The 144,179-nt window shown below is 43.8% G+C and overlaps 1 protein-coding gene across 4 annotated transcripts; it reads right to left on the minus strand.

Moving 5' to 3' along the window:
- Window positions 1-50,418: 50,418 nt before the first annotated feature.
- Window positions 50,419-116,886, minus strand: LOC146026174 (transcription factor 20-like). Of its 4 annotated transcripts, none has more exons than XM_083156606.1 (7): window positions 116,810-116,886; window positions 101,979-102,115; window positions 72,306-77,621; window positions 71,057-71,150; window positions 61,650-61,699; window positions 58,327-58,449; window positions 50,419-50,980 (listed from the first exon to the last, which is right to left on the minus strand). In XM_083156606.1, the coding sequence occupies exons 3-7, from the start codon at window positions 77,607-77,609 to the stop codon at window positions 50,978-50,980; spliced, it is 5,574 nt and encodes a 1,857-aa protein (XP_083012732.1). In that variant the 5' UTR covers window positions 77,610-77,621; window positions 101,979-102,115; window positions 116,810-116,886; the 3' UTR covers window positions 50,419-50,977. The 4 variants fall into 4 exon arrangements, with proteins under 4 accessions (XP_083012732.1, XP_083012729.1, XP_083012731.1 ...); XM_083156603.1 differs by having other exon boundaries at window positions 50,419-51,016; XM_083156605.1 differs by lacking the exon at window positions 116,810-116,886 and adding an exon at window positions 116,572-116,803 and having other exon boundaries at window positions 50,419-51,016.
- Between the last annotated feature and the right edge of the window lie 27,293 nt (window positions 116,887-144,179).

A 144,179-nucleotide genomic window follows, 5' to 3' on the forward strand; every position in this document is an offset into this window, starting at 1 on the left:
GTCAGTTTCGAATGAATTCCTTTGGGCAGATTTATGCAGAAAATGTGTTTAAGTCTTTCTCCCAATTGCAAGGTGAATTCGAGTTGCCCAAGACAATGTTTTATAGATTTTTGCAGTTGAGGAGGGCTCTATCTCAATATAGTAGGGTAGAAACCATATATATCGCAGAATCAACAGTTAAACAATTCATTATTAACCTTGGTACTTGTATACTATCACGGCTCCCATCGCATGCCATATGTAATGGCATGCGATGCGATTTTATCGGGTTTTTAATGCAATTGTGAAAAAATCGCATGTCATCGCATGCGATGCGATCGCATGCAATGTCATTTTTCACAGAAATCATGGACATGTGTTCAAATCATGTAAAATGCACCCCAAATGTCATTTTTCACACTGTATCACCCCCACTATCAACGCCAACCCGAAGCGTGGTGAGCGCAGCGAGCCCGCGTGGGGCGGCGGTATGCGTCCTACGACCTTTTCATACCCCCACTATCCACGTCGGCGTGGAGTTGAGAATAGAATGTGTGGTGAGTGCAGCGAGCCACTGAGCCCGAAGCATGGCGAGCGGACGCAGATACCTGTGAAGCCCGCGAGGGGACACGGATAGCTGTGAAGGTATCCGCTGCGCTCGCCACACTTCGGGCTCGGTGGCTCGCTGCACTCACCACACTTTCTATTCTCAACTCCACGCCGACGTGGATAGTGGGGGTATGAAAAGGTCGTAGGACGTGTACCGCTGCGCTCGCCATGCTTCGGGTTGGCATTGATAGTGGGGGTGATACAGTGTAAAAAATGACATTTGGGGTGCATTTTACATGATTTGAACACATGTCCATGATTTCTGTGAAAAATGACATCGCATGCGATGCGATCGCATGCGATTTTTCCCTGTGCGATGCCCATCGTGGGAGCCGTGATAGTATACAAGTACCTTAACCTGATTTGTAGTAACTCTATAAATACCTGTTAGATTTTATTCATTAGGAAGCGCTAGTGGGACTATGATTTATGTGGATTGCAGATATTCCAATAGTCGCTGTAGAAAATGGGAGGGTAGCACTGTCAATCCCAAGAGGAGCTTTGCATAATCAACTCCCTCCAGTGTTCAGCACAGATCTATCTCAGAAGTAGTAGCTTGTCCCTCTTAGGGCCTTATTCTGATCGGAGCGGCCAAACGTGCGTACGTTCACAATTACCGCACGCTAGCCGTACGCGGCCGTTAGGGTTAAGCCCACCCACAAATCAGCCGCTTGCGTACGGGCAGAAATAACGTAGAAGGGGAGTGGTGTACAAATGAGCGTACGGCAACGTACGCGGCCGGCCCAGCCCTTACACTCCGACAACTGGCGTACGACTGAGCGTACGGCGCCGTCTACGGCCGTCTTTCCTCCGTCTCCCCACCGCCTTCTTGCGGCGATCTGAGCGTACGCCAGCTTGCACGGACGGGTCCCTATTGTTTTCAATGGAAAACTCAGCTTATGTCACCGCTCGTGAGAGTGAGCGTACGTCCGTGCACGCTGACATACCCTTCACATATATGGACCTGCAAATCTTGCCTCTCAACTACTAATCTGACAATTGATTAATTAATCTATTTGTTATTCACTTATTGTTTTCTATTAACTCAATTGTCTACCTTAATAAAGACCTAATAAAACTACATTTTAAACCACATTACATGTATATTTGTTATGTTCTAATGTGGCATTTTAATCACTATCTATGTGTCCCCATATTGCTGTTACTTTTAAATCAAGTTATGTTGGTGTTTCTGTATATGTACTAAATTATGTCCATAATTAGTTTGTCCAAAATGTGTAACATGTATACCTACCCTGATGTTATGTGTGATGTTTTAATCGAAAAACATTAAACATTCATGCATTTTCACTATGTGTTATTTTACTCAAAAACACACACATTTACACATCAATCATTACCCCTCACCTCAAATTACTAATATAACTTACATTACACATCTGTATGTACCTACCCTTACAAGCCCTCTAACATATTTATTATTAAAAACACAGGCAATTTATAATACAATATAAACTTTTATTTATTACAAACATAATAAGGGGGGGGGGGATAAAAAAAAATTAAATGCGGGCCTCCAGTAGGCCAAAAAGAAGTTGAAAATAAAAAAGGGTCAGGAAGATCTCCCGAATAAGGGCTGCCACCTCCTCCTGCTGCTGTTCAGTGTCTGTAGTGAAGGGATAAAAAAAAAAATTAATATATAACATAAACAAATGTTTGTTGTATTTGTACATAATAAAAAGTTGTGAGTTATGTGTGAAGGGCAGATACATTTTTAAACTACATTGAAGATGGGTCTGCTGTAAACACAGAACTAAAAAAAAATATGTTAACACACACATACTGTACATAGTAAATAACATTAATTCAATTACTCCTTCATCAATGAATGTATGCTGTATCCCAATTGGTACTTTGTTTTTGGGGGACTGTCCTCTAACCTCACAATTAGCCTGTGCTATTTAAGGGTTATGACATTGTTGTGGCTTAAGCACTCCTTACTATTTTAAATTTAGGACATTGCTGTACAAATTAAAGGCCTACAGCTATGTTTGTAAAGCATGCATCCGTATGGCCTCACACACTATTACCAAAACAATCTCTACATTTAAGTTGCACCAGTGGCAGATTAAGCCTTTGGGGGGCCCGGGGTACTTTAGAGCGGGGGGCCCCCTTGCACTTGTCATTACTGCCCGCACACTGCATGGCCGAATATTATACTGTCAAAACATAGAGTAAAGGCAGAATAAACTTGGTCAATGGTTACCTGCAGGGGATATATATATATATATATATATATATATATATATATATATATATATATATATATATATATATATATATATATATATATATATATATATATATATATATATAGACAGGGGGTTGGCGGCACTCGGAATAATAATAGACACCATATATATATATATACACACACCACATGAAAAGCCTGTGTTTGTCCCTCTGCCCCTTACTCTGGAGGAGACCTCACAGTCCTAGTGCTGCCTCTGATTAAAAACCCTCCTATGACTAAGCTGCTGCTGCTGTTCTCCATGGACCTGAGAAGTATGTAATGAGCTCCACCAATCAGAGCTCAGCACAAACTTCTCAGCCTCTGTCCTCTGGTGCAAAGTGTCATGGGACTTAGTCAACTCCCAGAAATGCACTGCACACTTGTGCAATCAGTGTGCCTTGCCTCCCGATGCTCAGCACCATAAATCATTGTCACATTGGCAGATAGGTGAAGCTGCAGCACTACCCCACCCATGCACAAAACATTTAGCAAAAAAAAAAAAACATAACTTAAACATTGTCTTTTTAAAAAAAAAAAATGACAACCACAGGGGGCCCCTAGCTAGAGGGGGTCCCAGGGGCACTGACCCCTTGCGCCTCCATTATAATCTGGCCCTGTGTTGCACATCATGCTGGGAACTGGAGTTACCCAACACCTGGAGCCACATAACTACCACACCACTAATGTCGGATATCTCATTGGATGTACTGTTATGTCAATTATTCAAGGGGTGAGGCATGGCCACACTCCAAAAAACCACCAAGGGGACCCTTGTTCCTGGAGAAGGACAGGACACACCTCATGGTCGCCCTGCAGTGATATGTTGCAACTAATGTTGATGTTGGATACACATATGTGGTTGTTGTGATTGTTTATGTGTAGAAATGTGTAGGTCAACATTAGACACATTATTTACTTACGGCTACTTGAGCCATCCTGGGCGCCGCTGGTTGGCTGTGGAGTGGTTGGGGAAGGCAGGAGCAAGGAGGATGGTCCTGGTCTTTGGCCCGAGGTACTGGGTGTTACTGGGGAGTGGAGAGGTTTGGGGGTGGGTGGTGGAGAGGTGTAGGGGGGTTGGAAATGGGGTGGGGAGGGGGGGGGGGGGGTTGTGGAGGGGGGGGGGTTGTGGAGGGGGGGGGGGTTGTGGAGGGGGTGGGGGTTGTGGAGGGGGTGGGGGTTGTGGAGGGGGTGGGGGATGGGGAAATTGTGTGGGTGAAAACTGCACCCTGGGTCTCCTCTTCTTCCTCCTCCTCTTCTTCCTCCTCCTCTTCTTCCTCCTCCTCCTCTTCCTCCTCCTCCTCTTCCTCCTCCTCCTCCTCCTCTTCCTCCTTCTCCTCTTCCTCTTCCTCTTCTTCCTCCTCCTCTTCCTCCTCCTCCTCGGCTGCCTGGTCCCGGGCTGCCTGGTCCCGGGCTGCCTGCTCCCGGGCTTCAATGCGTGCCCTTGCCCGTGCTGAAATGTTCATGTTGATGGCATAGAAATCGAAGATTGGGTTTCATAAAAAAGGGGGAAAGAAAAATTCACATTAGTCATGCTCATAACCTTCAAAATTATCATTGCTGTGAAATTTCAGACATTTATCATGCAAACTATTTGATATCCTACACCCAAAAACTGATCAACTACTTAAACCCCCCCTATACACCCCCATATACACCCCCTATACACCCCATATACACCCATATACACCCCCTATACACCCATATACACCCCCATATACACCCATATACACCCCCATATACACCCCCTATACACCCCCTATACACCCCCATATACACCCATATACACCCCCTATACACCCCCTATACACCCCCTATACACCCCCTATACACCCATATACACCCCCTATACACCCCATATACACCCCCTATACACCCCATATACACCCCCTATACACCCCCATATACACCCCCTATACACCCCCTATACACCCCCTATACACCCCATATACACCCCCATACTCAGGAACATATTTATAAAAAGTACACCAAACATTGCTAAAAAACGCTGACATACTAGTAATCAAAACTTACATCGGGCAATATGGCGGCGAAGGCTGCTGAGTAGAACCGGCTGCCGCCGGCGCAGGTCGGACCAGCGCCGCTCAACCTGGCCCAGGCTTCTGCGGACGCCGGTTGTGGAAAATATCAGGCGGCGGGCAGCATTATACGCCCGCCGCTTGTCCGCATTAGATACATATGGGCCCCTGGGCCCCAGGTGACGATCCATCACTTCCACCAGGGCCAAAAGCTCAGATGTAGAAAAGGGCCTGGCTCTTGTAGAAGTCATATTGGCAATGGCGCAGTTATTAATTGCAGGTACATATATCACTTTTGGTGCTTGCTGATTGGTCGAAAAAATTGTTTGTTTGGTATTAACTTTATTAATCCCTCTTATATTAACAAACTGGATGCGAATAGAAACTTACGCGGACCGTTCCGATATACACACCACAACCAACAGCATGCATTCAATGAAGAGAGAAGTACTGTATTTACAGTGTGCGGAAAATAATACACGCACCCCGTCTACTCCTAACTACGCTGCTTAAAGGGGGCTCAATACACCAATTGCCATGAAGAGAAGTACTGTATATATAGTAAGCGGAAATTAATACACGCAACCGTCTACTTATAACTACGCTGCTTAAAGGGGGCACGATACAGCGATATGCATGGGGAGGAGTACTGTATATACAGTAGGCGGAAAATGATACACGCAACCCTCTACTTATAACTACGCTGCCTAAAGGGCCACAATGCAACATGTTGCTGTATGACAATTTCATACACATTACATATGTAAGGAAAGCATTATAACGTGATGTTTTGAAATGTGACTCACAAAGCATACACGAACTCCAACAGATACCAGCTGACAACACTCATCATTGGAATGACAGGTGCACACATTTCACGATGTAGCCCACAATGCTCCACAACCTGTGTAGATACATATACGGGTGATTGATCAGGTGCATTGAGACCTGCGTAATTTAAGCGGCAATTATCGGCGGGAAATATCGGCGTAAATTTGCATCTACCTTGCGGGGAAAAATATACGCCCCCTTGTTCGTGGCGGGAGATTAACATATAAATATTCAGTCAGATGCAGCCCACAATTGCTGCAAACATGTCTGACTCTGACGATTCAGCAGCAGAGGACGCTCTGCAGAGAGCACAAGCCGAATCCATGCTTCAAGCATTACAGAAGAGGGAAGAGGAGCGGAGAAGGAGGGCCCAAGAGAGGAGTCGCCTGCAAGATCAAGCGGGCCCCTCAGTAACAGGCCCTGGTGAACCTCCACCAGCTCCACAAGGGCCAAGCAGCCAGCCAGAACAAGAGGTTGCATCTCTCCAAACAGGTGTGACCCAGCAGGTGCATGGTGAGAGAGCTGGGGCCACCAGAAAACGTGCTGCAACATCTAGGGTGATGACTGAGCAGGATACCACCACCAGAAGGAGAAACCCTGCATTTGTAGAGGCCGAAATGCGAATTCTCGTGCCCAGGGCACGCGAATGGATTGAATTGGCAACCAGGAAGCCAGGTGCCAGTGCAAGGAGAAACCTTTGGGACAAGATCACAGAGGAAGTGAACCAGGTGTCACCAGTGGTCAGAACTTGGGACGCGGTGAAGAAAAGGTTAGTGTGTTTGTCAGGGCAATTTGTTCAGCAGTCTCCAGCAGGAACTGAGGCCCTTATTCTAGTTCACTCTTTCTGGCCAAATATTTCTTAGATGGACAAAACCATGTGCACTGCAGGTGAGGCAGGTGTTACTTGTGCAGAGATAATCAGATTTGGGTGGGGTTTTACACCTGCCTCACCTGCAGTGCACATGGTTTTGTCCATCAAAGAAATATTTGGCCACACATGGCACAAAAGATCACCCACACTAGGAAATGTCACGTAGCTAGGGGTACCACCTAGTCCCTTTAATTCCGGACACATATTAATTACACAGGTTCTGTGGCTGGCTGACTTCAAGACTCCACTTCACCTAATTTTAAACTGCCACAGAACCTGTGTAAGTAACATGTGTCCAGAATTAAAGGGACTAGGTGGTAACCCTACACGTAGCACAGTGGTGCACATATCTCATGGTGATATTTGTATTTTTAAACTTGTAGGTGGACTGACTTCAAAAGTGCCCTGAAGAGGAAGATGACTGACCGGTACAACCACAGCATGTCCACCGGGAGCGGTCCTATGCCTGACCATTTGGAGTTTACCCCCCTGGAGCTGGACTCCTGTGACGTCATCGATGTGGGGGAGATCAGGGGGATCTCCAATATGGACAGTGAGCTCCCGGTGGAGGTCTTTGCTGCTGCTTTTGATGGTAAGTCACAGTAATGCATTGTATTTAGAAAGATATTTTTTATTGCGTATGTGATGGTGACATTGTTTTCAATTCTTATCCTAGCAGAAGCAGAAAGTCAGGATGTACCGGCAGCATCGGCCTCTGCAGAGCCACAGGTGGAGCAGGTGGTCCAGCCTCCACCAAGACGTCGCCCCCAGCCTCAGGAGACATTGAGTGAGAGCCTGTTGGTGACGCTGGACAGGATCGAGCAGCAAGGGGTGGATGCTGCGATCCGTCAGCAGCAGGTGGCGGATTTTCTGGCGGAGTGGAAGGCCACAAACCAGCTGCAGGTTGAGGCGTTGAACCGCATTAATGAAACTCTGGCGGCTGGCATGCTAAGCATTGGCCAACACCTCAGCCGCCAGAATGAACTTATTGCGGAGCAGCTGTCCACCGCCAGGTCCCTAAGGGACAATCCCCCATCTGCTGCCCCACCCCAAGCTGCTCCCCAACCTTCCACCTCGGCTGACCCTCCTGTGGCGACTAGGGGAAGACGCCGAAAGCCAGCTGACCCAAAGGCCCCTGTCCCCAAGGCCCCATCTAAAAGGGGCAAAAAAGGGCCCAAATGAGACCTGGGTCACTTCCTCTGTGGTTGGAGGCCAAAGGTTTAAATTGCACTGGACATCCGCTTCCTGAGTTGCCCATCGATCCATTTGCGTGCCATGGGCATGAAAGTTCGTATTTTGACCTCTACAAATGCAGGTTTTTTTTTTAGTGGTGTGTATCTTGCTTAGTAGTCACCCTGGTTGTTGCAGTACGTATTCTGGTGTCCCCATTTCTTTCACCATTGCATTTGCAGGGTAACACATGTTTGGAGATATGCAACCTCTTGTTCTGGCTGTTTTATTATTTGTGTGTCTATTTTATTTGTTTTTTTTTTGATTTCTCACATTAAAGTGTCAAGCTGTGATGCTGAACAGCAAATAAATTTATTTTACAAATTAAATCTAAATTGTGGTATGTGTCATTTCTTGTGTGAAACAAATACTAGATTTATGTGTACTTACTGACCAGGGTATTTTTGAACATTTGTTGAAGTGTGGTGGAAGTTTCCCATGTGTAACCCTCTCCATGGCCATTCCCATGTTCCTATCCAACTTTTCCCTGCTAATTAGTTTGTGTCAGCACATGTGCAGAGCAACTTAATAGGTGAGAAAGCAGTTTGTGTGCAGGTGAGGTAGCTCCTACAGTAGTAGGTAAAAGCAGGTCCAGAACAATGCTTTCCTCATGGAGTGGGTGAGGCAGACAAACAAGGGTGAAAAGGTACATTTGTGTAGGAATTCATATGTGTCCTCCCTAAAAAAAGATGTGTGAATGGGCCAAACATGATAAATTAGCTTGTGAACAAACATGCATAACTTTTAAAATATATATGATTTGACAGTGTCATAAGCAGATGTAGGAATCCTTTGTTAGAGAGATGAGAGTGCAATAATGTGATTGGTGGCATCTTACATCCAGAGTGTAGTGAAATCCAAATCATAGCAGATGAGATAGTGGTACAGGTCATAATTTTGGGTACTATACAAAGATTGTGTTGAAAATAGTGGTCATGTGCTTCAAACATTGCAGAAACATCGTTTGTAGGTGTTAGATGTGGTTTATGTTATTGTATCCTAAATACAAAACCTATGTTAGTATTAGAGTGAACACGTTGACACATGTCGACTTGTGTAGATTGAGTGTGCTACTGCGTAAAGTCTATGAAAGCAGGTAGTGAATGTGTCTGTTTATCAAATACCTACCTTAGCGTATAAAAAGATTCTTACCTTAAATTAAACAAACCTTTAAATGTGGAGAAGTATAGAAACATAAGCTTCCAATGTGTTTGCGTGCTGCATGTGTGGCTTGCAGGCAGTGAAATCATGGTTTGGAGTTAATAGACTGCAGCATTGCTTATTACATTCAGGTGTATGTGTTTAAGTACTAATCAGCGTTAATTAGCCAACTCAGGCGCACGCTGGCAAGCGGTATCTGTAGGAGTGGTTTTAGCTGGCGGTTGGCGGCCGCCTGTTTGGTGTCCGAAACGAACGGTGCCTTAGTCGATCGTGCGGTAGTAGCACCGCTCATTTCTGGTGCACACCCCCGTGTACGCCCATATTTACGCCCATTTTCCCTCATTATTTCGGCCGCTCCCATCAACATGCCCCTATGCCGCCCCATTACCCGTACGCTCGCGTACAGGTTTTTTCGCACGTTGAGACAACGGCCGTAAGCGTTGTGGAGTGTTCGCGCCGGCGCATTAGCGTATTTGCACATGCGCAGATCGTGAAAAACCCCGGGACGTACGCGTACGGCCCGGACGCTCCAAGCAGAATAAGGCCCTTAGTCCTCTGTAGTAAGCTTAGCAATGCATTCTGGTCCAAAGAAGCTATAATCAGCCATTTTCCATATGGATTCAGGCAGACATGTTTCACATGGTCCAGCCTGGTACAGCATTTGATGGTGAGTTAATCCATTAAAACTGTGTCACCATAAACCAAATTAGTCAGTGCTGTATGCTAGCTTCATTAGTTACACTGTATCACGTCCTTTTTACCTATAATGCCATGTGTTTTAACTATGTGTCTGTATGTACAATTGAAAGGTTCTGATAGTGTAAGCTATCAGAGGCAGGTTGCATGGGGCATGGTGTCTCTGCTACTGTTGAGAAGGGCACTTCTAGAGAGGGAACCCTGTGTGGAGGGGGCCTGAGTTAGATGGCTGAGTCTGTATCTTACCTTGGAAGTAGTGAAGGAGGGTCTATGTGAGAGTGTTCCTGAGTTGCAGCTGCTGCAGGTGTAGTCACGCCTCTCCCATGTGTATGAGCCTGGCTGTGGGGAAAAGGTAGACCCCGGAGGAGGGACAAGGCTTGGGCCTACTCTATTGAGCCTGTTTTGGATTGTTTCCTATGATGATAAAGCAGCAGGGATCTCTCTGGCTGTAAAACCCAAGGTGAAAAAGAAAAGACCGGTGCTGGTCTGCGGCGGTGCTGCAGTGGTAAAAGAAGGTGCTAAAATTCCTGTGGAAAGGTCTCTGTCAACAGAAGCCTCCCCCATCATGTGCTATCAAAAAGTACCACTGCATGCCGGGGGGTCTCTGCATAAATAAAAAGGAGGGAGGGGGGGGGGGGAGTAGGAGGATCGAGGGGAGGCAGAAGAAATGGATTCAGTAGCCAATAAATGATCATCCTTGGAATGCAAAGGTACCGAAATGAAGAATGTCCCCACTGGGGTAATGCTGAGTATTAGAGCAAAACCTGCGTTGTACCCTCTACCACCCAGGGTATCCACATGGAGCAAATAGCAAATGAAATTAGGGTAAAGCCAACAAAAATATAAGAAAAAACACCTGCTCCCCTCACAGGAGCACTTACAAAACCAGGCTGGAACCAGGGGGATGTGCGGCTGGAGTCCACAGATACAGCGGAAGTCCGTCCGGAATCAGAAGTTGACAGCTATGAAGAAAAGATGAATAAGCCAGGGAAGCAAGACAAGAAACAACCTGCAGTGCAAAGGCCTGCAAAGACAAAACTATCACTAGGAAGGCTGTGCTGAATCCCTTAAAAGGGTTCAAGGAACCAATAGGCTGTTGAGAAACCAGCCAGCCCCCTGGGCAAAATAGAATCACCCGTGGGAGCGCGGGTTTACCCAGCATCTCCCGTTGTCCAGGCAACAACCCCGTGGAAGCGGTCACCCAGTCGGGTGCCACAGGGCGGAAGCGCTTAGGCATCTCTGGTTGCCGAGTGACCGGCACCAGAGATGTGACCCCTGTCGGAGCCGGAAGCTGCTCCTGCATCTCTGGTTGCCAAGCGACTGGCACCAGAGATGCAACGCAAGCTGACAGGAGCACTGGAACTCGCTGTCAGCCTGTGCAGGGGAAGCCACAGCTGACCGGCTAACAAAGATGATGGGGAAATCTCCAGAGTGAAATCCCAGGTGAAAGAGTTACAGAAGAGCTGACTCTTATTTGCTTCTGGAGAGGGATTATGAAAAGTATCACTCGACTGATTCTTACTAGAACTGCAGGAGGATGAGCATACATAAAGGTAAATATGGAGCTAGTATATGCGAATCAATTATCAATCTTGGTTCAACAGAATTTGTCTGTGGAGATACCATTCCAAAGATACGGAAAATCTGGTCCTGGGTGGATTGGGGTAAGGTGGCCCCATTTTCTATAATTTATATAGAGACTGCACCAAATCTCTTTAATTAATATAGAGACTGCACAAGTGTATATTAATTAAGTGCATCTGCTGTAGTAATTTACCATGGACTTCTGTAATGGTGGGAGAGGAGGAGGAGATCCAGTGTGAGAGGATTACTTTTGTGGCCAAGGTAACTAAAATCTTGAGGATGGGTAGAACACAGGGTTTGTTAACGCCTAAATCCCATGTACTGAAAAGCCACACCATGCCATGGGGTCTGGTGTGGTTCTGATATGAAATAGAGTATTTATGTTATCAAGCAGTTTATTCCAGAATTTCCTAACCTTACTGCAGTTCCAGAAGCAGTGATATAAGGAGGTTTTGGATATGTGGCATTTAGGGTATTCCCCAGTAACAGAGGGGACAAAGTGGGCTAATCAGGCAATGGAAACGTATGCACGTTGAAGGGTTTTGAAATGTACCTCTTGGAGGTATGAAGAACTCAGAATCTTCATGGTGGGTACATAAAGGGATTTTTGTAAGAACTTACCGTTCGAATCCCTTTCTCTGATATGGTCCTGGTGACACAGCTCAACACTGGGATGTAGGAGGGTCCGAAGGAGCCAGGCACCTATCCTAAAGCTTTTAGAGGGTAGGCTCCTCCCCTACTGCATTCTGGACTTCTTCAGTTCAATCTTTCAAAGCCACTGGAATACATTAACTCAGTACAAACGCCTGCACATATTATATGCACATTTTATAACCAAAACTGTTAACTTTAACCATTTTAACATGAACATCATGAAAATTCTGGCATACTTACTGAGCGTAAGGGAGGGATCGCTGTGTCACCAGGACCATATCAGAGAAAGGGATTCGAACGGTAAGTTCTTACAAAAATCCCTTTTTCTCTTTCAATGGTCCTGGTGACACAGCTCAACACTGGGACGTTCCAGAGCCGGTCCTTTGGGTGGGTACGCTCAGGTCTGCAGCTCTCAGCACTGCTCGCCCGAATGATGCGTCCTCCGACGCGAACTCATGGAATCTATAGAATTTGGCAAAGGTATGAACAGATGACCAAGTGGCAGCCCTGCAAACCTGCTCAGCTGTTGCCCCATGTCGAACCGCCCAAGAGGTGGCAACTGACCTGGTGGTATGCGCATTTATTCTGGCCGATACAGGCCTTCCCACTTTGGTGTATGCAAAAGCTATCACAGAACGCAACCACCTAGCAATAGTCTGCTTAGATGCAGGCCAACCAATTTTGTGTATGTCATACAACACCAACAAGGTGTCAGTCTTTCTAACACTCTTTACTCTGTCCACATAAATGCGTAAAGCACGCACAACATCCAAATTCTTCAACTTGTCCCTTTTCTTAGAACCCTCTTGGGGTTGAAACACAGGTAGAACTATCTCCTGATTTAAATGGAAGGCAGAGACTACCTTCGGTAAAAACTGAGGCACTGTCCGAAGGACCGCCCTATCGTCATGAAAAATTAAGAAAGGAGATTTGCATGACAAAGCTCCTAACTCTGACAGCCTCTTAGCTGATGCCACTGCCAACAAGAACACCAGCTTCCATGTGAGAAACTTAAGGTCCGCCGACCTCAAAGGTTCAAAGGGTGCCTTCTGAAGGCATTCCAAAACCAGTGACAAGTCCCAAGGCGCTACTGGTTGTTTGTATGGAGGTTTCAACCTAGATACCCCCTGTAAAAATGTCTGAATTTCCGGTAAAATGGCTATCCTCTTCTGGAAATAGATGGACAAGGCCGAAATCTGCACCTTCAATGACTGAAGGCTTAGGCCCGATGAGAAACTATCTTGTAAGAATTCCATCATTCTTGATAATTTAAAATGAGATGTGTGTGACTTCCGTCTCTCACACCATCGAATGTAAGTCTTCCATACTCTATAATAATTTGCCGAGGACACAGATTTCCTGGCTTTAATCATAGTATGAACCACTGCGTCAGAAAAACCTTTTCTTTTCAAAATGGCGGTTTCAATAACCAGGCCGTCAAAATTAATCGAGCTGAATCCAGGTGATTGAATGGACCTTGTCTTAGAAGGTCTGGCCTCAGAGGTAGACGCCATGAGTCCACAGACAACCTCTGAAGCCTCGAGTACCAGGACCTCCTTGGCCAATCTGGGGCCACTAAGATCACCGGAACCTTCTGCCCTTGTATTTTCTTTAAAAGTCTCGCCAGCATTGGTACTGGTGGAAAGGCATAAAGGAGATTCCCCTCCCAGGAGATAGTCATGGCATCCACTGCCTCCGCTAGTGAATCCCTCGTTCTGGCATAGAACCTGGGTACTTGATGGTTGAACCTGGATGCCATCAGGTCCACATCCGGAGTTCCCCACTTCAAGGTGATCTGCTGAAACACCTGAGGGTGTAAACTCCATTCCCCTTCCTTGAGCTCCTCCCTGCTCAGGAAGTCGGCTTCTATATTCTCCACTCCTGGTATGAATATAGCTGATACAGCTGGAACATTCGGTTCCGCCCATAGGAAGATTCTGGACACCTCCCACATGGCCAATTTGCTGCGTGTACCTCCCTGGTGATTCAGATACGCCACAGCTGTGGCATTGTCGGTCTGAATCCTTAAAGGGAGGTTCAGTAACCTGTCTCCCTCCAAGGAAATCACTTTCCAGACAGCTCTCAGCTCCAAGATGTTGATCGGTAGAGCTGACTCCTCTGCAGTCCACAAGCCCTGCAGCCTGAGGTCCAGGACTACTGCTCCCCAGCCCCTGAGGCTGGCGTCGGTAGTCACTACCAGCCAGTTCCAGGTCTGCAATGACCGACCCCACTGAAGGGAATCCACTTCTGTCCACCATTTCAAGGAATCTCGAGTGTCCGAAGACAGCACTATCAGCTCCGACTTCATGGTCTGTGTGTTTCCTGACCAAGCCGACAAAATGTTCCATTGGAACACCCGAGAGTGGAACCTGGCAAATTGAAGCGTCTCGAACGACGCCACCATTTTCCCCAGGAGCTTGAGGCACCTCCATACTGAAATGCTCTGAGCTCTGAGAATCTCCTGGACTAAGGTGACCAGATCCCTGGCCTTTACCTCCGGGAGAAATACCCGATGGAGATGGGTATCCAGGATGACTCCCAAGAATTGGAGCCTCTGTGATGGTACCAACTGAGATTTTTGCAAGTTTAAAATCCAGCCGTGAGCCTGTAAAAAACTGATGGCTTCTGCCAAGTGACTCTGAAGCATGGCTGCTGACTCTGCTTTGAACAGCAGGTCGTCTAAATAAGGTATCACTGTGATTCCCCTGAGCCTCAGCACAGCCGCCATCACTGACATTATCTTTGTGAATACCCTTGGCGCGGTGGCTAGCCCAAAGGGTAACGCCCGGAATTGCAAATGCAGGTCTCCTATAGCAAACCTCAACAAGGTCTGATGTTCCGGGTGTATAGGGACGTGCAGATATGCGTCCTGGACATCCATGGATGCCAAAAATTCTCCCTGGTCTAGGCTCAGGAGCACTGACCGTAGAGACTCCATTTTGAAATGGTCTACCCATAAATGAACATTTAGGGACTTCAAATTTAGTATCAGTCTGAAAGACCCGTCTGGTTTGGGCACCAGAAACAAAGTGGAGTAAAAGCCTTTCTTCCACTTTCCCCTTTGAACCGGAGTAACCACCCCTTTCTCTAATAGGGAGTGAGCTGCTCTCACAAGAGCTGTACGAAGTTGCGCTTCCTTTGGCAAAGCTGTGGGGATAAATCTTTTCGGAGGCAGACCTCTGAAAGGAATTTTGTAGCCCTGGGCTATAATGTCTAACACCCAGGCATCCTGGTCTAGAGAAGCCCATGCGTCCCTGAAATGTGAGAGACGCCCCCCCCACCTTTTTCACTGCCGGGCAAATCCCCTGACAGTCATGCGGAGGGTTTGTCCTCTCCTTTGGTGGCAAGCTTCTTGTGAAAGGAGCCAAACTTGGACTTTGGGGCCTTGCCCCTAGAGGACTGAAACTTTCCCCTGAATGACTGTCCTCGAAAGGACGCACCACCTCTAGGGGAGGACCGAAAGGATGGCCTGAAGGCAGAAAATCTGGATGTCTGCTTAGCCGTGGGAGCAGGCAGAAATGTACTTTTGCCGCCCGTGGCCTGTTTAATTATTTCCTCTAATTCTGATCCAAATAATAACTTTCCTTTGAAAGCTAAAGTTTCTAGGGCCTTTTTGGACTCATTGTCTGCTTCCCAGGCCTTAAGCCAGAGCACTCTCCTGGCATTAATAGACACTGTGGACACTCTGGTTGCCATTTTAAGTGCTTCCTCCTCTGCTTCCACCACATACTCTGCAGCTGCCTTAAGCTTCTCCGCCAGCAGCAATACACCAGGGTCAGCCTGCAGCATGGTGCATAATTCACTAGCCCACTCAATCATGGCCTTAGAGACCCAGGCTGAAGCAATAAGAGGATGTAAGGTGAATCCCACCTCTTCAAATATAGCCTTGAGGTTACCCTCCAGCTTTTTATCCACAGGATCTTTGAAAGCTGCACCGCCCTGTACTGGTAAAACAGTAGCCTTGGACAAACGTGCCACTGAAGCATCCACAACTGGCACCTTTTCCCAGAGCTCCGCATGAGACTCTGGCATAGGGTACAGACTAAGGAATCTCTTAGGCATTTGCAGCCTCTTATCAGGGGTTTTCCAAGCCCCTTCCAACAATTCCTGTAAACCTTCATCCGAAGGAAAGGTAACAGCCTCCTTACGCTGTCGCTTAAACACACCTTTAGCAGGAGTTTTATCCTCCACTGACAGTTTCAAAGCCTGTTTCACAGCTACAATAAGATCCTCTACTCCTGCAGAAGAGGTCTCTTCAAAATCATCACCCTGATCCCAGGGGATGTCAGTATACGCTCCCTCCTCCTCATCTACCAATGTAGGCATAGCCTAAGACCTTTTAGGGGTCCCTGCAACATCAACATCAATCTTGTCTAGTCTGTTGATCCCCTTAGCAGTATCCTGCATCACCTGAATAAAGGCAGGATCTGCCTGGGTAAGAGGCAAGGAGCCAGAGGACTGCTGAGATGATGGCATAGGTCTCTGGGATTCTACCAATACATCACTCTGTCTGTCCAGTAGCTGCACCAAAGCGTTCACTGACCTGCCTAGGGCACTGGCCCACGCGGGTTCAATCTGCTCTGCCCTCTGAGGTTCACTCCCCATGGGTCTCACAGCAGCGCAAGTGTTACATAAGCCCCCCTTGGCCATCTGCTCAGGGACAAATTTCTGTGTGCATACATTACACGCGCTCAGTGCAATAAGGGCTCCCTCCCCCAAAACCACAGCATGTTGCTCAGACATGATGAAAAGTGATATATATACAGTGCATACAATGTACCAGCGATTATACAGGTTTATTGTACTCAGTCACTTAGCTGTCTGTTGGTTTCAGATGCGGGGAAACGATGCCCAGGAAATCCAAACACTCTGCTAGGATCTGTAAGCCAGCTCAGCTCCGCTGCAAGCGTTCTGAAAGGCGCCAAACACAGAGTGAGGGAAGAGACCAAAGTCCCTGCTGCTGCGGGGTCCGTGACTTTTGGCGCCAACCACCCCCAGTCAGCCGCTCCCTTGGTAGGATTTCCTAGTTCCAGTATCTCCCCCTCGACTGGGGACCACTTGGAACATGCCTGTAACAACGCTGCTGTCCTCTCATATAGGAGCTCAGCGTGTAAGCTCCGCATAAAATGGCCGCCGCCATCACGGAGCGCCTGTCCCCCATGATCCCCACCTAAACGTGAAGCCGGTTTCAGGACACTCCGGAGCCCAGGCAGCTTCTTACAAGAAGCTGTAAGCGCTGCACAGGGAGGCCAGACAGCGTCTCCCTTGTGCACAGTGAGCTGACAGGACACGCTTCTGTCAGCTCCTGCTGCGCTAGCAGTGTGAGGATTCACTATGAGAATCCTCACACTGTGCCTACCTAGCTAGAGTACAATTAATAAAATAATAAAATTCCCCTAACTACTCTAATTCTTCAGCTGCTCCTGCAGCTCTTTAGAATAGCACCTACTCCAGTGGGCACCTAACACGAACTGAAGAAGTCCGGGATGCAGTAGGGGAGGAGCCTACCCTCTAAAAGCTTTAGGATAGGTGCCTGGCTCCTTCGGACCCTCCTACATCCCAGTGTTGAGCTGTGTCACCAGGACCTTTGAAAGAGAAAATGTTTACTCAATGATTCATGAAAAGGGATACCTGGAAAATCTACACTCCACTGGAATTGAAGTGGGTTCCATCTCGCTTTCAAGGATGCAGATAATAATAAGGATAACGGTTTGAGGCAAAAAGTGCATAAGGCACCTCGATTAATAATACACTGTAGCGGGTCAGTTAGTGAGATGGAAGAGACCAAGGGACGAGTTGGCTGGAGGGTTCATAGGTAATGTCTAGCCTAAAGGTACATGAAGAAGTTGGCATGTGGCAGCTGGTATTCCTCGCGGGTTCAAAACCCTCCTGGGTCAAAGACTTTGGAGGAGTCTGACAGGCCTTTGTCCCTCCAGCCCCGAAATAGGCTGATGGAACAAGGTGAGAAACTGGATTACCCCACAAGGGGATGCGTTGTGTGATGAGGGGACTTCTATGTATTTTCTTATTTATAATCAACCATGTGTGGTAGACGTCATGGAAGAGGATGTTCTGTTTAATTTGAGGTGGGATATCTGAGGGTTTGGAGTGTAACAGGGCACTAGGAGAATTCGGATGTAGGATAGCCATGTCAATCGCTATATTTGTGAAGTAATTGCTACCATTTAGTCAGTCAGAGATGTAACGAAATAGGACTGTAAAGTTGTATGTTCCAAAATACGTCACGCCAATGCCACCAGGACACTTAGGGTCCATCAGTTTAGAAAGGGAAATTCTAGATCTTTTTCTTCCCCATGAGAATTTAGTCATAATTTTGTTTAACTTGCTCAGATCTCGTTTATTAAGTCTCAGAGGTAGCATTTGCATTATGTCGAACATCTTGGGAAAGATTATACTCTGTAAGACTGCTGTCCTGCCCAGTAAAGATAGCGGTAGAAGAAGCCAGCCTTCCAAGAGGGTGACAATTTTAGTGATGATCGCCGGGGAATAGTTCCTATTATAAGGTGTGGATAAGTCTGCTGAAATCTGTACGCCAAAATATTTAATTTCCGATTTTGTTATTTAAAAAAAAGAGGGAGGGTAGAAAGATAGTTTAATCTTTAATGCATCACTGTCTATATTGGGGAAGTGTAGTATATCAGATTTGGATAGATTGATTCTGTAGCCTGACCGTGTACTGAATGAAGTAAGAAGTCTAAGAATTTCTGGTATGCAGTTGGATAGGTTTGAGACAAAGAGTAACATGTCATCTGCAAATAAGGATAGATTAAGTTCCAAGGGACCTTTATGTACACCTGAGTAGAGGGACGAGGACCAGGTGGCAATGGTTAAGGGTTCCAATGCAATGGCAAAAAGTACAGTAAGGGGGAAAGGGAGCATCCTTGCCTGGTTCCCTTTTCGATGGTGAAAGGGTCCGACAATAGGCCATTAAAGGCTATGTGTGTGCGGGGTTGGAGATAAAGCCCTCAGGAAAAGTTGATGGGTTGGGATCATTTGGTCTACAGCATGATGGTCGACAGTCATTGGGTCGACATGGGAAAAGGTCGACATGGGCCTAGGTCGACATGGGAAAAGGTCCACACGTCATTAGTTCGACAGGTCATTAGGTCGACAATGTTAAGGTCGACAGTGAAAAAGGTCGACATGGGTTTTTTTCAGTTATTTTACCTGAATGTCAACACAGTCGACATGGACACAGTTTAAAGTGCACCGCATCCCTGCGTCGGGTACACTATTTTATTCTCCCATCACGCTCTAGTGGATGGTAGGGCATGCAATACCGCCTGTCGGCACATGTCGGCTCAAAAAAACAGTGAAAACCCCCATGTCGACCTTTTGACTGTCGACCTAGTCAATGTCAAACTAATGACCTTTCGACCTAGAACCATGTCAACCTTTTCCCATGTCGAGCTAATGGTGTCGACCATCATGCTGTAGACCAGTGGTTCCCAACCCTGGTCCTCAAGTACCCCCAACAGTACACATTTTCAAGGTCACCAGGCAGGTGCACAGATTTTTCATGCACATTTTAAAAGGTGGAGCTCATTCTTTCACTGATTCTGTGTGGAGACCTGCAAAACATGCACTGTTGGGGGTACTTGAGGACCAGGGTTGGGAACCACTGCTGTAGACCAAATGACCGCATCCCAAGTTGATGAGGGTGGAATAAAGATCCCAGTCAACTAGGTCAAGGGCCTTCTCCGCATCCAGTGAGATCAGGATAGGGTTATCGGGGTTGCATAAGGTTGGGGATGTGGATGCTTAAGTAACACTAAGTGCTTTACAGACATTGGTTTCAGAGTGATGACCCCATATGAATCCTGATTGGTAGGAGTGTATAATGGAGGGGAGGAATGTTTTGATCCTATCAACTATAATTTTGAAAAATAATTTATAATCTAGGTTGAGGAGGGATATGGGGCAATAAGAGCCAGGTTGGGCTTGGTCTTGGCCCGGTTTTGGGAGGACCCTCAGTATTGCTGTGTTAAACTGTAAGGGTGGATGTTCTGTGGATAAAATATGATTGAAAAAAGAAACTAGTGAGGAAAGGAATGATGGTCTCGAGCAAAGAATTTTGTGGAAGTCCCCACTAAAACCATTGTAGCCTGGGGCCTATCACTCTTCAGGTTAGAAATTGCTGTAATAACTTCCTCCAGGTAGTCCAGTCTCCTGGGGGATCTGGGGGCAAGAAATAGAGCACCAGTGAGATGGAGGTTCTTGGAGGGGTGGTGGGATGTAAAACTGACTGAGTACGTCTGCAATGTATGCATGTATGAATGTATGAGTTCTCTGTGTGAATTTCTTAATGGGTGTTCAATCATCGGGGGTCTAGTGCCATTCAAGTTTGGAAATTAGTTTTATGGTTTTGTTGCCAAATTTGTGGAATCTATAATTTGTAGATAAAGAGGTTTGTCACCCAGATTCCAAGTCTAGGGAGCTTTGCAGGAGATGTAGTTTGGGCTGAACGGTCCAGTGTATCAGAGGATACCAAATTGAAATTACCACACTGTCAGGCTGTTACAGCCATCATTGTACAGATATTTGATGTCTCATAGTCTTCTGCTCTTTATGTACCATGTTTAATGTGCCGACTCCTAATAAAAACATTTTGAAAAAAAAAAAAAGAAATTACCACACAATACCAGCGGGGGACAGAAGGGACAAGGCGCAGTCAGCTTTTGAAGAAGTATCTAGAGGAAACATTAGGGGCGTAAACATCAAAAAGGGTGTATGGCTTAGAGTGAATCATTAGGGATACAATCAGGAATCTACCCTCTGGATCAGTTATGACCCCAGATATTTTGTGAGGAATACCAGCTTTAATTAAAATCACTACCCCTAGCCTTAATATTGAAGGGACTAGAACCCACAACCATCCCACCAAGCATGTTAAGTTTCAGTACCTCAGGAGGGGTTAGATGGGTTTCCTGGGTACTTATGTAATATCTGGGCTCCCGTTTTTCTTATGAGACCGCGTCCCCTCGCAGGGCTCGCTGCGCTCGCCACGCTTCGGGCACGGTGGCTCGCTGCGCTCACCACACTATATAAAATCAACTCCATGCGTAGTTGGATAGTGGGGGTATGAAAAAATGGGGTGCATTTAACATGGGAGCCCAGATAATACATAAGTACTGTTTCCTGGAGTAAGGCCAGATACATAGGGGGTGTTGTGTGAAATAGAGTAGCCCTATAGGAGGCACCTATATACACACTACCTGGCGCTCGGCAATTACAATAATTATTAGTCCAGATAGATCAAAAAAGAGTTTGCATATAGAAATCCTTAAGCTGCAGCATACACTCCCGTGAGCCCGTCAGGCACACAGAGAAAGAAGAAATGGATAGGGGGGGGGTAGGAGTGAATTGCGCTGCTGTGTATAGATAATTGTACACTAGGTGACCGTATATAGATGAATGCAGGACACACTGTAGCCTTTTTATATATAAATTTTATATCTAGAAAAAACACATAAATTTACATCAAACAAATACAGTAATGAATATAAAATATAACATATAAATGTAATAAAAGTTGGGATCCCAAAACAGCTATTTTAGTTTGGATATCTTCACAGCAGGATATAATTATAAGCTCAGTGAATGAAAAAAATGACTTGGAGCTGGCAGTATTCTGCAGGTACTTGTTGCAGCAAAAGAGTATATATATAAAAGAAATTATATATATAAGTCCGGTTTATTCAGGACTGGCCAGTCAGGTACATATAAGATTTTTAGGCAGTTATTAGGCAGTCACATATATTTTATGCTCACTAAATTAGTAGTAGGTAGGTGCTTAATGCAGGCGGTCCCGATTGATGGAATTAGGGAGCCCCTCAGATGGAAATGACTACTCTCCTCGGCAGCACGCCGGTAAGGTAACCCCGCAGTGTGGGGTGCAAACACCGTTCGATCTGCGGTGGCACGGAGTAGTTTAGAGGGTGATGCGTTGTCCTGCAGTCAACCCTGGTAACCTCTGTGCAGTGTAGTTGGGCTGTACACAGCTGATGGCCGGCGGCTCAGGGTAGAGGTGAGCCGCACTTCAGCTGGGGAAGCACAGTCGGCGGTAAGCCCAGGGGGGGATGGTGGCGGGATGCACACTCCAATGAAGCCGGAGATACGGAGCTTAGATCAGCTTGAAGCGGCTAAATGCCGTTGATGTATGCACAGGATTTGTGCTGCTGGCTGGGGAGCACGCGAGGCGGCTAATTGCCGGTGATGTTGTGCGGCTAGCGCTGCCTCCGTGAAGTTCTGCTGTGGTATGGCTGGTTGGATCACCTTCACAGGTACAGGATAGTAACTTGTCAACGCGTTTCGTCCCCTGTTGTATGCTGGGAACTTTTTCAAGACGAATAGGAACTATTCGTGTGCATCCCGCCACCATCCCCCCCTGGGCTTACCGCCGACTGTGCTTCCCCAGCTGAAGTGCGGCTCACCTCTACCCTGAGCCGCCGGCCATCAGCTGTGTACAGCCCAACTACACTGCACAGAGGTTACCAGGGTTGACTGCAGGACAACGCATCACCCTCTAAACTACTCCGTGCCACCGCAGATCGAACGGTGTTTGCACCCCACACTGCGGGGTTACCTTACCGGCGTGCTGCCGAGGAGAGTAGTCATTTCCATCTGAGGGGCTCCCTAATTCCATCAATCGGGACCGCCTGCATTAAGCACCTACCTACTACTAATTTGGTGAGCATAAAATATATGTGACTGCCTAATAACTGCCTAAAAATCTTATATGTACCTGACTGGCCAGTCCTGAATAAACCGGACTTATATATATAATTTCTTTTATATATATACTCTTTTGCTGCAACAAGTACCTGCAGAATACTGCCAGCTCCAAGTCATTTTTTTCATTCACTGAGCTTATAATTATATCCTGCTGTGAAGATATCCAAACTAAAATAGCTGTTTTGGGATCCCAACTTTTATTACATTTATATGTTATATTTTATATTCATTACTGTATTTGTTTGATGTAAATTTATGTGTTTTTTCTAGATATAAAATTTATATATAAAAAGGCTACAGTGTGCCCTGCATTCATCTATATACGGTCACCTAGTGTACAATTATCTATACACAGCAGCGCAATTCACTCCTACCCCCCCTATCCTAAGGCCAGATACATGCCCTGTTTGTTGAGGTTAAATGAGAATCTCTTTGCGGGGGGAATTGAAGCCTCCAATGTTCCAGGAGACAAACTTCAGTTCATGCATAGTGTGTAAGGAGGGGCGTTAGCTGAATACAGTTCCTAAAATAAAAGCAACAAAAAAATTATACATTGGGTGACATTTAATACAATGTGATTTTGCTGTTTTGGCGATAATTAGACAATAAAATGGCTTTTTTTCTGAAATCGACAATTTAATAGTGTGCGCTAAGTCTGGTAAATCGCACTTTTTGTGTGATAACTCACACTTTCTCACTTGCCGGTAAAAATTTGCATTTTTATCACACCCAGATGTTTTCCCATTCTAAAGTATACAAATTACTTATTTAATCGCATGGAAATCGCACATTTGAGGTGTCTAAAAATCACACTTTTTTCAGACCAGGTTCAGATGGGCGAATTGGCCCAGAACAAACTTTGGTCAAGTGCACAAATGTTTAATTTGCTCACAGGTGTCCTCATTTTTACTCATAAACTTCCCTACATATACCCCAACATCATTAAGGACACCTGTGAGGGTTTCTGAGATGGAGAATGTGCAGAGTGGTTTGGAGTTGGCTCTTTGATTTTGTGCGTTTGGAGGAGCTGCGCAGGAGGGAGGAAGCTGTGCACCAGATCCAGGTACCCCGACTACTGCGTTATTCACGTAGGTATCATGCTAGGCTGTACCTGGACTCCCTCTCGGAATCACAGGTTGTGGGGATGTTTAGGCTGAACCACATTAACCTGTTGGACTTATATGAGCAGGTGAGAGATGATTTGGACCCTTACAGGGGTGCCAACTATGCAGTGTCTTGGCTACAGAAATGAATATGTGCCCTCTATTTTTGGCCACAGGCTCCACTCAGTCTGTGACCTCATGGTCGTTGTGGGTCTCACAAGCCACTTTCTCTAAGCATTTCAATCAAGTGTTACTTGCTTTGAAGAAGTTGTGGCGCACATATAATCAGATTCCCATGTTCTGAGTCCGAGTGGCAGGACCTTAAGGTGGCTTTTTATAGGCTTTCAGCATTTCCAAACGTGCTGGGAGCCATAGCCTGCACCGACATTGGGCTATAGGCACCGCACGTGAGGGGACACGTCTACGTCAATAGGCGTGGGCATCACTCCCTCAACATGCAGGTGGTTTGTGATGCTAACCTCAAAATTCTGTGTGGTTGCAGGCTACCCAGGGAACTGCCATGCTGCATGTTACCCAACATAGCCCTCTCCCAACCTTCTTATGTTGAGGAGGACAATGCAGCAGTCGTGCAGGAAGCAGAAACTAGCACCCCTACGGTAGTGAGGGGTACGCAGAGGGGGAATCTGATGCGTAGTGAGATCATCAGGCACTACTTCTCAGGTAATTATTACATGTGTACTTTCTCCTAACATGTACCTTTGATGAAAGTGTGCTCACATACAATAAACCATTTCCCATACATTTCCATCAATATTTAGGGGAGTAGTCAGAGGCCTAGAGCAGAAGCTGTTGAACCTGAGGTATCCTTTGGTGACTACATGCTGGTAAGTACATTAATAAAATGTTGTATACCAGTGGTGTTGAACTCATGGGTCTTCAGCTGTTGTGGAACTACATGTCCCAGCATGCCCTGCCACAGGTAAAGCAATCAATATATCAAATTTGTGCCAGAACATGTTTGAATGTGTACTTCCACAACAACTGGAGGGCCATGAGTTTAACACCACTGGTGTATACCTATTCCAGTTAAAAGTAAACCCAGAAGAGCTATTTACACCCATACATACACATTACCATATACCATAAAACCAATTAAGTATCACCACAAATACATTAGGAGTAAATAAACCACAGAAACATTTACCATGTGAGCAAAAAAGGAAAATACAAGTGCTTATTAACATGTATAGAAATGTGTAACAAAATGGCTCATTGCTTAGATGCCTGAGCACGCGCACATCCTCCCTTGGCACCTGACTTCAGCCACCCCTGGTCCTAACACTCTGACATGGGGGGTGAAGTGGGTGAGCCACTCACTGGTGTACTGGAGACACTACTTACAGTAGATGTAGCTGCCCCTAACAAATTGGGTACAAGTAAACAGGTATAGCAGCGCACAGCGTTGAAAGTAAAATGAAAAAAATTCAGATTGGATGGTCTTAGGTAGGATAAATTTATTAACAATTAATAATGAATTAAAAATTACATATATCATAAAAGAATTTGATAAAACATACATGAACACCCCAAATATGTGTATTGGGCACCGGAGAGTCCGTTCCTAGTATACCTTCTGGGATAAAATATTTGAAAAGGATAATTACCACCCTTTTTGAGGGTACAGAAGTCCTCCAACAGTCCTTGCTCGGTCCAGGATGGCACAAATCACCGATGGCTGTGAGGGGGTAATTGAGTCCAGTCCACGGGTCCGTGGACGCAAAGATGGTTAAGCAGATGGCAACTGCAATGAATGTAGTGCAATACAAAGGTTCCTTCAGATTTGTTGGAAGGGTCCCAGAGGTTGGTTTAGACTTCTATCCGGTATGGGTCAGTAAATGGGGTTGTCCAAACCGCTCCCTGACGCGTTTCGCCACCTGGAGTGGAGCAACTTCCTAATGTGGATCGGTTAATAAGTATGGTAAGTACTAAATCAAAATACAAACTAGGCAAGACATGGCACAGCTGGTATAACCATACTGTAACTACCAGGCGCAACAGACAACTATAAGATAGCGTTGGGTTTGAGAGTTGGACAAGCCAGTTCCGCACCCAGGAAACCGGGCAAAAAAGGGGAGGTATTGTAAGTTGAAGGGGGAGAGAAGGGGGTGCGAGGAGTTTCAAGAAAGGCAGGGAGACACACAAGCAGGAACATAAGAACATTACAAATTGTTTTTTGGAGTAAACTTTAAAAAGTAAATGTAAAATGGAAGTTTAACCCCTAACCACCATCAACCATATAATAATCCAAAGGTTTATGTGAATAGGCTAGGCGGGGGCGTGCATATATCAAACTTGTTATGTAGCCCATCATGAAGGTCCTTTGTGGGAGGATCTGTCATATATATGCAATCTAGCGTGGTAGAGTAGGCCAAATTTGCGACCCTCTGAGACTAGCTGGGAGCAAACAGGGGAGAAAGCTTTGTGGGCCTTAGTAAGCTCCATTGAGTTATCCTGGAATATTAGAAGTTTATGACCTTCCCACTGTAGACCAAAAAAGCTGGTTGTGGAGATAGTTCCTACACATAAGTGTGACCCGTGGCCTGGGTTTGTTAGGAGAGGGGGTGGGGCCGACTCTGTGGGCTCTCTCTAACACCAGGTCTCTGAAATCCTGCTCAATGCCAAATATGGAGGGAAGGGTGTTTTTAACAGTGAGAGAGCTGTGCCCTTGATCGATTCCGGGAGACCTACCAGCCTAATGTTGTTTCTCCTTGATTGATTTTTTTATATCATCCAGCTTATTCCAGATATGATAATTATCGGAGGTTTGAAATTTCACTGAAGGTTTTATGTACTCATTGTCATTAGAGAGGGACCCGCTGGGAATTTTAGTTGGAAAGTGATGTCTAACAATAAGGGAGCCATGGTGCTTTTTATGGTGTTCCCCCACATCTCCATATGGGATGGGTGACTCTGGTGAGCAGCATACCTTATGTGGTGACTCTGGGGGTTCAGCGACAGTCTACTTGCAAGTGGGCGAGGCTTTCACCGCCATGTTAGGATCAGTGCGCCATTTGTCTTGGTGGGGTGGAAGGGCAATGGGTGTCATAAACCTGTCCTTCGCGGGCACCGGGGATGAGGAGATGGGAGCTGTCAGTTGTGGAGGCTGTAGCAGATAATAAAAGGCTTCAAGTCGGCAGGGGACCGGAGGAGTTCTGGCTGGTGCTGCTTCACTCCATGAAGCCAGAAGCGGAAGTCCCTTTAGGAGGTTTTAAATACCAACCTGACAGATGGAGAACTCCCTCTATAAGAGGATCTGCTCTTATCTTGTTATTCAAAGGAAAAGAGCCAGGGTGTGTGGAAAACTGGCACCCCATAGCCCTTCTCAACATGGACAGGAAGATTATGGCAAAACTACTTTACAACAGGCTTAACTAATTTCTGAGATGTAGCTCTTGCCTTCTCAGTACATGGGGAAGGGCAGAAGCACTTTTTATGCTGTCCTAGGTGTCCATGGGGCTATTGAGCAGTGTAGGGGAAGTGGGGCAAACACCTACTTGCATTGGACCAATCATGTGGAATCCCAGTAAGTGAAGTCAATTAGCTATGCATTACAGTAAGGCCGAAAGCTTCCCCCTTGTTAATAGTTGGGTAGTGTCTACTTTTGTGGTGGAATCAGGAGTCCATCAGGGATATCTCACCTAATTCTGCACCCTGCGTACTCAACATCTTTTTGTCCAGTATCCATTCAATCCAGTATCCGGCTCCATTTGGTCCTGTATTCTGTTCTGGTCTAGCTTCCGGGCCATCATTTGTCTACAAATTGGTCCAGTGACCGGTGTCAGTTGGTCCTGTATCGTGCATTTGGTATTTCTCGGTTCTGGATTGGTAGCACACAGATCAATTTTTGTTTCAAGCCAGATCTCTTCCACTTCCCTGCCATAGGTCTCCTTGTGGGGGACCCTGGCGAAGACCGATGATGAGTTAGAGTAGGCTCCACTGCACCAGGTCTTGCCAACTTCTGCAATCTAGTTCCAGGCTTGTGTCCAGTTTATTAAAAAGGAATATATCAGATCAGCTACCTTTCAAGCTCCAGCATCAAACCACAGTCTAGAGTAAAGTCCAGCAATACATCTTCACATGACAAGAGATCTGTGAGGTTATGTGGACAGATAAACTGAGAAACCCTTTACATTTGATATATCCTATTGTAAAGTATTTACTATAGCAACGGATATATCCTCATGGATATCAATTTCAAAATAGAATTCAAGGTTTGTGACCAACACTCCTCTATATTCATACCAAAATATAGATACAACTATTTGCATATTTATGCATAATAGGGAATTTATAAATACAAGAAATACATAGTGACAAATGTATTTTCAAATTTATGACTTATTTCATTTATTAGGCAGTTAATTTAAAATTTAAGAAATAAAAGGTAAACCTATAAAACACAGGACAATTTTGTACATGGAAATGTATTTTTTTGCCATTAACTTTATATAGTTAAACTATATACAAATAAAATTTCCACCGACTGGTTACCAATAACTATGTGGGGGTAATGAACACCCTCCAGTGTTTTGAATCAGTATTTTTTTTACTTCTACACTATAAACTTCAACACCATTAACTTCTACTCATTTCCAGTCTATCCTGAACACCTCACACCGTTCATTTAAGGCCAAAAGGTTGCACTGAGGTAGCTGGATGGCTATGCTAAGCGACACAAGTGGGCAGCACAAACACGTGGCCCATCTAGGAGTGGCTCTGCAGCAGCAGACAGGATGGCAGTTTCAAAAACTAGGCCCCAAAGAGCACATAATGCCAAAAAGAGGTGCAAGATGGAATTGTCCTTGGGTCATCCCACCCACCCTAATGTTGTGTAAATAGGACTGTCTTTAACAAACCAATCATTTCAGCGACAGGGTCTGCCACACGAATGGGGCTGAAATGATTGGTTTGTTTGGGCCTCCACAAAAAAGAAGCAAATCATCTCTCGGTGTACAAACCGGCTCTACAGAGGCAAGATGTCGTCCTCTGATTCCTCACCCCCTTCAGTGCTTACATCCTCATAGATTATCAATTTGTCCCTGCTGGAATCCACCATCACAGGTCCCTCTTTAATCTCTGGAGGCAATTGCTGGTCTTTATACTACTACATTTCACCCCCTGACTTTTTAAAGCTATTTAATGAATATCAAAAAACCACCACAACGCTTTTCTCACTTTTTTTAAATTATACTCCAAAATCCGTAGGTAATAGCATAAAAAGTGAAATACATTAGAAACAAACTCCTACTCCTATAGCTGACCAGTCTGGTTGCCACATTTACATGCTAATTCTCTTCTTAAGGAGTTACATGGAGAAAAGTAACACTGGTTTGTTTTTTACATTTTATTTATTTTAAATAGTAAAGTGATGTGCTAAGGCAGCCTTAATTACATATAATTTACAGCCATCCTTAAGAATAAGCAAAGTTACTCCTCCTAAAGCTTGGTACAAACTAAGCAAGGTGTCTATTCAGCAAGATTGTGAGTGACGGGACACAGCATTAGCAAGTGCATATACACAGGCTGATGTTGTCAGCCATAGAGCACTGACGGCAGCCAGGCTGCATTCCGCACCATGGCCATGAATAGCAAATCTTCTGTGGATGCAGGGCTGACAGAGGAGGTCGCTGATCACACACAGAAGGGTGAATCATCAATGATATAGCAGGTGCACACTAGACAATGTGCTTCATTTGTTGGTCTGATCCAATGGATCAGACAACATACAGATGGAGCCATTGCCATCTAGTGGGGGTCTGGAGGTCAGATTGCCAGACTCCGGAAGGGGAAGCGCACTCTCACATCCCCTTCCAACGGAGCTCGTCGACTCCCCACCGCATTCTCGCAAAACTGTATGTTTTTAAATGTTAACAGGGATTAAAAGTATTTAATAAAATAAAATATATTTCTGTGACGATAAATCATTCCTAAAATACACATTTTCATTAAGACAGGATAAAATATTGTCCATCTTAAACATATACACACACCTTGTATTTTAGCAAATTGTTCAGTTGTAAAACACACAGGTATCACTATAAAGAAATTATCAGAGTTTGTGTTATTTTGGAGAGTAGAAATGTCTTCTAACCGGCAAGAAGGTGCAGCCACATTAAAAGACTAATATCCAAATATAATACGATCTTTCACCCTCTTTTCTTTTTGGAGCGTTGCCTCCACCCATTCCACGCGGGAATATATAAAATAACTTATCTTCGAAAAGTTTTATTACAGGAGCGGATTTATCTATGCACCTGTGGAGAATGCTTTTTCTAGCCGCAACAATAACAGTTTTTTTGTGCCCTTCGCAATCTTTTCCTCCTTCCCTATTATTCCAAAGATTGCCCATTCTGGGGTCAGTGGGAAAATATTGGCTAATAATATGATGGCAAATTGCCATACTTCCACCCAGAACTTTTTGATATACACGCATTTCCACAGGCAGTGAAACAAATCTGCCTTCGCTTATCTGATGCTATATCTATATTAAACCTCCTTTTGGGGATACTGTAAATATGTTTGATGAAAAATGTTATAGAACATTTCCGAATACATTATTGCCGAGTTGGATCTGACTGAATCCTCAAGGGTTTTTAGAAGTTTTTCCATTGTCAAGTGTGGGAAGTCATCCCTCTTTTTTATTATGCCTGTTTTTATCTTATCATAATCTAAAGGTTGATGTAGAAATTTATAATGGATTGATATTATTTTCTTATAGGGAATTTGTTGTTTTAGTAATGTATCGAAAGGGTTATTCAGATCTCTTGTTGTTAAATGTTGAAGTATCCGACTTGTGTAGTGCTGGGCCTGGAGGAATATGATGTTGTGATAGTAAAAGCACCATACTTCCCTACCGCTTGAGAGTATGTGAGGGTTTTACATGTACTCCTATCTATAAGATGTTTTACTCGACTTATTCCTTGGTGTCTTCAATTTCCAAGGTGCAGCCACATTAAAAGACCAATATCCAAGTATAATAGTCAATCAATGCATCACCTCATATCAGTGAGATAAGTGTGAGCAGCATATAGGGCAGTATGGATGGTGTAATGGTTAGCATTACTGCCTCACAGCACTGAGGTCTTGGGTTCATTCCCACCATGGCTCTAACTGTGCAGAGTTGTATTTTCTCCCCGTACTGCGTGGGTTTCCTCCGGGTACTCTGGTTTCCTCCCACAATCCAAAAATATACTGCTAGGCTAATTGGCTCCCAACATATTAATTCTGGAATGTGTGTGTACTTGTGGTAGGGAATATAGATTGTAAGCTCCACTGGGGAAGGGACTGATGTGAATTATCAAATAATTCTCTGTAAAGAACTGCGTAATATGTGTGCGCTCTATAAGAAACTTAAATAAAAATAATGGTACATGTGTATTTTGGCGGCGCCCATCGCATCGCATACCATAACGCATACGATGATGGTATGCGATGCGATATCGTACGATAGTGCACGATGGCATACAATTTTCAAATTGTATGCCATTGTACATGGCATACAATGCCATACGATGCGATGCGATTAAACATTGTATAAGAACCCTAATGGGTGCTTATACAATGTTAAGCACCCTAATGGGTGCTTACAATGTTAAATGCACCCCCACGCCACCCCCCCACTATAAACGTGAACCCGAAGCGTGGCGAGCGGCGGCGGTACGCGTCCTACGACCTTTTCATACCCCCACTATCCACGTCGGCGTGGAGTTGAGAATAGAATAGTGTGGCGAGCGCAGCGAGCCACCGAGCCCGAAGCGTGGTGAGCGCAGCGAGCCCCGCGGATACCTGTGAAGCCCGCGAAGGGACGCGTTTACCTGTGAAGGTATCCAAGTCCCCTCGCGGGGCACGCTGCGCTCGCCACGCTTCGGGCTCGGTGGCTCGCTGCGCTCGCCACACTATTCTATTCTCAACTCCACACCGGCGTGGATAGTGGGGGTATGAAAAGGTCGTAGGACGCGTACCATCACCCCTCGCGGGCTCGCTCCGCTCGCCACGCTTCGGGTTCACGTTTATAGTGGGGGGTGGTGTGGGGGTGCATTTAACATTGTAAGCACCCATTAGGGTGCTCAAAAGCACCCTTTAGGGTGCTTATACGATTTTTTATCGTATAGGGGGTCAAAATCGCGTCGCATCGCATGCCATCGGGTACATGGCATGCGATGCGATACGTTCATTGTGCGATGGACATCGGGGGCGCCGCCAAAATAAACAAGTACCAAAAATAATATATATATATGAGGATGGGCATCTTAGAAGATACAGAAGAACACAGTAATTTATCAACTACATTACAGTAAAGATTACTTTTTTACAGTTAAAATTCTACCCAGCATTTTGGAGCAAATGCAAGCAGTACAAGGTTGGGATGGAGTTCTTGTAGGAAATCATCATCAGGAGCAGTTTCCCTTTGAAACTACTTATGAAGTGAACACAGTTACAAATAAAACCACTGATGAAATCTCACGTCTCCCTTAAGATGCAACATATTTGAAAATGTGAGGCAATGTTCTGCAGATCTCCAGAAACATAATATTCTGCAACTAAAAAGGAACATAAAATTAGGTGCAAGGTTTTTGTGTTTTCATTGTTCTTTTTTTAAAGTTTCAATGATTCAATGATTTAATTTTATAAATTACAATATCTAAATGCAGTATTTAGACAGGTCACAAACCTGCACTATATGTGTACAGTTCTCTCCCGCCGGGCTATTTTACAGCAGGCTCCAGCAGGAACTGAGGCCCTTATTCTAGTTCACTCTTTCTGACAAAATATTTCTTAGATGGACAAAACCATGTGCACTGCAGGTGAGGCAGGTGTTACTTGTGCAGAGCACATGGTTTTGTCCATCTAAGAAATATTTTGTCAGAAAGAGTGAACTAGAATAAGGGCCTCAGTGCCTGCTGGAGCCTGCTGAAAAATAGCCCTGGGGAGAGAACTGTACACATATAGTGCAGGTTTGTGACCTGTCTAAATACTGCATTTAGATATTGTAATTTATAAAATTAAATCATTGAAACTTAAATTACACAGATAAAACATAAAGAGCAAGAAAGTCATGTAAATGTAATTTTATAAATAATACTGTTTTGACAAAAGTAACAAACATAATTAACTAAATAAAATAATTATAAAGACATGTTTTATAACCTCACATGCTCTGTGACCAACTGCACTATATGCAGACTATAATAAAGTTAGAGTGTAATAAAGTATTATGAAACACTACACTGAATATCATGGCAGTTGTTAATCACTATTTAATTTCTAGACTTTTAGACGGTATGGATCATTAGGTCTCCAGTAGTTCAGTCGACATGCAAGTCGACATGGGTCTAGGTCAACATGGATGTAGGTCGACATGGGAAAGGTCTACAGTCAAAAGGTCGACATGGGGTTTTCACCTGAATGTCGACATGGACACTGAAATGTAGCACCGCGTCCCCTCACTGCACTCGCCATGCTTCAGGCACATTATTTTATTCTCCTGCCATGCCCTAGTGGATGGTAGGGAATGAAATACCGCCTGTCGCTCAAAATAACTGTGAAAAACCCCATGTCAATCTTGCCCATGTTGACCTAATGCGTGTGTCGACCTACACCCATGTCGACCTTTTTGCATGTCAACCCAATGACCATATTCCCTTTTAGATCTAGCCTTATAATTTCCAATAGTTGTCTGTATTACTGAACAACATACTGTATAAAATTGCTAGCCAACATGAATGAACATTAAAAAAAAACCATTATCTAGTCAGTAATAACTTAAATTGTATGCCGTAAGAACCCAATAATGAATTATTATTATCCTTTTTTTGTAACGAATAAGCAAAACAGTGACTTATGGTGCCCACACACGCACCGATCCCAGCAGTGCGATGCTATGCAATGGGGTGCGCGCTCCCGCGGCACCTCATCGCACAGTACAAAAAGTATGTGCTGCACATACTTTTTGTACTAGCTTTTTATCGCATAGCATCGCATCGCATGCACATCGCATGCACAAAGCATACGATGCGATGCTATGTGTGCTAGTTAAGCACCTGTATGTCGGGATTTTGACCCTGTCGGGATTTTAAATGTCGGGATTTTGAACGTCGGGATTTCATACCGAATCCGTGTACACAAACAAATCCTGTGAAAACAAAATCATGAATCACCCTAGTTCCCACTGATAACTGTGGTGGATTAGGATTAGGCTCTGGGGGAAAGGTTATATTGTGGGATAGGTGGGATGTGATTAGGCTACTGGAAGGTTGGTGTTAGGGTTTAAATACTTACTGAGACCAGTCAGGATTCTGACTGTTTTGATGCTGCCTTTGGCACCCCGACCTCCAAATTTTTATATCCAAACCCTTTCTAGAATACAATTTTGACGTTAGTGTCCACTATGAAACAATTATGGGTATATTTATGAAAGTAGCAAATAGGAATAGTATCCTGCACAAGACACAAGTTAGTTACGTGGGAATCATAGAACCAACTAAACAAATAATATGCTTGTATACATACAACAAATTAAGTGTTGGAGGTGCCCCCAGGAATTAAGTACTAATATACTTAAGCAAATAGAAACAGTGGTCCATAGGTAGTGGGCCACCGTTCAAAAAAATAATTCCTTTTTGGAGGCACACTTTTGAAAGAGTAAGGATAATGTTGAATGAGTGAGATAAAACTTAACTTTTATTTCCAATTATTTTAAAATACTGATAACTCTATAATTTCATGTGTTGCACAATTTGCCATGAAGAGTTAAATAAATAATAGTGAAACAAAAAAACAAACGTAATGGCCACTCAAATTTACTATATATTTTTGTCGACACAATGGCAATTTTAGCATGTGATATTGTCGACACAGTGGCAGGTAGCGGTGTTATTAAATAATCATATACTGTTAGTATATGATTGATTAGGGTCCTTAATAGGCCTGGCTGATGACACGTCCAGAATCTGTGAGAGGTTTGTACTGCTAGGTAAAAACAATTGATCACAGACATACCCGTTGGTAGTACAGATAATATTAGTACATAAGCAAAAATGAACACATTAATGGCATATCAGGTATCATTAAGGGTTGGGAAAGCGAAAGTACAGTGAGATAGATTCAATTCTTTCTGCTGCCCAATGTCTTCACAAATAGGAGCGGACAGAGGGTGAGAGAAGAGATTGATGCACTGATAGAAAAACAGCAAATGTAAAGAGGACACTTCTGTAAGTGGTGTTAGGTCCACCCCGATACTGAAGCATTGCGGGGCGGAGATGCGCCACCAGAAAGTCTCTCTTTCACGGAAAAAGAAAAATGAAGAGACAATGCTAATGAACACAATAAAGAAATATTTTTTCTTGAATTGGGTGAATTCAGTATGTGTGGATGTTTAAATCGGATTGCGACAACCAAAAATGATGGATTAAATCTCTTGCTGCAGGATTTATTAATAGAGTGTGTCAAAGTCGCAGTGCTGACGACTGTCAAGTAGCAGGGTATAGTTGTTCTGTCGACATCAATGTGTGTGGTCGACTTAGCAATTAATGTACCAAAAATTTGAGACAATGAATCAGGCTGCTATAGCAAACCATTAAGACATATCTATTGCTGCTTTGATTTATTAATTAAAGTGTGTCAATGTCAAAGTACTGATGACTGCCAAATACCAGGGTATGGTTATTATGTCAACACCAATGTGTGTAGTCGGCTTGGCAATCACTGTACCTATAAAGTAAGACTAAATCCTGATCTACTACTAACACCACAGTTTAATAACACCGCTACCTGCCACTGTGTCGACAATATCACATGCTAAAATTGCCATTTTGTCCACAAAAATATATAGTAAATTTGAGTGGCCATTACGTTTGTTTTTTTGTTTCACTATTATTTATTTAACTCTTCATGGCAAATTGTGCAACACATGAAATTATAGAGTTATCAGTATTTTAAAATAATTGGAAATAAAAGTTAAGTTTTATCTCACTCATTTAACATTATCCTTACTCTTTCAAAAGTGTGCCTCCAAAAAGGAATTCTTTTTTTGAACGGTGGCCCACTACCTATGGACCACTGTTTCTCTTTGCTTAAGTATATTTACGAAAGTGCAGGTTTTTAGAAGTCGATATGGTGCCCACAGCAACCAGGTTATACTTTTTTTGTAGCATTATTTTCTAGAAGATAAATTAGAATTTGATTGGTTGTTATGGTAACATCACCAATTTCAAAAGCCACTTTAGTAACTACTGTATATCCCGCAGAATCTCCACATGCAACAGGAAACTCACATCCATTATAGATGATTCTACTGGAGATTAAGGGGGGCATGCAATCTGGGATCACGGCTGTCGATCCCCGCCAACAGCCGTGATCCTGGCCCATTTGCTGTCTGATCGACCGCAGAACGACAAATGGGATTCAATGTCCCGCCTGCCGCTCGGCGCAAAGGGGGCGTGGCCGTGGATTGGCGATCTGGGGCTGGGATCGCGACAATCCACGGCCGTTATCGGCAGAATGGGTCCGACTGCTTCTAAAGTCGGACCCGTTCTGCCATGATCCCGCTGCAATGCTGTCTCTAAAGACAGTATTGAATAGGGAGCTGCCACTATTTCCCACGTCAGAAATAGCGGCGACACATTGCATACCCCCCTAATTTAGTTAGCCATACGGAATACCACAAAGTATCTTACCATACCCACTAAACCAGTGATCTCTGCCCATAAGTTGTGCATAAAATCCATCAGGAAGTTGACAACTCACTTAAAGGCCCATACACACTAGAAGGCACTGGTCTCAAAAATCGCTGATAAAGTGGCTTTTGAACGATATTGAGGTCTTCTATTGTGTACTCCCCCACGCATCTTTAACATCCATCGGCATCTTTAACATCCGTCGGTATCTTCCGAACTTGCAGGTCAATCACCCCAATATCGTTTGTCACATCATTGGGTATGTCGCGCCGAACAACATTAATGACATTGGGATGTAGCTATTTCCGTACCTCTCCCCAGACAAAGGGGGGGGGGGGGGAGTGGAGAAGCAGCAGCAGCACATGCTGACACAGTTTACAGTGTGAATACTCTGGCCACTTGCCATACCTTTTCATTCCACCTGCCCACCAATAGTTTGTTCTCCCCACCAATGTTTTAGCATGCATGCACACTATTTGTCTAATGCAGTGGTTTCCAACCCTGGTCCTCAAGTACCCCCAACAGTGCATGTTTTGCAGGTCTCCACACAGAATCACAAGTGCTATAATTAGCTCCACCTGTGGATCTTTTCAAATGTGCCTGAATAATGAGTGCACCTGCCGGGTGACCTGGAAAACATGCACTGTTGGGGGTACTTGAGGACCAGGGTTGGGAACCACTGGTCTAATGCATCCTCCGCAATGACTACCAATATTACTAGCATTCATGCATGGTTGTACCATGCATGCATGCACCCCTTGGCCACCAAAGTGTACCCTGCATGTTACTACCATGCACGGTACCCCTAATGTTTGTAGCATGCATGCATGTTTTTGTAGTACGTATGCATGCACCCCTTGCCCACCAATGTAGCATGCATAGGCTTGTAGAATGTATGCACCCACATCCCTCCAATGTACAGTAAAGCCTACATGTACGGCAGCATGTAAAATATAGGGCACATGTACCCTATATTGACATGCTGCCAAAATATATGACAGCATTTAAAATAAAGCCGTATATGTACACTGTATTTTACCATTATAAAAGCAAAATCTAATCAAATAGAAAATCGAATGGGCATTAAATGTTTTTTTTCTACATTCAATGCAGATCCAGTGTAGTTTAAAGCAAATAGAAAATTAGGAGGAAATTTAATAGGATCAGAGATTCAGAATGTGAGAGATTTGGGTTGAAATCTCCAGTTTCTTTAAAGCGGCAACGATTTACACTACAAAACCAGTATGATTTTGAAGTGTAAATGATTGCTCCTTTAAAAAAAATGGAGATTTATTACCAAATCTCTCACTTACTGAATCTCTCATCCTATTAAATTTTACCCATAGTCTTGTCAGTCAAGACTATACAGTACAGATCTGTACTACTGTATATAGTCAAACTGAATGCATTTTGCGTACCATTCCGATACGATTGGGATCGAATGGCAAGCAAAATCGCACCGTGTGTACCCACTAATAGAAATGGTGTTTACATTGCTAACTCATATTTGTCAGGTGTAAATTGACAAAAAAAATAAAAATAGGTCCTGACATCAGACAATATGCCCTGCAGAGAAATGCTTTTAATGTGAATCCTAGAGCGATCCTAAAATGCATGCACACAGAAAAGGTATCCATGGGAAAAGCAGTAGTCGGCAAACAATTTTATGTTCAAGTGTTTATTATTAATGTCACGGGCTCCTCATTGCCAAATAAGGCTCATCCTACTCTGCAGCCCGATAAGGGTGAATATTTAAATACATGATTTAGAGGTTAACACAAGTCCAGCTTATATGCTCTCCACATGGGTGGCATTGCACCTTAAATAACCCTCAAAACACACTATACTGTACCACAACTTGTAGTACTATTTTCTATATTTCCACAGATCATTTTATTACACAATTGCAAGAGGCCATAGAATGCAATTTCAATTTTAAATGTATTAACTTACCTGAACTACAAAGAGAACACCTTATCAAAACACTTTTAATAGTCCAATAGTATAGAAGTCTAGCACCCGAGTGCAAAAACCATATGAATATTTTCTTACCTACTATGTGTACATGATCTAATTGTCCAAAGTCAGTTACTCGTTTCTGTTCCAGCCGTCTTCATCCCACTTCTAACATCATTATTGTGGTGGAAAAACACCAGTAGTCAGTATTGTAAGTGATCAGAATGGTCCTTTTATTATGTAAAAGCATAATATAAAAATTATAACAAAATAAATATATACTTTTTGGAGCAATCAAACAGTCATTATGTTTTTAAGATGGCTCCCCAGTATCCATAAACACTAGTGTATGTAGTGAAAACATTTGTTCATATACATTATGTAAATGCACAATACAGCACAGGCAACTTCAGGCAATAAAAAGATAGCTGGTAAATGATTTGGAACCAAATACATCAGAAACAAAAATAGCTGGTCTCTTAAATTAATTAAAATGAGAATGTTAAAGATTAAGAATATGCAATACTAATATTTTTAAAGATACATAATATCCTTGACAAAAATGCAAGTGTAAACATGTTAATTAAATCTTAAGCACATGTAAACATGTTAAATAAACCATCAGCAAGTGCTTGATACTGTATAATACATAGGCTCTCAAATGGTTTTGCTCTACGATATCCTTTGACAATAAAAATGTCTGCATGACACCAGGTGGTTTATCCCAGGGATTATATATGTACTACGAGAGAGGAAAGTGTCCTGCCTACCACTCTTGCTTCCTGCAAACATTACCCCATGCAGAATTTCCCACCCAGTCTTGCTGGGAGACTCATGAAAAGGATTTAAAATGAATGTCTCAAAAAACTGCAACCTAAAAATAACGGTATTGAAACTTTTTGAAGGATCTTCAGCGTGGGACATTTTGGATGTCTTTTGTTGAAGGATTTAGCAAACTATTAGACTGAAGAAATGTATGGCATCTATGTCAACCCATCCATGAATATTAAGGATATATTTAGGGTGGTGTCCAGATGGCTTACAGACAATGTCTAGGTTGACAGTTAATAGTTTGACACCATAGGGTTGGCATACATATGGTTGACATGATTGAAAAGGTTGCCATGAGTTTTTCACAATTTTTGTAAGTTTTTGGGACTTTTGGACTTTATAGTTTACGATCTATGTGGACCCCGAATGTGAAAGGCAAACTATGACCCTTATTCTAGTTGACTCGGACAGATGCGTATTTTCGGACGGCCACACCATCCGAATGCGGTCAGACGCCGAGCGAACGGACCGCGGGTGGATGTTTCATATGAACAACTCCTCCATCTGTGGGAACCTCCCCCATCCTCCGATGGTCGCCGACCATCGAATGATGGACCGAGCGGTCAAACAGCTCCAAGTGCTCCAGACCACTCAATGCCCATGAAACGCAGGGCGTACGCATATGGTAATGAGCCCAAACAGCCCTTCACGCCCCTCTCCACCCGTTAGGATTTTTCTGACTGATTGTTTTCTGTACGGAATTCACACCATATTCGGACATGCGTGGCGTTCGCACATGCGCAAACACAAAACATCAGCCGTCCGACTCAATCAGAATAAGGGCCTATGAGAGAAGCTAGCCATACAAGGGAACAGTACACTAACTGGGGGTCCACGTGCTGAGCTGGTGTGGTATGCCAGGTCAACAGTCAGGATGCAGTAAACTGACATAGAAATACCAACTGCTGGTATTTTAACAAGGGGGGAAATGCTAAATTAAGGCCCTTGCAGGCTTCACTGTGCTCGCCACGCTGCAGGTTCACCACAGGTTCCATTCAATCTTTATGGATTGTCGACCCCCCACAAGGGAGAATAGCACCTGTAAGTCAGGATCCTGACTATCTGGCATTTAACAGTGGGGATTCCGATTTCTCTTGTTATTATTTGACCATAACAGGAGTGATAAAAGTGGTGGCGTTCTTTTTCACCCAAAGGACATGTGCTGTTGAGCTCACTGCTGTTCTAGGACATCATAGCCCTTCTATCACTGAGCACTATCATTAGTGAACATTCCGAACCAATTTTCTCTTTTGAGGGAACATAATACATAGAGATTACAACCCTACTTTGGTGTATTAGTTGGTGGTGTACTGTACATATTCACCATCACAGATTGTGCATTGTATAACAGTTATCAGAGAGATCTTTCTAATCAGAAAAATAGGTTCATATCACCACAAGGTATCACATGGGTAAACTGAATTCTAGTTAACCATTAAAATATGCTGAGTATTGTATAATAATCAACACATTTATTGGCAAGCTGCTCAATCAGATTGTGATGTCACTCAGGTGCTAAAAGGGAGGGGTAATTCTGGTTAGGAAAAAAACATTTTGTATCCCAATTGCACACTGAGTGAGAAATATCTACATAATAACCCCATAATACAGAGATCTTGGTTGCATATATCTGCATATATAGGGCTAAGCCCCCAGGCCATACGGCAAGGCATCTTTGTCACTGGGGGTCCCTAGTACTGGGTATGGGTCTGGGTATTAGGGACCCCAGTGATACAGAGATGCCTTGACGTACGGCCTGGGGGCTTAGCCCTATATCTGTAAATATATGTAACCAAGATCTCTGTATTATCTGATTATTATGTAGATATATTTGATCAGAATATGCAATTTAAGCAAGTCAGGAAGGAAGATGCTTGATCAATTTTAAAGTCCACAACAGGCTCTAAAAAGATTGTGCGATCTAAAAAATAGAATAATCAACAACACACCACAGAGAAATGTAGAACACAGTCCTATAGGGAAATGAATACCAGGTTGAACTAAATGAAACAGTGGTTTCTTAATGTAGCCCTCAGGGAACCCGCAACAGTCCAGGATTTAGAGATATACCTGCTTGTGCACAGATGGTATAATCAAACTGACTGAATTAGTAATTAAGTCACCTGTGATAAGCTGTACCGTTGAAGTGCCCTGAGGACCACATTTGGAAACCAATAAACTGACATTTATCAAAGCATGGCAGTGGTTATAATGAATAAAATGTTCTTTGCTATATACTGTGCACGGAGAAGGAATTATTGATAATCAGATAACTGGTATATGCAGAAGCGTAATCTTACATCAAGCCTCAATATGCCATGCTGCTTGTAAAGGTGACCATATACTACAACGATTTGGGCCGATTTCACCTGATAGCGATGGATGAGCCAAGAATTGGATGTGTGTGGCATCCCATCCGACCTGATGCGCATCGGGTCAGACAATACAGATTGAACTAGCTGCACATAAAATGTATCAGATTGGACACATCAGCAGCACATCGTGGGTGCTTTTAGGCACCGTCGATTGTGTTCAATCTGTAGGTGTGTGCCAGCGGTGAAGCACCGCTGGCACATACTGTACCTATGTGCAGGGGCAGGCATCTGCGGGTGCCACGAGGCGGCTCGCGGTGGGAGCTGGGCAGTGGAACATAAAAAACTGTTTGCAAAAGACTGGCCGGCCACTGATTGGCTGAGAGGATTCTCGCAGACAATCAGCGACTGGCCAGTCTTTGAAAATACTTTTTTTAAATTCAGCTGGTGCTTCCCACCCCAGCACCTGCCCACCCCACAAATCATCGCTGTCTGTCTCTCCTTTTGCCTGTCGCTGCTGCATCTCACTGGGAGTTTACATGCAATTTATCTCATGTAAAAGAATGGCACATCAAGTGCCAAATCGTAAGTGAGCCTCCAGAAGAGCTGCTGGGGAAGCTCAGGGGGAATTTGTTCCGACGTCCTTAGGACAAGTCAGACTAGTGTATGGGGACCTTTAGAGATGCGATTATTAGGTCGACAGTTAAAACGTTGACCACTTTTGGTCAACAAATAAAAAAAGGCTGACACGCATTAGGTCAACATGGGCAAAAGGTTGACATGAGTTTTTCACAATGTTTTTTAAACTGACTTGTTCATACTTTACCATCCCAGTGGGTATAGTGGGAGAATAAAATAGTGTGCGGAGCTCAGCAAGCCATTCAATGGGATGCGGTACACTTATACGGTGTCCATGTTGACATAGACACTAAAAGAGTGAAAATCCCATGGCGACCCCTTTCATTCTTTTGACTGTCGACCTAGAATCTGTCGACCTAACAACTCATACGTCAGATGCATGGTGAAGTGAACCACCAGGTTCCGTGCAACTATGTCAGGCATCATTTTTTCCAGAAAATGCATATTAGTCACAATGCAATGCAACTAGGATGCACAAGAATACTGTGCTGATGAATTTAATATATGCCACATATATTGTTTGTGGCAAGGTCTGTATATAGAGCAGAACAGAACAGTATTGGTAAAAAGCCGCAGCTGCTACACTGTAGCACTTTGTGTACAGCAGGCATTCCAAACCTCGTGTCTCAAGGCAGGTGATATCCAGGGTCCAGCACAGATGGACAAATCAATATAACAGATACTAAATAATTCACCTGTGCTCAAGCATATAATGTAACCTGAACCTGGACTGTAATGATGGGTACACATTAAACACGGGGAGCCAGCAGTGATATTGGTATCAACAAGTGCATATACACTTGCCGATGCAATCAAAGACAGTAGGAGTGGGGGTAAGAGAAGCTGGGGCCACGCTAGCGATTACTTCCGTTGGGCCTGAAGGAGGATATCGCTGCCGAAGCATGTATCATCAGCAACATAGTGTGTACACAAACGGTAATGTTTAGATTTGGTCTTCCCAACCTCTCAGAATCTGCAAAATCGTAAACTACCCCAGGTCTAGTGGGTACTTAGCATTAGTTTGAACTGAGGACCGAGATTGGTAATGCTTGGTGTACAGATACAGAGACTCAGCCGCACAAAGATATCTGGTCTTGCAACCTAGTCACATTGCGTTGCAAAAAAGATGCAATTTCAGCAATAAAGACCCCGATACTCACTTGCATGCATCTAAAAAGATGATGGTGATGAATGCAATTAAAGACAATCTGTTCCCAATACAATTCCTATAGGTAATTTTTCTGCCTTTTATCAGTTTTTGGTGTTTGGGAGTAGGATTTTAAAGAAAGTGCTGGGCAACAATGCCCAAACGTGTTCCTACCTCAGGAAATATTATGACTGCACATTTGGGAGTTGTGCGGCAGTGGTTCCAGAACTGTGTGCCATGGCACCCTGGGGTGCCGCGGATCACTTGCAAGGGTGCCCGAGGTTGGTGGTCCAGAACCAATTCAAATTATTTATGGTCAATGTAATAGGCAAAACCATTGCTTGTGGCCTCAAATCAAAAAAATTATCTTAAATTATCTTAGGGATGGCAATCAATTAATTGTATTTAATATTTTTTCTTAAGTACACATAAGAAACTATTGTCATAGGGGTGGCAAGAAACAAATTCTGATACGCATCTAGGGTGCGGTGATTTGAAAAAATTTGATAACCACTTCATTAAGGGGACATCCTCTTTTTCATAGTCTCTCTTTTGTATGGAATTCCCAGGATTTGACTCCTCGGGACAATAGTGCATGTTCCAACTATCCTGTACTACTGCCAGTTGGCTGTTTAAATGACCATCCAAGCACATTGTGTAAACCGCTCCCATGTGTGGTGATACCGGGGACTGACAACCAACACACTGGAATCAGAGACACCAGACACAAGGCAATAATAACAATGCCAAAGAGGGCTAAATTTATCATGTCATCCATACTTTGTGAGAAATTAATTAAGTTAATCCCTAGTTTCCTCGTAATTAAGAGTATTTACTGTGCCCAGAATAACATGCATGCCATTGGCAGGGAATGATCACATCAGATTAGCATGTAAAGAACATCTGCACACACCAAACAGCAAAATTAAAATCATACATATGGAAAGAGAAAGTTTTTTATATTTTTTTTTGAAGAACGTTTTAATTTTAGTTTACAATTAGGTTTAATTTAGACTGCAAAATTGATTACATTTTTAAAACTACATGGCAGGTCATATCCAAGATTGAGCTCTATGTTTCCAAATTGAAACACTGCGAGCTACTTAGTGCAGACTGGTCCACAGTGAGTATTAGCCAAGACTACTGAAGAGGTATTGCAGCAGCTTGTCCACATATACCAGTAAGTACAGTAGGTGGTTCAGGTGCCAATGGAAGGAGTTTGAGTGCAAAGAATGATTACAGGTGCTGGTAGTGAGCTATCCACCCACTACACAGTGGGAGGAATCAATTACAAGCAGTTGTAGATAAAGATGGGGATCTCTAAAATGAGTGGGTTATCTTCACCACTTCCACTAAGTAACCACCCACTATTCTATTAATGTCAAAAATGTGATTGGGTTGCAACTTGCTACCTTTTATTATAGGCTGGGTCCATATTACATTTAAGTGTGAAAAGAACATAAAAATAAGAATAGTCCTGCTCTGCAAGATACAAAAATAAACCCAATTTAAAACCTGCTTTGTGGTTAATAGAAGACTCCGTTACATACAAGTATTATGCAAATATATATATATATATGATATATATATATATATATATATATATATATCAAACGGCGGGGATCCGGCTCTCCGTTTAAATCTTTTTGTAGATAATGGCGATTGGTGGTATAGCGACTTCTTTGCAGTAAAATAATTCAAGCCACAGACGTGGTTTACTTACAACGTTTCAATGCCTTTATTGTAGCGGCATTTGCATCAGGTATATCTACATATATATACCTGATGAAAATGCCGCTACAATAAAGGCATTGAAACGTTGTAAGTAAACCACGTCTGTGGCTTGAATTATTTTACTGCAAAGAAGTCGCCAGGAGTGCTATACCACCCATCGCCATTATATATATATACATATATACACACACACACACACATATACATACATACATACATACACACACACACACACATACAGATCCAATGCTGCCGGCACTCGAAAGGTTAATGATTCAGCATGCTCCCGGTGCCAGAAAAACAATCATGTAACTGTCCAAGGGTCCCATGGATATGGGAATGAACGGCACTCAGGAGACTGGGTAAAGCAAGAAAAAATGTATTGGAGGTATTGAAAGGGAAACGTTTCGGGGGTTCAACCCCGTCCTCAGGCCCAACCTACTGGCTGTAGGTTGGGCCTGAGGACGGGGTTGAACCCCGAAACGCCCCCCTTTCAATACCTCCAATACATTTTTTCTTGCTTTACCCAGTCTTCTGAGTGCCGTTCATTCCCATATCCATGGGACCCTTGGACAGATATATATATATATATATATATACACACACATACATACATACAGATGGAGCGCCTCTGATCCTTGGCAGGGGATCGCCGGCATGTCTCCGCTGGTGATCGCCAATGCAGAGGCGCTCCATCTGATTGGGAAGCGCGTGCGTGTGAGACCCAGTCCCAGTTTCAGGACAGCGCCGCTGCGGGTCCCACTTCAGGGAGACGGGCAGGAATAGGGGGGACAGCAGGGTGGCGAGGGGCATCGGGGAGAGGTGGCAGAGAAAGCTCCATAGCCACGGGGCGCGCGCGAGCGTCTCGTGCGCCCCTGGTGAGAGTGTATACAGGAAGAACGAGGCACGGCACTCCAATATCATGCAAAACCCATAGACAGGTTATTTAATAGCAACGTTTCAATATCATAACGATCATAACCCAAGCCTGGGTTTTGCATGATATTGGAATGCCGTGCCTCGTTCTTCATGTAAACATCATTACACAGGCACCCTGAAAGTAATATTAAAAGCGGCAGTGCCGGACATCCATGGAATATATATATATATATATATATATATATATATATATATATATATATATATATATATATATATATATATATATATATATATATATATATATATATATATATAGAAGCAGGGGTTTGGTCTGGCACACGTATGGTTATCCAGAAATGATGCTGTGGTGCCTTCTTAAGAAACAAGCAGAGTTGTTCCAATATAGTAGCGGGAATGAAGCAGCACTCTCCAGACTGTTTTCAGAAATGTAAAAAGCCTTTAATCCAACGGCGTTTCGGGTGTTAACCCGTTATCAAGGACATACAAGTGCAAGTAACAAACAGTAAGATATAAATACCAGACAAAATTCCGCCCCCACACTAATCAGGCACAGCCTGGGCTTACCGGTATCACCTGCGAGCGGCCATGGCGTTCAGCGTGTGTCCACGAGTCCCCTGTGTGTACGTCGCATCAGGATGACGTCATACGCAATAATAGCGCACGCACGGCACCCCTCAGCTTACTGCGTCCAAGGCAACTCGTTTCCGCCTTGCTAAGCAACGCCCTGCGTCACTCTGCTGCGTCCCGGCTTCTCCCGCGTTGCCTGGCAACCTATGTGACATAAATAAACAACATTTATTATGATTAAAAATACGATCAAACAAAAATAAATGCTAAAATAGACTGTACAGCATATTAGGCCAAGAGATGACAGGGGAACATAATACTAGTTTCCATAGCTATCGCATAATGTCATAGTAGAGTATATACTTTGTATAAACAATATGACCAGGCAGGGTGAAAGGAACCATGAATAAACCCAATTAATGTTGAACGTGAAAAATATACAATATAATGTGCCTGATTAGTGTGGGGGCGGAATTTTGTCTGGTATTTATATCTTACTGTTTGTTACTTGCACTTGTATGTCCTTGATAACGGGTTAACACCCGAAACGCCGTTGGATTAAAGGCTTTTTACATTTCTGAAAACAGTCTGGAGAGTGCCGCTTCATTCCCGCTACTATATATATATATATATATATATATATATATATAGCCAGCGAAGAAATCCGGCACTCCACAAATGTATATAAACGATACTTGCTCCGGTGCCTTCCCAGGTCAAAGACCAATTGTAGTGTAGATGGCAAAGAGGCGTCACTCGGAGACTGGATACCAATTCAAAACTTTATTGTGTGGTGACCGACACCAGTGTTTCGAGCAAATTGCTCGAAACACTGGTGTCGGTCACCACACAATAAAGTTTTGAATTGGTATCCAGTCTCCGAGTGACGCCTCTTTGCCATCTACACTATATATATATATATATATATATATATATATAGATAGATAGATAGATAGATAGATAGAGAGAGAGAGAGAGAGGAACTGTCACACCCTTACGGCCGACAGCTCCCGACACGGCACTCCAGGGACTTGGTTCAGTGAAGCAAAACAAATTTATTGCACTACGTTTCGAGACCCGTAGTCTCGTCGTCAGGTGAAGAATATATATATGGATGAGTTGGTCTTGATAAAGGAGTTATATCCGGAAAGTGGGTTATTGACACCAAGTTCCACTGAGTGGCGTGTTTTTTTCAAATCCGAGCGAGTGCTACAATTTACCCCTGTCCCCTGTCTCCATTACCCTTTATGCAGCACCCCGGTCAGCTGTATCTCACAAATCCTGGAGTGCCCCACCCTGCTGTAAAATTATATATATATTTATACCTGACGAAAATGCCACATTAAAATGGGCATTGAAACGTTGTAACCACGCTGTGGTCTGTGAGTTTTATTGCTGTTACCAAGACGCCTGGAGTGCTATACCCCCCTGGTTCCAGTTATTATTGATGCTGTATGGGCACCCGGCGCTGATTTATTACTATATGGAGAGCCGGATCCCACTTTGAATCTATATATACATACATACACACACACTTTTATCAAACAGGATATTCACGCTATAGCCATAGTTGTGATATCAACATTTCAAATAACTTGTATTTGTCATAAGGAACCGATGATATGACAAATAAAAGTTATTTTAAATGTTGAAATCACTATGGGTATAGTGTGATTATTCTGTTTGACAAAAGCCGCGAGTGCCGCACCTCCAGCGTCTGCATTTACCATTGCTGTGAGGGCACCAGCTGCAGCTACAGATTTCGAGTTAGGAGTGCCAGACCCTGACGGTAGGTATGTATGTATGTATGTATGTAGGTATGTATGTATGTATGTATATATATATATCCAGGGAATGGGACGACACTCTATAATAAAGTTCATTAATGCTGGGGTGCACACTCAAAATAGTCCTCCATGAAAGAAGTATTTAGTATAGTCGTGGGTACAGAAGGAGGTCACTCGCCAGACTGGAGTTAAAATAGTTATTTTTATTTCATCTCATTTTATTTACGCTGCCATCACATTTGGTCAACGTTTCGACCCGAATTAGGGCCTTTTTCAAGACTTGTTTGACAGCCATATCAGACAATACATCGAAGAAATATAGACACCTATATCAAAAAAACATACAAGTAAAAAATGTGTATCAGTCACTAGATGGAATTATAGTAATCAATCACGGTGGATTGCTAAGTTAGATACCGTAGCGCCGAAAGGCCTAAATGAGAGTAATTCATTAGCAGCATTCTTGTAAAAAGATCTTTTTGTGATGAGTAATATCTGTGATATGGGTGGCTATGTTATATAAACCTGCATGCTTAATTGTTTATATGTTTGTATTGTAATTCATTAACAGTATGTCTGTATTTTTAATATTGATTGTTATGACATTAAAAATGTGTATCTAGTCCAGGTGAGGCCCTAGAAATAAATAACATTAACATGTCCATATATGCCGAGTGCGGGTGCAATTATATACCAATACTATCTAATAATTTTTTACAGATCATTTTTTAAAATGTCCACTAGATGGCGTCTGACTGGTGGATACGGTCAGGCAACTTAATACTAAAGATCCACTTTGACAATGCGGCTCAGGTGCATTCCAGGCACTCAGAATGACGCGGCTGTAAAGCCTAATATGATAGGAGATTGGTATCATGTGACGCGCTAGCCACGATCACATGTCCGGATGTACTGATACACAGGAGCAATTGGGTGACGCACTGGCTGTGTGCTGCGCGCCCGGAAATACATGCGTTAACAGCTCGTGGTGCAGCGTTTTGGACACTCAATGGTATGTATTGCAAAAGCACTTGGTTTAACTGGCATGTATTGGTGATAGTGAATGAGTTTAGTGATTAAGATATATGCACCTTGTAACTTGTTTGTACGGAGGTGACATTAATTTGTGGCATAAATTGACCTGTCTGGGATAGTTTGTTTGGTACTTATGTATTATCTGGGCTCCCATGTTAAATGCACCCCATTTTTTCATACCCCTACTATCCAACTACGCATGGAGTTGATTTTATATAGTGTGGCGAGCGCAGCGAGCCACCGTGCCGGAAGCGTGCGAGCCCCGCAAGGGGACGTGGTCTCATAAGAAAAACAGGAGCCCAGATATTACATAAGTACCGTTTGTTTAAATAGTGCAATATTGATTACTATAATTCCATCTAGTGACTGATACACATTTTTTGCTTGTATGTTTTTTTGATATAGATGTCTATATTTCTTCGATGTATTGTCTGATATGGCTGTCAAACAAGTCTTAAAAAAGGCCCTAATTCAGGTCGAAACGTTGACCAAATGTGATGGCAGCGTAAATAAAATGAGATGAAATAAAAATAACTATTTTAACTCCAGTCTGGCGAGTGACCTCCTTCTGTACCCACGACTAATATATATATATATATATATATATATATATATATATATATATATATATATATATATATATATATATATAGATAGATAGATAGATAGATAGATAGATAGATAGATAGATAGATAGATAGAGAGATATAGCAGTAAAGAAGGTGGCACTTGTAGGACTTAAGAACGTCTCTCACATCAAATCGACGTTTCCGTTATGTTGGCCTTTTCTAGAACATACAGTATATTTTCTAACTACTCCTCACCTGTGAGGTGAAGTACCGCCAGTGACCACTAGATGCACCAAATTACTCCTTAATAGAAAGTGAAAGCGAAATGACCTGTTTCAAACTTGTTGGATATGGAGAGACAAAACTGTGAAAACATGAATTGGAGGTAGGAGCAGATAGGGATTAAGCTGTCATTTTGATGGGCTTTTAACTAGTATTAACTAGTGTGTAATACATTTTCAACTTCCAAAAAGCATCTACTAATAGGATGGTCCTAGGTTTAATCACAGTACCAGCACTGGGTTAAATATATACATTTTATATTCTTCCATTGAGAGCAAAAATTCTAAGAAATACTCCAACCCTCCATACAGGTAAATAAAGCCTATGAGAGGTAAAGCATTGCAATAGAAAAAAAAGTTGTTCCATCAATTTACAACAGCAAACACAAGAAAACAGATATTTAATATAAAATCCACACCCATGAACTCCGATATCAACAGGTAGGGCAAATCTGTGATCATGTCCTTTTGTTTCATTCTGCCAGATTTTGTCAATTGCACAGTTGTAAATTGTGTAACTCTGCCATAGATCCATGTTTAATCCTGCCTCTAAAAATATAAAAGCAAAAGACTAGGTTGCAAACATTTGCAAATGCAGGAATAAGCCAGTCACCACTTTTAAGGTGTTCCCACTATTAGGATGGATTTGCATTGTTCTGCACTGTATAGTCACAGGAATGGTGGTCCACTGCTATGTTGCCACTACTTCTGTTTTCTCCCTCTGCTGTGCTTTTTCCAATGCTGTCAATCAAGTAGATTTACTACACAGGGCACAAGGAACACTGTCAGTCTGGAGCCTGAAATACAGATCAGCTAACACTGTAAAATAATGCTTTTGTTTTACAGTACAAGAAAAGGGGATTTTTGTAAGCACTTACCGTTCGATTCCCTTTCTCTGAATCCATCCTGGTGACATAGCTCAACCATGGGATGTAGGAGGGTCCAAAGGAGCCAGGCAAATATGCTAAGCTTTTAGAGAGGCAGGCTCCTCCCTTCTGCATCCCAGCATTCCTCAGTTCAACTTCCAGAGCACAGTAGGATACATTAACTCAGTACAACGCCTGAACATACTGTATTAATATGCACAAACACATAATCACCATATAACATGACAACACATGAAACGGTAACTTACTGGCTGTGTCAACAGGATGGATTCAGAGAAAGGGATTAGAACGGTAAGTTCTTACAAAAATCCATCCTGGTGACACAGCTCAACCATGGGACAATCAAGAGCCGGTGCTTTGGGAGGGTACACTCAGGCCCACAGTTCTCATCACTGCTCGCCCAAATTAATCATCCTCTGACGCGAACTCATGGAACTGTAGAATTTGGTGAAAGTGTGAACAGAGGACCAAGTGGCAGCCCTGCATACTTGCTCCGCCGTAGCCCCATGGCGCACACCCCAAGAAGCAGCAACCGACCTGGTGGTATGAGCATTAATTCTGGAGGCCACTGGTCTACCCACTTTAGTGCAGGCAAAAGCAATAACGGACCTTAGCTATCTGCTTAGAAGCTGGCCAGCCTCTTTTATGTACATCACACAAAACTATTAACAAGTCAGTTTTACGAAACTCCTTCACTTTGTCCACATACATACTGTAGATGTGCAAAGCGCGAACAACATCCAAGTTCTTTAGTTTGTCCCTATTTCTGCCCTCTGTTGGAGGACTAAACACCGGAATCACGATTTTCTGGTTTAAATGAAAAGTGGATACCACTTTAGGCAAAAACATTGGAACTGTTCTCAACACAGCCCTATCATCATGGAACACCAAAAATGTAGACTTGCAAGACAAGGCCCCCAATTCCGATAAACGTTTTGCAGATGCAATCGCCAACAAAAACTTCAGTTTCCAAGTGAAAAACTTAAGGTCAGCCGACCTTAACGGTTCAAAAGGTGGTTTCTGTAGAACAAATAACACCAGAGATAAATCCCAAGGTGCCACTGGTTGTCTATACGGAGGCTTAAGCCAGGTAACACCCTGGAGGAAGATTTGCACCTCCAGTAACAAGGCCACCTTCTTTTGAAAGAAAATGGACAAGGCCGACAACTGCACTTTCAATGATTGAAGGCCCATGAAAAATCCATCTTGGAGAAACTCCAGAAGACTTAACACTTTAAATTTAGAGGTCTTTCACACCACCTAATGTTTGTTTGTCTTCCAAACTCTATAATAATTAGCTGCAGAAACTGGTTTCCTTGCACTAATCTTGGTTCGAATTACTGCATCCGAGAAACCCTTATTTTTTAAGATGGAAGTTTCAAGAGCCAGGCGTCAAATTGAGCCAAGCTAGGTCCTGATGAAGGAAGGGACCTTGCTTGAGAAGGTCTGGTCGAAGTGGAAGATGCCACAACGCGGTAGACAAGCTCAGAATGTTGGAATACCAAGATCTCCTTGGCCAATCCGGAGCAAGTAGAATGATGGTTGCTCCTTGCATCCTTGCTTTCTTGAGGACCCGTGCTATCATGGGAAATGGTGGGAAGACATATGCAATGTTGAAGTTCCAGGGCACTGTCATGGCATCCACCACCCATGCCAATGGATCCCTGGTTCTCGCACAGAACCTGGATACCTGACAATTGTGTCTGGACGCCATTAAGTCCACTTCCGGGAATGCCCAAAGAGCCACAATTTCCTGGAACACCTCCGGATGTAACGCCCATTCTCCTTCCAGGATATCTGCTCTGCTGAGAAAATTTGCCTCCACATTCCGAATCCCCAGAATGAATACAGCTGATAAAGCAGGAATATTGGCCTCTGCCCACTCGAAGATCCGAGACACTTCCTGCATCGCTATCCTGCTGCGAGTGCCTCCTTGGTGGTTCAGATAAGCCACAGCCGTGGCATTGTCCAACTGGATTCGAATAGGAGACCCCCTCAGAACCTCTTCCACCTGCAGAAGCATCTTCCAGACCGCACATAGCTCCAGGACATTGATCGGTAAGGACGATTCCACCCTTGGCCATAGGCCCTGCAACCTCAGGTTCAGGGTTACTGCTCCCCATCCCCTGAGACTGGCGTCGGTGGTGACCACCAAACAGTCCCATGACCGAAGGGAGCACCCTAACTGGAGGGATTCTACATTCGTCCACCACAGTAAGGAATTCCAAGTTACTTGAGTCAAGAGAACCCTTTCTTGTTTCATGGACCAGCGGATTCCCTGACCAACTTGCAAGGATGTTCCATTGTAACGGCCTTGAATAAAATCTGGCATACTGAAGGGTCTTCAAGGTAGCCACCATCTTGCCCAGTAGTTTCAAACAATGCCATACTGAAGGACCGGGCGACTGCAGAATGGTCAATACTTACTGACAAATGTCTCTGGCCTTCGATTCTGGAATAAATACACGATGAAGATGTGTATCCAGAATGACTCCCCAAAACTGTAGACTCTGAGAAGGGCACAGCTGGGACTTTGGTAGATTTAATATCCATCCATGGCTCTTCAGAAAATGAATTGCAGCTGACAGATTCGCCGCTGACTCAGCTTTGAACAAAAGATCAGCCAAATACGGGATGATTACAATTCCCCAGAGTCTGAGCGATGTGCCATGACCGCCATTTGCTTTGTGAACACCCTTGGAGAACGAAATTGCAGATGTAAATCACCTATTGCGAAACGCAGCAAAGACTGACGTTCTTCGCATATAGGTACTTGCAAATAGGTGTCTTGAATGTCCACAGACGCTAGGAATTCTCCCGGTTCCAAGCTCAGGAGAACTGTTCTCAGAGATTCCATTCTGAAGTGGTCCACCCACAAGTAAAGGTTCAGTGACTGGTCTGAACGATCCGTCTGGTTTGGGTACCAAGAAAAGAATTGAGTAAAACCCCTTCTTCCTTTCCTCTCGTGGTACCGGAATCACCACACCCTTCTCTAGGAGAGACTTTGCAGCACCCAAAAGGGCCTTTTTTAAAGCGTGCCTCCCTTGGTAAGGGTGTAGGAAGAAACCTCTTTGGAGGAACTCCCCTTAGGATGATCTTGTATCCTTGGGAAACCACATTGAGTACCCAAGGATCCTGGGTGGAGAGAGCCCAAGCGTCCCAATACAGCAGGAGGCGACCCCCCACTCTGATTCCAGAACGTAGAGCCTCTGACCCGTCATGAGGAGGGCTTCTCCTCACCCTTGGAAAATTGCTTTTTTTATGAAGGCACCAAAACGGGACTTGGGAGCTTTTCCCTTCCCAGAAGAAAATGTTCCTCTACCAGACTGCCCACTGGTTGAAGCACCCCCTCTAAAGGAGGGACGAAAGAGTGAAAACCAGCAAACCTAGATGTTCCCTGTTTAGCTGCTGATGTGGTAAGAAAGGTACTCTTCCCCACTGTGGCCTGCTTGATGAGGGATTCTAATTCAGAACCAAAAAGCATTTCCCCTTTAAAAGACATTGCTTCAAGAGATTTATTGGACTCCTTGTCGGCATACCATGCCTTAAGCCATAAGGCCCTCCTGGCCGTCACGGATATGGCCGACACCTTAGAGGCCATCTTAACTCCCTCTTTTCCAGCCTTACAGGTGTATTCAGCCACCGCCTTTAACTTCTCTGCCAAGGCAGAAGCTTCTGAATCCGGCTGAAGCAGTGAACACAGGTTATTTGCCAAAGCCATCATGGCCTTGGAGACCCAGGCAGAAGCAATAGGTCTCAGCGTAAAACCAACATCTCACTACCAGGGACATAGGATTCCTATAAACAAGCCTCTAACTTTTTATCCACAGTGTCCTTGATGCAGCACCCCCTTGCACAGGCAAAGCAGTTGCTTTAGACAGCCTAGCGACAGGGGCATCTACCAGTGGAACTTTCTCCCACAATTTTACATGCTCTTCTGGAATGGGGTACAGGCTCAAAAACCTTTCGGGCATAAGAAGTCTCTTATCAGGCGTTTTCCACGCCCCTTCCAGCAATTCTTGCATGCCTTCATATGAAGGAAAAGTGACTGCGTCTCTGCGCTGTCTCTTAAACATTCCTTGTTGGGGAGCCTTATCCCATAACATGTCTTCCACACACTTGCCTTCTTCTTCAGAGTCTATATTAAGAAGGGGTGGTGTGGATAAAGGGTGCCTGGGAGAAACCTCAGACTCCATAAAAGCATTAATCTTGTGCACACTTCGAGAAGTGTCCTGCATGGCCTGTACAAATGCAGGGTCCCCCTGCGAGGGGCGATTAGAGCCAACAGAAGGATGTGAGGATGACAATTGTCTGGGAGATCTAACCAACTCATCCCACTATCTATTTAAAGCCTGTACTAAGGCAGACACAGACCTTCCCAGAGCAGCTTCCCAAGCAGGCTCAGATTGATCAGCCCTCTGGGCTTGCAACCCACTGGGGACAGATTCACATGTAGGGCATATATCCCCATAGTCCATCTGTTCAGGAGTTAATTTAAGCCCACAAAACTTGCAGTTAATTAACATGGCAGATGCTCCCTCCCCAAGCACAGCAGCATTACACCTTTCGGTCATGATTTATCACAGTGCACTAAGTCAAGCATCTATACAAAGTCAATATATCAGTGTACTTATCTGTCTGCCACTGTATCTGACTCTCTGTGGTCACTGGGGATAGTGCTGCCTCAGAAGAAGCTTGTCACCCTGAGTGCAGAAATAAATCTCCTTCCAGCTGCGCACAGTGTGGGAAGAAAGGTCACCAGGGCAGAGTGAAGGAAGAGACCAAGTCCTTGCTATAGTGGGGAGGGAAGCTTTTTGGCGCCCTTGCTACGTAAGCCGCTCCTACTAAGTGCTTCTTCTGTCTTCCAGTGTCTCCCCTTCAATGGGGACCACTTGGAATCGCCCAGCTGTGCTGAGCTCCTGTAACAGGCTTCAACACTCCAGAGCAGGCATTCCCAACCACGGTCCTCAAGGCACACTAACAGTGCAGGTTTTAGTGATATCCAGGCTTGAGTACAGGTGACTTAATTAGTACCTTAGTGATTCTGATTAAACCATTTGTGCTGAAGCCTGGATATCACTAAAACCAGCACTGTTGGTGTGCCTTGTGGACCGGGGTTGGGAATGCCTGCTCAAGAGTGTACAGCCTGTAAACCCATTCAAGATGTTGGCCACCATCACGGGGTGTCCGTCGCCCATGATCTCCCCCTATGCAGAGAGCCGGCTCAGGAGTCCCCCAGGGCCCAGGAAACCTCTCTGTGAGGTTAAAGCGCACAGGGAGCTGACAGGACGCGCTTCTGTCAGCCTCTGCTGCGCTGACAGTGTGAGAAAATTCCCCTGGAAGCCTCACACTGTAACCTGCACTAACTAAGGTGAAATATTAATAAAAAAAACAAAGGGCACTTGTTTCCTAGCACGGCACCAGCGATAAAAATTGTATCCATCGGGACCCCAAAAATCGCATGCTCAACGCGATTTTTACATTGGACTCAATGTAAAATGGTCCCTGAGACCCGATTTTACATTGGCCCCAAAGTTACATTGCCCCCCAGACCTCAATTTTCATTGTTTCCCAACCCTGATGGGTCAAATGCCACCCCCCCTTGTTAACGCCACCCCACGATGAACACGAACCCGAAGCGTGGCGAGCCCGCGAGGGGCGTGGAGTAGATTTTATATAGTGTGGCGAGCGCAGCGAGCCACCGAGCCCGAAGTGTGGCGAGCGCAGTGTGCCCCGCGAGGGGATGCGCATTACTTCACAGATATTACGCGTCCCCTCGCGAGGCTCGCTGCGCTCGAAAATGGATAGTGGGGGTATGAAAAGGTCGGAGGACGAGTACCGCCGTCCCTCGCGGGCTCCTCACGCTTCGGGTTGGAGTTCATCGTAGGGTGGCGTTAACAATGGGGGGGGGGGGGGGCGGCATTTGTCATGTAAAATACCCATAAGGATGGGTATACAATGAAAAAATCGGGTCCATTGGCACATTTAACATTGTTCCCTATGTAAAATCTTGTCGGTCGCATCGCATGCCTTAACTTAAGGCATGCGATGGACGCGATTTTTTCATTGTCGGGGAAAAGGCTAAAATAGCCCTAAAATCGCGTTGGTCGCGTCCATCGCATACATTAAGTTAAGGTATGCGATCACCTACGACGGGCGCCGTGCTATGAAACAAGTACCAAACAAATCCCCTAGCTACTCTAACGCCTCAGCATAGTACCCACTCCAGTGGGCACCTAAAACGAACTGAAGAATGCTGGGATGCAGAAGGGAGGAGCCTGCCTCTCTCAAAGCTTTAGCATAGGTGCCTGACTCCTTTGGACCCTCCTACATCCCATGGTTGAGCTGTGTCACCAGGATGGACGAAAGAGAAATGTATGTTTTATTTTCCGGGAATAATGTGAACTACTCTTTACTGGTCAGCTAAGTTTTTTCTACTTAATAAAGGGAGATTTAAAGCATATTTAATTTTGTTTTAGTGAATTACGTATTGCTTATTAGCATAATGTCAGTGAATACCCAAGAAAAGAGATTCCCATTACTCTTGAATTGATGTTATGTTGTGGAAAAGTTGCCACTCCAGTGTCCTGGTATAATTTTTACTATTACTCTAATACTCACAGCGCAGGGGTGGAGGGCAATGGTTTTCAGTGGGGCATGGGAGACTTTCAGAGACGGAGAGGGGCATCTGTTTTAGTTTATTTCACCCGTCACCCAGAGTTTCTTGCTTAGAATATGGTCTTCAATTGGGACATTATAATACATCACCAGAAAAAATATCAGCATCTCATTGTAGATATATCCTCTGGGACATTTTCAATTAGCTGCAGGATTTATCATACAGCTGGAGCTCCTGGGTTTAATGCCCTGTAGTAATTCAATTAGCAGCCCTTTTTTTGTGTGGTCACCCATAGATACCAGTTAGGCTCCCGGAGCAATAAGCCACATAGAGCCACAGGAATTGCCGAAGGCTCCATTTAACATGGATTACTGTTCCCAATTCAAGAGTGTATAAACAGGTATATATAAGAAGTGCAGTCTGCAGGCTGTAACTGAATAGCCCATGGCACTTAACCTGTAAGCTACAAGCATAAGATAAGTTTCACAGCTAAACGAATATGCCCATAATAAGGTGTTTTTATAGATCAACTCCAAAATGAGGGGTTTCTGGGGTTTTTATTCTGGAATATGCTAAATCCCTGTCTCCAAAGTCTAGTTACCTGAGTTACAGCATTCAGGTTATCTGGCAGACCACTCATGTCATCCTCGCTCTGGTCGCTGCTTTTCTTGCTTCTGCACATTCCTTCTGGTAGTATGTTGTCAGAACATGGCACAGTATCTGTCTGAAAAAAGAAGATATGCAGGAGTAAGGATAGTCATGCAATACTGCACTCTCCTCACTCTTGTAAACCTGCCCTTTCTCAGACAGGCTATGATGTTAAGGATATCCAACAGTACTCTGCAATCCTTCCATGCACCAAAGCTGCTCTTGTTGCTCCTATCCATTCACGCTGGCAACAGGTGGTTGCCGTAAAAAACACTCCTCTAAAAATTTAATTTTTTCCTTAAAGCCATCACTGCACAGTTACTGAAGGAAAGTTGGTACTTATGTAATATCTGGGCTCACGTTTTTCTTATGAGACCGCGTCCGCTCGCCACGCTTCGGGCATGGTGGCTCACTGCGCTCGCCAGACTATATAAAATCAACTCCATGCGTAGTTGGATAGTAGGGGTATGAAAAAATGGGGTGAATTTAACATGGGAGCCCAGATAATACATAAGTACCGGAAAGTTTATTTGATTTGGCAAAAGATAATCTTTAATGTTCTACATTGTCACAGCAAACTTTCAGTGTATGAATTGTGGATCCAAAAAAATCTTATCTAACCAGAGAAAACAAAAATTTAAAGATTAAAGATTATTTAGACAAAAGTGTGGACTTGCTCAAGGTGTTATTGGAATATGTATCTTACTTCACTTTCTAGCAGGGATGGGGAACCTTCAACCCCCTAGCTGTTGTTGAACTACACATCCCAGCATGCCCTGCAACAGTTTTAGCATGGCAACATGGCAAAAAATGTAGCAGGGTATGCTGGGATATGCAGTTCAACAACAGCTGGAGGGCCAAAGGTTCCCCATCCCTGCTTTATAGTAAAGTAAAGGTAATTTCTAAATGAAAGGTTTATCTGAAAAACCACTAGTAGAACAGTATTATTAATTCCATTGCATTGTGCTTGCAGGGGTCAGACAAATATATTGTTGAACTAAAAGCAGTAATACATATTTTGTGGTCAGTGAAGGTAGCATGGTTACTATGTATGTATGTATGTAATGTCAGTGCCCAATTAACAGAATTGCAATAGTTTAGTGCATGGGTGTTACACTTCTCCAATTTGCTCAAGGTCGGATGCGTTTGACATCCCATCCGACCCAATGTGTGGTCCCGTGCGCATCGGGTTGGACCCTACAGATTGAACCTACTGCAGGTTCAATCTGTTGGATCGGACCCATGAGCGGCATATCGTGGGTGCATTTCAGCACCCACAATGTATTGGTCCAAACCTTAGGTGTGTGCCAGGGGTGCAACACCCCTGGCACACACCTATGTGCAGGAGCAAGGGTCAGGGCAGCAGGGAGCTGTTAGCAGCATTTGCCAGGTGGGGCAGGAAGTGGCTGCTGAATTAACTGGCTGCCACTGATTGGCTGAGAAAATTCTCTCGGCCAATAACCGGCCAGCTAGTCTGTCTTTTCAAAATATTTTTTTAATTTCAGCAGCTGCATCCTGCCCAGCAAATGCCGCTAAAACTCGCGGCGCTGCACGGCCCCGCTGCCCACACCCAGTTGCTGCCAACTCCCCGGTAGCGCATGCGATTTATTAGTTACATAGTTACATAGTAGGTAAGGCTGAAAAAAGACTTGCGTCCATCTAGTTCAACCTGGTATAGATATCCATTGCTGATTTGGTAGGTTCTGGTATTTTACAGACAAATTATATTTCTTATTTGTACCCATGGATGTTTTTCTCCAGTAAATGTCTGTCCAACTTTGCCTTGAACGCATTTAATGAGCCAGCCGTTACCACCTCTCTGGGAAGAGAGTTCCAGAGTTTGACTGTTCTGACCGTAAAGAAATTCTTTCTACTAGCTGAATGAAATCTTTTTTCTTCTAATCTATACTCATGCCCTCGCGTCCTAGATTCCTTTCTAGTAGAAAATAGGGTGTGTGACAGTTCCTTATATTGGCCCTTGATATACTTGTACATGTTGAGCATGTCCCCCCTTAAACGTCTCTTTTCTAATGTAAATAGTCCCAATTTGCTTAATCTCTCCCCGTAGCTTAAATTCTCCATTCCCCTAATAAGCTTTGTTGCTCGCCTTTGGACTTTTTCTAATTCTATGATGTCCTTTTTATAGTGTGGGGCCCAGAACTGTACTCCGTACTCCAGGTGAGGTCTCACCAATGCTTTATATAGTGGCATAATTACCCTTGAGTCCCTAGTTTCCATTCCCCTCTTAATACATGCCAGAATTTTGTTGGCCTTTTTTGTAGCTACATTACAATGGGCACTACATCCTAGATTGCTGTCTATTTGGACTCCTAGATCCTTTTCAAGTATGGAATTACCCAGTTCCTCTCCGCTAAGGTTGTAACTTGCACACTGGTTGTGTCTCCCAAGGTGCATAACCTTACATTTATCTACATTGAACCTCATCTTCCATTTTTTTGCCCACTCATCTAGAATTGCAAGATCATTTTGAAGCATGGTGACATCTTCTGGTGATTTGATGACTTTGCTAAGTTTTGTATCGTCCGCAAAGATGGATACATTGCTGAGTAACCCTATCCCAATATCGTTAATAAAAATGTTAAACAAAATGGGCCCCAAAACCGAACCCTGGGGCACTCCACTTAGTACCGGTATCATATCTGATACGGCACCATTCACAACCACTCTTTGTTCTCTATTACATAGCCAATTCCCTACCCATCTGCAGATATTTTCACCCAATCCTAGGTTCTCCATTTTATTAATCAATCTCTTGTGTGGGACAGTATCAAATGCTTTAGCGAAATCTAGGAAAATCACATCTACAGCATTTCCATTATCGAGGTTTTTGCTAACCTCTTCATAGAACCCTAGTAGATTAGTTTGGCATGAACGATTTTTCACGAACCCATGTTGGTTAGTACTGAGTAGATGGTGATGATCTAAATATTCCTGGATACCATCCCTTAAAAATCCTTCAAATAGTTTACCCACAATTGATGTTAAACTAACGGGTCTGTAATTAGCTGGATCTTCCTTTTTTCCTTTTTTGAATATTGGCACTACCTCTGCTATTCTCCAATCTTTTGGTACTATACCTGACGATAGTGACTTGCATGTAAAAATTCCACATCAAGTGCTAAATCGTAACTGACCCTCCTGGGGAGCTGCCAGAGGAGCTCTAGAGCAAACTGGTTTACTAGTGTATGGGGGCCTTTAGAAAGATCTGTAAAAAAATTAATGAACACAAATAAAAACCAAGAACCTGTTCCTTACCTTGTGATTGGGGCAGAGCACAGATAAGTTATCTTCACTCAGTAAACATTCTGCAAGAAAGAAAGCCACTTGAGGGTTATTTATCTGTAAATGTACACATAATTTGATAAAACTAAGAATTAGCATAAATGTAGAATACATAGGCGTAACAAAGATTCTGAAACATAAATCTGTCCACATACATCTATCCTCCATGTAGAACCATAACGAGCAACCTCTGTGCGCTCTTATCTTTTTAGCATTTTGTATGCAAACACAGTCACATGGGATGGCGATAGATGGATCATCTATATATGTCTAGTGTTTGTGAGGCTCCGAAACAATGAGATCTGTTGGCTACATCTACTTGCTTTCGAAGCTTTTGCTTACTAGTTTTTCATATAAGTATCTTATCCGCTTAAGGCCTTACTGAGAATTTAAGACTACAGTGTAAAAGAACTGCGAATGGATCACTATTCGCAATACACTAAACAAACCAGGTCACAATTCATAAACCATAAAAAAAACTTTTATCCATTCTATGCAAATGTAAGTCTGACCCTACCAGTCATCAGCGACAGAGGGGGTCTGATCGGGGCCAATGCTGATGTCACAGACCCCCCCTCTTGACAACGCCTAAGCATGTATGCATTTTTTCCACCACAATCAGAAAACAGCAGGTTTCTACCCAGTAATGATGGCTTCCTGACAATCAAACTGCAAGAGCATAGGGGTTTACTCTAATTCAATGGGTCCACACGTTCGCACGGGGGGACCAATTCAATTGTTTGCGACTGATCATAGGATTTTATGCACATGTGCAGCCGCAGTGTGCGAGCGCCCTCAGTGCCCGCACACAGAAGTCCAATCGGGAGGTGTGGAATGGGGGTTGGGCATGGGAATTTGCCTATGAGAACACCCAGCATTTCATGAGCATTCCCATGAGAACATTGAAAAAGGAATTGGGTCCCTCTTCCTGCTGTGGTGGCAAGGGAGGAATACCCTAGGGGCGCTAGGTGTGACCTGCTTCACTCAAGAGCAGCTGCAATGTAATCAGGTGTGTCAGACCTGAAGATATAGACAATAAAAGAAAACAAAAATTTGCAGCGCTGGAAAATTAAAAATTAATAAAAACCAATTGGCAGTTGGATTGACTTCACAAATTTATGTAAAAAAGATCATCACAATTTAATAGGCCACATGGCCACACATATACATAAAATATGTATGTATTGTGTTCTAGAAAGCGAGCCCTTAGTTTTCTAGTTGTGCGGCCAACATACAATTTTTCACAATCGCAGGATAAAACGTAAATTACGTATGTGGTGTTACAATTCACAAATGTGGCCAAGTCATGGGTTTTCCAAAAAACCTGTTAGTACCCACCACAGGTAAAACCCATGACTTGGCCACATTTATGAATTGTAACACCACATACGTAATTTACGTTTTATCCTGCGATTGTGAAAAATTGTATGTTGGCCGCACAACTAGAAAACTAAGGGCTCGCTTTCTAGAACACAGACGCAATATTATTAATAAACTGCTAACACACAGCGTCTCCAGACACTTTGCTGAATACCATCAGGGCAACCCAGACTGTCTGAGAGTTCTGGGGATAGAACATATTGTACAGACCATGAGAGGGGGGGATAGGTATAGAAAACTGTGTAGACAGGAGGTATACTGGATACACCAACTTGGTTCGCTGTATCCAGATGGATTAAACGAGGCATTAGAGTTCAACACTGTGATTTAAGAGTCTTTAAGTTTATTTTCTGAGTACAAACCATAAGGGGTTAATGTATATTCTGTCTGCGGGATTTGTAGTACAAACCACAAGGGGTTAATGTATATTCTGTCTGTGGGATTTCTCAAAAAATCATATAACCTCTCTTTTTTGAGTGTAAAAAATTAGAAAGACCATATGTATATTTATGCGCTTTGAATATTGGTATCTATGTAAAATAATGAACTATGTAAGAAAGGTTACAAATAACATCCCAGTCCAAGCGCTGTTCTAAACCTATAATAACAGATCTCTGGGTTAGCGTTGCCCAGCAACCATGTATACAAACTACGGGATACATAGATGCATCACACGTCCCCTAGCAACATACCTGGAAGTTGCTACCACGCAATATACGTCGGAGGTTAAAACCCGACACTTGAACTTCCTCACACGCATACAGAAGACGGCGGAGGCTCCGTCCTGCACGCCTGGAACGCTGTTTGCGTGTCAAAACCCGGAAGCACCTGCCACATGCACCGCAGGTTTGCTTCCGAGTAACCAATAGCATAATATTATACCCCGATCACGTGACGTCTGTCAGCCAAGCCTCCATGGCATTTAACCATATGAATGGTCAAATTAAAGCCAAGACTCGCTTTCATAGAGTCACATGATCGGGTCCCATCCAATTACAGCATACCCGGAAATAACAACAAATAAACTTCGTTTTTCAATGCTTTATTTCTTGTGAATAGAAAATCGTTTTAGATATTTAATTATTTCATTGATAAGTTATTGTGTATGTCTCCTCCTCACCTTCATATACAATCGTTTTGATGATTTTTTATGTTGGATTGACTAATTAGTTGCCAGGTGCAATGTATGAACTAGTTTGCATGGGGGTATAAATACCAGGCCAGTTGCCTACCTCTCCACATCCATTATACCTTTGATAAAGCTTGTTTCAAGCGAAACGCGTCAGGTGGACACCTATCTTTGGAAGCAGAAGCAGGAGCACTGGCTCTACCAACCTTTTTGCCAATTCAACTGCCCGAACCAGCCTAAAAAGGACCAGAAAACCAGCACCATCCAAACACCAAGTGGCAAGCCCCACTCCACGCTCGACTCATAAGGGACTTTGGACATATCAAGGGAAATTCCATTCCATCAGGATCCATTCCCCCCTCAAGTGAGCAAAGTGGACGGTAAATATATCTACGCAATTATTGCTCTGGTTACAAAGGCGGTCCCAAAAATACCATTCTAGGCAATATAGGAACGGACAGTTACCCCAGTCTATCCCAATTCTGCTACCACACCCATGCTTTTTTAGTCTAATATTTTATGTATATGTGTGGCCATGTGGCCTATTAAATTGTGATGATCTTTTTTACATAAATTTGTGAAGTCAATCCAACTGCCAATTGGTTTTTATTAATTTTTAATTTTCCAGCGCTGCAAATTTTTGTTTTCTTTTATTCCCATGAGAACGCTGGGCATTCCCATGGTAATTCCCCGATGACGCTGGTGCGGGCAGCTGATGTCAGCTGCCCACCTTGGCGCTTGCAGGTCTGAGACACCATAGTCACCAACCATCGAATGACCAGCGAATGGATGATTATGCAAATCATCCATTCGCGCACCTGCAGGGGTTGAGGGGGGAAGGCGGCCACAAGGCTGTGAAATTTGCAGCCTCGTGAGGCAACCAGAATAAGGAACATAGTGGAGAGGAATTTTGTCATTATTTGCCATGCAGCTGACGCACATGCGAAGTCATTCAATAATCGTCTGAATTGCGAAGTTTCGGATCAGCAATCAGACCCAACAACAACAATTATTAATTTACCTTTTCCCATATCGTTACTTTTGCATAATTTTACCGGATTTGTTTTTTATATTTTACGTTCATTGCAACTGTGTTTAGCTCCTATGGAAACATTCACTTTTCCGGTCATACTGAGCAGCAGAGAGCAGCATGATGACGTCCTGGATAGCCCCTAGTGTTCTGAGTACAGGCATTTCTCATAGACTGTAGGGTGAGCACTCGCAGCTGACAGATATCAGGTGTCTTATGTGTGTGTAGACATGTATGTGTCCTTTTCTCAAATTTCTCTAACAACGAATTAACCCCCTAAACATGACTTAAATGCTTTTCTATTGTAAACTATCTGCATAGCATCACAGGCCATGTCCTAACATATTTCAACGTCCTGCTTCCTGGTCGGTGGAGCCTCAAGCATTGCCCGTTATAGGTTTACATACACCTTGTGGTAGCCAGCCCACAGTGTGTTTTTAGGTTGTACAAGCTATTTTCTATCCATCTATCTATACCTGAGATGTGCCCTTTGCAACGTACTCAGGGCTGGAGCTGGGCGGAGTATGATGACGCCACCTGACGGCGCAACTGGGGGACGTGCCAGGCGGCGTGGGACACTGACACGGGTGGGGATTTTGCTCTCTATTTAAGTAAGTGTATGTCTTTTACTCTGTGTCTTTGAAAAAGGCAGTAAATTGCCGAAACATTACAACTATTACTGCTGGTGTGGTCTGCGTTATTTTCATGAGAAAGTTCTGTCAGGTTACAAACAGCACATACCTTTATAGATACATTACACCAGGGAAGTGAAGCTGAGATGCTCGGGACTGAATTTTCCGGCCACCCGCCGTCATATTGTGAATATGCCTGACGAAGAGGGAATGCACCCCGAAATGTTGCAATAAAGCTCACTTGAACCACGTAAGCCCGGGAGTGCTGTGTTGTTAGTGATCACCAGTATGGGTCTATCTGCACAGAGGTACATGTATGATTTCTACAAGGGCACCCTGGCCATTTGATCTGCTGATTTGATTGCTGGCACCGATAGATAGACAGTTCGTTCTTTAATAAGGTGCCACAAAGTGTCCGCAGCGCCGTACATAGCAAACAAAAAGTATAGCAGGTATCAGCATCAGTTCTGAAGTAGGTGTCGAAATTGTCGAGGAGACTGAAGTTGAAGTAGAGGAAGGGAAGAATAGGGCAGGAGCACTGGTGAGGTAAAGAGGTAGGGTGAGTATGTGAGGAAGGAGGGCCCTACTCATAAGAGTTAACAGACTAAAAGGAGGTGGGTGGATGAACAAATAAAAAAGGGAATCAGAAAGCCTGATGGGTGGCGGGAGGTTGTTCCAGTGCAGAGGGGCAGCACGAGAGAAGTCTTGGACACGGGAGTGGGAGGAGGTGATTAGGTGAGAGGTCAGGTGGCAGGACAGATAGATATAAATTATCTAGTTATAAATTATCACTCATTTGTGCATCTTTGTAGTTTATCGTGTTTTCTCAAACAGGAAGTGATGTACCTAATCACTTCATTATCTAACGAAGTATAAATTTAAGTCTAGCCTAACTTGTCCTTAGCCTTTAATGAAATTCCTTGGATGAAACGTGTTGGTTTCTGAACCTACATCATCCTCTTAGAGCATCTATTATGGAATTGTACATAAAGATATTTTCCTTTATCCGCTTATGTGTTTTTTCTCTCCGATATATTCCACACTCAGTTTTTAAGATTGCGGGAGAAATTGTATTAATCTAGATAAAATTGATGAACAGGTTCAGGTCTATATGGATAGATTTAAAGAAGCTACCCAACTAGGATTACTGAAACAGCTATGAATAGAGTGAGAGGAATATGGGCCATACTTTAAAAGAGAGATTTACATTTCAACCAAGTATTTCAGTGGTTCTCAACCTCGGTCCTCAGGACCCCCCAGCAGTGCACATTTTCCAGGTCTGCACACAGAATCACAGCTCCCCCTGTGATCTTTTAAAATGTGTCAGTGAATAAGTGCATATATATGCACCTGCCGGGTGACCTGAAAAACATGCACTGTTGGGGGGTCCTGAGGACCGAGGTTGAGAACCACTGAAGTATTTGAAGAACAAATAGGAACCAAATCCTCTCACACTAAAACACCCCTGACATGTTTTATGACACCGTTACAAAGGGAATATGTTAGTTTCATTGGAAAGGTCTTGCATAAAAGGCTGAGGTGGAAAGTAGTAGTCACAAAAGGGAGACAAGATTGAGAAGGAGGATGTCAGGAGGTGAGACCTGGGAAGGGTTCCAAGACGTCAGAAGGTGGTAGCTATCCATTTTACCCTCACATGTAACTTTTTTGCCTGTAAATAATCAAATAATTAGAGCCTAAATTCCAAGTCTTATTATATTTTTCACTAGAGTTATCATTTGAAATCAGGATACATTATATAAGGCTCTGCAAGTTTGGACAACAGATTTATACTCCGAAGTATAGAATTTGTATGTTTAATGAGCCAGGAGGATACATCCCTGCATAAAAGCATATTTAACCTTTGCATTGATGTATTGTTTGGACTGTAGTTGTTGGATTTAATAGTTGTACCTATACACACAGTCAATGAGCCAGGGTAATCTATATGTAAAGTATATTAACCTTTGCCTGGATATATATCCTGGACAGTAGATATAGATCCTTTTAAACCACATGAGCCAATCGCATGCATTTGTATAATATTTATGTAATGTACATTGCTATGTGAATGTACTAGGACATTGCAGTTTTGTTATGAGCCATACATTAAACCATTATATCAATATAGAATACAATAAATATACTTTAGATACGATTCCACTCTCTTAATTGGTACCCCAGTTGGGACCATTATTATTGTTATTGAGAGTTACTATATTCAAAATGCTATAAGAGAGAGAAAAGGCAATACTCAACAGTGAAATCTTTGGTTTCTTACATTAAACACTGGCTCCGCTTTCATTTTTTACATTTTTTAAATACCTTGCTTGTGGCACAGCATGCCAAAAAGACCGTTGTCATCTAGCCCGTTATTTGAATATGATAATGATGTAGTTGTAATTTTACATGTTTTTTTTTTTTTTGTCGGGGGGGGGGGGGGGGGGGGGGGGGTATGGGTGTGATCTCTAACCAGCCTGTAGCAAGGTATTATGCTGAGATGAGACATCTAATATCAAGCTTTAGACATATGGTCATAGACCATTTAATTGATGACAATCGAGGTGGACATCAAAATAAAGCACTTCTCAACTTAGATGTGCATCTTGGACACTGTTAAACTTAGAGGTCTTAATGATCAACTTAACTTGAGCCTGTTTTTGTAAATAATTATTATTACTGCCAGCTTACGAAAAAGTTGCAGGAAGCAGGAAGTACATGGCGGCCCAGCGTGCTGTGAACATAGGCTGCACGGGGATATAAGGTCAGTGTGTTGTATGTTAATGTTTGTATTGGAATACCTGACGACGAGTCAATAAAAGATCCGAAACTTTGCATTATAGCCAGCAGCATGCGTTGTGATTTTATGGATTAATTAATTCCTGTAAGTGTCGGTCGGGTAACAAAAACATACAAAACAGTTGTAGGATGGCACCTCGTATTTTAGTCTTCTAATTAGACTTACACAACCTTAGATATAAGTTCTCAGAAATATGAATCGGAAGTCAATAGAAAGTATAAATGTTATTAAAAATTAATTTTTTTTTAGATGGTTGTGCTGATCAGACAATGTTGTTATTCACTTTAATACTTGTACATATGGAATTTAGAAAACAGAAGAACCCAATGCGTTTAAGATGGTTTTACGAGGTAAGTACAATCAATCACAAACTTTGACAAATTATAGTTTGAAGATCCTGTAATCAATGTACCAATGTAGCGCTGCTCATTCAGCCGGCAGCTGGAGGGCGGAAGGGAGCGCGCACACGAGACACTCATGCGCCCTGTTCCGACAGAGCTCTCTGCCTCCTCCCTGCACCTGCCCTATCCCTACTCATCTCCCTGAAGCAGAGACGGGCAGGGTTTCCACTTCACATTACCGAGTGACTGGGACGCGCGTCCCAGTCAGATGGAGTGCCCCTCCGCTGGCGATCGACAGCGGGGGCATTCTGACGATTCTCGTTGATGAATGAGTGGCGATCCATCTGTATTATCGTGAGTCCAACTAAAAGGATGGTTTATGGGTTTTATAATTCCTCTGCTTAAAGTAAAAAAACGTCTTTTGTGGTCCCTTATTTAGAGCAATAGTGGATTCCACTATAATATCGCCCTCGAGATATCGCCCTCTAGTGAGTCTGCCTCATACGCGGTGGCAAAATCATACATGTTGTAGGTAATCTTGAATTAAACATCCATCATGGCACTAAGAAATGCGATCCCTCAAATAGTCTAGTAGTGTTTAAATCGTAAGAAAGTGCATACATGCCTGTTTGAGACCCTCTTTTAAAACACTTTAAAATGAACAGCCTCTTTGATGCATACAATCTAGATACAATTCTAAACAGGTTGAGAATGCTCAGGAAGACCTGTATCACTAAGGAGATGTGATCCTGAGTAAAGCCCTGTATTCTATTCCCACCAAGGCTCTTCAACACTGTCAGTTTTATTGAATGTGTCTCACTGGCCTGATGGTCGTTTGCAGTAGCTGTATATATTGGTACAATACACTGTAAGCTCCTTGGAGCAGCCCCCCCCCTAAATCTTAGCTGTATTGTGTAGTGAGAATTGTGCTGCTAATGGTTACCTGTGCTCGGTTTTAATTTTTATGTTACAGCTATGTTTAGTGCTGTCTACCCTATATTGTTCTTATGTGTGCTATATGTACAGCGTTGGGAACGGCTTGTGGCACCTTATGCATAAAATTTTATAATAATAAAGAGACCTCTTACAAGCCACTTTATCACACTGAACAAAATAATTATCTAGAAGGTTAAAGCAAGACAGTAAAGTGCATATTTCCACTAATAATATGTGCGCGTGTATGAAAGTTTTGCATTGCAGTACATATTATATGCAGCTCTCTGAAGACTATGAAAATTATTGGTTACCATGGCAAACTAAAAATAGGTGCTCAGGCCTATGTTAATATCTAACAAAATCTGATTTACTTTTCTTTAAGGTTTAGAGGACTGTAATGGGCCCCATACATCAGCAATCACAATTTATGGATTTCCAGATACAGGGATTTTTTGGCCAGATAAATGGATTTTACAATCTATCTGACTTTGCCCACACATTACAGATTTATTTCAGTGATCGGCAGATTTTTCCATCTAAAGATTGCATCTCCGTATCTGGAAATTGCCCAATCGATTGTCATTTCAGCTGTTCATAATGTAAATAGATGAAGAAGACGAATTGGGATTGCCCACACATATAAAAAAGATCTGCAGATAATACCAGATTATTAAACATGTTTAAAAACCTGATTAAGCAATCAATTGGCGATTTTGATTGGGATTGCCAAAAGGGGGAGCCCACACATCTAAAATTAATTGTGGCAATCATCTCCATATCTGAAAATTGTCACAATTAATTGCTGATGTATGGGGCCCTTAAGTGATGGTTTAAAATGACAACCTTTATAATAGCAGTTGATAAAGGCGTTATAAAGTGTTATACACACAGATATATTTTGTTTTCTTTATTTAACCTTTATTACTGTCAAATGAATATTTATTTGTACTGTATTTATTACTGTATCTAAACGACAAAACTAAAATGTAAGTGGAAACCGGTTACTGTATAGAACAGCACTAGAAGTTAAACTTGACACAGACAGGCCCAGTCCAGCACCAGCATAAGGGGGTTCAGGGGGTCACATTCAGGTGTAAAAAAATTGAATTCTGATGGCAAGCATGTTTATCCTTACCAGCGTCCATGGCACATGGGTAGTGATAGCAGCAGATACAACCCTTGCTGAAACAGCCCAGAGTGGCTCCCGGCTCCTGGCAATGAGCACAAACCTAGGAAAATATACAGGTGTAAGATATTACTAAAATACGAACTGTAAGTAGCAAGATATACAAAACAAATTGTGAAAGCAGACAATAGGTACCCATGACAAAAGGCACTGTGTTTCTTAAACTTTCTGCATTCACTTTCAGTACTCAATATTCAAACAAAAATTAAAGTACATTGCGGCAGTCATGTCAAACAGCCTCTCGTGCCAAATCCATGGGTCTTTCTTTGCTAGTGGCTAAAATGCCTCTTAGTCACAATGGGATGCAACCAAGACACACCAGTAGACTCTGCTGCTTAATTTGATGTGTGACATTTGTTTATCTGTGTGCGACTGACTCTGAGGGGTTTATTTACTATGATGGGAGTTCTATAGAAGATGTGATTTTGCTATGGGCAACCAATATTATTCTATTAACTTCTACAAGGTGCTAATTAAATAAGAAGTAGAATCTGATTGGTTGCTATGGGCAACATCCCATCTTCAATAGAACTCCCATCTTAGTAAATTAACCCCTGAGAATAGTGTGCCCGAAGCATTCAAGCGCAGAGAACAACATGAGGGGATGCGATGCTACGTTTCAGTGTCCATGTCAACTGTGTCGACATTCGGGTAAAAAAACATGTAAACATTTTGACTGTCGACCATGCCCATGTCGACCTAATGATTGTGTCAACATATTGACATGTAGACCTTTCAGCCTGTCGACCTAATGATCCACACTCGGTTAGATGTACATAATAGTATTTCCATTTCTGTGTTAAGGATCCCATACAGCAGTCGTTTCCCATGATCTGGTGATCAGCAGCCAGCAAAAATATGCAATCCATCACGTAAATGAACCCTATGACAAATGCCCAATTGGCACACTATTTTATTCTCCCTCCACACCCTAGTGGATGGTAGGGCAGAAAATGCCACCAGTCGGCACAAGAAACTGTGGAAAATACCATGTTGACCTTTTGGCTGTCGACCTTGCCCATGTTAACCTAATGCTTGTGTTGACCTAATAGCATGTCGACCTAATGACTGTCAACCAACTTGCTGTAGACCAGATTACCGTTTCCCATCTAACCAACTGCCTGGCAGAAGGGTTAGGTTACTACATTCAGGATACCAAATTACTATTATAAACAACATGTATAATTCAATAACTCACCATCACTCTGGAAATGGCAAAAGCCTCCTGCAAACCATACAATCGACCATATACAAAGTAGACACCGCTGGCCCAAAGTACACACCCCTCATGAATCCAGAATTCATTGCTGTCGAGAGGTAGTTGGGGGATCGGAAACCCTCGGTCAATATTTACATCTGGAGCGGATTGTCCACTAGGGTCCATTGACAGTTCACAAGAGGGATCAGTGGTCTTCCTACGAGAGGGTACAGCATGTCTATAAGACACACAGTCTCCTGAACGGTTCCGACGTTTGTAACGGGGGTGTTCAGAAAGGCTGCGCTGTTCCCTGGCTTGCTGGGGCTCCTCCTCCTCCTCCTCTTCTTCAGAGTCAGTCTTGGTTCCATCTAATGTGTCTTTGTGTCGAACTTTCACTTTTTTGGATGTCTCTGTTAATTTTTTCAGTGGTGGGTTTTTGGATAGTATAGTTGCATATTCCTGGGTGAAAAAAGGACCAAATAAATCTCCAAGAGTCTTGTAATTGGCCCATTTACCACAAAAACAGCAGACAAGGTGACCCATTAATGCAGACTCTGTTATAGCTGGCCCCTGTACCATGAAGCTGGAGATTGGAAGAGCTTTGCTCTCAGTTGGTGGTGGAGATATGGTCTTTTGACCCTTTCGTACAGATGTTATTTTTTTCCAGTGTTGCTCTTCCTCTTCAACATTTATTATAACACAGGACAAGCCTATTTCCTCTTTGTTTTCCACATGGATATAGGGAAAAAAAGATTTAGTTTTAGGCTCTGATTTCTCAATGGTTTGGCTAGCATACTTTAATTTGATCTCGGGCTCTATTGGGGCAACTATAGGAGTTGCCTGCTTAGCCCGTCTCCTCCTTGTTGTTCCAGCTGGCTTCCTTCTCTCCCTCCTTCTCCTTTTCGGTTTAGGCTCAGATTCTAATGTCTGCTCTGAAGGTTTTTGTGGTGTTGGAGGAGGCAGAATGGGAGGTGGAGAAGATGTCACGCCTACTTTTATAGATGCTTGAAGCTGCTGATGTTCTTGCCCTTGCTGCTGCTGTTGAAGCTGCTGCTGCAATAGTTTTTTCTGCTTGTTAACACTTCCAATAGGACGACCTTTCTTCTTTCCTGATGGAAAGTAACCTTTGAGAGGTATGATCTCCTGTTTGGGGGTAGAAATTATCTTATCTTTGTCAGCCACTTCACTGGGTTGTACCTGTGGCAAAGGACATTTTGATTCCAATAGTGGAGAGGCTACTCTTCTTTCCATAACATGATTTGATGTTTGTTGTATTAGAGGTCTACATTGTGAAAGGTCTTTGGTTTCCATAGACTGTTCATCAATTTCCTTTTTAATTTGTTTGTCATCCTGAATATTGCAGGTGTTAAAGGAATCGGGTGAAAGTCTGTGGATATTTAGATTTTCATTATTCGGTAAATCAGGCAAAAGGTCAACTGCTCTTTCTACTTCTTGCAGGAATCCATTACCACTTTCAGAGTCCTTGCCCTTGAGAGATAAGAAGTCATCAAGTGTTACTGGTTCAATAGCGCTCTCTGAACTGCTTGAAGCAGAAATGCGACGCACACTAGGAGATGTAATTTTTTGTACTATAGCTTCTAGCTTTAGGCCCCTTCCCTTGCGGGGAGGGAGAATTTTTGTCTTTGTTGTACTTGAAAGTGATACAGCAGAGGGGCTCCTCTGTTCAGGTCCAGATTTGGAGGACTCTTCTATCACGGATAAATATTCACTACTGTTGCCCCTTGGTGACATATGTAATGTATGTGTTTTGTCAGTACCTTCTTTTGCGATAGAAGTAGGTGTCCGCCCTTTGTCATCAAGGAGCTGCTTTTTACTAGGGATGGGGGAAATGAAAGACCGTACTCTTCTTCTCATAATTAATGGGTTGTGGTGTGATACTTCTTCAGGTCCTAAAGGCTGATGAGCATTGCACCCACGTTTTGGGAGCTCCATTGATTCTCCCGTACTAGTTCCATGCATTTCAGATTCCCTAATGGAGTTGAATGGTTTCTGGTTTGTACCTATTGGGGACCCAACTTTTTTTAATGGAGAAGCTTGTCGTCCCAAGTGCCAATTTAAGGGTTCTCCCGCCGAAGGAGTCTTTTGACTATTTCTTTTTAACTCAACATTTGTACCTTCACCAATACGCAATTGGCGGCTAGATTCATGATATGAAATTTGCTGGCTATATTCCGAACCCTCAGTTTCACTTCTACCTGGACTACGAACATTATAGGGTTCCTGACGGGGACTTTTCCGAAGAACTTCATGTCGATGTTGTGAGGCGGAGAGAATAGCTTGAGCAGAGTTTCCTAACCATTCTTTATATTGTTCTTGTTGGTAAATATGTCTTTTGTACTGTAAAGAAGTGAATGTGGGGTGAGGCTCCCCATAAGAGCTTGATCTAGAATTTGTATGATATCTTAGAGGAGAACTATCAGTTTTCGGGAAAAAAGCAGAGTATAAAGCTTCTCTATTTGCTCTTTCTGATAGACTCATTGTTGGATTAATTTGATGAACCTCTGTTGGACCACGTATTCTACCTGAAGACATCTTCAACCTACTACTAAGCTCTTGAGATTGCACTGGTGATCTCCCTCGAGATCCCACCCTACCAGTACCCCTTTTGGCATTTGATACACGATGTGAAGTATAGCTCTGGTTGGGTTCAAGTGTAATGGATCTTGGACTGGCATTGCTTCTAGTCAAATCTTTTGTGCTGTACGGCATACAATGGTCTCCTGTTCTCTTTTTCAGCACCTTTGGAAACACAATATCTTCACCCTTGGCAACACCACCTTGACTATTTGACCTTTCCATAGATAATATTCCACTAGGTAGAATAACTGACTGTCCAGCTCTACCTTCTGGTGGTCTTTCTTGAGCAATGACAACATTTTGAGAACTATTGGGTTCACGCACAAGTTGTCTTAGTGGGGTTATGTCACATATAACAGACCTTCTTTCAGAAGGAACACTACCCTGTTCATGGCAAACAGTTGGTGGTTCAACCTCAAACTTTCTTTTTGTAGGATAATCTGACATATTTATTGGTTTCATTTCTAAAATGGATTTTCTATCCCACTGAGCCCAATGTGAGGATTCTAAATGAGGGGCTAATTTTTTTCCAAGTGTAGACCGATTAGGTTGATCATTGGTCTGGTTCACAAGTACATTGGGTCTTGATGGTGCTTCGGGGTTCCTAGCAACTGCTGGATGGTCCTGTGTGTTAGTAGCATACCTTCTTTCTTGTTGATGGTGACCTTGCAAAACCTCTTGCAAAAGGCTTGGATACTTTTCACCTCTTCCAGACTTTTGATCACTCTGTCCTCCAAAATTTCCCATTTCTGAGTTTTTTGAATGTAGATTGGTGGGAGCCTGGGAAATAGTCTGTGCATCATTTAAGCTAAATGCAGTGTCAGCTGAAGATTTAGGGGATTCTAATTGGGGTATACTTGTGGTTGTTGTAGACAAGGTATCAGGAGTATTATGTTCACCATCTTCACAATCCTTAACATATTCCACATTAGCCATTTCAGGCAGGTCAGGTTCAGGTATTTGCTCAACATCATTACTAACTGGTGTCTTAACATCTTCAACTACCTTCTCTGGCCGGTTTGCCACAGTTTCTATTGAAACTATCACCCCAAAAGACTTCTCACTTGACTTGGGAACTTCCTGAAGAGTTTCTTCTGGCTCCTGCACAGTTTCAACTTCTTGAATTGCAGTCTTTCCTAAAGGTTCATTTTGCCATACATGAGCAGGTGAAGTTGGCTTTTCTGAAGGCAGATCCTTAATATCCATTTCTGAACCGGAACTCTGGCCACTTAGCTGCCTTAGTCTTTCACCTGGATCTACTGTACTGCTAGAACAGCTACCATCCAATGACTCTGCCACTGGAGATTTCATTTGTTCTTCAGTTTGGGAAGAAGTCTCTGAATTAGCACAACTGTCAGTTTTTCTAGAACTCCGTTTACTACCTTTCTTGTGAGGTGTCAAAGCATCAGAAAGCAGCATGTGTTGAACTGTATTCGGCAAGTTGGCTACTTGGCTACTAAGTGCACTAAGGCTGCTCGGACCTGGATCTGTTACATGTTTTTCTTGAAGACCTTCCACACCAAAAGGTTTGCAACTACCCAACTGTGTGTTAGGACTAAGCTGTGGTGTTACCGGCAATATACGGTTTCTGTTTGGGAGTGGTACATTTCCCTGTCCACACTGAATATTTTCTCCACTAATCATCAGAGGTGAAGGTGTAGAGCTACAGCTTGGAGATTGTACTACAGAAGCAGCTGGAGATGGGTTAGAGATAGGGCTGAAATTCGCCTGGAACTGCATAGGTGATTGTACAGGGACTTCAGATTGGTTGTATTGTCCAGTTTGGCTTTGTGGTAGTAGTTTAGAGGAATTTGAATACTGCATTACATGAGGGGAGTTCTGCTGTTGCTGTCCTTGACCTCCACTTTGTGGCATTTTAGCTGTATCAAAGTTTTTTAATTGTTGGCTGGCATAACTGCTACACACTTGTTGTGTCCCATAGGATGATCCAGACATATGACTCTCGTATGGTGAGGTAGAACCCCCAGGACTATAGCCCTCATAGTTTGTTCCAGATTGCCCAAACCTCTGCAGAGAAAAGGAACTAGAGGGCGAAGACTGATAATGTTGTTCAAACTGTCCTACTCGTAAAGGATATCCTGCAGGTGAACGCTGCATCTGCTGCATATGTGAGGATCCTGTGGATGCAGGTGTGTTGCCAGACTGAGAAAGGGGCTGATGTGACTGGTAAAGTTGTTGCCTTAACTGCTGACTATGAACATGTGATGAATACTGGCCACTACCAGGAGAAAACGATCCTGGAAAATCCTGCGAGTACTGAGAAATGCTGGCAGCTGCAGGTGGCTGACCTGCAAATTGGCTGTGGTGGCCCTCTCTCCCAAAGTGACTGCTGAAGTCTGTGCTGCTACTACTGGTATTTGATTGAGGAGGTCCATAACTCTGTCCTGGTCCAGGTTGTCGGCGCTGTGGTGTTTGGCTGCCAGACGGGCCTCCTTCTTTGGTCCCAAGGTAATAAAAGTCCCCCGATTCCTTTCTATAAGCTTGGTAATTTTGCAGACTGGTATTTTCCCCTGCAGTCATTGCAGTTGGAGTGATTGTCCCTCCTCTACGTCCTCCATAGCTGCTTTGGAATATCTGAGCCTGCTGTCGGGGGCTGTACTCTTCCATACTTGAAGACCCGTGAACTTCCTGTGGGTAAGTTTGCTGATTACCGTGGTAGTTACTTTGTTCTCGGAATGACTGCATGTTGAGGAGCTCCTAAAGCAAAACAAATAGAAAAAAGATAAAAATCTGTTAATTATAAAAGTACATTTTATTTTGGTCATTGACAAAACATTCAGCTAAGCAAATGCTGTTCACTTTTTGAGGGCCAATAATAAAAAAAAAAGTTTTAAAAAGTATAAATAGGCATTGACATCTAACAGTGCATACTAATAGCAGATATACAGCACTTATATAACAGAACTACAGCTATTGCCGCACTCATAGTTGCGGCGATATGGCTGCTAGTTCCCATTTGTCGAGCAATTCTCACTCGCAGACTGTAAATGCAACGCTGTACAATGTGCCGCTCAATACTTTTCTATGCACCCTACCTGCCTAATCCTAAGCAACACCTCTCCCACCACCCAGCCATCCCCCATCCCCCCCACTCCTTAACCTCCTCCCCTCACCCTAGGCTAACCTAACATTACAACACCCTGGCTTACTTGCTATTGGGATGCCGCCGCCACCACCATCTTTGCGGTGGTCAGGATTCTGGCGCCAGCATTTTGACTGCCGACATCCCAATTGCAGCCACATCTCTAAATTAATGAGATTTTCAGAAAATGGGGATGGACAGCTACTCTGATAATGTTGATGGGGAAATGATATGTGCAGGGCAATGATGAGGGTGACAGGGGCGAAGGAAGCATGTGGACAGATGGATTTAGTGAAGATGGGAGCAATGTGATAGAGAATTGAATTGCGTCAGCATTGGTGATGCAGAGTAGGGCAGTGTATAGGTGTGGAGATTTAGATTGAGCATAGAGACTGCAAGCGGGAGACTAAAGAATGGTTATTATGTGGATTGAAGAAGGCATAATATCTGTAAAGGGGGAACATGGGGTAAATTTGACTAGATAGGCGGCTAGTGTACACTGCCAAATAGACTGTGCAGGCAAGGCAACTTTCACTAAGCCAGCCACATATACCCCTTTCACACCAGCCTAAATTCCCGGGTTGGGTCCGGGAACAACCCGGGATTAGCTCTGGTGTGAAAGGTTCCAGGGACAAATTCCTGGGTTAATTTGCCTGCAATTCAACCCTGCTAGGTAGCAGGGTTGCTCCCGGGTCCTTCCAGGGTTACTGGCTGGTGTGAAAGGTGCAGGGACATGTCCCTGCTTCCCGTGTTGCCTCTGCTAGTGCTGATTTGCTAGCAGGGCAACTTCCTGTTGTGGTGGACACTCACAGACAAGCCCAGAGAACCCCTGAAAGCCTGCAATGTGTGCCATGTCTTGGACAAATGAGGAGGTGAGAGCTATTAATCATTAGAGGGGAAGATGCTTTCATATGCCTTTTAATTGGATTTATACAAGTAAACAAAGGCTGAAACACTACAAATGTTTTGTGTCTTAATTATTAATTATCAATACTCTAATGTGAGCCTAAAAAAGCCCATTTTCAATGCTATTCTCATAGAAATGCAGGGTCATCCCGGGTTCAGTGTGAAAGGTGCCTACCCGGGTTGTCCCTGCTTCAAAAGCATGTGTGAATGGGTCCCAACCCGGGAATGTCCCTGCTTGTCCCGGGAATGTAATTCCCGGGTTTGTCTCTGCATTTCTGGTGTGAAAGGGGTATAAGTGTATTGATCGTGGCTGGGAACGTCTAATCTGCGACAGCTAACTATATCTTGATTTGACTTTGCATCGCCCAGCCCAACAGCCTGAGTTCCCATGTGTACACGGCTTAAGATATGAGCTTTGGATTTTAAAAGCACAGGAAGACACAGATCACCGATGTATTGAGATTTTATCATCAAGCAATGGCATTTTATCATCAAGCAATGGCAGAAAAGACACACTGCACACAGATGAAGTAAAAGGGGCTGTGCTGGGAATAACTTGGTGCAATTTAACCCTTTGAGTACCAACATCTGAGAGAGATGCTCAAGATATCTTCAAAAAAATGCCAGTGTCGCTCACATGTGTTATATAAAGTCAAATAAAACATGCTGTGTATAAAAAAACATTATATTTCCTATATAAGGCAAATATAACAGGACATTATGATGAATAAAAATGTTGGCTTGCCAATTTTCCTGGCTATTTTGACAATTTCAGGTTAAGAAGTATCTGACCTCGCTGTTTCTACACAAATTGTTTTATATTTTTAGAATGGAATGGCTCGAAGCTTCATTGCAAAAAGAAAAGTTCACGGAGAAATTTTTTGACACATGGGAAAGCTACATAGAGACCCTGTCAGAATCTATGAAGGAACGGTTTCAAAAATACACTATGGTTCGAAACACGAGTGTGTATTCAAGATCCCCAAATATCACTTGTCACGAATAATACCCACCACTAGCTGGGACAGGGAAATGTATAGGCGCAGATCCAGATATAATTTTCTTCCTCTTATTACATACTGCATTGTTTGTTTGTAATTAAAGAAACGGCCCTGAAGAATATGTTGCAACTTGTTTATTTTTCTTATGTATAGATCCACAATGACTACAAATTGTGACCTACACGATGAGAATGCAATTTCATAGTAATTTTACTGTAAACCATGCTTCAATAAAGAAAAATATTTGATTTAAAAAAATGTCAGACCTGGGACTTAAGTGGAAAGATGGTTATCAGCCTACCACATTTACCAGGATCCCTACTCACTATAATTTTGCCACTCTCAGGCAGGTCCAGAATAGGACCTGCCTAACACAACATAAGTTTAAGTATTAATTAGCCCTTTACAGTGAATTGGCAGTCACTTTGGCCCTTATTCTGGTTGGTGCGGTAATGTCCGCGTGCGGTCGGTCCGCCGATGTTTTGTGTCTGCGCATGTGCAGAGGCGTCTCTGCGCATGTGCGAACGGGACGCACGTCCAAATTCCGCATGAAATGTGTACACTACAAACAGGGGGTGGAGAGGGGCGTGAAGGGCTGTTTGGGCTCATTACCATATGTTTACACCCCGCGTTTCATGGGCGTTCCCATGAAAACGCTGGGCGTACGTATGGTAATGCGGTCGTGACGCACGTGTAGGGGGCGGACATATGACATTGCCGGATGTCAGCTGCCTGCCCAGATCCCTGCTTTTGCACGGAGAAATGCCCGTGTGGTCTGAGGTTGCGGGAGCTGCCTGACCACTCGGTCCTGCATTCGATGGTCTGCGACCAACGAATGATGGGGGAGGTTCCCTGAGATGGAGGAGGTGTATTCATGAGAAATACACTTGCGGTCCGTTCGGACAGCTTCTTACTGCATTTGGACGGAGTGAGCGATCCGTACGAAAGGCGGGGTTTAGGACGCACGGTCCTGGCCGCATATTCGGCTCCGTCCGCACAGACCAGAATAAGGCCCTTTAAGAGGAGCTTAGATATAGGAGAGTTCCGAAGTTAATTTGAACAATTTCTCTGATACTGTTATGCTACCCCTAGTACCTCATTGATCATTAACGATGAGCGGTGAACAAAGTTCTTATATTACGATTGCCCGAGGGACAAGGCAGGAGTGCCCACTCTCCCCACTTCTTTTTAATATTGCACTTGACCTCCTTTTGCGCCTTCTCCAATCCTGGCCTATTTTTCGTGGAATTAAGATGGGCTCCAGAGAAACTAAAATTGTGGCATTTGCCGACGACTTACTCCTATATATATATCACTGATCCCAAATCTACACTCATGCCCATCTTACAAAAGATAGGGCAGTATGGCTCGGTATCTGGCTTCTCCATTAACCAGGACAAGTCACAGGACCAATACATAGGCCCGCAGACCCAGCCTATTTGGGTTAAGGGAGGACGTATTAAATGGGCCTCAAGTGCAATAAAATACCTTAATACCTTGGTAACTTAATGTTACCAAACTATTGAAATCTGCTTTGGATGAACATTGGAAACATCTCATGCGATCTATTTGGGTCGTATACATTTATTAAAAATGATGACGTTTCCAAAACTTTTGCTAACCCACTGATGAAAAAGCGATCAATACGGCAATTGGTAAATTCATATGGCAGGATAAACGGCCAAGAATAGGCTTGCTGAAACTGCAACAACCTGTCTCTAATGGGGGAACGAATCTCCCTAACATGCGGATATATAACCAGGCTTGCACTTATAGATACATTAGGGAATGGATACATGACACCTATAATCATACGGATACCACCATAGACCAATCTTTTTTGCCCCATCAACACTTACTATCATTCTTACATTGTCACAGACAAGAAATCACAGATGTCATATTGCAAAATCCCCTGTTAATGTCAGCCTGGACCATTTGGCACCAGACAAGACATAAACATAACTTGGGCCCTTATTCTGATTCGTGCGGCCAGAGCCGCACACGGTGCTCCGGCCGCACAAACCAATCCCCGCCCACACTACGGATCGCCACGGCCGTCCGTACACGGACGGCTGGCGATCCGCACGAAAATGGTGGGGCGTACGCCTCCACCATGGTGGGAGCTGCCCCCTGCATTCGATGGTCGGCGACCATCGAAGGCAGGGCCGCACGCCCCACCAGGTCCCGCAAGCTGAGACCACACGGACAATCGTCCGTGTGATAGCTTGTATGGGGGCTGAGAGCTGACATCCGGCGACGTCAGCTTTCCGCCCCCATCACTGGCGTCATACCCTCATTAGCATGCATACGCCCCGCGTTTGCATGGGAACGCCCATGAAACGCGGGGCGTATACATAGGGAAATGAGGGCATGAAGCCCCTCACTCCCCTATACGCCCCCTTTGCGGCGTAGTAACTTTATGTGCGGCGAATTCGCCTGCACATGCGCAGATTGACCTCTGCGCATGTGCAGACGGAAAACATCGGCGGTACGGCCGCACGCGGGCCGTACCGCTCGAATCAGAATAAGGGCCTTGAATAGCCATCATTCCCTGTTTTTACAGTTACTTGCCAACCCTGAATTCCAAGCTGGACAAGCTTCACGACCTTTTACATTCTGGAAAATGAAAGGAAAATCACCCAATAGAGCCTAAGTGGATGAGATGGCGTTAGCCTTTACAAAAGCACATGATCTAGCAAAAAATACATACTACCTAAATCTCAGGAATTAGCTATGTATCAGGCTTAACACTATGCTAGTTCAGTCAGACATCTCTCACCTCAAGACCGGACCGATGCCTTAGATAATCTTTTATCTCGGTGCACCTCAGGTAGACGAGCGATATCTACATATTACCAATTTCTGCACATACCACGGGATATTGGCATAATGCATACGGGCATATCCACTTGGTTACAGATCTTTCCTCAATACACTATAAAACAATTATTAAGATCATTTCAGTATTCATGGACGATGCTGCCTTCATCCACGTATAGGGAAATGTGTTACAATATCTTTCATAACGGTTACCTCTCCCCGCACAGACGATATGTAATGCGTATTTCTGACACAGACTCCTGCCCAAAGTGTGGCAGACCAGGTGCAACATTTAAACACTCAATGTGGGTCTGCCCATTGATACTCCGTTTTTGGAAACAAATACAGGGATTCTCGGTGACATGCTTATAGAGTAACCGAAGAAATTGGACAAATAGAGCTGCGCACCCGACTAGAGTTATTAATACAGTTTTAATAATACACAAATAAAATACACAGATAAAAATACATTAAAAATCAATACACTCTCTGAAGAAGCCGCTGATAATTATAAACAGGCGGGGAAACGCGTTAGAGGACGATTTTATTTGGCAATACATCTAAGAGGATTGGTTTATGATTGAACAATATGTTTTTTTCAGTTCGAGTACGGTGTCCAATAAGATTGTGGCATTCTTTCGGTATATCGACGATTTGTTTATCGTCTGGAAGGGGTCTGCTGGAGAGTTCAGTTCTCTCATTAACACACATAATGCAGTAGACAACCCGGTGAAATTCACCTTTAGCATCGATAGTAACCAGGTGAACTTTCTGGACGTGACAATTAAAAAAGATGATAGACATCTTGAAGAAGGTGAGTGGTGTATCGCGCTCAGTTATAGGGGGGATGCTGGGTTGGTGCTGCAGATCTTGAGTCTGTCAAGGACTCAGAGGGTTGTCAATATTGGTTGGGTTGATTGCGCACTCAGGGGGGGGAGAGAGGGGGTTGGGGGGGAATGTGGGTGGTTGATGTGATGAAATGAGGAGTCTAGTCAGGGGTGGTGGTTGAATTATACAGTGTCGTATAATATCTTTAATTAAAATATAAAGTGGTGGTATGGATGCCTCGAAGAGGATCGGTGGGGGCAGAAGTAGTCACTTGGGCTTGTATGTGGGTAAGGTCCTCTGTAGAGGGTGTGTATGACCTCCGCTGTGCACATGGGGAGCCCTCTGCGGGAATGGGGGTGATCAACAGATCCCCATTTACCATAAGAGATGCTAGTACTTAGGTCTCCTTTGTGTGCAGCGGGTCAGTGTTCAATGTTAACGTCTCAATTAATGTCTGACTGCTTGTGGGACCAGTGCTGTGTGCAAGGGGAACCCTTGCGGGGATGGGGGCAATCAACGGATCCCCTTTACCATAAGGGTCAAAGGTTCTTATGTTTCCCCGTGTGCAGCGCGGTCTAAGTGGGTACTGGATTGTCAGTACTGCTTCCCGGTCCCGGGTATTCTAGCAGCTAAAGTATTGCAGAGTAGTGTGCGGGACAATGAGCGGCGTCACACTCCTTGTCTCTTAGCCTTCTTGTAGTTCTGGGTGGTGGGTGGTCCTCTGACCTGTGGCTGGTGGCACACTGGTGCTTGGGGGCTAGCTCCCTTCAGTGCGACCGTCTGGCAGACTCGTTGTGTCCCCACTGACTGTAAGGCAGTGGCGCGTCGGTCAGATTGATCCGGCGCTTCCGCCTGCGTCACTGTGGTCAACTCCCTCAGGGAGGAGACTGGTGTGCACTGAGGGGTTGTAAAGCTACCGACAGAAATAACCTTTTGTTAGCCTCTAGTGCTCACCTGGAGCCTTTGAAAAAAGCCCTGCCTCGATCCCAGTTCTTGCGAGCGCTTGTCAACTAACAGGGTAAAGGCACCAGACAAATTGGCCTTATGTATGACAAATTCTTGGCAAGGGGTTACGACCAGTTGACACTCGATATTGTAAAAGGATAAAATCCTTATTATTCCTGCCCATCAAATCCATCTCAGTACTGTATCTAGGAACTCATCAAACAGACATGTGTGGGTTAATAAATTTAACCATTTGTCTTCTCTAGCTGCTAAAAAAAGCTAAGGAATTGTGGCCCGTTATAACTACTGATAATGATTTAAAAGATTAAAAAATAATCATCATTCATGCCATGTTACCAGCGGGGACGTAATATCAAAGACCTAGTTGTCAAAAATGATATTTCTAAATTAAAAGCCCCTGTAGCAACGTCCTTTCTAAGTAGGCAGCGACTTGGGTGTTTTAAATGCCCAAATTGCACTACCTGCAGTTTCCTACAAACGGGAGCTGTGTTTAACCATCCTTTCACAGGGAAAAAGTTTAACATCCAACATATTTTGACATGTTCAACCAAATTTGTTGTATATACAATAACGTGCCCTTGTTCCCTTATCTATGTAGGATAGACTGACTGTACCTTTAAAGAGCGTATGAATCAACACCGTAGCGCAATCAGAGCAGCGCTCCAGTCGGGGTCTAGTGAGCAGCCTGTAGCAAGGCATTTTGCCTCAGCGAAACATAGTTTATCTCAATTAAGATACCGCATCATCGACCATGTCCCCCCGCTGGTACGCGGGGGTGACAGGTCAAAAATGCTGTTAAGACTGGAGTCTTGCTGGATTACCAGACTTGATGCTCTTACACCCAAAGGTTTGAATGAAACACTGGGTTTACAGTGTTTTCTATAAAATATGTTATTTGCATCATGTTTTCATGTGGAGTTCTACTAACCCATTAAGTAGGACGCTGTCGCTGTGGTAATTATTTTGTTGTGTAGTATGCTATTTAAATATCAACTGCATTTCAGGTTAATGTCTTTTCATCACTGTATACTACTGTGATTTTTTTTTAAATTTTCAGATGTAATTTGTTACACTGTGTATATTGTTTTCTTTGTTTTGTACATTTTTGTATCTCTATGTATGTTTAATTGGCTTTTGATTGACATCACCCCCAACGGACTTGTCTGGATGTGGGAGGTGACTTGTTAATTAGCTTTGTCTGTTGTTTGCTATATAAGGAACATGTTGTGCATTTGTACCGTGTGGCTTGACAAAAACTCCAACAAAGGAGCTGAAACGTTGCAGTCTACTTCATTTAAAAGCTTTAAATGCGAGCCTGATGGGAGCACCACCCTAAGGATTAATAGTAACCATGAGTGCATTGGACTTATGTTCACACATATATATGTATACAATTCAAAATTGGTATTCTTGTGATGCTCAGTCCTTCAATAAAAATATTTGGAAAAAAAAAACAAAGCCAAAGTTCAGTAAAATGACCACAAAAAAATTAATTTAAATCATCTGCGGAGAAACGTAAACTTGCTAATATGTCATGAAATGAAGTGGCAAGGAACAGTTAAGGCCCTGGCCTATGTTCATGACTAGTAGTTTAGCTTCACATGACAATGGAAGCCCTCCTCCTGCTTACAAAATGAAAAAAAAATGAAGGTGGTAAAAGCACAGCAATAAACTGTGCGTTTTAAGATGGTATCACAAATCCCCTATGGAGAGTCAAAGTTTGTTGACAGTTGAGATGCCTGATCTTCCCAACACTAGATGGGAAGAGATGGCTTTCTACCCTTTGCCTGCCCTCTGCAAACGCTGGAAGAAGCACCCATAGTCCAGTTCCCAATATTGAGATTTAAGGTGTCATTGTTGAAGTACACCAGGATATTGGAGGATATTGATGTATCTGGCAAGGAGGAGGATATTGATGTAGCTGGCTCTGAGGAGGAAGTTGCCAAAGAGGTTTCTGATGGTGATGTGGTAGGTTTAAATCAAGCATCGGGAGAGACAGTTGTGCATGGGGCAGAAAAGGCAATCAACATGCCTGGGCAGAGGACCGAAAGACTCAAAGACTCGGAACGTCATTACGGACAGCAACTGTGTCGCCATATGTACCCTATTTGAAGGTAAAATTAGTAAGGGTAAGGATGTTAACCACCTGGGAACATCCTCCCTATTATGTCAACTGCCGTGCGTTCATCATAAGTCACTATCAAGTTCTGAGACTTTGGCTAAGAGCGTAAACTGTCCATTGACAGCTAAATCCCTTTGTCCTTCTGTTGTATCCAAATGCCTGCAGTCCACACGGGATAAGGTCATTGGGTCAACACCAAGTTGGTCGACACCACTAGGTCAACATGCAGGTTGGTCGACATGGGGAAGGTTGACTTTTTTACTGTTTTTTGAGCAGATGCACTAGGGTGGGGTGGGAGAATAGTGTGCTGACCGTAGCGAGGCACCGTGCCCAAAGCATGGTGAGCGCAGCAAGCCGTGCGAGGGGACGCGGTGGTACATTTCGGTGTCCATGTCGACACGCCATGTGCCCACAGGCAATATTTCATGCCCTACCATCCACTAGGGCATGGTGGGAAAATAACAGTGTGCAGAGCATAGCGAGGCACTGTGCCCGAAGCATGGAGAGCCATTGGAGGGGACAGGGTGCTATGTTTTAGTGTTTATGTTGACTGTCGACATTCGGGTGAAATTTAGAAAAAAAAAAGCAAATATGTCAACTTTTTCACTATCAACCTTACCCATGTCGACCTAATGACCCTGTCGACATTTCTGCATGTCGACCTACTTGTTGGTGACCTAATGAGCTATACCTATCCACACCACCAACTTCCTCCTCATCAATCAGGATGGGAAGTACTCCTTCTGGCCATGTCACTGGCATAACCGACTCCTCTCCCATCCAGGATTCCTCCGGAGGATCATACAGTGCTACGCCTACTGCTGCCGAGAGTCGTTCATCAACCCTGAGAGGAAGTAGCAACACCACAAGTTTTACAAAGCAATTGACCGTCCAACAGCCCTTTGCCAGGAAGATGAAGTACAGATGGAGCTAGCCTCCCTCTTGCTGGTAAATCGACGGATTGTCTCCGCTGGCGATCCGCTCCATCTGACTATCTGACTGAGACGCGCGTGCGTCTCACAAGCACGCGCGTTTCAGTTTCCGGGCGGCGGGGCGACGGGAACCCTGTCCATCTCCGCTTCAGGGAGATGGACAGGGTTAGGTGGAACAGCGGGGAGGCGGTGGGGACCCCGGGTGACAGTCGACAAGCCGGCGGGGACCCGGGGGAAGCGCCGTCGGAAGGGGACGCGCGCGCGCGCGTCCCCTTTAGCAGAACAGATGGCGGCGTTGGTGGCTGATGGCGAATCTTCCGCCATCCCCTGCAAGAGCGGGGCCCGCTCCATCTGTATAACAGCAGTCATTCTATTGCAAAGAGGATTACTCAGGCTTTGACAACTATGTTGGTGTTAGACATGCCTCCAGTATCTGCCATTCGTGCAGCGGGATTTAGACAACTGATGAAGGTAGTGTGTCCCCGGTACCAAATCCAGTCTAGATTCCACTTCACTAAGCAGACAATAACCAGAATGTACATAGAAGTCTGAAATAGCATGCTCAGTGATGGGCAACTTCCAGCGTGTCCCATGTTTTGGACATGCAATAAATTTGGTGGTGCAGCATTTCCTGAAAAGTGACCGAGGAATGAAGGATATTCTTGCGGTGGCCTGTAAAATTGCAGGCCATTTTCACCATTCTGCAACTGCCTGCCGAATACTGGAGCGCCAGCAAACCCTCCTGAACCTGCCCTGAAATCACCTTAATCAAGACGTAGTGATGCAGTTGAGCTCCACCCTCTATATGCTGCAGAGGCTGGAGAAGTAAAAGGCATTGAAGCCTACACAGCCACTTATGATGTAGGCAAAGGAGGGGGGGAGATGCAACTGACCCAAGCACAATGGAATGATTTCTGTGTTGTGCAAGGTTCCCAAGCCCTTTGAACTTGCCACACATGAAGTCAGTTCAGACAATGCCAGTTTGAGTCAGGTCACTATCCTCATCAGGCTGTTGCAGAAGCAACTGGAGAAAGTGAAGGACCTAAGAAGGAGCTATTACGCTAAATATGTAGGACTTGCCCAGGATTTGAGGATGGCCAACCTGTTAAAATCAGACCACTACATTTTGGCCAGCGTGCTCGATCCTCGGTTTAAAGCCTATGTTGTGTCTCTGCACCGCTGCAGACTTGTGTGCGCCGGAATCAAAGACCTGCTGGCCAGGAGATTGTCATCTGAAGCTGAACATGACATGGCAACAGCTTCTCCTTCATTTTCTCCCACAACTTGGTTCGCGAGGAAACAACTCAGATTTCCTAACCAACCCGCTGGCAGTGATGCAGGAGCGCGTTTGGACATTTGGTCTGGACTGAAGGACTTGCCAACAATTTCTGGCATTTCTACTGTCCCTACATATGATGCTGTACCCATTGAAAAATGGTGGAGGATTACATTGGTGACAGCATCCAAGTAGGCATGTCAGACAGTCTGTATCTGTACTAGTAGCTCCTCTTACCTACTAGTACAGACACGGACTGTCTGACAAGCCTACTTAAGATGCTGTCACCAATTTGGAGGTACCTGTACAAACTGGCTTTACCCAAGTTGTCCCCTCTCCAGTGCGTACTCTGGAAGTTTTTAGTGCAGCCGGAACCCAGGTCAGTGAGCAGTGTAGGAGGTTGCTTACACAAAATGTGGAGAAGATGATGTTCATCAAAATGAATTAACAATTCTTATGAACGAAGTCCAGCAATTGCCTCCAGAGACTACAGAGGGATCTGTGATGGTGGATTCCAGCAGGGACAAATTGCTAATCTGTGAGAATGAAGATGTGCACACTGAAGGTGGTGAGGAATCAGAGGAGGATGAAAGCTGCTGCCCCTGATGGCGAATTTGTACCCCCTGGCGAATGCCGCAGGGAGCCAGGAGGATGGAGGAAGGCAGGGAGATAGCAGCCTCTCTGCCTGCGCCACACACAGCAGCAGGGGGAGGAGGGCTGGTGGGGACACAGACAGCAGATGCTGTGGCCCCAGGAGACTTGCCGGCAGAGAGGTGCTTGGAGCGCTGCACTGGTCCCGCTCATGCATATGTAATGAGTGTGTCCCCACCCCCCTGCTTACATCATGTGTCCAAAAAAAAATTAAACATTAAAAATATATTCACGCGCTGCAAGTTCATACATACAAATAGCAAGTCCCTTCAAATAATAAAATAACTGATTTCTTGACACCAAAATTAATAAAACCTTTATTTTAAAAGAACACATTCCAGTTCACCTAAAAAGATGACAAATGTAAAACGGTGAAACTCAGCGAAAATCATGGAGAAAGCAGTTCTCCATTTGAGAATTGGTGTAAAAACCCCATTGAAAACCACCAGCAAATTGCAGCAACTATCAAACAGCGAATTGGCAGACATTCCCTGTTTGCTTTCAGCGAACAGTCACCGTTGAATACAGCGAATCGCAATTTCAGTGAAAACGTTTGCCCTTTTGCCGGACAACAGGCAGATTCGCTTAAAACTGCAGCGAATCAGAGGCATTGAATACTGGCCAAAGTTTGCTCATAAGCCTAATAAAGAAAGACCTGTGCCTAGCTTTCTTCTGTACTAGACACAACTATGCAAAAAATGAATAATAATAGTTAGAGCCCATTACATATTATAGTGGGTTGGGTAAGGGATCCTGGCCCTAGAAGACCAACAGGGGCACCCAGGAGGGGATGCTGTAACATCCGTGCCCCCTTACGTCGGCTAACGCATTAATAATTATTGCATATGCACTAACATATGTGATAATTATGGCAAAGGACAGCTCTTGCGTTAAGAGCTGTCCTTTGCGGTGAGCCAGTGGGTCCCATCGGGACCCGGTGACTACCCCCTCCCTTCCTTACACGGCTGCTGCGGGGGGCTGACTCTCCTCCTCCGTGCACCCGGAAGAGGATCAGTGGAGGGAGGAGGAGGTCACAGGTCCGGGCAGCACATCTCTGTGCTGCCCGGACACAGGTGAGGGGGCGATGCGGGGCGGCGGGGGTCCGTGCGGGGCAGCAGTGGGTCACGTTAGAAGCCCATAGGCTTCTATGGGGCATTGCCAGATATTTCCTGCGGGGGATGCTTAGTGCATCCCAAAGTGCGGTAAAAACCCAGATAACTGGGTTTTTACAGCATTTTTAGCTTAGAGAATCCCCCCCCCCCCCAGATGCTTAGGATTTGACACCTCATTGGTAAGTATTCTAAACTCTCCTAACCCTCTCTACCTGCAGACAAACCCAAACGCTCCAACCAATATAACTATAAACATTGTACCCTCTAGTGGCTAGCCTTAAAAATACCTCTTGAGGCGTTCCGGTGGGCAGGCACAACGACGCAGCCACATCTTAACAGAGCTCCCCTGGTCCCTCCATCCTCACCTGTAATACCGGCGACTAGTCCTGCTAGCGGATGCCAACCCAGCGGGGGGGAATTGCATCACAGCGTGGGGATAGGCACAGGCGAGGTGCGCATTCAAGTGCCGGCTCCCTAGCTGCTGCGCTCTCCAGATGCAATGGCCATATTAGCCAGACTTCACAGTGGGGGGACAACATGATGTCAACAGAGTCCGCAGGCTACATCCATAGCTGGGGACCAGGATTAGGGTAAGCCTGCCTGCAATCTCATTTTAGTGGAGCTGCAGTCCCTGTATACTAGGCTGCAGCACAAGACCCCTGGGCGCCACCTTGGAGTGCTTCTCCACTATTATACAGGCAGATTACTCCCTGCCTGCCATCCACCTGCAATTCCCTGTGCATTTTAAGATCATTGCATGTTTACCATTGCTCCACATCCTTCCTTGGCATAGTAACTGTAACCTCCTTGATACACAGTCTAGATATGGAAATATACGTAGCTAAAACTCCTAGGAACCCTAGAAGGTTTTCAGACCACAGCACTGGCTCTAAAACTTCTTCCCCCGTTTCTCCCACCCAGAGATGATTCCGGATACCATGTGTGGCCCCTCTACATACAGCTCTGATTCAATTCAACAGGCCAAAGAAATCTCAGATATTATATAGCTTCTACTGGATGTAAAATTGGCACCACTTACAGAAGCAATTAATTCAGCTGCAGCTCAGATCACGCAACACTAAGCGTCTGAGGCTGAAAATCGTATCTCTACTCTAAAGAATGAGCTCCATGTAGCTAAAACCCCCTTGGAGAAAAACTGGAGATTTTGGAGAATCGGAAAAGACAAAATAATATGCTGTTAATCAGTGCTCCTGAATCAATAAAGATACATTTCCTACCTCATAAGAAATTAGCTTTCTAAAGCTCATTTTATTCCAAAGAGGACATGGCTACGATACCTATTGGCACCTCATGTTACTGGTAAAATTGGCTAGAACAGTGGATTTCCTCTAACCCAGTGCCATTAACCCTAGTATACCCCCGAATCTCTCTCTATATATATATATATATATATATATATATATATATATATATATATATATAGATAGATAGATAGATAGATCTAATCTATCTATATATATATACACACACACACACACACACATTATCAGTGGTCATGAAAGAGGCTCTGCGGAATAGCTTCCGAGGAGACACCTCTTGGTATAACTTGGAAATCCTCACCTTTCTAAATGTTCAAAAATGTATTATCCCTTGCCTTATATGCTGGAATTTAAATCGTTCACTAACTTTACTGTTTATTATTTGTAGAATACATGTATGTATATTTTTATGATACTTATTTTTAAGATCTGCCATGGTGAAATTTACTATTTGCTTTTATGTTCTGTCAATAAATTTGTTTAAAAATACCTTGTGTGCCTAACCTTAAACCCACCCCATTAGCACCCAACCTTAACCACAGCCCATCAGTGCCCAACCTTATCCACAGCCCATCAGTACCCAACCTTAAGCACAGCCCATCAGTACCCAACCTTAAGCACAGCCCATCAGTGCCCAACCTTATCCACAGCCCATTAGTACCCAACCTTAACCACAGCCCATCAGTGCCTAATCCTAAACACCCCATTAATGCCTAATCCTAACCACACCCCTCAACTCCTCCTCCCCACAGCCTAACCCAAAACAACCCTGTTGTGCCTAAACCTAACCTCCCACTACCTCACTGTAATGTAACATTCTGTATACAAAGTTAGCCACAGATGCCTGACATTAGCAGTTGTCCAGGAACTGCTGTCTTACTCCCACCAGACACCTCACGGTACATGGCATATGGAGGAAAGATTTATCAGAAAATACCTGTACGATTGATATACATTTTAATGCAATAATGAGTTAAACAATAAAATAAATTATCAGTATAAGCTAATACCACTGAAAGGGCAGATGGGCCGCAATGTTGGGGTGATATCGGGGCATGGCTCTCCACTTTTTTGAGATTTTTGAGATTTTCCTTCAAGAAATGGTAAATGGAGAAGGTGATGTGGTCTATTGTAAAGCGCAACGGAATCTGCTGCGCTATATAAGAAACTGCAAATAAATAAATAAATGTGGTCATACCGTCTTACAGGTCCGGGTAATACATCCGGCATTTTTGAGCAATTAGAGAGACTCAAGTTAATTAGCATAATCACCACAGACAAATATAACAAACACTTTAATGCATAAAGGGCAAAAATTACATCACAAAGTGTAACTGACTAAATAATATGCCAGACAACTACCAGTCCTCTTAGCAGCCCCTGCAGAGTCCCACAACATCAGTGGCAGTGACTGCAAATGTGTTTAGTCTCACACAGGGTAATGGTCATGATGGCACTCTGTACAGCTGCTTAAGGTTCTCTCACTGATAAATGCTCATGATGTTCACAGAGTCCACGCCAGCAGCTTTATCCACTCCTTTAGCTGCAGTGCTGCACAAGGCCTCCTCCAGATTTCTCCAGCACTGAGAGAGAACAACCTCTCACCTCCAGACTAACGCGGCAAACCAATTACTTTTTTTTTTTTTATCACATTTTATTGAAAGTTTGTCAACATGTGAAACAAATAAATAAATGAATATTATAAAGAACAAGTAGCATGTGGTTATTTGCAGTACATTCATATCCAGGTTTTAATCATAAAGATAAATCCTTAAAACGCTAGTTATCGTGTTGGGTTGGGTCAAAGCAGGTCCCTTCCAGGCAAATTCCACTGTTATTGGCCTGTAATTCCTGGACCTGGGGAAATGCTGATGATGAATTGTCCTCCAGTATTAATAGCTTTTAGTGCAACAATGGATGGATGGGTGAGTGGGGAGTGAGACATGGAACACAGATCAAAACAAATACATTTGCGGCGTACCAATAGGACCTCGATATATTATAGTTCAATAACTTTGCAACCTTATTCATTCAAAACAGTATAACAAAATATTCTTAGTACTATGGGGGGGAATAGTAGGGGGGAGGGAAAGGTTGACAAACAGGGGAGACCAGACATCATTTGCCTAACTGGAATTGCATATAGACCTGGGTCTTAAGTAAACTGACGCAGCATAAACCAGGTTGTATTCTCAAAGATCTTCTGTTTGGAAGCCTGTACATCACTATCTAAGGTTTGTATATCAATTTGCCATTTGGCATAAAAGCGCACCACTCCCTTTTCAAAATCGCACAGTGCTGCTTGGCATTCAAAGAATAAAATCTTGAGAGAATTATTCAATTCAGTCAGTCATGGGGCTGTCCCAACTATCCAATGAGTCAAGATTCATTTTTTGGCTATTACAAGTATTAAAGAGATTAGAGAGATTAGTTTCTTTTTATTGGGTCCATGGTTCCAGTTTTTAAAGTATAGGAAGATTAAGGGTAGGGGGTCGTAAGCAAGCTGCAGGGTGAATAAGGTGTTCAGGAAACCCACCAGTTTCCCCCAAAAAATTTGAATTCGCCCACATTCCCAAAAATTGTGGTAATAAGGCGCCTCTCATTTTACATTTTGGGCAGAGACCCATACTGTATCTCCTGGAATAAAATGGCTCCTCTGCTGTTGGGACACATAGGCCCTGTTAAGAAACTTGAGGTGGGTTACCTGAAGTGATGCCAATTGTAGATGCTTGAGAGTGTTTGGGAGTTTCTTTAGTATTGGATTGGTGGAAGGGTAGGAATATCTGTTTTCCACCTAAGTTCCAAAATTTGGAGTAGCTTGTCTTTTGGGATAATTATCAGGGACTGGTATAGATTCCTGATCCTGTATCCCAGGATATTATGCGGGGCTATCAATGATATAATTGGGTCTGGGCTGACTGGAGTAGCATATGCTTTGGGTATAGACATTAGAAAGAGGGGGTAAACGATCACACTGTAAATCAACTGAATATTGTCAATTTACCCCTTTATCAATATTGTAATGACATTGCATGTAAAGCGGGGTTAGCTACCGCCAGACAGTAGTAAGGTAGTCAGGGAAACAACAAAGTCTGTTTTTGCGGTACACATAAAGAGACAGGATTACTTAAAATATAACCTTTATTATTGGTATCAATTAAAATTTATTTGCAAAATAATAAAAATCGACATACAACAAAAATCACAAGGACTTCTTAAAAAGGAAAACAACTTTCCTAAATTAGCTGGGGGTAGGCGGATAGGTTTTTATTTTACTCAGGGATCCGTATGATCTGTCAGACTCTGCTTTGGGTATAGTGCTTGTAAATACATGTAAAATTAGGGTTTGAAAGGAAATGAAGCATATCATCAGCAACCATACTTAGCTTGACCTCTACATTTCTTACTTTTATACCTGCAAAGGAGGGTGTGGCTCCAAGTTGGATAGCCAAGGGCTCCAACGCGAGGGCAAAAAGCAGCAGGGAGAGGGGGCAACCCTGGCGTGTGCCTCTAAGTATATGAATGGGGGGGGAATAAATAATTATTAGCAAATATCTGGGTGTTGGAATAAGTATATAGGTTTCTGATCGCATCTATGAAGGGTTCTGGGATATTGAATTTCTATAAAAAGTGATAAACAAGTGGTCCCACGGGACCATATCGAAGGCCTTCTCAGCGTCTAATGATAGTATTGCTTGTGGTTTTGGAGTTTCCGTTGTCTGTTGCCACTGCATGACCGTAAGGAGTTTAATCACGTTTAATACTGAATGTCGGCCCCAAATAAATCCTGTCTGGTCTTTGCTAATAATTGAAAGTAATAGTATTTTGCAATTATCTTAGTATAAAGTTTGTAATCCGTATTGAATAGTGAGATGGGACAGTAAAATGAGGGTTGTGTGGGGTCACAGCCAGGTTTTGGAATAACTTTGAGGAGTGCAGAGTTGAAATAAGGGGGTTGGGGAGTACCTTTGAGGAGTGAATAAAATAGTGCAGTTAAGGGGCAGTGAGTTTTGGGGCTAGTAGTTTGTAATATTCACTCGTCAGTCCATCTGGACCTGGTACCTTTCCTGGTTTAAGTTGTCCGATGGCTCTAGTTACATCCGCCAGCAGAAAGGTAGTTTGATCTGTCTCAAGGGTGGGAAGTCTAAGCATTGACCAGAATGTGGCTTTGTGGGCTTGATCTATGGTTGTAGGTGAATATATGGAGGGAAAGCAGAATTTTCTTTCGTTTAGATGGGATGTGGAAGCCACCAACATTTAAAGGCACTATCTTTAATTCAACCATTGTTAATTACAGTGAATTTGAAGATGTCGAGTTCTAACATTCATATCCAGAAATCACTAGGCACAATAATATTGCTTTCAATGTCATTAACAACAATACTAGACAAAAAGGGGAAAACAAGGTACTTGTTTTCTAGCAGGGCGCCCAGATTTCTTACGTACGCAAGCGTAGTGAAATCGCATGGTACGTTTTTGCCATGCGATGCAATGTCACGCCCCCTTTCACTGAATTCCATGACTCCCATGGATGCAGAGTAGAATCTGTTACTAAAACCCCACCAGTATCAATGCCACCCCGAAGCGTGGTGAGCGCAGCAAGCCCCACAGCAGCGTAACGCGTCCTCGGACCTTTTCATACACCCACTATCCACGGCGGGGATGAGTTGATTTTATATAGTGTGGCGAGCCCGAAGCGTGGTGAACACAGCGAGCCCCGCAAGGGGACGCGGATTACTTTACATATATTCTGCTGCGCTCGCCACGCTTCGGGCTCGCCACACTATATAAAATCAACTCCGCGCCGACGTGGATAGTGGGGGTATGAAAAGGTCAGAGGATGCGTTCCGCCACCACTCGCCACGTTTCGGGGTGGCATCGATACTGGGGGTGACGCAAAATGATGGCATAGGTACTTACAATTGTGAACACCCATCACATGGGTGCTTGTACAATAAAATATTGCATCGCATTTGGTGCACTGAGATCGGATTCGATATTTCATTGTATAAGCACTCCTGTGCACTTTATATGGACATCGCATCGCATGCTACTATAACGCGTCATGCGCTGCGATGCAATTTCACTAGGGAGAATAGCCCAGTAAGCATTTAGCGTACCAGGTGCCCTGCTAGGAAAGTACCGAAAACACAAGGTGAGATTAATGGGGGAAAGGGGGAACAAGAGAACCCAGGGGGCAGAGCCAAAGGTAATTAACATTACCATGAGGATTGTCAACATAAGTAAGGCTAGTATAGATGAGCGTCTACAGCTCCCCAGCATCTCAAACATCAAATATTGCTTTAAATTAACATAAGGACTTCTGGTTGCCAAGCAGCAGAACCAACTACTAGAGCAATTGGGGTACATAAACTAACGGGCTCGCCCCAGCCTACATAAATATTGTCTGAGACCACAGAGGGCCTCAGGAGTTAATGAAACTCCACGTCCGGATCATAGGTGCCGGACACATCAAATATAGTATACATTGTGGGAAATATAATGAATATTTTACAAATCAATGGTATTGTTACTTATCACTGCAAGACATCCTAAGTTCCAGAGAGGTATGTCCCGATTCCATCATAGGCGGAGGTGAGGTCTCTGGAGAAGTGTATGGGGGCAGGGAACGCTGGTTCCTGTATAGCTCTTCTTGTATAGATTGTGCCTCCCAAGCCATATGTTCCTGAGTTATGGTAAATGTCTCACAGTTGAAATAAGATTAGCAATAGGGTTTCAGGATAAATCTGGTTTTAATATGTCCGGAAGGTGTCCTGCTGTATCGTGTCATCATGTCATATCTGGGCCCGTTAGTGAGGTGGCCTGAGCCGGTCCTATTAAGTAGCCGTCTGCGTCCTGCCCTGAGCTGAATTCCTTGTAGGAGGATCCAGAGAATATACGCAGCTTAGCGGGGTAAAGTAAAGCAAATTTAGTGTGATTCTTCACCAGCCCTCTCCACTATCATGCCCGCACAGGCTTCCTCCATGTGTAGCAATTCTGGCAGGGTGTTCAAAAGGAATGAATATAGGTCTGGACCCTTGAGAGTCTCTGGGAGGCCTGTAATGTGCAGGTTATTCCTCCTCGAACAATTATCCAAATCGTCAAGTTTGTTTTGCATAGTATGTGCAGATTTCTGAAGGGATTCTGTGGTGGCTTTCAGTATGAATATCTTGAAAGGCTTCCCCTATATGGGTTTCATTAGCATTCACTTTTTTGGTGATTTGTTTCAATTGTGATTTTATGTCTAGCACAACTTGCTGCAGTTTAGCTGCATGGGCATCCAGGATGGAGTTAATAGTGTCCCGTATCGCCCGCACCATATCTGCATAGGTCAGTGATGCTGTCTGGGTTGGTGGTGTATGCGGTGTAAATAGTTCTGGCAGCGTGAGAGGCAGGGGCGGTGTCTCATTCTTACTTGATTGTGACTCCTCAGGTATATGCAGCACTGCCTGAGTTATATGATGTGTGCCAGTGGCCATCTTGGGTTGCACTCACAGTGGGATGGAAGGCTGGCGTTGCAGCTTCCCTGGCTGTGGCTGCGTGAGGAATTTTTCCATTAGCGGCAGCGGGGGGGTCGGAGGCGTCTCCCGGCAGGCACCTAGGCGGGTAAGGAGGCTGTGGAGCGGCGAGCTGTCTGGCTGGGGTGGAGCTCAGCACTCTGCTGCTTCTCCCATCAAAGCTGGAACCCACCCCTCCAATTACTTTTTACCCTCCCCAAACATGGGATTTCTAAGGGGGGGTCTCCATGTGTGCGCATCTCAGTGGTCAGGATGCCGGTGTTACATATACCTACACCGGCATTCCGAACTACCGCCAGAAGACTGTCGCCAGAAGCCCAAAATCAATTATGATGCCAGTGCCTAAATCCTGACTGCCAGCATGCCAAATAGCTGGAGTGTGCACCCAGGAAAGAGGGGTGGGGGATAGGGTTAGGCACTTAGAAGGGTGGCTATGTTTAGGCGGCAGGGTGTGGGGGATAGTTTTAGGTACTAGTGTCGCAACTTAGGGTTGCTGGAAAGGGGGGTTAGGTTTTGGGGGGTGACAGTGGTAGGGCTAGTAGACTTACCTGAAATGTGTGTTATGTTGTGCATATAGTCCCTACATAGGAAGATAGACAAATAGACTTTGGAAAGATAGGTGGACAGGTAGATCAATAGATAGACATAAATAAAACACACAGTTGCCTGCTCCTGCATCTGAGCGGCTATATTTATGTCCCTCTGTCAGCTCAGTAGCTTTACTTTCACTTTGTGCTATCACTGCTCAAGAAAAAAAGAGGGCGGCACCTAGAGGCACCCGAAAGTACTGCAGTCAGCAGTGTTCGTCACTGACAGCAGTACTCAATGTCGGAGAACGGAGTACTCAGAAACCCCCCTGCATGTGCTACTGCCCTTCCAGCTCTCTTGTAACATGTCCATTGGTTGGAGGTAAGTAACTGGTAATGTCAGAGTGGTGGGATCATCCTTTACACTTGTAGCAGGGGACTTTCTAGTGTACTTTTTTTTAGAAGATTCTTTGTCCCATTCTAGTGTATTTTTCTATCATCGGGTGGGGATAACGCACTCCCATAATGGATACTAAACAAATAATACATCAAGTGGAACAGGGGACATAAAGAACGATGTAGACATGATGACCCCTTCGTGTGTCTGGTCAGTTGCAGTCCACATCGATTTGCTGTGTTGTCACAATGATTTAGATAGGAAAGGGTGATTAAGAGAGAAATATAAAGCACTAGGCGTAGTACACTCATGACCAAAATAGGAGATACCTTTACTGTTATGCCATTGTAATTAGAAAATGTATACTAACAGAAACCAGGGAATAATCCAAAACATTGCAAGAATACTCAATTTTATTGTCTACTGTAATGTTCTTCTCCATCCATGCATCGATTATTGTCAATTACATACTGTAGTGCCTCCAAATTGTACACAATATTTATTCCATCCCTATTCCCCATGAGACATTTAAGTTCCCTACACAAACAAACTTAACAAAATAGCTTTTTTGTGACCAATTAACCAACCCGTTCATATTTGTTTCTGTGGCGAAAAAAATATGCAAATTCATGGAGAATATATTCACTCCACAGACACTGTAGGACCCTGGTCAGAATAGAGCACAAAACCCAAGTGCTGTGACCTAGCAATGAGAACCACTATTCCAAGTCTTGGCAACACCAATATCCCCCTATCACAGTACATTTCTTTACAGGTTTCTATATTATCCAGACCCCAAATAAAGTAATGTACAGATGGAGCCGGCCTGGTCTTTGCAGGGGATGGTGGCAGAATCGCCAGCCGCCATCCCCCATCTGCTCTGCGAAAGGGGACGCGCGCGCATCTCGGCGGTCACCCGGGGTCCCCACCGCCTCCTCCCCTAACCCTGTCAGTCTCCCTGAAGCGGAGACGGACAGGGTTCCCGTTGCCCCGCAGCCCCAGAAACTGAGACGCACGTGCGTCTCAGTCAGATGGAGCGCCTCGCTGCTGGCGAATCGCCAGCACAGACAGTCTGGCGATTCGCCAGAAAGAGGGAGCCCAGCTCCATCTGTACTCTCATTAAAAAAAAAAACTCAACAAAATCGCTTCATACATCCCAAAATACTCTACCATGCCCCTCTTAGGTCTGCACCTTAAACCTAATAATCAGCTCACTCCCACCTCTCGATCCATACCACAGTCCTCAAACACTGTCTGAATATCCACCTCTAGAGATTTTCTACTGTAACCTCTTCTGCTAATGGGTTCAGTAAGATTTCCCGACATTCAACATACGAGAATCAAAAAACCAACAAGCATTGCCAGAAAGTCAAAATACGATGTTTACTTTTTGACATGTCAATATTTTAATTGTCATTTCGCACAGGTCAGCATTTTGAATATGTTGCCAAAATGAATGACATTTTGCACATGGTATTTTGACTTTAAGTAAATGGAGTGCATCCTCTGCTAACAATGGAACACCCTCCCAACAGCAACAAACACCTCATATAAATTCTGCCTTTTTCAAAACAGATGGTCTCTCCTCAACAGAACTCCACCTAGCCTTTATTCGTATATGCACATAGGGGGTATTAAATCGCTGACGCTATGTCCGATCGGGGAAATAGCAGTAGGCGCCTATTCAATGCTGTCGTTCACGACAGGATTGAAGAGATAGATTAACACAGGGCTGGGCAACACCGGCCCCCCAGATGTTGATGAACTACACATCCCAGCATGCCTTGCATCAGCTTCAGCATGGCCACATAGCAAAACTAATGCAAAGCATCCTGGGATATGTAGTTCATTAACATCTGGAGGGCCGGTGTTGCCCAGCCCTGGATTAACAGAACGAACCCGACTTTAAAAGCAGATGGGCCCTTTTTGCCAAAAAACAGATGTGGATTGTCGAGATCACGGCCGGATATAGACAATCCATGGCTGTTTTTCGCTGGCACACCCCATTTTCCCCCTCTCGACAGGCAGGACATTGAGTCCCGCCTGACAAACTGGCGAGCGGAATGAAAATGGGCCAGGGTCCCGACGTACCAATGGTCGGGGTCAGGGATTGAATACACCCCTTAGTTTGTGTACAGAACCTTGAATTTCTGTTTAATATATGTCCCTTTCCCCCATTATTTTAAGGCACATACAGAAAATAAATTCTCAAATAACAGTTGTGACATAGGACTTTTGGTAGAAAGTGAATTTTTTTTTTTATTTAGGTGCACAACACATGTTGGTAAAAACATGTTTGGAAATGTAATATAATTATTCATGAAGCAAATCAAAGTTATTTTAACCCAATTAGGTTTACAGCAGCCAATGATCTGATAGCCAAATACTGGAGGAGAGGAAATAGAGGTGGTGGGCCAAGATAGGAAGAGACTGAGGTGACTGTATATGCAAAGTCAATTAAACTAGCATGATAATTATAGATAAGCATTGGAGAGCTGCCTGTAGAAGACAAGCAGAGATGAACTATATTTATCTGACTTTGCTTAACTGACTGTCAGAGAAAGTCTTTTTTAATATTCAATGCAATTATGTTTCAAAAATATTTGGGTAAAACTAATAGAGTATGGACGTACCCCAAATGAGAACCCAGACACTTATTAGAAAGGCCACATTTTTCTTTTCAATGGCTGGTAATGTTCTTCTGTTGAGTGCAGGTTAAGCAGGAGTCTAATTCTGCTGTAGGCAGGTGAGAAGATACAAGAATTCATTGCTGAAAAACAAACAGAATTTTAAGTAAGTTTTATTTGTATCGCACAGTCTCTCCAACGGGATTTAAGGCGCTTTAAAGGGGTTGGGATCATTTGGTCTACACAATAAGGTCGACATGGGTAAAGGTAGACATTTGGTTAAGGTCAAAAGGTCATTAGTTCGACAAGTCGTTAGTTCAACAATGTTTAGGTCGACAGTCAAAAGGTCGACATGGGGGTTTTCACTGTTTTTTTTAGCTGAATGTCAACACAGTCGACATGGACACATTTTAAATTGCACCGCATCCCCTTGCATCGCTCGCTGCGCTCAAAATGCATCGGGCACACTATTTAATTCTCCCACCACGCCCTAGTGGATGGTAAGGCATGAAATACCACCTGTCGGCACACGTCAGGTAAAAAAAGTGGAAAAACCCCATGTCGACCTAGACAATGTCGAACTAATGACCTTTCCACCTAGACCCATGTCGACCATCATGCTGTAGACCAAATGACCGCATCCCCTTTAAAGACATAAAAAAACAATGCACATAATACAAATGGTTTAGGTAATGACAAATAGTTTGGGCTATAACAACCGATTCACTTCACTAAAGGGAGGGAAAAAAATACATTTGTGAGCAAGGAGCTCTAGATTTCCATTTAAAAAAACAAAACACAATATTTGGCATTCAACTAACAATTCTAAAAATATATAATGGATATTTAAACAATAAAAACCCCACAAAAATAAGCAACATGTCTTGAAGAAGAAATGCTACATAAGTTTGCTATGGTTTTAAAAAAGCAAATTAACTTTAAAGCATACATGTGGGGCAGTACGGATGGTGTAATGGTTAGCATTCCTGCTTCACAGCACTGAGGTCATGGGTTTGATTCCCACCATGGTCCTAACGGAGTTTGTATATTCTCCCCGTACTTGCGTGGGTTTCCTCCAGGTACTCCTGTTTCCTCCCACATTCCAAAAATATACTGGTAGATTAATTGGGTCCTAACAAAATTATCCCTAGAATGAATGTGTGTACGTGTATACAAGGTAGGGAATATAAATCGTAAGCTCTGCTGGGGCAGGGACTAATGTGAATGTTCAAATATTCTCTAAATGTTCAGCAGAATATGTGTGCGCTATATAAGAAACTGGTAATACATAAATAAATCATTGCTTTATGCTATTCTCCTAAAGAAAATATAAGGAATTTGGTACTTACCGATAATTCCCTTTCTCTTAGGCAGCAGGGGACACTGCAGTCATTACGTGTGAGATAGAGTTTGTGTACTGGAGGAGTCTGCACTTTAAGAAAATTTTGATGTGGCTGGCTCCTCCCCCCTCAATCCCCACCCAGACCCCAGTCTTAGAAAAACTATGTCCGAGAGAGGCCAGAGAGGAGGATACTAGTATACTAAGAAAAAACAGAAGTTAGTAAGACATACGTATATAAACAAATATACATTGTTGTACAATGTACAATACATGTCAACCAACAAGCATGACCAAACAAAGATTCAACCACACAACAATGGTATGTACAAAATGGCAGGAAGACTAGTGATGGGAGGGCGTGCGATGTCCCCTGCTGCCTCGGAGAAAGGGAATTATCGGTAAGTACCAAATTCCTTATTCTCCTATGTGCAGCAGGGGACACTGCAGTCATTACGTGTGGGAAAAATACCAAAGCACTACTCCTGGGTGGGAGAGTGCTGGGATTCCTGCAACACTGCTCTCCCGAATTAAGTCTCTGGACTGGCGAACGTGTCAAACCGGTAAAACCGAGCGAAAGTGTTGGACCCGGACCACGTAGCTGCACGGCAGACCTGAGCTGGAGAAGCCCCACTAGCCAGGGCCCAGAAGGTGCTGATTGACCTGTTAGAGTGGGCCGAAACCCCAGATGGAATCTTCTGATTAGCTTGAGCATAGCCTTCCTTAATAGTGAGACACAGCCAGCGAGGCCAGTGTTTGTTTGGATGCTGGCCATCCCCTTTTTTCAGCGCCATAGAGGATAAAAAGAATGTCCATTTTACGGACTTGCACTGTCTTTGCTAAGTAGATGCGTAAAGCGCACACTACATCTAGTAAAGCTGAGTCCCCCGAAAGGAAGGACAATTAGTTGGTTTACATGGAAAGATGAGACAACCTTGGCAAGGAAAGACTGTCTCGCTCTCAATTCGGCTCTATCCTTGTGTAAGATCAAGAAAGGGGGTCGGCAGGACAAAGCTCCTAATTCAGAAACTCTGTGAACAGAAGCTAAGGCCATCAACATGACTGTTTTCCATGTGAGGTATTTTAAGTCAACGGAGTCTAGAAGTTCAAAGCATTCCGATTTAAGGAAGTCTAAGACTAGAGAGAAGTCCCATGGCTCTGTTGGTGCAACAAACGGAGGACGTAGTCTTAACCTTTTAGAAAGGTCTGCACATCTGGGATGAGAGCTAATCGCCGGTGAAAAAATACTAACAGTGCCTAGACTTGTACCTTTAGCGAACCCAGGCTTAACCGTTTTTCGACACTAGCCTGTAAAAATTCCAGTACCTTGGCCAGACTGAAAACCGCATTAGGAACCGGTTTTGATTCACACCAGCCTACGTATGATTTCCGAATGCGGTGATAATGAGCCGGTTACTTCTTTTCGAGCCTGTATCATTGTCAGGATGACTAAAGCAGGAATACCTCCTCTTTTTAACAAATCGGCTTCAACAGCCAAGCCGTTAAATGCAGATTATTTAAGTTTGGGTAGATGAATGGTCCTTGTTGGAGCAGGTCTGATCTTAGAGGAAGACGCCACGGTGCGTCCGCTAGAAGGAGTTTTAAGTCAGAGTACCATGTTCTTCTCGCCCAAACTGGTGCTATTAGGATTACTGACGTGGAATCTCTTTTTATCCGTTTTAGCATCCTTGGTAGTAGCGGAAATGGTAGTTGACAATGCGTCCACCGCTACTGCTGCCAGATCTAGCGACCTTGCGCAATAAGTTGGAATCTGATGGTTTAGCCTGGACGCCATCAGGTCTATCTGGGGAATACCCCAATGCAGGGTCAGTTGATGAAATATTTCCGGGTTGAGAGCCCATTCGCCCGGATGAAAATCCTGTCGACTGAGGTAGTCCACCTGCCAGTTCCCCCCCCCCCCCCCAACTGGATTCTTATCTGTCGGCCCCTGAAGAGGTTGTGTTGCATGGTTTGAAACTGCGTCCTTGCAGTAGGTGTGGTGTATGTAGCCACCATTGAAGTGAGATGCACGCCTTCTTGGAAAGTGTGACTCTTGAGGATCTGAAGGTGAGATCCCGACCCCTGGGATAGTAAGCTTTCCTGGAAAATATGAGAATGGAAACTGCCATAATGGAGAGCCTCGAAAGAGGCTCCCATCAATCCCAGTAGATGGGTACAAAGGTGAGCGGAGACCCTGCTTGGGAGTAAAACCTGTTGTACTCTCGTCTGTGAAGTCTGGATTTTGTCCAATGGAAGGGAAATCTTCTCTTGGACCGTATCGAAGATGAGGCCCAAGAACTGTATTCTCTGTGACGGGTGTAATTGGGATTTTTTGAAGTTCACTATCCACCCGTTCTGAACCAGAAATTGGCAGGTTTTTAGCGCATCTTCCCTTAGCTTCTCTTGACAGGATGCTTTAAGAAGTAGATCGTCCAAGTATGGGAGAATGACTATCCCCTGCAACCAAAGAGACATAAACATGCACGCCATTATTTTTGAAAATACTCTGGGGGCCGAGGAGAGGCCGAAGGGAAGACCTCTGACCTGATAATGGCGGTCTTGGAAGGCAAACCTCAGAAATCTCTGATGTGGACCCCAAATTGGAATGTGTAAATATGCGTCCTTGATATCTAAAGAAAGAAGGAATTCTCCCTTTTCAAAATATGCCAATACTGATCGAATGGACTCCATTTTGAACTTGTGGCAATATACGTAGTCACTTAATGGTTTTCAAATTAGGATAGGTTGAAACATGCCATCCGGTTTTGGTACTATGAAAAGGCTGGAATAGAAACCTTTTCCTCTTTGATGAGATGGTACTGGCACAATTGCTCCCGCTGAGAGGAGTGTCTGGATTGAGCCACACAGAGCTGTGCGTGACTCGGTGGACGCCGGAAGGCCTATTGGAAAGAATCAGTTTGGAGGGGGGACTGAACTCCAACCTGTAGCCTGAGACACTATCTGGAGCACCCAGCAGTCCTTGCAGTGGGTTTTCCACATCTCTGCGAAGAGCAACAGCCTGGCGCCCACCTTGGAGTCTCCAAAGTGGACGGGGAGACAGTCATGCCACTGTTTTTTCAGTGGGTTTAGGATCCATGCAGGATGCTGTTGCATCAGGCTGAGACGGTCTAGCTCCTCAACCTCTGAAAGAAGAAAACCCTCCTCTGGACCTTCCTCGAAAGGAGCGAAAAGTTGGAGTTACAAATGGTCTCTTAGGAGCTGGAGCGGAGGATGGGAGGAAAGCAGACTTTCCCCACGGAGCCTGTGATATGAGCTTCTCCAGCTCAGGTCCGAAGAGCATGTCGCCTGCATAGGGGAGAGCTTCAACAACCTTTTTTTATTTCAGCTTTAGCCTGCCATGAACGCAGCCAGACTGTGCGTCTGACCATGATAGCGGAGGCCAAAACCCTGGCTGCCAGGGTGGAGACATCTGAGGCCACTTCACCCATATAAGTAGAAGTGTCTCTGATGCCCTCTGCTAATGGTAGAATATCTACTCTGGGGGTTTTCTGCTCTAGGCCCATGATAAGATTTGTGGCCCACTTTTCCACAGCCCTAGCCACCCAAGATGTGGCGAGAGCTGGGCGTAAAAGAACCCCCACGGTAGTGTAAATGTTTTTGAGGGAATTATCCAGGCGTCTGACAGGGGCCTCTTTAAGAGAGATCGCGCCTGGTATTAGGAGTGTGGTTTTCTTACAGAGACGTGACAAAGAAACATCAGGTGTAGTCGGAATCTCCCACTTAGACCTGGAGTCTGTTAAAAAGAGATATAAGGTTTTAATCCTCCTTGATAATTGGAATTTTATTATCAGGGGATTTCCAGACCTGAATTAGGGGTTTGTCCAATTCCTCTGAGTCGGGGAAGCATAATGGCTGTTTTTGTACACGGACAAAAATAGACACTTGAGATGTAGGTGAAGTGTCTGCTATCTTTGAGCGAACTTCCCTAATTAATCCTTCCAGACCCTGGGCATCTTCATTGTCAGGGTCATTTAGTGGGGGGGGGGGGGGGGTCTTGAATAGGGTCAGTGAGGAACTCACCCTCTTCTAAGCCCTCATTATCATCTGATTTTTCCAGGATGTATAAGGTAGAAATGGCCCTCCTTTTAATCGGCCCTGGAGAGGATGGCCTGGTTTGGAAAGAGGAAGCCATTGATTGTTTTAAAGAATCCACAGACTGTATAAGTGTCTGAGCCCATATTGGCTATGTGGAAGCCATTTTACACAGCTGGGCCTGGAAAACCTCCCTGTTCTTTCTAGAAGCTGCTAACTCAGCCATATGGTTTGAAAGGATAGCCTGAAAAATGTCCCCTGAAGCCTGGATTGTCTGGGATACAGGAGAAAGTAGGACAGGGAGAGAAGAGCCAGAACCCTCCCAATATGTGTGTGAATAAACCCCCAGTGACTCACAGTGTCCTGCAGTGCTAGAGGGGAGCTCTGAGGTCCAAACTGGAGCCGGTGTACTGGGTCTGCAGGCCTGGAAAGAGAGGAGACACATGGAAGTGCTGCACTGTCCGGGTAATGGCGCCCGCAGTGAAGGGAAGGAAGCTCCACCCACCCGGGCACCTTCCCGCACCGTTTGAATGGCGGCAGTTTTGAAAAGCATCCAGTGCCTCCTGCTCTGAGAGCCGAGCGGAAGCTTCTGTCTCGCTCCGTATAGACAGCCTTGCAGCGTCAGAGCACAGAGTGCTGTAGCCTGACAGTCTCCTCTTTTATCAGCCAGTGCGCTCACTCTGGCTGCCCCCTGCCATGTCCTTTGTGGAGCACAGCGCCTCTTACCAGAAAAAGAATCCCTGGAGAGTAGGGGGTGTATTAGCCGCGGACCTGTAACACAGAACCGCGTGCAGTTCCGGAGGGTCCCCGGGGCTGATGCTCAGGTGGCTTGGGTCCTGGAGAAAGCACTGCATGCAGAGTGTTGACCAGACCCCTCTCTAGGGTCCCGCGTAGCAGGCAGACTGACACAGCTCTGCCTGTCCTTAGAGTAATAAAATAAAAATAATAATTAAAAACCTAATCTCCCTAAGGAGACTCTTGCCCGGGAGACCGACTCCTCCGGGCACTTTTTCTAAGACTGGGGTCTGGGTGGGGATAGAGGGGGGAGAAGCCAGCCACATCTAAATTTTCTTAAAGTGCCGACTCCTCCAGTACACCAAACCTATCCCACACGTAATGACTGCAGTGTCCCCTGCTGCACGTAGGAGAAAATCTCTTTGTAATGTCTTATGGGGCACAGGTCAATTTCAGGTCATTTTCTAAACAATCAACCTGATCGCTTAGAAAACTCCCCAACATCACTCCATTGCTATCGCCCGGCGATTAATATCCAGCATGCTGGATATATCTAGTTACATTGCCATTCAAGGCCAGTGTTCTCACCGGAGAACACTGGCACATCGGTGTGCAGTGCTGTGAGCTGAGCTATCTTGCTGAGCGATCTAGCATCGCTCAGCACACTCACCACGTGTGAAGTACCCTGGAGGTTAAGCAACAACAACTAGGAGAGTCACAGCTCTCAGCATGCCATGTAAAGAGGTGGGAGGAAAAGGGGGAGGAGGTCACAGTGAACAAAATAGTTCAGAGAGGCATTATAAAATCACTCTGCTCAACACAACATGTTAATGACGTTGCCACAGTAGTCCATTACACTGTACAACATCTGAAGTTTTATCAATAACAACAGTCTTGAAACACAAGCCAAAAAAAAACATTTTTTTTCCACAATCAGAGTTTGGACACCAAATAACGCTCGGCTAAACGCCCACTGCCCCTTTATCAGCACCTCCTTGAACTAGCCAGCACTCTTCCTTGCAGGCGCCGTGTGAATGGCTATTATGCTTTGCTCAACTCCACACAATCCAGTGCCCCTGCACCCTGCCCGCCCCACATACTAGAGGGAACACTAATCCACTACAGTCAGTCAGCAATGTCTATACACTTCTCCATATTGGAGTAGTGAAAATGTGGTTGTATTTAATATGTTTTAAAGTCCCACATAAAGATAGACATTGGCCTGCATTCAATGCTCCCGGTTCACCGTTGGTTTTTTTTCCGGCGAATCGGGCCGGGAGGCGCTCATTAGATATTCATATATTCACTTCACTCTGGTCCGGGCTTGTTACATGTAGGACCAGAGACGCGGCTCCCTACCCCTGTCCCGTGCCAGCATTCCCAGGAGGGGGGGGGCAGCCTCTGCTGCCTGTGTCCCCGGGAGCCCTCCCCCACAAATTCTGGGGCAGGCAGGCAGGCTTACATCTCCCTGCCTGCCTCTGTCCCCCGGCTCCCTGCGTCGAATGGCACAGGGGTTAAAATTCGCCAGCAGGGGCAGCGAGCCCCTGCTGCATTAAATAGGGTGACAGGGAGGGCTGGCAGCAAATACTGCAGCCCTCCAGAACCCTGCGAATGTGCAGCGAATCCTAAACAGGATTCGCTGCACATGGAGAATAAAAACATTGAATACTCCACATTGTGTAGGGGTGAATCGTATCACATTAAGTCAAAGAGGTGGACTTTTACTTGCAGATTTAGGAGCTGTGAAGAAAAGTCCAGATTAAAAGTAAGCCTTTGGTATTTAATGCAAGCGGATAGCCATTGATTCTGTATTTTATATGGAATGAATGGGTTAGCATACATTAACCCAGGACGTTTTCCCTGGGAGGCAACTGCTGCGGATATTAGGATTCCGCTCATAGTCTATTAAAAATTAAAAGCTATTTTATTAAGGATTAAATTGTTAAAATCTAGTTAGATTAATATTATAAAGTTATTGTTAGCAATTCAATTGTTCGATGCTCACCCCACTGGGCATCTATATGCATACTGTAGGTAGTCAATGGAGCTATTAAATTTTTCTCTGTTTTGGCAACCATTAGCATCAACGCACCTAGGAGCACTGGGTTTAGCTGTGCAAATCAGCTAAACCTGTCTAAAGATGTTGTTAGGGTGCCCAAATTAAAGACTTTGCACACATTTTTACCTCAGGAGGCTGCAAAAAGAAATGTTTTCCAATGTGGCTCTAGTTGTCTGACTGTCTGAACAAAGCAATAATTGAATGGCACCATCAGTATAGAGGGGGTGGAAAAAACAACTTAGTCACCCCCATTATGTATGTTTTGCAAATTTAGTTACACATTTTACACAATTAAGTCCTTGGTAAAAATTGGAAACCAAGTATATTACACACTTTTTAAAGTAGAATGATATTTTATATTGTAAATGGAGCAGATGGGGGAAAAAATAACAGAACAGGATGTAGTACACGTAGTAATTGCTTAATCCTAGTGGGCAAAAGGACCTTTCACAGCCTGGAAGAGGAACAAAGCCAATAATCTCGCAGTGCCACTATACATGCAACCACTGGTCGCCTTTAGTAACAAGGTGGCGAGCAAAGCGGAGCGAGTAACCATGCCCAAAACGTGGAGCAAAAAGAGTCTGTGATGGTTCCTTTTGGCTTCCTTCAAGCATTGCTCCTCCCCCTGCTTTGCCCTGTCATGTGACAGGTCCTTTCCCACTAGGAACTAGACTTAACAGTGGTCTAAATGGCAGACAAAATGTTGACATGACATTTTCAGTAGATCAATCCCTAAAGTGGACAGTCAAAATTATGATAAAATAGAAGATCTATTTTTCTTTATGTAAAAGACTAAGGGGTCAATCATTTAAGACCCGAAGGGTACAGAATCAATCACGACACTTCACGGCGTGAAATGCGCTCACACCTCCATAGGGGGAAAGCAATTTTCAGCGTATTTTGGCCCTGCGAAGGGTGCTAGTTAAGCTTAATTCGGGTGCCGTTTTCAGCGTTAATACGGCACCCGAACGGCAACTCGCACACTTCGGGTGGAATAGGATCAACCCCTAACAACATTTTAAAATACTAAATAATGGAGACAAAAATTAATAAAAATATCAATATGCAGAAGCTCTTTACATGATACATATGGATGACCGGCAGCAGTGGCGGATTCAGGGGGGGGGGGGGGGCGAGGAGCACCCAGGAACGTGCCCCCCTTGTCATTTCTGACATAGCTAATTTTGCAGCTGAGGAACGGAACCTTTTTTCCCACAGGATAACATGGGACCAACTAATTCTAACCCCCATTACGGTTCCGAAGGCTGACACCCCCTCTGAATACAGCCGGGCAGCCAACCGCTCTCTGCCCAGCTGTCACTTCTGGCCGGCGGCGGCTGTCCCTCAATTTACGCAAGCATGTATTCCTCCTTAGCAATGAGCATGTATTCCCACATGGCAACAAGCATGGAACCCCCCCTGGCAATGAGCACGTAGGTAAGCAGTACTTATGTAGCATAATTTTTAATAGGCATTATGGTGTTTGGCATAATACGTAATGGACATTATGGTGTGTGGCTTAACGTGCAATGGGCATTACAGTGTAAATTTTTAATGTACCCCTTCGGCGCGCAATGTCCCTGTCTATTTAGCATATTGTGAATTTTGGATTAATAGGTGTAGCATTATGTGAATTTTGGCTCAATCCGTGTGACACTACAGTGTATGTGAATTTTGGCTCATTATATTTGGCATCATGTGTAAGGGGCAAGTATAATGGGGTCTAGTATTTTGTTGCATAATGTGTAGAAGTGGAATATGGTGTGGTAAACTACACTCAAGTTCACACCGCCTTTTGAGTGGCCACACCCCCTTTTTCCGGAGCATGCGTGCCTTCGGAGCGCACAGAACTACATCCCTCACTTTTGACACCAAGATGGGCCTGTGTACATTTTTAATGCCAGGGCATATTTTTAATCCCATTCCCGCACTCTCTCTGCTCTCCTCCTCTCTCTCGCCGCTCTCTGAGCATATATAATGGCACCACTAACACCCCCTCCCATTCCCTCTCCTATCATGGTGCCCCCCCCCCCCCCCTGACATTTTTACCTGGATCCACCCTTGACCAGCAGTCAGTGTGCCAGCGGTCCGAAACCCCCAATCCATGTTTGCAGCAGTCTAACTCCTCCCCCCCTCCCCCTCTGCAGCCTGACAGTACACCTCCCCACTGGTGCCTACACCTATCCCTTGTCTAACCGTTAAGTGGCTAAACCTAACACCACCCCCACCCCCCTTTCCAGACCACACACTAGTCAGCCCGCATACATACCAATCGGGGTGCCTTCTGTCGGAAATTCCGACATCAGCATCCTCATGGTTTCAATATTCCAGCGCCAGTTTTCTGAAGACAGCTAGGGTGCCGAGATCCTAGCCATGGGGACACTGACTGCATCCCTCTTAAAGACACACAAATATATTCAAAGTTCCTTTCAAACTTATTATACCTCATCCATTGCAAATTGATGTTGCATTATCTGCTTTTCAGGCAAATTCAAAGGGCAGTATTCAATGAGGCCAATTCGCCATGTTTTATGGCGAATTTTTGCTATTTTCGCGTTGGAAGGTGATTTTTTTGTGTCAGAAAGTGAATCACCCTATTCAACGTGCACTTTGACGCCTTTCTAAGTGATTTTCGCCGTGTAGCAAATTGCCATATTTTCATCGTGAAGTGGAATGTGAACTTTTAAAATAAAGTTGTTATTTTTTTACATTTGGTAAAAAAAAAAATATCAGGAATTTTATTCTGTGAAGGGTCATGTTATTTTTATTCATGTGCTTATAGCACATGAATATATATTTAATTAAAAAAATTATTATTATTATTTTTTTTACACATAACAGCCAGCAGGGGCCCGGGAGTCGGGAGCCGTTCATTAGATATTCATATATTCACTGCTCCCGATCATTACATATGCACGATCAGGAGCAGTGAATACCCGGTCCCCTGCTGGCTCTCCGGTGGGGGGGGGGGGGGGGGCAGCTTGTGCTGCCTGGGTCCCGGGGAGCCCTCTTCCCCTACACATACGTTATGGGGCCGAAGCGTGGCGAGCCCAACGAGGGGACATGGAATACATGTGAAGTGATGCGCGTCCGCTCGCCACACTATATAAAATCAACTCCACGCCGACATGGATAGTGGGAGTATGAAAAGGTCGGAGGACGCGTACCGCTGCGCTCGCCACGCTTCGGGTTGGCGTTGATAGTGGGGGTGGCGTGGGGGTGCATTTAACATTGTAAGCACCCATTAGGGTACACAATTAAAAATTGTATAGGGGCTTATACCATTTAAAACCGCATTGCATGCCATATGCCCGCATGCGATGAGATGTCATACAACTTAATATTGTGGGCTCCGTGCTAGGAAACAAGTACCCATTGATTTATTTCTATAATACTGATACAGGACACAAATACATGCAGTAACACTTACTGTATGCATTTTATGGCACTGACACCGGACACTGATACTAAAGTAGCACTGATGTATTATATAGCACTGGTACAGAGGGTTGGGATCGTTTGGTCTACAGCAAGTTGGCTGACAGTCATTAGGACAACATGGGTCTAGGTCGACACTCAAAAGGTCGCCATGTGGTTTTTCACTGTTTTGTGACCCGAATGTCAACAGTTGACATGGACACAGCTTCAAGTGCACCGCTTCGCTCGCTATGCTTCGGACACGGTGCCTCGCTGCGCTCCGCACACTACATTTGTCCTCCCGGCATGCCCTACTATATGATAGAGCATGAAATACTGCCTGTTGGCTCAAAAAACAGTGAAAACCCCCATGTCGACCTAATGACATGTCGACCTAGAACCATGTCGACCAACTTGCTGTAGACCAGTATCCCGGTATGGTTTTTCAAAAACCAAGAAAAATAAGCAGCGCTTACTGGTAATGATGAAATTTGAAAAAAAAAATTAGAAAATTGGATGGTCTGTAAAAAAATTTAATATGATAATGACATATAAAACAACAAAATTGATCAAATGTATAGCACCCACAATTTTAAAAAAGTGTTCACAATACCCTGGAGAGTCCGTTCCTAGATATACGCCAATTGTTATGGCAGGTAAGTAGGTTAAATAGTTACCATCCCTGTGCAGGCTTGAAAAAAAGTGAAGCCCATTCAAATACACCAAGTAACAATGATACAGGAGACAGGTACATAAGTAGCAATGATATATTACATAGCACTGATACAGGACACAGATACGTACAGTAGCATGGATGTACAGTAGTCTACAACAGAAAAAACATGGATATATACAGTAGCAATAATGTATTTTATAGCACTGACACAGGACACTGTTACAGAACACCAATACGTACAGCAGAACTAACGTATTCTATAGCAGTGATACACACAGTAACACTTATGTATTGTACATCACTGATACAGAACACTGATACATACAGCAGTACTAATGTAGTCTACAGCATTGATACAGACTACTAATACATAACACTAATAAATGACACTGTTATTGTGTTCATTCTAGCACCCGCCATCTTTGAAAACCCATGCAGTTTCCTGCCTGGGATGTCACTGTCTGCTGTGGTGTTTCTAGCACAGGTATGGTTTTCGTATTAGTGCTGATATACAGACCACACTGTGCTAGAAGCACTACATCAGACAGCGACAACCCAGGCAGGGAAGAGGAACTGCATGGGTTTTCAAAGATGGCAGGTGCTAGAATGAACACTACCTTACATACAGCAGCACTGGATTGATACAAAACCCTGATATGTACAGTAAAACTGATGTATTGTATAGCACTGATACAGGACACTGATACATACAGTAGTACGGATGTATTTGATAGCACCGATACATACAGTAGCAATAGGGTTCGTCGGGATCCTGGGATTTGGCCTTAAAATTTCCAGGACTTGAATCCCTGGTATGGAGTTTCCAGTCTTGGGATTTTGGGATTAGACTGCGCAGTCTAATGCCGGAAGCATCTCCAGCTGTGTGGCTCTGTGCAGCGTGACATGGTCAGAGGTTACGTTGTGCAGCTCAGTTTAGAGGGGGTTATTAGAGAGGCCAATCCGGTGAGTGTGTCAGGTAGAGAAAGGGGAACTGGGAGAGAGGGGGTGTCTGGCCTCTCCTGCTCTGCGGCTGGGCAGCGCATCCCTGGGTATCCCCACTCCACCAGCGTGTGGGCTCTCCAGCACAGCATGACCCAGGAGACCCACTCATTTTATAAAAGTGAGTCACTGGCACTCAACTGAAGGTAAACCACATGCCATAACACATATTTGCAAACACTGATCACCGATACAGAACACTGAGGCAGATGTATTAAACCTGGTGGGGCAGATGGTGTAATGGTTAGCATTACTGCCTCACGTCACTGAGGTCATGGGTTTGATTCCCAACATGGCCCTAACTGTATGGAGTTTGTATAATCTACCTGTGCTTTAGTGGGTTTCCTCCGGGTACTCTGTTTTCCTCCCACAAACTAAATAAATACATGTAAGTAAATTGGCGCCTAACCAAATTAACCCATACTTGCCTACCTGACCCTCTCCATGCGGGAGAAAATGCTCTGTTTCTGGACTTCCCTGGTAATGTATGATTGCCATCACCTGTGGTGAAACACCTTTAACTAGCTCCCAACAGGTGATGGCAATCATACATTACCAGGGAAGTCCAGAAACAGAGCATTTTCTCCCGCATGAAGAGGGTCAGGTAGGCAAATATGAATTAACCCTAGAATGCCTGTGTGTACATGTGGTAAGGAATATTGACTGTAAGCTCCACTGTGGCAGGGAATGCTGTGAATGCTCAAATATTCTCTGTAAAGTGCTGCGGAATATGTGTGCGCTATAAAAGAAACGGTTAATAAAAAAAACGAGGTGATAACGCACCAGCCAATTCTCTGCTTTAAAAATTACAGTTGATTGCCTGGTGCATTATCACCTTCCACTTTATCACTATAATAATAATCTGCCCCACTGATACGTACAGTAGCACTCTATAGCGCTGATACAAAACACTGACACATTCTATAGCACTGACACAGAACACTGACATACTTTCCGACATGACCCTCTCCAGTTGGCACAGAATGCTCTGCTCCTGGACTTCCCTCTTAATCTATGATTGCCATCGCCTGTATTGAAAAGTGTTATAACACAGGTGATGGCAAGCATACATTCAGAGGGAAGTCCAGGAACAGGGCATTGTGCCCCTACTGGAGAGGGTCATGTTAGGAGATATGCACTGACACATACAGTAGCACGTATGCATTCTTATTACATTACACTGACAAGTAGAACTGAGTACATTACAATGATACGTACAGTAGTGATAATGCATTCTATTGCAATGATACAAAACACTAATAAATAGCACTGAATATCGCACCCTCTGAGGGATAATCACACACCAGTATTGCTTTCTTGCCTTTCTCACGCCTAAATTCAGAACGCTAAAAGCCAGGCTCCGTATAAAATGGATGCGTAGAACATTGCAGAGATCCCCTTCCCAAACACTGATGAGGCGGCAACCCCGCATTCCGTCTGCTTCTGATAACGGAACTGCTCACTATAGGATCGGCGTCCTCGCTGGCCTTCTATGATCATATGTACAAACACTACGATTACACCCCCAATTCCATGAGCGCACCCTGCCCCGCCAGTACCTGCGCTCCCTCAGCTCACGGCTAGCGCTCTGATCACTTGCACACACATCACGGCCATCCTCTGACATCACTTCCTGTATCTTCTCTAAGCTTACAGCTTTTTTCCTCCTCCTAACTTTATTAATAAAACAACGTACTGTAGATCATGCAAGTTGTTAATATATACTGTATATGTGTTTCTGAGTAGTAAATGTATTGATTAAAAAATAAAAGTATAAGATAGAAAAATTGTGCTTGTAATGTACACCCACATTACACTACACGGTAATGCTGTTTGTACACATAACTTACCTCTCAACATGACCATCTCCAGGAGGGACAGAATGCTCTTTCAGTCATACTTGCCTACCCTTCTGCATTCTGCAGGAGACTCCCTGAAATAGCAGCAATCTCCCTCTCTCCCTCATTAGTCTAGCAATCTCCCTAATTTCACTTAAGGTGCGTACACACGGGGCAATATGATCGCTGGCAATATATTGCTAGCAATATATTGCTCAGCAATCATATTGCCCCGTGTCCCGTTTTCATCTGCGACCAGAGATGGTCGCAGATGAAAATTTAAACACTGCTGAGTGAAGAGGCAGGGGATGTCGCTGGTCGGAGGTGGTCGGAGCAGGGGCGGATCCAGGATAAAATGACAGGGGGGGCACCATGATAAAAGAGGGTTTAGGTGGGGGAGGGCCAGTGTTAGTGGTGCCAGTGTACATGCTAAGAGAGTGGCAGAGAGAGGGTGGCAATGGGATTAAAAATAGGCCCTGGCATTTAAAGTACGCAGGCCCACCATGGCAACAAAAGTGAAGGATGTAGTTGTGCGCGTGCCGAAGGCGCGCTCTGGAAAAGGGTGTGTGGCCACTCAACAGGGGGCATGTCCTTGAGTGTAGTGTACAACACCATATACAACTTCTACACATTATGCAACAAAATACTAGACCCCATTATACTTGCCCCTTACACATGATGCCAAATGGAACGAGCCAAAATTCAAACAAGGCCACATGGATTGTGTCAAAATTCACATAATGCCACACGGATTGAGCCAAAATTTACATAATAACACACTTTGAGCCAAAATTCACATAATGCCAAATGGATTGAGTCAAAATTCACATAATGCCAAATGGATTGAGCCAAAATTCACATAATGCCACATGGATTGTGTCAAAATTCACATAATGCCACACGGATTGTGCCAAATTCATAAGATGCCATATGGATTGAGCCAAAATTCACATAATGCCACATGGATTGAGCCAAAATTCACATAATGCCACACGGATTGAGCCAAAATTCACATAATGCCACACGGATTGAGCCAGAATTCACATAATGCCACACAGATTAAGACAAAATTCACAATACACTTCATAAACAGGGACATTGTCCACCAAAGGCACGCATTAAACATTTACACCATAATGTCCATTGCACGTTAAATTACACGGCATGATGTCCATTATGTATTACGCCAAACACCATAATGCCTATTAAAATTTATGCTACATACAGTAAGTGCTGCTTATCTACATGCTTATTTCAAGGGTTCCATGCTCATTGCCAGAGGTTCCATGCTCGTTGCCATGTGGGATTACATGCTCATTGCCAACGGCGAATACATGCTCGTGGTAAATGGGGGACAGCCGCCGTCAGGCAGAAGTGATAGCCACTGACAGTGGCAGAGCCTGGCTGTATTCTGAGCACTGCAGGTCCCAGCTATTTGAAATAATACCCATTTCCCACCAGAAAATGCATTCCCAGGTTGGCCCCTTTTACACCAGCCTAGTCCCTGCATTTTCTGGTGTGAGGGGGAGAGAAAACCACCCCTCACCCCCCTTTAACCAGTTATCTCATTTAACCGGCTATATCTTCAGAACTAACTGACTCATTTACATGAGACAAGTATCATATTGAAGAACTTTTGAGTGGGCTTTAAATGATTTTGGTCCAGTGAAACTGGAACATTTGGTTCCAGAGTAATCTGCCCTCAAAGAATATGAACAGCCATGAAATTACATTTCAAAAATAAAAAAATAAATTTACACGCTATATCTCTGGAACCGATTGACGATATGGACCATCCTGGTATCATATTGAAGGCCCAGCTATTTGGAATTGAATGACATCAACTACAATCTCCTGTGATGCCAGGGGGGGAACTGGCAGCCGTTGGAACCGGGTGGGGGTTGGAATTGATGGGTCCCATATTATCCTATGGGGAAAAAATGTTACTGCTTTACCAGGCGATATCTCCGGTTCCCGGGGGGCTAGAGACATGGGGCTGGGCTCGTTGGAAAGCTCTGGTCCTCATCTACAAAATGAATGACAGGGGGGGCACGTGCCCGGGTGCCCCCCCCCCTGAATCCGCCACTGGGTCGGAGGTGCATGTTCCTCCGACCAGCAACCATTCAGGGCCTGAAAATGGGAGCGCGCACCCGGCGATTTATCGCTGGTGCACACTACAATCACTGGCAATATGGTCGCTAAGCAACCATATTCCCAACGATTTCAGCCCCTATCGCCCCCGTGTGTACACAGCATACGCCAACATTACACTGTACAATTTTGGGGTAAAAATGGAATTAGAGACGGGTATTTACATTGAATCCTCAGCACTATTTCCCAGTAGCTCTTACTAACTGTTGGGGCTCGTCTACATTTGGAAATAAGTAATTTTAAAAGATTCCTCTCAGATGTAGCAGTACACACCCACGCTTCTAGGTGCCACGTTCATAATCTCTTTTCAAAATATCTCCTTATATGGAACTAGACACGTCCTTTGGGTGGAGCCTGACACGCCCCCTCAATGCTGTGCAAAATTCTCCTGCCAACTATAATCTCCCTGAAATTAGTTTTCAAAAGTAGGCAAGTATGCGGTTTCTGGACTTTACTCTTAATGCATGATTGCCATCACCTGTGTTGAACTGGTTAAGTGATAATTGACAACAAGTAGATAGTGCAACCCTTGGCGAAAAACACAAAAACAATCACACTTACACAATTATGGAATGTGTATAGGTCACTGTGAACGACAAGCAATCACAGTTTCTGGGTCCCTTTCAATGAACCTTAGGATTTAAAAGAAAAAGCAGACCATAGTGCAAATAAAGTTTTTACAGTCTGCACAAATTTTAATAGTGATTAGATGCACTCACAAACAAGTATATTTCATAGGCACATCAACGGTCTTTAATCTTCATAAAAAATCCATAGGGTTCCTGGGAGGCTTAAAAGAACAATTTCTAGTGCAACATTGTTTTTTATATAAAAGTACAAAGAATTTATTGGACAAACTCACATATTCGCAGAGATAAAATCGCATGTAACCCACAGCTGGGTATCAAGGTCCTCCAAAGGATGGATGTGTAACATCAGGTTTTTTCCCCTCTTATCCAGTCCCAAGGGGTCCGTTCGGCAGTAGTGGTATGCTTAAGCGCGCTTTCAGGCACAATAGCCCTTCATCAGAAGCATGTCCACAAGTGTCGAGCGGGGCCCTTTTTAAACCCCACTAAACATTCAATCTGTCACAGCTGTGCGCATTTGCTCACAGCGGAAGCTCCAAGCCGCTCCGGCGGAAGTGATGTGTAATTCGGCTGAGCATCCTGGGAGCCGTAGTTCAATGAACATACATCGCGTACCGGAAGTTCATGTACGCTCCAGCAGAGACAATGCTTGGCGGAAATGATGTGTAGTTCCGCTCAGAATCTTGGGGGATGTAGTTCATTAGGCATATATCGCGTACCAGAAGTTCATGTACGCTCCGGAATGGGGTAGAAAATAATTCTACCAAGTGTCCTGGTTAGCATTGTTCCAATGCTGTCATACATTCTCCCGGAAAGTGTGCTCCGTGGAGCGCACCTATAATCCCGGAAGTCCTTTCACAATAAGTCCATTTGGAACGCACGTCCATTTTTAATATAATTGATGGATTCCAGCATAAAAAAGATAAAAACATGACAATAAATTAGGCACTTAGTTAAAAGTAAAATTACAGTAAGAGAGACAAATGATGTGATAAAAACAAGGGAGAAAGTAAAATGGTTTCTTTAAATTTTACTGTATTTCCCCTCCCGGGTTTCTCACTTGTTTTTATCACATCATTTGTCTCTCTTACTGTAATTTTACTTTTAACTAAGTGCCTAATTTATTGTCATGTTTTTATCTTTTTTATGCTGGAATCCATCAATTATATTAAAAATGGACGTGCGTTCCAAATGGACTTATTGTGAAAGGACTTCCGGGATTATAGGTGCGCTCCACGGAGCACACTTTCCGGGAGAATGTATGACAGCATTGGAACAATGCTAACCAGGACACTTGGTAGAATTATTTTCTACCCCATTCCGGAGCATACATGAACTTCTGGTACGCGATATATGCCTAATGAACTACTTCCCAAAGATTCTGAGCGGAACTACACATCATTTCCGCCAAGCATTGTCTCTGCTGGAGCGTACATGAACTTCCGGTACGCGATGTATGTTCATTGAACTACGGCTCCCAGGATGCTCAGCCGAATTACACATCACTTCCGCCGGAGCGGCTTGGAGCTTCCGCTGTGAGCAAATGCGCACAGCTGTGACAGATTGAATGTTTAGTGGGGTTTAAAAAGGGCCCCGCTCGACACTTGTGGACATGCTTCTGATGAAGGGCTATTGTGCCTGAAAGCGCGCTTAAGCATACCACTACTGCCGAACGGACCCCTTGGGACTGGATAAGAGGGGAAAAAACCTGATGTTACACATCCATCCTTTGGAGGACCTTGATACCCAGCTGTGGGTTACATGCGATTTTATCTCTGCGAATATGTGAGTTTGTCCAATAAATTCTTTGTACTTTTATATAAAAAACAATGTTGCACTAGAAATTGTTCTTTTAAGCCTCCCAGGAACCCTATGGATTTTTTATGAAGATTAAAGACCGTTGATGTGCCTATGAAATATACTTGTTTGTGAGTGCATCTAATCACTATTAAAATTTGTGCAGACTGTAAAAACTTTATTTGCACTATGGTCTGCTTTTTCTTTTAAATCCTAAGGTTCATTGAAAGGGACCCAGAAACTGTGATTGCTTGTCGTTCACAGTGACCTATACACATACCATAATTGTGTAAGTGTGATTGTTTTTGTGTTTTTCGCCAAGGGTTGCACTATCTACTTGTTGTCAATTGTTTCCACAAACCTTTTTTGGTGAAGGGTTCATTCTTGTGCTTACCCAGGCTGAGAAACACAGGGTGCGCTAGAAATCAACATAATTTATTCCACTATCTGGTTAAGTGATAAGAAAGGTGTTTCACCACAGGTGATGGTAATCATACCAGGGCCGAAACTAGGGTTTCTGGTGCCCGGGGCAAGACATTCATTTAGTGCCCCCCACCCCAGCGTACTTGCCTGGTCTGCGCTGGGGATTCCTCTCTCTATGCCATGGATCCTGCTCTGTGCAAGGGCCGCCACTGCTGGGTGACTCGGGAGTCGGACCTCGGCTACAGGCTACAGTCTCCAGTCCAGGGCAGGCTGTGATGACGCCACTGTGAATTTGCGTGCGGTGGAGGAGGAGAGGGAGGGGGGGGGATAAGGCATAAGAGCACGCACTGCGCGGGGTATGGTGCAGAGGTGCCGATTTATGTTTTTTCTGGTGGGTGCTCAAGTAAAAAGTATAGGGGTGTGGCTTCACAGAGAAGGGGTGTGGCCACAAAATAATACTAATGCATATTATGCAGTACAGTAGCCTCCATTATTCAAATGACAGCAGCAGAGTCCCCCTTTTTACACATTACGGCAGACAGTCCCCATTTTACACATTACACTCTGCACTACATTCCCCACAATTAAATAAAATATCTCTGTACCTCTGTTCATAACAGCCCTCCTCTTTATCCCTCTCCAGTCCCGGCCGCCTGTGACCCTAGCGCCGTGCTTCTGCTCCAAGCCAGCAGTCTCTCTCCCTTTTCTGCTGCGCTGCGGTACTTGCTGCCACTGCTTGTAGCTGGACTCCACAGGCTGGCTCTCTCTCTCCCAGCCCGACACTTCTTCCTCACACACGCGACCTCCGTCCCCTCTGACCGCTATGCAGGCGCCCGGCTATCACTCCCGGCGCGCCTCTTCAACCTCCGGCTGCACAGCACTTACTTCACCTTTTTCTCCCAGCCGCACGCCCCGCTGCTTCTCCTCACTCCCGCTATGGGCTGACCTCTTCACCGGGCAGCCTGCTTGTTCAGGTACTGCACACCGTTCCCTCTCACGCTGGCTGTTTCCTTCCTCTCCTGCTCCGCGCTCACTTCCCTCTCCTCTCTTCCTTCTTCACGCGCTTCCCCCTGTCCTCACATCACTTGCCCCTTGACCCCCGGACCTGACAGTGCCCCCCCCCCTCCAGCGCCCGGTGCGCGTGACCCCCCAGCCCCCCCCTAGTTACGGCCCTGATCATACTTTAATAGGGAAGTCCAGGAACAGAGCATTATGTCCCTCCTGAGAAGGTCATGATGCCAACAGTATCAGTGCCTTTTACACATAATTCCCACAGTAGTGCTGCTTACAAATAATGTCTACAACAGTGGTGCAAGTAAATGGGAGTGGCAGTGGCGTCACAAGGCGGGTGCGGCCCGGATAGGGGGTCACCCTTAGTGGGATGACACCAAAATCAGCCGCAATGAGGGTCCAGGGTAGTGTCTAGATCCCTTTCAGTTTTGTCAGTTTTCCCATCATGCCCTGGGTCCACATATTCCTGGAGGGGGAATATAAATCTGTGGCGAGCGAAGCGAGCCACCGTGCCCGAAGTACATACCCTCTAACTGTACCGATTTTGCCGGTACAGTACCGTTTTTTAATGGTCTGTACCGGCAAAAAAACAAAGTGTACCAATGTACCGATTTTCAGCCGGCCCCAGCAATGGGTAGTAAACAGTAGCACCCATTCCCAGTGGTGCTTTGCGGGCCCCGGCCAGCGTGCGTCGCGCTGACGTCATGCGGCTCCGGCACGTACCATCCTGCACTCCTCCATCGACGCATGCTTTGCTGAGGATTCCATGGAGCAGGAGGACCTCCCACACTCCTCCGCTGGCGCATACTCTGCAGAGTATACAAGGCGCCATGGAGCAGAAGGACTGTGGAGCACCTGCGGCGGCTGGTGGGAGTCAAGACGCAGTGAGAGGGGAGCAGTGAGCGGCACACAGTGAGTGGGCAATAGCATACACAGGAATTTAACTTGACATTATTCAGAAAGGGTGTGTGACCATGCCACCTTTGTCCATGGCCACACCCCCTTTCCGTATGTGTACCGATTTTTCCAGTCCAAATGTTGGAGGGTATGGAAGTTGCGTGCGAGCGTAGTGAGCCCATGAGGGTACAATGCAGCTAATATAAAACAAGATAACACAGGGTTCCCTACCAGACCCTCTCCTTCAGGGAGAAAATGCTCTGTTCCTGGACTTTCCTGGTAATGTATGATTGCCAGCACCAGTGGTGAAACACCTTTCTTATCAATTACCTAGTTCCCCACAGGTAATGACAATCATACATTACCAGGGAAGTCCAGGAACAGAGCATTTTCTCCCTGAAGGAGAGGCTCAGGTATGCAACCCTGAAATAACGTACACTTACGTGAATTACAGATAAAATAAAAAACGTTGTGAGGGCAACTTCCACCCTCACTGAACGTCATATCCTGTAATCAAAATTGAAGGGGATCTATTCTCTACCATAAGTCCAGTACTCACAGTTCACACTGCACCTAGGGTGACCAACTCATCCCTTTAATCCGGGACACATATTAATTACACAGGTTCTGTGGCAGTTTAAAACCAGGTGAAATGGAGTCTTGAGGTGTGGCAGTTTAAAACCAGGTGCATACCTCCCAACTGTCACGATTACAGCGGGACAGTCCCGATTTTCGGGTCCTGTCCCGCTGTCCCACCCGCGGCAGGCATTGTCCCGCTGCGGGGGGTGTCAGTTGGGAGACCCCCTAATCTAATAGAATAGACGCTGTGCGCATGCGCACAGCGTCTATACTCGTATGAAAATGAGGTCGCGGCTAATTAGCATAAGCCGCGCCCTCATTTGCATACGCGCGAGTGTCCCTATTTCCCCAACACAGAAGTTGGGAGGTATGCAGGTGAAAGCCAGCCACAGAACCTGTGTAATTAATATGTGTCCCAGATTAAAGGGATGAGTTGGTCACCCTAACCGCACCCACAGTGGCACCGACAGCCTTGTCCCGTCATTACGCACCCCCATCCATCCCTGACCAGTGCCCACCCCTACGCACAGTACAGGACACACACGCACGGCCAGGCGTGGCACGTACCACGTGTCACGTGATGCAGTGGCGTAACTAAGTTTTGGGCGCCCCCCCGCCGTTAGGGGGGGGGGCGCCCTCCCGCCGCCGCCCCGCCAAGCACCCCCAATCCCCCGCCGCCCATGCAAACCCCCCCCAATCCCCCGCCGCCCATGCAAACACACCCCCCCCCCCATCCCCTGCAGCCTTACCTATCGCGCTGCTCCCGGCGGCTCCGTTCTTCTTCTGCTGAGGACCACCACAAAATGGCCGCCCCCATACAGCAGACAGTTTCAGAGAACTGTGTGCTATATGGGGGCGGCCATTTTGTGGTGGTCCTCAGCAGAAGAACGGAGCCGCCGGGACCAGCGAGATAGGTAAGTCTGCGGGGGATTGGGGGGGGTGTAACTATAGCACCGCAGCCCCCGGCGAACCCACATGCACAGCGCTGCGGTGCTATAGTTACGCCGCTGACGTGATGTCTCTGACTCAGGGCGTCTCCAACAGTCAGCAGCAGCTCAGCGGCCTCTGAATCCTCTGCAGCGGATTCCAGGTGGATCGACAGGACAGTGACAACACAGCAGGTCAGTACAGCTCTGGGATCCATGTTCCAGTCAGGAGGAATCATTAAGAATAATTCTGATTGAATCAAATCTGAGGGGAGAATGGAGGGAGGGGGCGAAGCTTAGGTCACCGCTTTAATATTACTAATCTATGGCTATGGGGTGATGAGTGTTCCTGCCTAGTGAGGGAGGCGGGGTAATTCAGGACCTGAGTCCTCCCCCTCCCTCACTAGGCTGATCACTCATCACCCCATAGCCATAGATTAGTAATATAATATTAAAACACTTACCGGCTGAGTCTCAGGTCATTGCTTTCATATTACATTACTAATCTATGGCTATGGGGTGATGAGTGTTCCTGCCTAGTGAGGGAGGTGGGGTAATTCAGGACCTGAGTCCTCCCCCTCCCTCACTAGGCTGGATCACTCATCACCCCATAGCCATAGATAAGTAATATAATATTAAAACACTTACCGGCTGAGTCTGAGGTCATTGCTTTCATATTACATTACTAATCTATTACTAATCTATTACATTACTAATCTATCGCTGTGGGGTGATGAGTGATCCTGCCTAGTGAGGGAGGAGGGGGACTCAGGTCCCTGCTTTACTAATTTATGGGTATGGGGTGATGACACTGATGAGTGATCCTGCCTAGTGGCATACATGCTGCAGCCTCAAAGGCATACATGCTGCATCCTTTTGCAGTATGCTGCAGTGTGCTGCATCACACTGCAAAGATGTGAAAGGACACATCTGTATGTGCTATTCTTTGCTATTTATACAGATGTGTCCACTTATATCTGCAGCACTTATGCCTGGAAAAAGGGCCCATCGGCAGGAGAGTTCATGACATTCGTACCTTGCAATCCTAGGGATTCCATGTGGTGTGATATGGGGGGGGGGGGGTGACACAATGAGTTACTACACTGGGTGACACCAACCCGCGTGACGCCACTGAGGTACGGCGTGGTACAGGTCACCAGTCAATAGGAACTCGTGGCCCGGCAGACAATCAGGAGCGGCTCCTATTGGCTAGCAACCCAACCCAATTCAATAAAAAAAAGCCACCATGGTTGGACAAAAAAGTTAGGTCAGCAATCAACAATAAAACAAGAGCATTTAAATTCTATAAAAATAACTTAAATGAGGAGGCGTTCACCAATTACAAAGAATCAAACAAAATTTGCAAAGGGGCAATCAAAGTAGCTAAAAGGGATTATGAAGAGCGCATAGCCACTGAAAGTAAAACTAACCCCAATAAGTTTTTCAAATACATAAATAGTAACCGTATAATTAAGGACAACATAGGCCCACTAACCAATATCACTGGAAAAGGTTTTACGGAGGATAAGGGAAAAGCAGAACTGATAAATGAGTTCTTCTCATCAGTGTTTACTAAGGGAGAGCAGACTGTGGAACGCACACATACCACAAATGGGATGAACAAGCCAGACTTCAATATTGATTTCTCTACCGAGGAAATAATATTGAGGCTCAGCAAAATCAAAACAAATAAATCACCTGGACCAGATGGGATTCATAGTTACATAGTTGGTAAGGCTGAAAAAAGACTTGCGTCCATCTAGTTCAACCTGGTATAGATATCCATTGCTGATTTGGTAGGTTCTGGTATTTTACAGACAATTTATATTTCTTATTTGTACCCATGAATGTTTTTCTCCAGTAAATGTTTGTCCAACTTTGCCTTGAACGCATTTAATGAGCCAGCCGTTACCACCTCTCTGGGAAGAGAGTTCCAGAGTTTGACTGTTCTGACCATAAAGAAATTCTTTCTACTAGCTGAATGAAATCTTTTTTCTTCTAATCTATACTCATGCCCTCGCATCCTAGATTCCTTTCTAGTAGAAAAGAGGGTGTGTGACAGTTCCTTATATTGGCCCTTGATATACTTGTACATGTTGAGCATGTCCCCCCTTAAACGTCTCTTTTCTAATGTAAATAGTCCCAAATTGCTTAATCTCTCCCCGTAGCTTAAATTCTCCATTCCCCTAATAAGCTTTGTTGCTCGCCTTTGGACTTTTTCTAATTCTATGATGTCCTTTTTATAGTGTGGGGCCCAGAACTGTACTCCGTACTCTAGGTGAGGTCTCACCAATGCTTTATATAGTGGCATAATTACCCTTGAGTCCCTAGTTTCCATTCCCCTCTTAATACATGCCAGAATTTTGTTGGCCTTTTTTGTAGCTACATTACAATGGGCACTACATCCTAGTTTGCTGTCTATTTGGACGCCTAGATCCTTTTTAAGTATGGAATTACCCAGTTCCTCTCCACTAAGGTTGTAACTTGCACACTGGTTGTGTCTCCCAAGGTGCATACCTTACATTTATCTACATTGAACCTCATCTTCCATTTTTTTGCCCACTCATCTAGAATTGCAAGATCATTTTGAAGCATGGTGACATCTTCTGATGATTTGATGACTTTGCTAAGTTTTGTATCGTCCGCAAAGATGGATACATTGCTGAGTAATCCTATCCCAATATCGTTAATAAAAATGTTAAACAAAATGGGCCCCAAAACCGAACCCTGGGGCACTCCACTTAGTACTGGTATCATATCTGATACGGCACCATTCACAACCACTCTTTGTTCTCTATTACATAGCCAATTCCCTACCCATCTGCAGATATTTTCACCCAATCCTAGGTTCTCCATTTTATTAATCAATCTCTTGTGTGGGACAGTATCAAATGCTTTAGCGAAATCTAGGAAAATCACATCTACAGCATTTCCATTATCAAGGTTTTTGCTAAACTCTTCATAGAACCCTAGTAGATTAGTTTGGCATGAACGATTTTTCACGAACCCATGTTGGTTAGTACTGAGTAGACGGTGATGATCTAAATATTCCTGGATTCCATCCCTTAAAAATCCTTCAAATAGTTTACCCACAATTGATGTTAAACTAACGGGTCTGTAATTAGCGGGATCTTCCTTTTTTCCTTTTTTGAATATTGGCACTACCTCTGCTATTCTCCAATCTTTTGGTACTATACCTGACGATAGTGACTTGCTAAAGATATAATGTAGGGGGGTAGCTAGTTCATCCCTTAATTCCATTAATACCCTCGGATGAATCCCATCTGGCCCTGGTGATTTATTTGTTTTGAGTTTGCTTAGCCTCAGTATTATTTCCTTCGGCGTGAAATCCACAATGAGATCTGGCTTATTTGTCCCGTTTGTGGTAAATGTTCGTTCCACAGTCTGCTCTCCCTTAGTAAATACTGATGAGAAGAACTCATTTAACAGTTTTGCTTTTCCCTTGTCCTCAGTAACACTTTTTCCACTAGTATCAGTTAGTGGGCCTATGTTTTCCTTAATTAAACGTTTACTATTTATGTATTTAAAAAACTTCTTTGGGTTGGTTTTGCTTTTAGTGGCTATGCACTCTTCATATAGGGTACTTCATATAGGGTACTTCATATTCATCCTAGGGTACTAATGGAATTAAGGGAGGAATTAGCTTCCCCTCTACATTATGGGCAGTATTCAATGAGAATTTTGACGATGTGCAGCGAATCTTGTTTAGGATTCGCTGCACATTCGCCACTGCCCGCCGCGTTCCGGAGCCTTGCCGGCTCCAGTATTCAATGAGTCAGGGGCTCACTGCCCCTGACCGGCGAATTTTAACTCCTGCGGCGATGCCGCAGGGAGCCTGAGGACGGCGGCAGGCAGGGAGATGGAAGTCTCCCTGCCTGCCCCAGAACGTTTGTGGGGGGGAGGTGGGCTCCCCGGGAGCCAGGCAGCACAGGCTGCCCCCGGGATAGCCAACAGGGGACCGGGTATTCACTACACCCGATCGTGCATATGTAATAATCGGGTGCAGTTAATATTTGAATATCTAATATCTAATATCTACAGCACATGAATAAAAATAGCATGCCCCTCCTCAGAATAAAATTCCTGATTTTTTTTTACACCAAATGTAAAAAACAAAACACTTTATTTTAAAAGTTCACATTCCACTTCACCATAAAAAGATAGCGATTGCTACTCCGTGAATCATGGCGATAAAAACCTTGAAATGTATTCGCCATCTGGTCATTGAATAGGGTGATTCACCGTTTTAGTAAAAAAAAATCGCCTTACAGCACGAAAATAGCACAAAATCGCCATAAAACATGGCGAATCGACCTCATTGAATATTGCCCTATATCTTCAATAATTCACTATCATCAGGAAAGGTACCAAAAGACTGGAGAATAGCAGAGGTAGTGCCATTATTCAAAAAAAGGAAAAAAGGAGGATCCCGCTAATTACAGACCTGTTAGTTTAAAATCAATAGTGGGTAAACTATTTGAAGGATTTTTAAGAGATGGGATCCAGGAATATTTAGACCTTCATAGTTTACTCAGTTATAACCAGCATGGGTTCGTGAAAAAACGTTCATGCCAAACTAATCTACTTGGTTTCTATGAAGAGGTTAGCAAAAACCTTGATAATGGAAATGCTGTAGATGTGATTTTCCTAGATTTTGCTAAAGCCTTCGACACCGTACCACACAAGAGGTTGATAAATAAAATGGAGGACCTGGGATTAGGGGCAAATATCTGCAGATGGGTAAGGAACTGGCTGTGTAATAGAGAAAAAAGAGTGGTTGTGAACAGTACAGTTTCAAATATGATACCAGTACTAAGTGGAGTGCCACAGGGTTCGGTTCTAGGGCCCATTTTGTTTAACATTTTTATTAACGATATTGGGATAGGGTTACTCAGCCATGTATCCATCTTTGCGGACGATACAAAACTGAGCAGAGTTATTAAATCATCAGAAGATGTCACCACGCTTCAAAATGATCTTGACAATCTAGACAAGTGGGCAAAAAAGTGGAAGATGAGGTTCAAATACAAGGTCATGCACCTTGGGAGACATAACCAGTGTGCTAGTTATAACCTAAGCGGGATGAATTGGGTAATTCAGTACTCGAAAAGGATCTAGGAGTCCAAATAGACAACAAACTAGGGTGTAGTGCTAAATGTAATATAGCAACTAAATAGGCCAATAAAACTCTAGCATTATTAAAAGGGGCATGGAAACTAGGGATTCAAAAGTAATTATGCCTCTGTACAAATCATTGGTTAGACCACACCTCGAATACGGAGTACAATTCTGGGCCCCACACTATAAAAAGGACATCATAGAATTAGAAAAAATCCAAAGAAGAGCAACTAAGCTTATTAGGGGAATGGAGACTTTAAACTACGAGGACAGATTAAGCAAGCTGGGACTATTTACACTAGAGAAGAGACGTTTAAGGGGGGACATGCTCAACATGTACAAATATATCAGAGGCCAATATAAGGAACTGTCAAGCACTCTTTTTTCTGCTAGACAGGAATCTAGGACAGGAGGGCATGAGTTTAGATTAGAAGAAAAAAGATTTTGTGCATCTAGAAGAAAAAATTTCTTTACAGTCAGAACAGCAAACTTTGGAACTCTCTTCCTGAAGAAGTGGTGTCGGCAGACACTATAAATACATTTAAAATAAGGTTGGATAAACATTTATTGGTTAAAAACATCCACCGGTATGAATAAGTAACAATCTGTCTTTAAAATATCAGAACATACTATATAACAAGGGATTAGCTACTATAAACATAGGTTGAACTAGATGGACGCAAGTCTTTATTTAGCCTCACCTACTATGTAACTATGTAACTATGTAACCCAGCGTGATATTTCAAATAGCTGTGGGCCTGCTCAGAAGACAGCCGGGCAGCCCACCGCTCCCTGCCCGGCAGTCACATCGCTTCCGTTCTGCTGAGTGATATACAGCAGTACCAGTGGACTTTAGTGGCAGTACCATTGGACTGGACTTATACAGCAGTATCACTGGACTGGACTTATTATACAGCAGTATCACTGTACTGGCCTTATACAGCAGAATCACTGGACTGGATTTATACAGCAGTACCAATGGACTTTAACAGCGGTACCACTGGACTGGATATATACAGCAGTATCACTGGACTGGACTTATACAGCAGAATCACTGGACATTAACGGCAGTACCACAGGACTGGACTTTAAAAGCAGTACCACTGGACTGGACATATACAGCAGTATCACTGGACTGGATTTATACAGCAGAATCACTGGACATTAACGGCATTACCACTGGCCTGAACTTATACAGCAGTACCAATGGTCTTTAATGGCAGTACCACTGGACTGGACTTATACAGCTGTATCCCTTGATTGAATATACAACAGCACCAATGGACTTATGGCAGCACAGGACACCAGCACTGGCAGCACAGCACCACAGGACTGGACTTATACAGCACCACAAGACTGGACTTATGGTAGTACTGGACATCAGCACTAGGCATCACAGTACCAAAGGACTGGATTTATGGCAGCACAGGACACAAGCACTAGGCAGCACAGGAGCCCAGCACTAGGCAGCACAGCAGCAGAGGACTGGACTTATATAGCAGCACCATGACTTCCACGACTTATGGAAGCACAGGACACCACCACTGAACAGCACCAGGTGACCACCCCATCAACAGACCACCAGAAGTGACCCTTCCTCCCACTACCCTCTCTAATGCTGGAGTGAAGATGGCGGCGGTAGCGGGGGACTTATATCGAGTCCAGATCTTGCAAGGCCCGAGTCCGGCGGGAATACTCGAGCAGTGCTCGGATCCAGGCTCGGGTGTTCTGCGGCTTACGTCTAACATACTGACTTATGTCTAACATAATGCTGTCTGCATTCTAAAACACTGACACGCTCCCTGAGCCTGTGTCCTGCACTCTATCACATTGATGCCCTCCCTCACCCTTCGGCCTGCGTTCTAAAACACTGATGCACTCCCACACCCTGCGGCCTCCGTTTCTATTACACTGCTGCCCTCCCTCACCCAGCGGCTGCGCTGTATCACACTGATGCCCTCCCTCACCCTGCAGCACCAACGCCCTCCCATACCCTGTGGTCTGAGCTCTATCACACTGAGGCACTCCCTCAGCCAACAGCATGCGTTCTATCACACCGAAGTGCTCCCTTACCCTGAATTCTATAACACTGATACCTCGCTAATAACAAATTAGGGGAAATTTACTAAGGTCCTAAAATACGGTTGATGCAAGGTATGAATTCATACAACGTGCATCGGTCGTATTTTCGGGAAAATACAATAAAAATATGTAAATAGAGCAGATTTACTAATCTGCCTTAATTATGGATTCTTATTCTCCCAATGGCATAGTTGGCCGTATGCCACCATATTCATATATACAGCCGCTAAGACAGAGCGAGGGTCGCATAGGCTGGAGGGAAATTAAGAGCCTGTGAATTTGTTGTCCACAAGCAATGTACAACAGAAGCATCTGTGTAAAGCCCTATGGAAATAGTAGTGGAGTGGCAGTTAGTTCTGCCAATCAGGTAGCAGGGGGGCGGCAGCCAGAGAGGGTTATATCAGTGATCAGAGACAGGAAGTGAGCCTCTTTGATTCTGGATCAGTCTGGAAGCACAACAGCTAAATCTTGAAGCAGAACAGCTAAATCTTGAAGCAGGATAAGTAACTTTTCAATTGCTCACATTCTCTCTCATGCCTTCTCATTCCTCCCTATACAGCTTGCTTTTTCTGTCTGTGTACCTTGGGGTTTTTTGGATATGAATCCACAAACTGGTCTGCGCTGTGTTTGAGCGGCCCAATACGGTAGATAACTGTGGGGGTTGCTAGAAAGCAGGATATATCGGGCGCTTGTAAAAAATAATAAATAAAAATACAAAAAGAATTTTGCAAAACGGAGATTTTTTTGTGATGGAGAGTGGTAGTAATGAGTCAAGGATAGGAAATAAAAAATAATAATAGTAATAATAAAATAATAAAAATAAAAATAAAAATAAATAAAATAAGAATATAAAAGTAAAAAAATAATAACAAGATTAAAGAAAAATAACTGGGCTGAAATTAACGGTACTGATAAACCAAATAGAGTAGAATGAGAATAAATGAAAGAGATATAAACGCAGTAAGAAAGAAATAAATAAATAATAAAATAATAAAATTGAAAGAAATAGACGGACAAACAAAAAACACTTATTGCGGCATGTTTACAATCCTTTGGTTGAGAAGGTAAGGGGGGAGCAGTCCAGTATCTCTAACTCACCCTAACTAGTCCTGCCTGGGGTCCGTTTTGGTGGACGCTCCGGGCGGCAGCGGGCGGTAGCAGACGGCACGGGTCCTGCGCTGTTAATTGCCGGCTTCTGTCATAAAGCTTGTAGCGTGCGGCAGAGCGGCGGCTTGTGGCGGCTGTCAGCCTTGGCTTGCTGCTGGTTCTGCTGGGTCTTCTGGTCCCTCCTAGAAACACATCCAACGCGTTTCACATCGGGTAGATGCTTTGTCAAGGATGACTGTGTTTGTGGCTTGATGCTTTTTATAGCATAAAAACTTTATTAGTAAAACGGAAGTGCCCAGAATAGCTTTGGCTTAATTCGGAGGCAACCTCATGGCTCTTTTTTTTCTTTTTTTTCCAAAGGTGATTTAAAATCTTTTCATGCGCAATAGTTGACAAACAGTCACAAACAAAATACAGAAAAAATACACAGAAAAAATACACTGAACATAGATAGTGGTGAAGAGAAAAGGATATAAAATGAATACATATAAGAGAGGTTTAGGATGAAAATAAGGCAAAATAAAATAAATAATAATAAAAATAAATATATATAAAATATAAAATAAATGAAAATAATAAAAGTAACAAAACAAAAACAAAAACAAAAAACCAAAATAAATAAGGATAATAATAATAATAAAAATAATAGAAAACAAAAAAATAAATAAATAAATAAGAGAATAAAATAAAACAAAAAGAAAAAGAAAAATCGAAGAGGAAGAAGGTGTGCGGGAAGTTTATCTGCAGGGGGATTCTTTTCATAGAAATGCTTTGAGCTCAATGTCAATGTTTAGACCCTTTGGCTCAAGGGTGTCCAGGAGATAGATCCATTTTGTAGAAGATGAAATCTCAAACATCGACGAGAAACAGAGAATACAATACAACTTTTCGAAAGAGGAACAAAAAGCTCTAAAAACATTAAAACAAGACCGCACGATAGTAATCAAACCGGCGGACAAAGGTGGAGGAGTGGTGATTCAAGATAAGGAGAATTATGAAAAGGAAGCAGAGAAATTACTTTTCGATGTGAACACATACAGAAAACTAGATCAAGATCCCACAGCCAACTACCAGCGCCTCCTATATCAACAATTACAAGAGGGACTAGAAACAGGTATCATTACTAAAAAAGAATTTGATTACATTTACATAGAACATCCAAAGATCCCAACATTCTATCACCTGCCAAAGATTCACAAAAATCAAGAAAACCCACCTGGACGCCCAATAGTTTCAGGAATTGGATCAACAACATCCAACCTGTCAAAATATATTGACTTTTTCCTCCAACCCCTGGTCAAAAAACAAAAAAGTTTCCTGAAGGACACCACAAGCATCCTGCAGACTCTGAATACAATTGAATGGAAAGAGACTTACACCCTCTGTACAAGTGACATAAAATCATTGTACACAGTAATAAACCACGACGCAGGATGTGAAGCAACACGTCACTACCTAACTGAACAAACCACCATTTCCAATAGACAAATCAATTTCATCATGGAAAATATCGATTTCATTCTCAGACATAATTATTTCTGGTACAATGGGGCATTTTTTAACCAGGACCAGGGGACCGCAATGGGAACTTCCTTCGCACCGAGTTATGCGAATTTGTTTGTGTCAAGATGGGAAGATACGGCCATCTGGAAGAACAACATATACCTGGAGAAAATCCATTGCTGGAAACGGTATATAGATGACCTCTTCTTCATATGGGAAGGATCACCAGAAGAACTAGAAGAATTCAAACTACATATGAACAACAACTCACTTAACCTTGAATTCACAACGGTGGACAGTAAAGACATGGTTGTCTTTTTAGATTTAGAAATCTACATAAAAAACAAAAAGATTCAAACCAGAACACACATAAAAACTGTTAATGGGAACAATATGCTGGCACACAATAGCAACCACCATCAACAATGGATAAGTAACATCCCAGGAGGACAATTTCGTCGACTAAGGCGTAACTGTACAGAAGATGAAGTATTCGAACATCAAAGCAAAGACATGGAAAAAAAGTTCCTTCAAAAAGGATACAAGCAAAACTTCCTACAAACGCAAATAAAGAATACAAGAGACTTGAAGCGAGACGAACTAATCAGCTACAACCCAAAAAAGACAAAGGAGATGCCATTGACATTCATCACAAAATACAATAGCAATCACAGAACCATTGAAGAAATGCTACGTAAACACTGGCATATATTAATGCTAGACGAACAACTAAAAGGAACTTTGACAAATAAACCCAAAGTTGTATATCGGAAGGCAAATAATCTAAAAAAAGCACTAACGAGCAGCTACCTTCCAACAGAAAACAAGAAAAAAACAACAAAAGGTTTTTTCCAATGCACCAAATGCACAGGATGTAAAAACCAACAAACAAGCACAAAACCAATCAAAGAATTCTCATCAAACCAGAACAAAAAAGTCTTTCAAATAAATGACCAGCTCTCCTGCAACACAGAAGGAGCAATCTATCTTTTAGAATGCCCATGTGGCCAGCAATATGTTGGGCAGACCAAGAGGAAATTAAAAACAAGAATCACAGAGCATATTTATAATATCAAAAGAGGACTAAAAACCCATAGTGTCTCTGCCCATTTTCTTGAAAGACACAACAAAGATCCGAGAGGCCTCACCTTTATGGGAATCCAGAACATAACCCCACATTGGAGAGGAGAGGATATGGTATCCACCCTAAAAAGGACAGAAACAAAATGGATCTATCTCCTGGACACCCTTGAGCCAAAGGGTCTAAACATTGACATTGAGCTCAAAGCATTTCTATGAAAAGAATCCCCCTGCAGATAAACTTCCCGCACACCTTCTTCCTCTTCGATTTTTCTTTTTCTTTTTGTTTTATTTTATTCTCTTATTTATTTATTTATTTTTTTGTTTTCTATTATTTTTATTATTATTATTATCCTTATTTATTTTGGTTTTTTGTTTTTGTTTTTGTTTTGTTACTTTTATTATTTTCATTTATTTTATATTTTATATATATTTATTTTTATTATTATTTATTTTATTTTGCCTTATTTTCATCCTAAACCTCTCTTATATGTATTCATTTTATATCCTTTTCTCTTCACCACTATCTATGTTCAGTGTATTTTTTCTGTGTATTTTTTCTGTATTTTGTTTGTGACTGTTTGTCAACTATTGCGCATGAAAAGATTTTAAATCACCTTTGGAAAAAAAAGAAAAAAAAGAGCCATGAGGTTGCCTCCGAATTAAGCCAAAGCTATTCTGGGCACTTCCGTTTTACTAATAAAGTTTTTATGCTATAAAAAGCATCAAGCCACAAACACAGTCATCCTTGACAAAGCATCTACCCGATGTGAAACGCGTTGGATGTGTTTCTAGGAGGGACCAGAAGACCCAGCAGAACCAGCAGCAAGCCAAGGCTGACAGCCGCCACAAGCCGCCGCTCTGCCGCACGCTACAAGCTTTATGACAGAAGCCGGCAATTAACAGCGCAGGACCCGTGCCGTCTGCTACCGCCCGCTGCCGCCCGGAGCGTCCACCAAAACGGACCCCAGGCAGGACTAGTTAGGGTGAGTTAGAGATACTGGACTGCTCCCCCCTTACCTTCTCAACCAAAGGATTGTAAACATGCCGCAATAAGTGTTTTTTGTTTGTCCGTCTATTTCTTTCAATTTTATTATTTTATTATTTATTTATTTCTTTCTTACTGCGTTTATATCTCTTTCATTTATTCTCATTCTACTCTATTTGGTTTATCAGTACCGTTAATTTCAGCCCAGTTATTTTTCTTTAATCTTGTTATTATTTTTTTACTTTTATATTCTTATTTTATTTATTTTTATTTTTATTTTTATTATTTTATTATTACTATTATTATTTTTTATTTCCTATCCTTGACTCATTACTACCACTCTCCATCACAAAAAAATCTCCGTTTTGCAAAATTCTTTTTGTATTTTTATTTATTATTTTTTACAAGCGCCCGATATATCCTGCTGTCTGTGTACCTTAACTGCTCCTGCTTGCACAAAATACCCTGTCCTGTATCACAGCCACATGTAGACAGTGTCAGGGCTGGGGATTTCCATGCTGGCAGTGGTGATACTACAGCACCACTTGCTGGTGCCCTGGTTACTAGGTTTGATTTAACTTGTGGCATTTAATATGGGGGGGGGGGGGGGGGGTGTCTTTGAGGCACAAGGCCTTCTGTCTGTGGGCTCCCTGCCTCACTTGGGATGGTGCAGCCATGCCTGTTACAGTTTGCCCACCATTTCTGCCCTCTCTGTTAGCTAAAACAGTGGTGAGAGCTGCTCAATGAAACTAGTAATGCCCCTCAGGTGCTGCAAGGGAGGGGGATTTAACCCCCAGCACACCAAAGGGCATTTGTAATAAGATATGAAAAACCAACATAATAGAGGGTCATTCAGAGATCTTAGTTACATATATTTTGCAGAAGATATGATAAGCTTCCAGGCCTCGTCACGGCTTCTCTGATGCCGGAAGTCCTACACCGGATATAATTGTCTTACTGTAAGGCTACATGATAACAGCAATTAATATATCTGAGTTGAGAGCCAGCCTATCAGGAGTTACCCCTAAATCCTCCTTGTGGCACTACAGGAACCAGCATGCCCTCCAGGGCTCACTCCATGTGGCCTCCCTGTCTGAGCAGCCTTGCTTGCAGGGCCTTATGCCTCTTAATTTTACCACGAGTTTACCAGTAATGTTTTTGTTGCTGGTGGGTCACCAGTTTGCGGAATACATGGTTGTTTACCTCACCTCTGACCGCTGGGCACCTAGTTGTTTATACTGGCCTACAGTAGTTTTGTTTCCAGGCTTTTCCATTGCAGCAGGCTGCATATCAGAAATACGCCCCTGTACGTACCTGTGTGGGCTGGCACATCCCCGCTGCAGTCCCTCGTTTGGGGGCACTCTTAGTGCATGTACATGAGTACATGCGTATACAATACCTATTGGTACCAAGAGATGTGGTGAGTGACTAATGAAATGGTGATACTATTTAAAATTTAACTTTTAATATTTACGTTATAATATAGATTAACATAAGGTATATGATTAAATTACATACAATTTCAACACACAATTTGAAGTTTAAAATATGCACTGCAACTAATAATTCTGTTACTGTCTGTGAATAAGGATTCACCAAAAAACAGTCCAATATTTCCTTGCCTCGATTTATATACCCGTTAGATGGGTTGAAAGTTCATTCAAAATAACAACAATCGCTGTAACACCTTAATATCTGCACACTCTTTGGTTGCTAGAATAGATCTAAAATAAGTGTACTGACGACTGTCAGATTGTAAACAGATATCGAGTAGGAGAGAGAGCTAAGGTAGGAGAGTGATAATCAGTTTGCAAGTGTCTATATCTCACCCAAAACCCACCTTCTTACCATCATACGTCTATAGGGTGGCAGATGGGGGAGTCAGGGAGAGACTCCGCAAATGAAAAGAGTGGAGTGGCCACAGTACCTTCTGCTGCTCGTTAGGTCGGATCGTCCATCCACTGTTACTCTACTGAGTATTGCAGTGTAGGGATTCAGCCAGCTTTAGGAGTGAGAGAGGATTAGTTATCCTAGAATAGGAATTTAGAGTGTCTGACAGGCAGAAAATATTATTGTGTCAGAGAGGAGAGGTAAAGTAAGAGAGATAATTTACAGATCGCAAGTGTCTATATCTCACCCAGTTTCTGTTTTCCAACCATCATAATTTAGAGGATGGTGGATGGGATAGCCGGGGAGAGACTCCGTTGATGAAGGAAGTAGATCAGATGGCCAAAAGTACCTTCTGCTGCTTGTTTAATCCGACTGTGTGGTCACTGTTGCCCGGTTGGGTATTGCAGTGTAACGACACAGGTGATCTCAGGAGTGAGAGAGGATTAAGTTGCCCTAAAAAGGGACTTCTAAAGATAGATGGTTATAAAGTATACACAATTGTATATCTATTATCTAGTATTCTAGCCAACAAGATGTGGAAGTAATAAGAAGCAGGTAGATTAAACAGAAAATTATATAAGTTGTTCTCTATAGATACTGATAATGTATATATACAGGTCGCAATTTATCAGTTTGCCTTTTTTTTATTTTTTTTGTTAATACAGAGTTTTTTTATATATATTCATATAATTATATCACAACTGTCAAATTACTTCACAAGTTGCTGGTCAACTGTGTTTTTTAGATACCTGTGACAGAATCACCACAGAGAGCCGCTTAATAACAAGAATTTAGCAACAATAAATCGGTTTAATCAGCAGAGAGAATCAGGTTGTTAATTTATATAGGGCTGTTGACCATATTGTTTAAATACATTTGTTATAGTAAAACAGATTATATAGCTACAGCAGATTCCCTGCACAGACCGCTGGACCGCGGCTACGATGTGTGGGAAAAGGTTGCTGTTAGCTAAAGCTTCAAAAGGACAAACGGCATTATTTAGATCAGTTCATATAGTGGATGACAAGTCCCTGCACAGGCTGCTAGACCGCGGCTCGATGTGTGGGAGGACAGCTGTAAATTATATTTTTAAAGAACAAACGGCAATAAAGATATATACAGCATAGAGTCAATTTAACAGTTAATGAGTCCCTACGTGTGCCGCTGGATTGCGGCTGCACTGTATAGGGAGAATACACAGTATCCGATTACTGTTAGCTACAACTTTAAAGAGGGCAGGAGGTAACAATTAATCATTCAATGTAACTACTGACGGTTCCCTGCACGGGCCACTGGACCGCGGCTACAATGTACAGGGAGAATACCGCCCAGTAAAGAAAGATAAATGCTTGGAATAGTTACGCTTTGTTCTCCCCGAATGTCAGCGATTGTAGAGATCTGCAACGTAGGGTTGCTAGTGCATGGTAGTAGGCTGGATGACGCGTTTCGCCCCTCCCACGGGGCTTGTTCACATCCTGTCTAGGTAATCACGGTAGCTGGTATTTATCTGTTCTCAGGCTGAGTAAATTGGATACTTAATTGATCGGTTGTACAGTTCAGCAAGAAATTAGCCAATAGTGTATATATTGTATTAATATTACCTTATGTCTGACTAAATTAATTTAATTAGAAGATATTCTTGATGACACCAATTAATCATGTATTTATAGGACATATATGTCTAGCATATAAGAATACTATTGTTACTAATTGGCAGTAATAGATTAATTTGCTTGATATAGGAAGAGTTCTATTTATTTTACTCTGAATCATTAGAGTCATAAAATGGGAGATTATTTTAATTGTAATTATCACGTTTTTCCAAAGGAGGAAAGGAAAGGATAATGATGAATTTTTAATAAATTATATTGGTTTTTAAATTTTTTTAAATAACAACACATTAATGGAAGTGAAAATATATATTTATAAATATAAATATATAAAAAATATACCAGAAAAAATATATATTAATAGAAAAAATATATATTAATAGAAAAAATATATATATAGAAAATAATAAATAAAAATTATAAAAAATATAGAACATTTTTTGAAAATTTTAATTTATTGGAAAAATATACCAGAAAGAACGTCAGAAAGAATATATGAAAATTATTAATTATATAGGAAAAAGGGGGATAATAAATATGCGCATTGATATAGCCAATATATTATGTTCTTGAGTTTTCTGGATAAATTGAGACACAATTTGTTAGTAAGAGTAAGTTGTGATAATAAGAGAGTATTTTTATTGATTGGTAAATTATAACAGGAGGTTTTATTGATTTATTGTAAACATAAACATAAAAGTGAAGAGTGATGAAGGATTTGTGTCTTCTTCATGTATGATGTTTTTGGTTAAATTTCTTGAAAAACAAAACACTGGTGACTAAATGTTTACAAAAAAGAGCTGTAATTAATATATTCATTTAAGCCATTGGGGGACACTGTATTCAGAGTAAAGGTCCAGAAGCTTTCCCTTCTGAGGAGTTCGTTGGTAAGGTCACCACCCCTGATCCCCAGATGGATGATTTCGATTCCAAAAGCCTTGAAGAAGTTTAGGTCTCCCTTGTGCTTGAAATAGAAGTGGCGAGCTACTGATGTCAGTTGTTTAGACCTAGCCAGGTCTGTGGCAGCGTTGCGAATACTCCCGACATGTTCCAAGATTCGCTGTTTCAACATTCTGCTTGTCATCCCCACATACATGGCACCACATTTGCAGTTTATACAGTAGATGACTCCCTTCGTGCGACAATTAATGTAGTCGTGAATCTTATGTTTGTTGTCATACCTGTCTGTCACCTCTTTTTGTCTTACCATGTATGTGCATGCTTTGCAAACGCCACATGGGAATGAGCCTGTTAGTGTGGGGATTCTGGGTTTGGTCCTGGTGTAGTGACTAGTTACTAGATGGTCTCTTAAGTTAGGTGACCTTCTCCAGCTAATTGAGACTGTGTCACCAATAATTTTGGCCAGATCCTCGTCGGCCATAAGAACATGCCAGTATTTTTGCATACTTTGTTTTATGGCTCTCCATTGTTGATTAAAGTTGCTGATAAATCTTGGTATGGATTCTCGTTCAGGTCTTTCTTTTCCCAGCCCATGGGGTTTTCAGTTTTAAAGATAATGGATTCTCTGTTTGTTTTGATTACTGATTTCTGGGCTTTCTTAAGGGATCTGTTACTGTATCCACGATCTTTAATTTGACTGCTAAGTTCTTCGCATTGTTGTTTAAAAACTACCTCATCAGATACGTTTCTCCGTAGTCTGAGGAATTCCCCTTTGGGGATATTCTCTACAGTTGGAGGGAAGTGGTGGCTTGTTTGATGTAGCACACTATTAGTCGCCGTACTTTTTCTAAACAGTTTTGTTTCCAGCTTGTCATTGGGTCCTTTATAAATCTTCAAATCCAGAAAGGAGATCTCAAAATCACTGATTTCAGAAGTAAGTCTGAGATTTAGATCGTTTGAGTTGAGGACGTTTAGAAACTCATCTAGTAGATTTTTATCGCCGTCCCATATCAGTATGATGTCGTCGATATATCGACTCCACATACTGATATGTTTTGAATATTTCTCATACTCCTCTGAAAAGACTATTTCTTTCTCCCACCAACCTAAATATAGGTTGGAGTACGTAGGTGCGCAGGCCGCCCCCATTGCGGTCCCCCTCGTTTGTAAAAAGAATTTATCGTCGAAAGTGAAAAAATTGAAATTGAGAACAAATGATAACAGTTCAAGCAGAAAATCCTGGAATGGTCCAAAGTCTTCCATGTTGAGAAAATATTTCACAGCATTGAGACCCTTGGTATGGTCTATGCTTGTGTACAGTGACTCGACGTCTAAACCGACCAATAGTTGGCCTTTTTCCAGATTGATATCATGTAGTTTTTTTAAAATGTCGGTAGTATCCCTTGTGTAGGAGGGGAGTTCAAGGACATGTTTCCTTAGATGAAGATCCAAAAATATGCTTGCCCTTTCCGAAAGGCATCCTATCCCAGAGACGATAGGTCTGCCCGGAGGTACGGTGGGATTTTTATGGACCTTAGGGAGCAGGTATAGTGTGGCAATTTTGGGGTTTTCCACCCACAGATATTCATATTCCTTTTTTGTGATAGCGCCTTCATCTAACCCCCTTCTTAGTATCGATTCGTAAATTCGGTTGTATTATACCAAGTGGGCTGAGCATAATAGCTCTGTAGCATTCTGTGTTGTTTAGTTGCTTATATGCCTCAGTTGTGTACATATTTTTAGGCCATATCACTACATTACCCCCCTTTATCAGAGGGTTTTATAACCACATCTTGCCAGCTCTGAATGTTCTTGAGACCCTGCGACTCTTCTTTAGTAAGGTTGTATGGTATCTTATGGTGTTTCCTATTAGTGTAGATTTTGTCAAAATCTTTAGATACCAAATTAGTGAAGACACCTACTTCGGGACATATGGAATCCTGTGGGGTGAATGTAGATTTTTTCTTACAAGTTGGTCTCTTTTCAGTTGTACTTGTGTGCGTATTTTCTGACTCTGCCAGGAGTTCATCAAGAGCGATTAGTGCCTCTACCTCTTCTTCCGTGATGTCACAGTTATTAGTGTCTTTACATGCCTGTGATTTGTTGGCGAAAAACTTTTTTAAGAGGAGTTTTCGACCAAAGAGTTTCAAGTCCTTTTCCAGGTTGAATCGGTTGAGGTTGTTAGTGGGGGAGAAGGATAGTCCTCTGCTGAGAACATCTGTCTCTACATTTGTTAATATATGTTCGGAGAGATTGATGATTTGTAATGTGTCTCTTATTGGTCCTTCCTTACTCGAATTGGATATCGGTTCGGGATTGGGGGCCCCCATTTTCCTCTTCCTTTTCGACCTCCTTGTTTTCCCCTTGCGCTTTGCTGGAATCCGCGTGGATTCTGGGGGTTCTCTAAAAAAAACCCTGCTC

The sequence above is a fragment of the Crinia signifera genome, chromosome 8, assembly GCF_055691185.1.
Source record: "Crinia signifera chromosome 8, ASM5569118v1, whole genome shotgun sequence".
Lineage (NCBI taxonomy): Eukaryota > Metazoa > Chordata > Amphibia > Anura > Myobatrachidae > Crinia > Crinia signifera.

Coding starts and splice junctions, on each gene's coding strand:
- LOC146026174 (XM_083156603.1), bottom strand. CDS start 77,609: ATGCAGTCATTCCGAGAACAAAGTAACTACCACGGTAATCAGCAAACT. Junction 61,700..71,056: donor CCCATGTGCCATGGACGCTG/GTAAGGATAAAC, acceptor TCTTTCTTGCAG/AATGTTTACTGAGTGAAGAT. Junction 58,450..61,649: donor TGCTCTGCCCCAATCACAAG/GTAAGGAACAGG, acceptor TTCTTTTTTCAG/ACAGATACTGTGCCATGTTC.